Consider the following 144179-nt stretch of genomic DNA (forward strand, 5'->3'; position numbering starts at 1 on the left):
AGCACAAAACATTTGAGCTGCCTTTCTACCCTTCCCAATACACCTCATTCCTTATGCAAGTCTGATATTTGTATTATGAACTCTTCTTTAGCACAATCCAGAAGAGTACCCAGTTTTAGTTACCTCACAGAAGTCACAAAACACTTGTAACCTTTCCTGCCTTCAAAATCTTCGACGATTTCAATATCACCTTTTCCACAAAGCGCACACACATCAGCATTCTTTAGAAGTGAACATAAGTCACTCAATTCAGCATTTGTGGAAACACATTCCATTACAGTGTTTTGATCATATTTTATTGAAATGTCACTCTGGGTACTCAAATATTTTAGCTTCTGTCTTGAGGCACTTGGCGGAGTCGACATAATATCCATTTGGTTTGTGGATGTAATTACACAGTATCTAGTTTCCAACGAAGTAAACTGATTACTATAAAACGTAGTTTTTTCGTTCCAAAATACTTTTTTGGAGCCATAAATACTTCCGAGAATGACACAGCACCAACAACTCAACAGAGGTTCGAACACAAACAACTCTCGAAAACCATAGATATACCAAGGAAAACAAAGGAGCATTGGAAAGCGTGTGTGTTAACAGGGCTGCCAACTCAAAAAACGATTACGCAGTGTATCTTTTCGAAGTGGCAAAATAATAATGACGCTATTTGACATCCGACCGCAGTGGAAACACGCTCGTTGCCGCATACCGACACACATTTAAATCTGTTTTTGAAGATGTTACCGATTTCCGAATCGATTCATTTGACTAGTATTTTGTCCACAAAACTCTAAATATTGATTTAAGACGGAAAAAATTCGAATTTTTGAAGTAGATTCACTAACAAGTGACATCAAACTCCGGATAACTTAACCAGTGATTCTTGGTTCGTTATCGAGCTTAACCGGGAAATTAGTTATTAAGATAGTAGGAATAGGGACAGATGCAGTTGCAGCCAACAATGACGAAATTTTGTCTGAAGTGTTCATGAGCATGAGAAAGCAAAAAAAAGTGAGATGACGCCAATCCAGAATTTATATCCAGATTTCGCTTATCTTCGTCTTTTCAATCTTGTACATAGGAAACTGGATCATATGACGAACAGGTGAGACTATTGCCCTGTTTTCTAAAACAATATTGTTTATTTGTAGGAGTAAGCATTTGATTTCAGTACTTCGAGAATTCCATCTTGTTTTTTATGTAAATCAGGCACATTGGAATGACGATTCGTGCCAAAATAGCCTTATTTATCTCGTGTGTGTTGTAGCAGTTCCTATAGTGGTGCAAAGGATCGTTTTGTTTTATTTAGCAGTGCCTTAACAGACTTTACCAAATCGAAGAACCACAGCAGTTACGGGTACTATTCGTATTTAACAGCTATTTCAGTTTTAAACAAAAACATTGATTTTTCATGCAGCAGAACGTTTTGATAAGACGGTTGTGTTAAAATTTCTTTCAGCCACATTACGTCAATAGCAGAAAATGTTGTTCCGCTCTGTTTTCTATTAGGAATGACGTGTTTTGTAAACACCACAACAGTGTCAGAACAACTTCCGCCTTTTAGTGAAAATATTAGGATTCGGGTCCGTCAGTGCTTCTGAGCAACAACATTGTCTCCCACCTACCATTATCCACTGAAGCCTGTGAACTATCTGTGTTTACTCAAGTTAAGTTTAACAAAGTAAATTTAAGAGGAAAGTCAGTCTTTTTATGAAAGCTGTAGGATATGGCTGTTGTGTTTCTCAGTTATTGGGATTATCCACATAACCACATCCATATTTATCATAAAGTAATTGTTATCTGTGTGCCATAGGAATATAGGTACTTGTCATTCAGCTAACACAAATTCACTGAATCTACACAATCGTAACAGTGGAAGGAGTGGCTAGCAAGTTATGTTTTTAAATTTCTCTTGAATTGTCGAAGAAATTGTCTCATGGCATTCTTTTTCTTTCTTTCAGAAATGACCCTGTTCCACAAATCAAGAAGGTAATACCTACACTCAAATATTTTGGCTCTGGCGATTTTTTCTGTCTGTTGACGTCTTCATTGGTACTGGCAAGGGGACAGCATGCAGGATCATTAAAAGGATGTGTATGGCACTGGACAACTTGCACAAGAGATAGTTCTCTGATATAATTAATGAAAATAAACATATTTATATGGAACAACATACTTTTATTCAGAAATAATTTGTTCAATTTGCATTTTCTGATCCTAATTTTGAACTTTAGGCTCTTTTTTTGGCCAATACAATTCTTCCTCCCTTCTGTGGTTCTTGTCATGCTACTTTTTAGGCAGCACCATCTGCAACTCTGTTAATTCTTTCACATTTGAGAATAGCTATTTTTACTCTGAAAACAAAACTAACAGTTTTAAACTGAGATGTTTATAGAAAAGAAAAAACACATTGAAGGTGTCACGCATGCAGCTGCTTCCTCTTCCCTCCCAGATTGCATATAGCTGCTATAGATGATTGCAAAAGCCAAAATATGAATGAAATAGTTACTGGTCCTCAAACATTTAGGGTGTGATACAAGAACACCCTCCAGTTTGGATATGACCATAGGTACATTTCTACCCCAGGATTATAAAAAAGATTATGCTTGTTCATTGCAAATGTTGGCATATTATTCTTCATATATATGCTGAATATAATTATTAATAAATACAGCATAGAAACAAGATTTACATTTGCCCAATCACTGTAAAAGTGGATGCAGAATGTTCAATAACTCAGCAAAGGTAGGTCCCCTTTCTGTAGAAACCCTTTGTTGCTGTAATGAATTAATCATTCTAAAACATAAATAAAACAGCAAGCTAGCCAGTAACACCTCCCAGCATTGTCAGCCAGATCAGTCTCAATGACATCTGTGTTGTCACAGTTGGAGAGGCTAGGTAAGACCCACCATATTTAATAGCCATGTTGGATAACTGCTACATAAACAGAGAGAGCTTCATCACAGAGTGAAGAGAAGTCAAAATCTAGTAAATATACAAAAGGTAAACGAAGCGAAAATGGAAGTAAGGAGAACAATGAGAGAAGTAAGTGTTCAATCACTGAAAATAAAATTTTATCAAGTGATCTAACTAAAAACTTTAAGTGGTTTTGGCCTTACGTAGAATCAGTAAGCAGTTTGAAGACATCTGTTCAGTCACTCAGTGACCATAAGGCACCGAAACAGAAGAAAACAGAAAAAAGGCCGAAGTATTAAATTCAGTGTTCTGAAAGTTTTCACCACGGACTCTCGTTTCACCGAAATGGTAGGTACTAAGATAACAGATCTTGGAACAGGATAGCAACTACAATCGCTCAATAATGGAAAGGCGCCAAGACCAGATGAGATATCTCTAAGAAATATTTGTCTGTCTCTCTCTCTCTCTCTCTCTCTCTCTCTCTCTCTCTCTCACTCACTCACACATACACACACACACACACACACACATACATGGGACGTCTGATCCCATCCACATATATGAAGCATTTGTCATCATGAGCTGACAGATCGACTTTCACTTGCAGTGCAGTATGTACCTCATGGTCCTGCAACCAAAAGACTACTTGCTGCACCATATGAGAAGACTCATCATCAGAAAACAGACAGTACTTACAGTCTTCATTTGTGAGTAACTGTGAGGCTGCACAATACACACCATTAGCCTTTCTGTGGGTGATACATGCAACTACACAGTGTGTGAATATCTTCAGTCTGAGCCCAACCAGCTCCACACTCTGCAAGCCATCCACTTCATCTTTCATTAGACCAATAACTTTCTTGTCCTGAGATGTTATGTGATAAAGATAACTGGATTGCAAATCCTGACATGTCGAATTCCTGAGTATTGTACCTGATTACCTCACATTGACCACAGCCTTTCACCCAGTACACGAAACTGTTTAACTGATATGAAGTAAGTTAACTTCAGCGAAATTCTGTTTTGCAAACTTGTCATGCAACCGGTACATGTGGAGTTTGGAGCGATCAAGAACACACTTACCGATATAGATGGGGTTCATGAATCTACTGAAACCGTAGCCATCTCCAAAGCATCTATTCCTTCATTGAAGATTGTCACCCTCTTCAAATTTAGCCTGATTATATAATCCCTCGAACCTGTAACGGAACTGAAATGATGGTGGGCTGACAGTAATTTGGAGCCCACGCGTCGGAAACGGGCGCGCTGGTGTGAGACTGGCAGGGAGTGCACCCTGATGCCATCTATTGGCGAAACTGGGAATTAGCGCTACCTGTCTGACAATGCACTAAGCTCTCGGAGTCAAATGTATTCTTTTTCTTGGTAATTATAAGTGATTACTGTATGATTTAATGTTATAAAGCGCTAGTAGTAAATTATTATGACTGGTATGAATTCCAGGGTAATAAATATAAATATTCTTAAATACTAAATGATTTCGGTGAAAAGGTGGTAGGGGAACGCCCCCACTCTTGGTGATACAAGCGTAGCTAGAGGTAGCTGGAGACACAGGGACTGAACAATGGAATGGCCTGGGGAGGGTTGACGTGACCGGACGTGCGTAACTGTGCTCACGCAAAAGTGATTGTGCAGCAGCGAAGAGGCGAATATCGTCGCCGTTTGTGGAGTAGAACGCGACGAATGGTTGTCGAAGCCGTCTCTATGCCACTGGGGCTGATTGTAAGAGTTCCTGCGCCCAGATTTTATGGCGGACGTGCAGTAGCTTATACGAGTGCTACAGCTCGTAGTTCCAGCCGCCATTGAGGGCATGAGGCGTGAAGAGCTGCGTTAGCCACATGCATCTCACCACCAGCACCGACACGTCTACCCAAGGCAAGACTGCTTGCAATTGTTAAGTCGAACTTTGTATACATGTAAAAGGAGAATACCAGTTTTCTTTTATGCAAGTGCAGAGGACAGAATATAGTAATGAGTAAAATTACGACGCATGTTGTTCATTGTAAAGTGTAGTAACCTCAAATATAGTGTAGTGAAATCAGACTGAGGCCACCATCGCCTCTTTCATTTACAATTCTTTTGGTTGTAGAATACTTTAGCGTATAAGAATGTTGAAAAGAGCAATGGTCACACCAGAATGAGTCGCCTATTTATAGTTACTTAAATTTTTCTGAGTAACCTTTCAAGTAAAGTCACTTAACTAATTCTATATCAATTGTCCAAAGAGTAAAATCCAAAATCATTAAATAAGTTGAAGGATAGAATTTTGTTAACCTAAGTTGCATAAGTTGTCTTGGTGGTAATTACCAAACCAACTCACAGAAATTGAGAGAGTATTTGGTTTGTAGAATCACCTAGAATGATCAGAAATAGTAATATTCAGAATTAAGTTTAAATTCAACTCAAGCCGTTTCACTTTGAAACGAGCCAAAAAATTGATTTATTCTTTTGCTCCTTCAGAGCTGGCGACCATAGTTATAAGTATTTTCAGGAGGATTCGACGGTAAGTCTGCTGCTCTCGTCGTGCTAATAGGATTATCCACTGCTGCTAGCAGTGGTGATTGGATACATAAGCTCACTACCAAGTTAAGTGGGTCAGGCAGGCAGTGTTACCGTGTCAACTGTAGGGCACTGTAGGCCGTGGATCGAACCCGTTCAATCATCACAGCTCTTTGGGAAATAGTCCGGTTAGGAGTGTACTAATCATTAGGTAAACACTGGCGAGTAACGGTCAAAAATGTATACGCAAGTGAATTTAGCAAGGTCCATGCAGCACCTAGTTAACGTGGTGCAATGGCGAGGGTAGAAGTGGAGTAAAAGTGAGCTGAGCTTGTGGCAGCTGTGCTGTCTTCAAAGATTAATAACGTGAATTCACTACTACCTCTTACCATTAGGGCTGAGCTATTTACAGTTAAAATACGTAGCAGTAAGCGCAAAGGCGTGACAGCTACAAGTCCGTATTGGCTTTATACATACGGAAGTAAGAAGCGGGTCATTCCGTCAGTGGAGGGGTTAAAACAACCGAGTCAGTTGAGAACATACCCCATTTACTGATGGAAAGATTCGGCGGTTCGGTCGCAAACCCTAACGTCCATCCTAACGACGGTGAACGAAACGAATATACTGATAGTTTCTAACATTCTCCATCGTTTTGCCAGAAACTGACTTATTCAATAATTTACAAAACTTCTTTTCTGAATCTTTTTTGCGAGAGCCCTCTGAGTGGTATCTAAATCAACATACTCTTTCAACCAGGAACGCTGCTTGAAGGAGATGTTATGGGTGGTTCTAACAAATCTCATACCCAACCTGAGACATTGCTGAAGTCGTCTACAGTGTAGAATGTATTCTGCTTATTCTCCAGTGTTTCCATCAGTAAAGTATGTAAATCAGTCATCAGGTGCCCTGTACATCTCTCACTCAGTGGTGGATTATTGGCATTGGTGTACCAGTGGTCACATCGGCAAAGATCCCTGCCTTTGAAAAAAAGCCACATATCAACATCAGTTAACAGCTTGAGGGTGATACATGTCTTTTTTTAACATTGTGGCAAAAACAATGCTACAGTGCAGTGTAGTAAAAAGTGAGATCCAGGGTGTATGTCTGCAGGTATACACTCCAAAATTTCTCAAAAACGTCTGCGAGCAAGTACAAATCTGTCTCCATGTACAGTTTAGCGTAACTATCTAAATCAGAAATGTTGAAATCCTGCCAAACATTCACCATATGCCTATACTCTGCATCCATTTAGGTATTGCCTGCGAGTTTTTTCCTGGTGAATGCAGTTATATTGGGTATGTGGTTTTGTGGAGTCTCTCCACCTAAACAACATATTCATGTGGAAAGACCCCTTTCTTCGTTACAAACTGAAACTTTACATCATCAAGAAATACAGAGCAAGTGATATACTCTTAGATTCATCATCTTAGCAAATTTTCGAAAAGGTGCTTGAACAAATCGTAGTGATCCAGGAATCTGAGCAATATTCGTGGCCTCTTTCGCTTTACGAATGAAATATGTTTTTCTGCATTTCCAGGTGTGATACTGATCTGATCATTCTCCAAACCAAAAGAATTCAGGTGCTCAGCGAATAATTGAGCTTCACACCTTCTCAAAGAAAGGAAGAAGATGGGTATGTATCATGGCAGTTTGTCCTTCAGATTCCATGCATTGTGAGCTGTACTGTCGAACCTCTCCAGTAGATGACAGTGATTACAATGAGAAGTTCCCACTTTTCCAAAGGCAGGTCACAATTATGAAATTTAACCACTTGCTTATACGTGGTGTTTCAAAAAGGACTTTACAAGTTTAAAAATTCATATAAATTTATTGAACGAGGATACAGAGCTGGGTTTGGTGTTACTGTATAGGGAAACACATGGAGGTTTTTTACCTTAAACTAATGATGTTGCATGTGTCTTCCACTGGTGACCCTCCATACATCCCATTGGAAGTAAATTTCTTTCCAAACCTGCTGTAGCATGTGTAACTTAATCAGTGGTGGTGTAAATTCTTGCTCTAAGTTCAGACAGAGGAGCTGGCACAGGAGGTACAAACACGATATCCTTGATGAATCCCCATAAAAAATTGGATGGTGTGAGGTCTAGGGAACGTGGGGGCCGTGGAATTGGCGCATCATGACCAATCCATTGACCTGGAAAGCGGTCACTGAGAAAATCCTGGACGTCAGCCAGGTAGTGCGGTGGTGCACTATCTCGCATGAAGTAAACATTTCGTTCTTGGTCATCCTCATCGGTCTATGTTGTAAAAAATTGTAACATATCCAGGTACAGTATCCTGCTGATGGTTCTCTCACAAAAAAATGAGCTCAGTGCACAAAAAATGTTCAGTTTAGGGCCATCACGAACATGTTGCAAATGTTTGACGTGGATTTTCACTGCCTCAGATCCTACAGTTATGACGTGTGTTAACTTTGCGACTTAAGTGAAAAGTCGACTCGTCAAAAAAGATGATTTTCACCAAGGAATGTTCATTCTCAATTACCCGTTTTAACACACCCGCACAGAAGTTCTTGCGAGCTATTTTACCAGTGTCTTCTATAGCTTGTACCATCGTCAGGCTGTACAGTTTCAAATGCAAACGGTTTCTCAACACACACCAAACAGTCGTATGTGGGATTTGCAATTCATGAGGTTTGTGCTGGGTCGATTTCATAGGGCTGTTGACGAAACATTGTCTCACTCGCTCAGCGATTTCGTCAGATGTGCTTCGACGACCTGATGATTTCCCATATCTTATCGAGCACCCTGTTTCTACAAAACATTTATGCTACTCACGAATAGTAGACCTACTATGAGGATCTGTAGCGTACTAGGTATGGAAATTACGCTGAATTGTTGTCACCGACTTCGATTCTTTAAACCAAAACACATGGCAAGCATACTCAGGTCCAGTGAAGGCAGCCATCTTTAACGAAACTGCCACTGGTGCTCCTTACGGTGCGATTCGGCACTAGTGAACTGCGCGAGATGAAGCTATGATCACCTCTGTAGGTATTATGAATTAATTTCTATGGATTTTCAAAGTTGTAAAGTCATTTTTGAAACACCCTGTATAAGGCAGAATTCTCCTTCAAGATGTTCATAGGAATGTTTTTGCTATAAGGTCATCAACAACCGATGAAAGTTTTTTGAGCTCTGAGAGCAACCACTCTACAGGATTATACCTGATATATGAATCAAATTTGTTGCTACTGGAATCATGCGAGCACATAACCTTATACACTGTTGCTCTATAGACTTTGTAAAAAATGTAAAATTTCTAGGAATGAATATTGATACTTAGTTGAAGTGGTGTGAACACACAAAGGTACTTGCAAACATAATGTCATCAGCATGTCATGCCCTTAGAATCCTATCATCAGTGTGTAACATGCAGTGTCTTTTAGTTACATATTATTAATATGTACACTCAATTCTTAGCTATGGAATTCTTTTTTGGGGAACAAATGCACAAAATATGAACACATTTTTCAGACTCCAGAAAAGAGCCATACGAATAATAACCAACAATACTAGTCGAACTCATTGTAAAGATCTGTTCAGAACACTGGGGATTTTAACTGCTGATGTGAATACATTTACCAGTCAGTTGTACACATCAAAAATAGCATTGGTAATTACTGTACAAACAGCTCTGTCCATGACCACGCAACAAGAGATAGACTCAACTAACATTTACCAAGAAAAAATAAACATAAAACTCAAAACAGCATTTTCTACCAAGGGATCAAACTGTAAAATAAATTACCATAGGAAATTTAAAAAATTGCAAAAATACACTTAGTTAAAAAGGCAGCTAAACAGTACCTGTTATGCAATACATTTTATACATTGAAGGATTAGTTAGCTAAACCAGAGTTGAGGTTTGATAAAAATACAAATAAATAATAATAACAATGATTATAAAATATCCAACATTCCGCATAACACCTTCACTTTCTGTTTTTTTTTTGCCTTATGATTTTTCCTTACTAGAAATACTTACCCCCAAGCTATGCATGGTACCATACTAATAACTCTTCCCCTTTCTAACCTCAACATTTCACTCATTATGGAGGGATGCTGAGTCAGTTTTTCACGATAGCAAATTGGAAGTAGCGGTATAGAAAATGGCCCAGAGACCATCAGTGTGTGTGTGTGTGTGTGTGTGTGTGTGTGTGTGTGTGTGTGTAGTGAGTGAAGTGTTATGAAAGAATGTGTGTATAGTGTGTGCAGTGACTGATAGTGAGATTTGAGTGAACAATATGGCATTACATTATTTAATAAGTTATTTGTAAAAAAGTATTGTATACCAGGAGTAAATCTAATGATTGTCTCTAACTAGAAGTCTGTAAATATATGTGTATACGGATTAGCTTATTTTAAATTGATCTAAATTTGTAAATACTGTGACATGTCCTACATCCTTGTACAAAGAAATCTACAAATGAATAAAGCTACTACTAGTACTACTACTACTACTACTACTACTACTACTGCTGATTATGGTACATGTCGTTCTGTGAAAGTGATGTGAGAGGATTGGATTCACCCTTACACCATGCCACAGGAGCTAGGAAGCACTCAGTATACAATGAAGAGGTATCGTTTCTGGTTGTGGGCATTCTTAAACTTCAAGAACTTTTTATCTTCAGTATGCATTTCCACATGTACCAGTTCGTTGGTCAACAAATACATCATATGTGTTTCTAAATACTTACGCTTAGCAAAAGCGTTAAGCCATTTCCAGCAAAATTTCCTTGTGTCAGAATGTTTGACAGTTGGGTGGAAACTAGACAGGAAATACCTTTGATTCAGATATGGTACTTCTTCTTGCCTTTGGAGAGTAGTAACAAATATACATGTTTTGGGTGCTGACCAGATACTTCAGAACGGTAGAGGAGTCCAGCTGCCTTACGCTTCATATCTCTTGACTTGCTTTTCTTCTCACCTACAGCCTGATGGTAAATGTGAAGCGAGTAATTAGGATTCTGCCTCTCGAAACTTGGCAGGTCAGGAATTGTAGTGGGGAATGAGGCGCCTACAAAGTTGTAACCTTCTCATCCAGATTTTGGTTCCAAGCACCACATCGCTACTTCATCACATCGCCACTTTTCGATGATGAGACTATGTTGTGAAGATGAACGAAAAAACATTTTCATCTATATGTATGTTATTTGTTACTTTTCACATTTGCACGTGATATTATGTGTTCCATTTTTTACTACAGGTGAGCACATCGATATTGATCTTTCCTAAGAAGAACCTATGATGCCCTTCTCCACACAGAGTTCAGAGTTAATGGGTTTTGGCCTGATTGTTGGTGATCGAATGCATGCCATCGATAATGGCCTAACGTCATTTTCTCCACATCGTTCATGGGATTTCGATCAAATTGCGGGTGAGCTACGACAAGTGATTCCACCTATTCTTCCTAGTGAGATTTCTTGGAGGACGCCACCTCTCTTTGAGAGGCAGACACATGGGTCTTAATATCACTTCTTCTTCTATCAATAATAATAATAATAATAATAATAATAATAACTCCTTTTATGGCGCATGCGGTGTTTTCCCCTTTTTTCTAGCTGCACTTGATGCTGATACTGCAAGGGAAATGGAAACTGAACTAACCAATAATATGTTCAAATATGCCACACTTAATATTATAATTTAAATAATGATTACGAGTGGCTGAAAGCGCTTATCGTCAGCAAACCTTGACATAACTATCAGAAATTAATTATTATTGGTGGATGTACATGTCTATAGCCTGCATACTGATTAATTTCGCTCCCTTTTCCATTGCAGAAGGATGGTGTACTGGAAGCCTCCAGAGGTGGCCTCACATCACTGCCACCAGACCCCCCACTGAGGTTTCATCTTGGCCTAGCGATAACAGGTGGTGCTACCAGCGTCATTATTATCACCCCATCTCCAGTCCCATCCCCAGTCTAGCAGTAGCAGGCCAACAGTCCACCTTGCTCAGCAACACCAAGTAAATCGTGCAGCCCCATTAGACTACTTTATGGCTGCTGATGCTTTCAGGGATAGGATCTTACAGTCGCGTATTGATAATGTCAATGCAGGATTTTGAGATCCAGCCACCTTCCTTCATGCCTTTCAAGTAGTGTTTGAAAGGGAGACCCCTGAAATCATCAAAGCCCAGGGGTATTCTGTCATCAGGTGCAAAGCAGTTCTCTACTGACAGCTTTTGTACCCTCCTAAGGAAGTATGATGTATCATGCAGCGTAACTTGCTGTGACAGTGCGAGAGAGAGACAAAGATATTGTTTATTACTCTGTGGCGGACAGCGCTCACATAATTATTCTTAGGATATAGTTTTTGTTTGTTCTGGTTAGGAGTAATTTTTTAGTAGAGGAGAGCCATTCTTGTGATGTAAAAAAAATCGACGCCATTGCGAGTTTTTGATTCACATTGTAAAATATAAGTGCATATGGAAGGAAATCAGTTAATAGAACAATAAAATATTGTTCATTTCAAGAAGGTACGTCTTATTATACACCCAGCGATGTACTGCTATTGTGATTTACTAATAAACACCAGTTGAGAACAGTTCCGACGGGAGCGTTCAGTTCTAGTGAAATAGTTCGATGTTTTCTTCGGAAAAGAAGTCACTTCATGGATCATTCAAATCCACAATAGTAACTGGACATTTCTCAGAACTGAAAGCAATCTGATTGCTATGCAACAGAGCCCCGAAGAATATTTCTCCGTATTTTGGTTACCACTTTCAGCTCAACACGGTATCTGCAGCATCTGGAGCAGATTTCTACAACAGCGGAAGCGTGTAATCGCCATCAGTTTCACACACCGCCCTGTGTACGCTGTATGTATTTACCCACAACAGTGAACATACAGTTACTCACACAAATAGAAAGACAATACTAGGTGGTGTGGGGAAACATTTCAGTATAATGGCCCTGTAGAGCTAAACAGTAATTAGCCTAGTAAGAAATGGAGTCGTTATAAATGGCGACCGTGACAGGACACGATCCTGATACAACACTAATAGTGAACCTGCAATACAAATATGTTAGTAATTTAGTAAGTAATGTTTCATTGTGTGTATATATGTCTAGTCTTATAGAGTAACTACATTATGGTCCTTTTGTATGTTTCATGCTAACTGAACGTGCGGGAGTATCTTGTGAAGAGACCGAGCAGAAACTTCAAAAAGGCCAGAACATTTGAATTACTAGCTTTCTTGAGCATTTATGCATTGTAGTGACCCCTCATGTAGAAATTTTCTAAGTATACATAGAGTTGCTATATTACTTTTACTAGAACTCCAGTATTTCAGTAGATATAGTAAGACAACATTTTATGTGTTATCTATGCACTGTTTTTGTGTCACATTGTAAAGTGTACATTAACAGCATTAGGACATTAACGTTTTTGCGTGCGTAAAAGTTTAATAGTCACTTTTGTAGGACTTACTTAGAGGAGAAACTGTCAATTGCTCATTTACATGGTGATAACTAGATCTATGTTCAAAGCCAATAAGCAAGCACGCATCACAATGCCACAAAATGAATTAAATAGTGTGAATGCATCGTCAACTAGTGCCACAGAATTTAATACCGCCGTAGTTAGCGATATGTCGATTACGGCTGAGCAACCAGCAATAATTAATGCGCTCATGCCGTCGACACAAACGGTTGCTAGTTCCGACATTCATATGTCGAAAGAAGTCCAGAGAAATATGCAGCAACCAACAAACAACATGAATTTCATCTCTGACACAGACGCGTGCGAAAACGAAATGACTGTACCGAAAATTGTGTCGGTACAATCCTCATTAAGCCCAGTGCAATCGCCAATTGCTGAGAATACCGATTTGTTATCCCAGCTGATGTCAAGTTTGACTGTCATAACACAAGGGATTAAAGCATTGGAAACCACGCAATCTAATCTTGCAACGGCACAATCCACGTTTGCAAACGACATGAATCGTAGATTCCAGGCATTGGAGAGTGCGCAATTTAATTTGGCTCAGGAGCAATCTAATAAACTAAAAGAAATAAATGATAAGATTACTGAAAAATTCCAGAGTTTGGAAACAAAGCAGAGTCATTTGATTACCAGTCAGGCACAACTCATAGTTACACAAGAACAACAGTATCAGGCATTAACAAACAAATACAAAGACATCTTATGTCGTCAAGATACACTAAATCATCAAGTGCAGGAAGTTATCCATGAACAGAACACTATTGCGCAAGACCTGAGTACAATTAAGCACGATAACGAGCAAGCTGTCATTGAGCTTACTCGGAGGATAGACACTCTCAGTCTCGAAGGCGAGAAACACATAGAGAAACTTTTCAATGAACATAAGATCGCATTTTCTAAAGACATTGAAGATTGGGCGAAAGAGCAAACCGAGACAGTGCGAAATTATGTTGACAAAACCTTGAAAGAAACGGTTTCTAACGTGCAAGTTAGCAACGAAGCTGCACAAGAACAACTTAAAGCAGAAGTTAAAGAGATTAAGGAGAATATAGGAGATGAATTTCCTGCTTGGAAAGCAAGGATAGAAAATACATTAAAAGCATGCCAGCAGGGTCTAGTTAATACTAGAGGGGCACATACTACTTGCAGTTTATCAAAAGCAGACATTATTCCTGATGAAACCAGTGAAACCGAATCCATGCAACAATATCCATGTAGTGGTGCATATTTACGTAATCAACCAGAAACAAATTATCGAGATTATCATTCACCGCGTAGTAGCCACCAGAATACACCTGTGACTATGAATGAAGAAAAAATGCTTAAATATCGTCAATTCCAGATATTTATTCCCGAAAGGAAGTCGATCAATCCCGTGGTATTTATCAAGCAATTTAAAGGGATATTGCCGCGAATGTGGACTGAGCAACAAAAAATTATGTACGTTGCAGGATTCATACATGGAGATGGATCGATGTGGGCGTCAGAAGCATCCGATTGGTGTCAAGATTATGACCAATTTGAACGCGCTTTCTTGCACAAATACTGGAATAAGGGAGTACAAGAAAGACTACGTAAGGAAGTTTTTGACCCACAACCTTTTTCTTTCAAAAATGGATCTTTAAGAAAGTATTTCGAGAAGTATATAAATAAAGGTAAATACTGGAATGAACCAATCCCGACGCAGGATATCATTCGAATATTAAAGGGCAAACTTCCACTTGAAGTTAAGGAAAAACTTCTACATGTGCCTGAACAACATGTGGAAGATTTTCTAGCCACATTGGATTCAATAGACATTCTGTTCGAAGAATCTCGTATGCGCTATAACCAACCAAGTTACCAACCTAACAAATACAATAGTAACAACAAACAGTATGGAAACAAACCTTTTGCACACAATTCACCAAACCCACAGGTGAATTATTTCCAGAAAAACGTGAAATTTGGTAACGAAAATCCCGACAAGTGTAATCATGACCAACAATGTGAACAAACATATAAACGGAAATGGAGGAAGAATAATAAGAAGAGGAAAGGATACTATCAAGAAGGGAATTATCAGCAAAAACGCCGATATCAGCAACCAACCTATGAATATCACAACCAACCACAAACTTCAGGTTGGGTACCAAATGATAATGCAAAAGAATGGAGAAATCAACCACCAATAATAACCGACGTAACGGAGCAGACATCTACTAATAATGGACAATCGTCAAACTAAACTCGACTGTCAGAAGCCCCGACGTTGCAGTCGAGGAAGTTTTCAGGGGCGAAAATTCGAGCGTCAAATTTTTCCGGTACAATGAAGGCAGATTATTAATAGAAGAACTTCAGCAGGATATGATGCCTTGTCAAGAGGAACATATCACTGTACCTGTTGCGAAAATTCAGGCGGCGATTGAAGGCATTACTGTGCAAGTTACTTTAGATACAGGAGCAGCAGTAAATGTCGTTTCTGAGAAGTTATTTCAAAGAATACTTCAGAAAGCAAATCCACCGATTTTTCCTGTTGAATGTTGTAGAATTGTAGGTCCTACTGGTCATAAGTCTTCTCAGGTTAAAGTGCAGACTCAACTCCAGTTAGATATAGGAAATGTAGCTATAAATTGCACGTTCCTTGTAATAAAAAAATTGGTTGAGGACTGTATCCTGGGTATAGATGAATTTAGAGAGAGAAATTGGCATATCGATTTTTCTCTAGGCCGTGCCAGTTTTACAATAATGGATCAGAAACATCAACTGAATCTTCTCAGGGAATATAGTACCCATGGAAAGTGTTGTCAGGGACGAAAGCTGCAAATAAAGTGGATATATAGCAAACCTGTACGGTATTACCAAATTAATTATTTGCAACCAGTTTTAAACCCTGAAGTTGTGGTATATGAAAAGGTGCAAGAACCTGAATATTTGCAACAACACCAAAGAAAGCAATTATATGATCTTCTACAGGAATATCATGAAGTCTTTCAAGAAAGACCTGGTGTAATCAAGGGATACACATGCCATTTAGATGTGGTACCACACCAAGTTTTCTGCCGTATTTTTTATCCAGTACCGTGGCACCAACGAAAGGCAGTTGATGCGGAAATCCACCAGATGTTTGAATGGGATCTGATCGAACCTTCGACGAGTCCATACTGTAGTCCGCTTCATGTTGTCTCGAAAAAGGGAGGAAAAGTTCGTCTCGTGCTAGACGCACGGCAGACAAATAAGATTATCATGCCCGTGCGAACTCACCCGGAAAACATCGATTAGCTAATTCCAAAGTACGAGGGGATGAAATACTTAACAAATATTGATTTGAGAAGTTCATTTTGGCAGGTGGCTCTAGACGAACCATCAAAAAAGTACACCGCATTTGTACCTGCAGGTAGAAGCTATCAATTTAAGGTTTTACCTTTCGGGCTAAACGTGAGCTCAGGAGTTTTTATAAATGCTCTAGATCATGCATTGGGACCTGCACTTCGAAGCAATTTAACTTTATTTGTGGACGACATGCTCATAGCTACGAGCACATGGGAGGAGCACGTTGATTTATTGAGAAGCGTGTTAGAACGTTTCAAGGAAGCAGGCATAACCGCAAATCTGCAAAAGTCCCATTTTGCTCGAGATAAAATCAAATTTTTGGGTCATCTTATAAATGGAAAAGGCATCTTACCGGACTCCGAGAAACTAAAGGCAATCAAAAACTTTGCAGTTCCAACAACAAAAAGACAGTTAAAGGGCTTCCTCGGAGTTGTCTCTTTTTTCAGGCGTTTCATTCACGACCACTCTATTAATGCAGAACCGTTGTACAGCTTATTGCGCAAAAATACTCCGTGGGTGTGGACACAACAATGTCAGAATGCATTTGAAGCAATAAAACATGCCTTAGTCAATTCACAAATATTATATCATCCGGATATGAGCCAAGAATTCGGTTTAATGGCAGATGCTTCGGAAATTGGAATAGGTTCATGCCTCTTCCAAGTAAAGATAATAGATAGAAAATCAACTTTCTGTCCAATAGCTTTTGCTAGCCGACTCTTAACTGCTTGTGAAAGAACATATACGACTACCGAAAGGGAAGCATTGGCTGTAGTCTGGTCATTTAAGAAATTTTACTATTACTTATATGGAGCGAAGACAACAGTATACTGTGACCACAAAGCGTTAAGTTTTTTGCAAACATGTAAATTACTACATCCAAGATTAGCAAGATGGACGCTCTCACTCCAAGAGTTTCAATTTGAAATTAAATACCTAAGCGGACAGGATAATTTCATTGCTGATGCACTGTCTAGAATGCCAGATGGAGATTTGTCAACTATCAACATCACCGGCAATCCGTCCGAATTTAATGTTCTTATAATGACTGATAGAATATATAGGAAACATTTTCTTGACATGTGTAAGAACATGGAAAAACTACAGAATGAAGATCCTCGTTGGCATTCAATAAAGGAAACTTTAGCAAAGCCTGGAAACGATGATCTGAAGAGACTGTACAAAGTTGAGGACGATGTCTTATTTTTCAAAGGGCATCTTGATTCAGATAATTGGAAGGTGTGTATTCCCGAGAAGAATGAGAATGACTTAATTTTGCACACGCACATCACTTGAGGACATTCTGGAGTATTAAAGTGTGCTCGGAAGATTCAAGCATATTGCTACTTCCCAAACATTCGCAGGAAAGTGCACAGACAGTTAAGGAAATGTAAAATTTGTCAGCTAGCCAAACCAGGAAATTTTTGTGTGAAAGATTTCCTACATCCTATTATACCCACTAAACCGCTGTCAATCATTTCGGTCGACGTCTGTGGTCCTCTACCATCATCAAGGGGAGGATGCAAATATATTGTAGCTTTTCTTGATATATTCACTAAGTATGTCAAACTTTATCCATTAAAATCAGCTACTGCTGCATCCATAGCCAAGAAGCTGGTCAAAGTAGGCAAACCAGAGGCTATTGTTTCTGACAATGGGTCAATGTTCACTGGATTTCGTTGGAGGCAAACATTAGCCAGTTGTGGTATAAAACAAATTCTAACATCAGTGTACCACCCTTCGGCGAATCCCGTGGAACGAATTTTTCGTGAATTAAACCGGTTCATGAGAACATATTGCCTCAACCAACAACCCACATGGATCGATTATCTTCACGATTTTCAGGAAATTGTAAACAATATGCCACATACTACTACAGAATACACCCCATACGAACTGATGTTTGGAAAACAGGAACAGAATGACTGGATTCGACCAATTCCTAAAGTAGCTATTAACAAAATAGACCTACAAAATAAGGTATGACAATCCTTACTCAATATAATGGACAAGGCAAGAAAAAGGAAAATATATTTTGACAATCGACTTGGAAAAATAAAAACATATAAAGTGAAAGACCAAGTTTTAGTAAAAACTCATCCTAAGGCTTCACTTATACAGAGGAAGAACACAAAATGGCAATTATTGTATCAAGGACCATTTGTGATTACCAAAATACCCCATCCAGGAACTTATGTTTTGAAGGATGTGAAGAATGGAAAGGTGAAAGGAATGTATCCTCATCACTTGTTAAAGCAATTTCATGATGACTGAAGATTCTGAATATTGAAAATACTATTCTTATCAAATAATATTGATTAGAGAATTTTCATTAAACCTATGAATCATACTTAGGATAGTTTCTTTTTTTTTTTTGCAATTTAGTAGTTAGTTTTTCTTTTCAGGCATACTGTACGAGAGATATGCAGACATTATGTATAGGTTTTCCACTGTAAGGATAAGTTTTCTTTTCAGTATGCAGAGAATTTAGCTATAGTATGAATGATTTCTTTTAAAAAAATTTTATTTAGTAGATAGTAATTTCAATCAGGTTTCACAATGCATAATGACCATGGGTTAGTGACTCAAATGAATCTGGTCTATGGCAAGATATTTTTTCTTATGTCAATTTAACAATCTCAATGTATGTTTGTATTTGCTTTTTTACTCGCTGAGCTGAAGTCATGCTGTTCGGAAGGGGTAACCCGTTCTCAGTTTTAAAAGGACGCCTATTACTTTGTTTCAATCTTTTGTGATGAACATTGTCTTTAGAATTGTACTATTGTTGTAACATACCTGTGTATGTAAATTATGTTATATCAATTGTTGCTCGCGAAGTTACCAACTGAGCGAATGCCTTTCAGTTATAAGCCCATCAACAAGTGTTAAAGTCCATCTGAAAGATGACGAGCATAAGTTGACACGGCAGCTCCGGTTGGATTTGTGTATAGTGCATTCTAGGGTTGTTGATAGAAATGAAGAACACCTTACGACTTCCGAATATTTCGAATTCAGGACAGAGAATTAGAAAGAACTTTAGAGTAGATTCTATTTCATCTCAGCATAGATCAAACACCTTTTCCACGGAACTTACACTGACTCTTATTTTCATGTTGACCATATGCGGAAAACCATAATACCCACGAGGAGACGGTGAAATGGGAATAGAATTCAATCAGTTACCCGGAGATGACTGATAGAAGGGAATCGTAGATGGACGTAAACCAACGCGTCGACGGTTCACCTCAAGACACAGAAGATTAACAGTGTTGTGTTTCTTTTGTGAATAAGTTGACACGGCAGCTCCGGTTGGATTTGTGTATAGTGCATTCTAGGGTTGTTGATAGAAATGAAGAACACCTTACGACTTCCGAATATTTCGAATTCAGGACAGAGAATTAGAAAGAACTTTAGAGTAGATTCTATTTCATCTCAGCATAGATCAAACACCTTTTCCACGGAACTTACACTGACTCTTATTTTCATGTTGACCATATGCGGAAAACCATAATACCCACGAGGAGACGGTGAAATGGGAATAGAATTCAATCAGTTACCCAGAGATGACTGATAGAAGGGAATCGTAGATGGACGTAAACCAACGTGTCGACGGTTCACCTCAAGACACAGAAGATTAACAGTGTTGTGTTTCTTTTGTGAACAGTGTTTAAATTCATTCAACAAAAAAAAAAATCCATATTGTAGATATTTTTTTATTTTCCATTGTAATTCAATTAATTATCCTTGCAAATGAGAAATACGAGGATGGTAAATCTACCCCGAGGTTTTCCTTGGTTTTCCTTTGTGGGGCTTGGCCGAATGGCTAGATTATCCGTTTGAGACATCCCAAGGCGAGTGACAGAAGCTTTGAATAATGATAAAAAAGGTTTCTGATCACATCTCATGCCATCCTCGACAAATGAATAAAAGCAAGCATGTAAGCTATGCATATATGCTGCATCAGGAATTCAGCACAGGCTTTGTCAGCAGTATATGCACCCAAATCAATAATTTACATTTAGATAGTCATTCACTAATACCAAAATATCATAAGAAATACAGTGGACGTTAATACTCTAGTGGACTTTAATACAGCGTCATAAACAATCACCGATATAGTGTTGTGTGAACGCTCGTGTTTGTTTTTGCCCAAAAACGTTCGTCCACAAGAGGGGCATATATGATGTATCATGCAGCGTAACTTGCTGTGACAGTGCGAGAGAGAGACAAAGATATTGTTTATTACTCTGTGGCGGACAGCGCTCACATTATTATTCTTAGGATATAGTTTTTGTTTGTTCTGGTTAGGAGTAATTTTTTAGTAGAGGAGAGCCATTCTTGTGATGTAAAAAAATCGACGCCATTGCGAGTTTTTGATTCACATTGTAAAATATAAGTGCATATGGAAGGAAATCAGTTAACAGAACAATAAAATATTGTTCATTTCAAGAAGGTACGTCTTATTATACACCCAGCGATGTACTGCTATTGTGATTTACTAATAAACACCAGTTGAGAACAGTTCCGACGGGAGCGTTCAGTTCTAGTGAAATAGTTCGATGTTTTCTTCGGAAAAGAAGTCACTTCATGGATCATTCAAATCCACAATAGTAACTGGACATTTCTCAGAACTGAAAGCAATCTGATTGCTATGCAACAGAGCCCCGAAGAATATTTCTCCGTATTTTGGTTACCACTTTCAGCTCAACACGGTATCTGCAGCATCTGGAGCAGATTTCTACAACAGCGGAAGCGTGTAATCGCCATCAGTTTCACACACCGCCCTGTGTACGCTGTATGTATTTACCCACAACAGTGAACATACAGTTACTCACACAAATAGAAAGACAATACTAGGTGGTGTGGGGAAACATTTCAGTATAATGGCCCTGTAGAGCTAAACAGTAATTAGCCTAGTAAGAAATGGAGTCGTTATAGAAGGCAGGCAGCAATAGTGCTTCAGGGACTAGCATATTCAAAATGTGGGGGAAGGATGGCGTGACATCGCAAAAGATGTCAATAGTGAAGAGGTATTGCATTTTTGTGGAGTGTGTCATACTAAAGTATTTTTCCGATATGGAGGGAAGAGGCTCCAGTAAGGAGCTCAACTGTGTACTCCACCATGATGTGTATACACATGTTATTGATCTGGTTGATGGAGGAACCAGTTTCATACCTCTTCCAGAAGCTACTGCCGCTAAAAAGTCATGTATTAATGCCCAGAATCTAGATGAGAAGGATGACTACTGCTTTGAATGGTCACTTCTGGCTTGCAATATAAACTAACCTAAACATGCTCATCTTAAGATACATACAAGACATCTAATGTCACTGAGTATTATAATTTTGAAGGAACCTCAATCCCCGCTACAATTCCTTTTGCCAAAATTCGAGAGGCAGAGCCCTAATTACTTGGTTCACATTTATGGTCTGGATGTAGATGAGGAGAAAAGCAAGTCACGACATGTGCAGCATAAGGCAGTCGGAGGCCTCTATTTTTTCAAAGTAGCTGGTCATTATTGGAAACATGTAGATTTATTGATATTCTCCAGAGGCGAGAAGCAACACTACATCTGGATCAAAAGAATTTTCGATCTACTCTCCAGCCAAATATCGAAGCATTCTGTCACAGGCAACTTTTGTCACAGATCTCTCAACTCTTCTGCTAGGTGTGAGTATTTAGAAAGACATTTGACTGATTGCTTGAGCCATAAATCTCTACATGTGGAAATGCCTACTGGGGATATAAAGTTCTTAATAAGAACGTCCACCACCAGGAACGATGCCCCTTTATTGTATATGCTGAATTTGAGTGCTTCCTAGTTCCTGTGGCATGATATGAAGGTGAATACAATCCCTCTCATGCCAGTTTCTCAGAATGACGCATACTATATGCAGCAGTGTATCAGGTTGTATGCTTGCATGATTCCAGTAGCAACAAATTTGATTCATATGCAGGGATAATTACATGAGATGGTTTCTCTCTAAGCTCAAAAAACTTGAGTGGATTGTTGGAGGCCTTCTAGCAAAAACATTCCATTAAACATCTTGCAGAATAATGTTGCCTTATACAATCAAGCAGTTAAATATCATATTTGTGACTTGCGGAAACTGCATGAGAAGTTCCACAGTCCAGCTCATAACGCATGCAATCGAAAGCACAAACTGCAATGACATATATCCATCTTCTTCCATAATTTGAGCAGATATGATGCTCAGTACCTTGCTAAGCACTTGGGTACTTCTGGGCTGGAGAATGAGAAGGTCAGTATCATAGCTGACAATGCAGAAAAATACATTTCATTCTCCAACTGAATGACACCAAAAATATCGCTATGATCCGCTGGATTCCTTTCGATTTATGCAGGCACCTCTTAAGAAATTTGCTTACATGATGCTTCGAGAGGATATGTATATCATTTGATCAGTATTTCCTGAGGACGCAAAATTTCAGCTTCTAACGAAGAAAGGGGTCTTTCCATACGAAAACGGTGATTAGATGGAAAGACTCCACAAAGCCACAAGCACAGTATAACAGCATTCACCAGCAAACTCACAGGCAATGCCATAATGTATGCAGAGGATAAGCATGTGGTGAATGCCTGGCAGGAGTCAATGTTGCTGATTTAGAGAGTTATGCTAAACTGTAAGTGGGGACAGACATGTATATACTCACAGACGTTTTTGAGAAATTCTGAGGACATACATTCTGGGTGTAGCTTTCTGTTTCACTTTGCCATGGTTTTCATGGAACACAATGTGAAAAAGACATGTATCAATCTCAAGCTGTCAACAAATGCTAATATGTAGCTTTCTTTTTTAATGTGGGGTCATGGGAGACTTATCTGGTATGTCCAGTGGTAGGCCACGGCGAAAAATCTGTGACTGAGTTTGGGTCATACAGGCCACCTGACAATTTGATGTACATACTTTACTAGCATGTAAACAATCTTGACCATGCACCAAACTCTGTCCTCGGGAGTGTTCCAGTGGCTGTCCAAAGGTCAGATCCTCAGACTAAAGGACGAGATCCTAAATGTGGGTGTTGAAGCTGGTAGGGGGTGGACGCAGATGTAGAATATCCCACTAATTTGCATGACCTGCCATTGTGCCTGGAGCGCCTACTCCCAGTAATACTGTAAGTTACACAAATAAATACAAATATGCATATAATTCTGTTGAAATTTGAGGTAGTGAAGAAGTTCACAAGTCATATGTACTGTATATTGAAGCACAACATGCACTGAAATTAACAGGAAAGACTTCCTCTGATGTGTTATGACAGGTAAGCTTTTTAAGAATGTGTCATGCATTCTAGAAAATCAATGCACACACTGCCCCCCAACCCCCAAGACACTTATAAATCCCACACTACGTGGCTGAGCTCACACACATCGAGTTTTTGAAAGTAAATGCACTGCGTGGTATTGTCGTCCATTTTAAATGCTCTTGGGCAGTTCTTTTCAGTAGAAACTTAGTAACAGAATGTAGTAGGTCTATATCAATAGTAGTATATTGTATATGTATAGAAGAGTAGCAGACCCAATGGGCTCTACTGAATTTGAGTATTATGAAGTTCAGTTTGATAATGCAAGTCTGCTATAGCTGTTTAGGAATGGTTTTTACTTTAGCTTTAGGAGTGCTTAGAGTGCCACTGGTTTCTACAAGCATATACTGCTATTATAATTAGTATATTTTATTATCTTCCTTCAAATTTTATGTTAAAATATCCTATATAGGTTTCATGCTAGTAAATGTTTGTACTTGATGACGGACAACATTTCATATTTGTATAATCATTTCTGTGACTTGTTACTGTAAACTAGACAGCAGGTCATTGTAGTATAGAACATAATTCCATACATATAAAAATGGATGTAAATATGTTACATATCTCCTCCTGAACCACTGGACCAATTTCAACCAAATTTGGTACACATATCACTTACTGTCTGCAAAGAACCGCTGCTGGATAAGAACCACCTACCTATCAACAGGGTGACAGCGAAGAAGGAGTATACTACATGACGCGAGAATACCTGAATTTATTCGTCCAGTATTCGAGAATGAGAGCACTTAGTTACTTGCAACAAGCTTTACACACAACTTCAAACCTTTCAGAAACTATTTTCGCTGACAATCCTAGTAAAATTATGAAAGGCAAAATATTTTCGCTACCTGTTCATGCAGTAAAACTGCGACATCAGGCGTGACGTTTTAATTTACTACTTCTTTATTACGAATTGTATTCATGATACACTTCGCAGACAGTACTTACGTATATCAGCGAATGTACCTGCAAAATTATATCACTGTGTGACACATATTTCAGGAGATATAACGTCATGAACACTGAGTTACATGAAAAACAGCCATATTATGTAGGACCTCTAAATGTATTACTTTTTTGCAGACAGTGCCCACACATATCTCTGAATATACACACATCAAAAAAGGTTTGCATCACCTCGGTTCCGAGAGTTCCGGAACCTGTACAGAAAATTGGAATAGAGATCAACATAAACATCATGTCCACCCCTTTTATTGCTCGTGAGAACCACACATTGCATGTTGTACCACCATACAGCGAGACCTTCAGGGGTGGTGGTTCAGATTGCTGTACACACCGGTAGCTCTGATACCCAATAGCACGTTCTCTTGCATTGATGCATGCCCGTATTCGTCGTGGCACACTATCCACAAGTTCATCAAGGCATTGTTGGTCCAGATCGTCCAACTTCTCAACAGCGATTCGTAGTAGATCCCTCAGGGTGATGGTGGCATGTCGTCCATAAACAGCCCTTTTCAAGCTATCCCAGGCATGTTCGATAGGGCTCATGTCTGGCCACTCTAGTCGAGCTATGTCAGCATCCTGAAGGAAGTCATTCACAAGATGTGCACGATGGGGGCGCAAACTGTCATCCATGAAGACGAATGCCTCGCCAATATCCTGTCAATATGATTGCACTATCGATCGGAGCATGGCATTCACGTATCGTACAGCCGTTACAGCGCCTTCCATGACCACCAGTGGCGTACATCGGCCCCACATAATGCCAAAACAGCAGGGAACCTCCATCTTGCTGCACTCGCTGGACAGTGTGTCTAAGCCGTTCAGCCTGAGAGGGTTGCCTCCAAACACGTCTCTGACGATTGTCTGGTTGAAGCCTTATGAGATACTCATCGGTGAAGAGAACGTGATGACAATCCTGAGTGGTCTATTCAGCATGTTGTTGGGCCCATCTGAACTGTGCTGCATGGTGCTGTGGCTGCAAAGATGGACCTCGCCACGGACGTCCAGAGTGAAGTTGCGCATTATGCAGCCTATTGTGTACAATTTGAGTCGTAACACGATGTCCTGTGGCTGCACGTGGAGCATTATTCAACCTGATGGCGTTGCTGTCAGTGTTCCTCGAAGCCATAATCCGTAGCTAGCGATCATCCACTGCAGTAGTAGACCTTGGGCTTCCTGAGCTAGGAATGTCGTCGACACTTACTGTCTCTGTATCTCCTTCATGGCCGACCAATATCGCATTAGTTCACTCCGAGACGCCTGGATACTTCCCTTGTTGAGAGCCCTTCCTGGCACAAAGTAACAATGCGGACGCGATCAAACTACGGTATTGACCATAGAGGCATGGTTGAACTATAGACAACACGAGCCGTGTACCTCCTTCCTGGTGGAATGACTGGAACGTATCAGCTGTCGGACCCCCTCCGTCTAATAGGCGCTCCTCATGCGTGGTTGTTTACATATTTGGGCGGGTTTAGTGGCGTCTCTGAACAGTCAAAGGTACTATGTCTGTGATACAATATCCACAGTCAACATCTATCTTCAGGAGTTCTGGAAACCAGGGTGACGCAAAACTTTTTTTTATGTGTGTACATATAGAATTATATCATTGATCAACACATAGTTCAGGAGAAGCGATGGCAAACACTAAGCTGTGTGTAAACAAAACTGCAGAGCGAAATTCGCTAGAGATACAAGTGAATTAAGTGTACCAATGTCTATGAAATGAGTTAACGTACGTGACAGATCCATATTCGGGCCAAGTTGCGGTTACAAGATCCCTTCTAAACTCCTAGATCGTCTTCAACCATACTTGGTACACATAGCATTTAATAACTAGGAAGGAATATTGTAGGGGTAACAGCTAGCAGCATCGTTTTGAGGTGGGGTTCTATCGTTGAGAGAGAATGGGTGGGAGGAGGAGGTGGAGAGATAGAGAGAGGTAAGGAGGAGATGAACACAGATATGTGGGAGGAGGAGAGGGACAGAGAGAGGGGTAGGGAAGTGATGGGCTAATAAAATTGGAATAAATATATAACTGGGCAACATGGGGTACTCAACTGGTAATAAACAAACGTTTTTCAATAGTCACCAAGACATATTGTAACAAAATCCATTAGCACTACAGGCATTTGAATACTGTATATTGCAGTTATTTGTGCTGAATTCTGACCTAATTTATAATTCAGAGTCTGAAAGTGCAACTTTCATGCCTCTAAATTCGGGGCTTTGAAAAATTACTGTCATATTAAGCTCATGACCCAAGGACATACCTGCAACCGCACTTTAACTACCATTCACATTCAGCTTATGCCTTAGAGAGAATAACATTACTTTATCAGGGGACCTACATCATGGTAATGGCACAACAAGCAGTATCAATGTGGGTTATAGCGGAAGTTCGAAGTGTGAAAATATTTGTTGTATGTCCTGCTGCTCCAATATATGAGATGGCCTATTAGCGTGCTGCTGCAGCTTGATTAGTGGTATAGATACTGGAAACTTGAATAGCTTTGTGTAGTGCTCTGACAAATCAGGTAACCTGTATGTGTGCTGCTGTGATGATGATGGTGGTATGGGCAATGGAAAATCAAACAGTTGTTGCATATTCTGCTCCACTGCATCAGGAAGCAGTTGTGCTGAAGGAGAAATAACAATAAACGAAAGTACACATATATGCAATGAATAATAATAATAATGAGCAACGAGAGAAAAAGTTTAATAATACTTACATTGAAATGTATGAGTCGGTTTTTTCTTTTTATTCTGGCTGATAGCAGTGAATGATCTCTGCTGATGCTTCACGATCATAATTTACCAACATACAGAGCACAAATGCCAAGTCCATCTGATAACTATGGCTAGCTTGCCTGGTAAAGCAGTGGGGGTAGTCCCCTACAGTATCACAGAAATTGGAACAACTAGTTTTGTTTTATGGTGAGAAAAATCTTAGATTGCGATACTGGCTCATAAATTATAATAATTAATGTCAGGTGGATCATAAATTAGAGTAATTAAGATAAGCATATATTGTAAAAGCATCCATTGGCCATTTTGGTGCATAAATTATTGTAATAAAGATAAAGTGGCATAAAGACAAAGGCAGAGACGTTTCGATAGTGCGTCATACATTACAGTCATTAAGATGACTGCATCATAAATTAAGACCTAATTAAATTCTAGGTAAGATAACTGGTGGGATAGTGGGAGACTGGATAGAAGAGGGGGCAGACTTTGAAAGTGACAGGGGGGTGTTTGTTTTATATAAGGCTCATAAATCAATCTGTCAGAATGGAGTCTGTTTCACTCCTAAGATCTTGAATAAAATGTCAACTCCTGTTACAGGATCTTTTTTTTATTTTGAAAATCATGATTTGTTTCAGCCCTAAAGGCCATTAACCAGTGGTATATGTCAGGTGCCCTGAGTAAACACGGCACAATTCTCATGAAACCTAACATATGCCACTGGAAATTGGCCACATGGTAAAAACCAGCTGTTTTATAATAAAAAGGGAAGTCCAACTTGTGTTAGCATTTTATTCAAAAGTAATGTTACATTTGTGAACCTGCGTCATGATGCTCCATATTATGCTACACAATCGAAGATAAGTTGAAAGGAGCTCTGTTTTCTAAGCGAAAATAATTTTGGTTTGATTAATCTGCAAGTACTGGTTGGAAAGTGCATGATAGCAACTTCAACTCTTCTTACCTGCTAAATTCTTGTGATTAAAATTTCTTTCTCTACCAGGATTCGAAATGGCTACCTCCACATCTAAAGCCGTCAAATTTAAATGCCTAAATGATTACTGTCACACATGCAACTGACAGGGGGGAAAATAAGATTGCCCAGCGAACGAAGTAAAAATCGAAAGTCCCCAGAATGCACACTGTAGGCATTAATATGTCGACCCCGGGAATGATAGCAAATACCGAAATTTTCTGTTTTGTGCATAAACACTATAGTAAGAAGAAAACTTGACTAAATTTTTAGGTGATCTGGGGTTACACAGGGAGCGAAATTTAGTACACGTAGTTGTCTCCTTTGGCAGCAACAATTGTTTTTATCGGTTGGATGTCCAATTAAAGTGAACGTGGATGACAGATATGGTTACATACTCCATTTATTCAATAGAAGTGGTGGTAGGTGGTGGTGTGCCAGTTTCTCAGAAACCCGTGAGCAGATGTTTGTAACGAGTGAGAGATCTGGAAAACGTGCTGACCAGACCTACTGTCAATTATAGGACAGCATGGGCAACATGCCGTCTTACGTTATCTTTTTGAAACGTGATGTCACGTACGCCTAGAAGACAGAGCACGGTCACCAGTCTTAACACAACAAACCTGTAACGCCTGCTGTACACGTTTACAGCTATGCAAACGAGAGTCGATTGTGTTGTGTATGGCCACACCAGGAGCTTGGTGCTTATGACAATGACGACCTCATTGTTCACTCTTCTTGGAGCCTCCACAGATTGATACGCTCGCTGTGATGCTAGACGTAAAACGGAAAATCTTTTATAGAGACCACACAGTGCCATTGCTGTGTCCAGTGCGGTGATTGGGCACACCACTGTCGCCGCGTTTCTCACAGCTGCCACATCAACGAAAGCTGCAGCGAGGGACGCCGTGCTGACAGTCGGCACTGCTCCAGACGTCGTCGCACTGCCCTTGAGTACTTACTTGTCTTGTTCCTAAGAAGTCCATTACCTGACTCAAGGAACGTGTTGTAGCTGTACAAATTTGCGAGGCCAAGTGAACAATGCGTCTGATTTCTCTGATCGTGGGGACCTTTGAGATCCTGCATGGCATTGAGTATGGCCCTCTTCATATCATAGATTCCATAGTTGCATGACAGCTGTGGAGTCCCGATCAACCCGAGCACCAATATCCGGGAATGATAAACATATTCTCGTTAGGCCACGACCTTGCTGCTGTCGAATGCCAACACGTGCCAATGATCGTTTCTCCTTTTCACAAGAGGCATTACCCGATCTCCCCACAAACAAACTACATTCAAGTGCTATTTCCAACTGACTATCCCGCTGTGCAGTCATTCTTTATGTACAGAATGTTGATGGTGTTACTCCTGCCTGCGCCGGCCTAATTGGCCGTGCGCTTCTAGGCGCTGCAGTCTGGAACCGCGAGACCGCTACGGTGGCAGGTTCGAATCCTGCCTCGGGCATGGATGAGTGTGATGTCCTTAGGTTAGTTAGGTTTAACTAGTTCCAAGTTCTAGGGGACTAATGACCTCAGAGGTTGAGTCCCATAGTGCTCAGAGCCATTTGAACCATTTGAACTCCTGCCTGCTTTTCACAGCTGTGCTAATCATCATCAGACGTGTAGCACACTTCACGCTAATTTGAGATTTGTTGCATGTCGCGTTTATAACGTTGCAATTCTAATGGCCATCTGTGTACCAGTCTAGTAATAAGCAGAATGTGAAACAGAATGAATAAAAGGAAATTGTATTTTGCTCTTAAGATCAATTTATTATGTCACTGAAACTGATAACAGCTGCAGCGCCGCTGAATTAAAGGTACTGACTGATGAAGTCTTCGTAGGCAGAGACCCTGGTGAAGACGGTTGGCGCGCCCTCTGAGCCGCACGGCATCAGACCCCAGGACACGATCCCTATCACTGTGCCGTCCTGGGCCAGCGGCCCGCCGGAGTCTCCCTGCAACACAGGCGTTTTCACCGTAAGTCGTTAACTGTGATCGGCAGCTTGATGTTCAAAGACCCCTTTTCAGGGTGCTCGGCCTAGCTGAAATTATAAATGAAAAATACAGGGTGTTTCAAAAATGACCGGTATATTTGAAACGGTAATAAAAACTAAACGAGCAGCGATAGAAATACACCGTTTGTTGCAGTATGCTTGGGACAACAGTACATTTTCAGGCGGACAAACTTTCGAAATTACAGTAGTTACAATTTTCAACAACAGATGGCGCTGCAAGTGATGTGAAAGATATAGAAGACAACGCAGTCTGTGGGTGCGCCATTCTGTACGTCGTCTTTCTGCTGTAAGCGTGTGCTGTTCACAACGTGCAAGTGTGCTGTAGACAACATGGTTTATTCCTTAGAACAGAGGATTTTTCTGTTGTTGGAATTCCACCGCCTAGAACAAAGTGTTGTTGCAACAAGACGAAGTTTTCAACGGAGGTTTAATGTAACCAAAGGACCGAAAAGCGATACAATAAAGGATCTGTTTGAAAAATTTCAACGGACTGGGAACGTGACGGATGAACGTGCTGGAAAGGTAGGGCGACCGTGTATGGCAACCACAGAGGGCAACGCGCAGCTAGTGCAGCAGGTGATCGAACAGCGGCCTCGGGTTTCCGTTCGCCGTGTTGCAGCTGCGGTCCAAATGACGCCAACGTCCACGTATCGTCTCATGCGCCAGAGTTTACACCTCTATCCATACAAAATTCAAACGCGGCAACCCCTCAGCGCCGCTACCATTGCTGCACGAGAGACATTCGCTAACGATATAGTGCACAGGATTGATGACGGCGATATGCATGTAGGCAGCATTTGGTTTACTGACGAAGCTTATTTTTACCTGGACGGCTTCGTCAATAAACAGAACTGGCGCATATGGGGAACCGAAAAGCCCCATGTTGCAGTCTCATCGTCCCTGCATCCTCAAAAAGTACTGGTCTGGGCCGCCATTTCTTCCAAAGGAATCATTGGCCCATTTTTCAGATCCGAAACGATTACTGCATCACGCTATCTGGACATTCTTCGTGAATTTGTGGCGGTACAAACTGCCTTAGACGACACTGCGAACACCTCGTGGTTTATGCAAGATGGTGCCCGGCCACATCGCACGGCCGATGTCTTTAATTTCCTGAATGAATATTTCGATGATCGTGTGATAGCTTTGGGCTATCCGAAACATACAGGAGGCGGCGTGGATTGGCCTCCCTATTCGCCAGACATGAACCCCTGTGACTTCTTTCTGTGGGGACACTTGAAAGACCAGGTGTACCGCCAGAATCCAGAAACAATTGAACAGCTGAAGCAGTACATCTCATCTGCATGTGAAGCCATTCCGCCAGACACGTTGTCAAAGGTTTCGGGTAATTTCATTCAGAGACTACGCCATATTATTGCTACGCATGGTGGATATGTGGAAAATATCGTACTATAGAGTTTCCCAGACCGCAGCGCCATCTGTTGTTGAAAATTGTAACTACTGTAATTTCGAAAGTTTGTCTGCCTGAAAATGTACTGTTGTCCCAAGCATATTGCAACAAACGGTGTATTTCTATCGCTGCTCGTTTAGTTTTTATTGCCGTTTCAAATATACCTGGTCATTTTTGAAACACCCTGTACATTCTGTCATTTCGGCGATCTGCATGGAGGATATTTTGTATGTAACTGATCCGTCGTAGTCATTGTGATGTGCAGATTTAAAAAGTAGCGTGGTATATGTTGTTGATGAAGCTCAGAGTGAAAGTAGAGATGTTAAGCAGTGCCGCTTGAATCCTTTGTCTTCGGAAGCAATGGGGCTGCAGTGTCTTAACATCTTCGTCCGACGGATTGACCATCACCATAAAATTTCGCACCATGAAACATTGCGCAGAGGTTTTGACTTATATGAGTACTGCCAACCGTCTGCCAATAAGGAACTTATCTCTCTCACAAACCAAACAGCGACGGTGAAACTTCGTTCCACACTAGAATTCGGACTGGCTTGTCTATCTACATTAGCGTTCATTAGCGAAATTCACACAGAGTGTTCGTAAATACTACATACAAAGGAGATTGGGGCTTAATGTCTCCTCTGTGAAGAGGTCGATACAGGCGGGTCACATTCTCGACAAGGATGGGGACCATTCCCGTATTCGCTTTAAGCTGTTTAGGTAGGTCACAGAAAAAAAATCTGGTTTGTTCGATACGAGTTTCAATCTCTTTTTACGAATAGTAGTCCAGTGTCTTACCTCAGTGTCCTCTCGTTCGATGAGATGAATAAACAAGAAATTAACACTGACTATAACGCATACGTCTGTAACTGCAGCAGATTGAAGGCCAACAGCAGCGGCCAAGCGGTTCTAGGCGCTGCAGTCTGGAACCGCGCGACAGCTACGGCCGCAGGTTCAAATCCTGCCTCGGGCATGGATGTGTGTGATGTCCTTAGGTTAGTTAGGTTTAAGTAGTTCTAAGTTATAGGGCACGGATGACCTCAGATGTTAAGTCCCATAGTGCTCAGAGCCATTGGAACCATTTTGCAGCAGATTGTAAGAGCACAAATTGACGCTAAGCTTTAGCAGCCATTGTCAACGAAAGTAAACTTTACTAGAATACTGAACTGTTTCATTTTCCTCTTCTACTTCCTTTACCACCCTACATCTGGCCTCACTCCAGGGATCTTCTCCAAGAATTCTTCAGATGGCTGAAGACAACCAAACAGCTGTATCTCATCCAAATACAGATGAAAGTTCTTCCGCATTTTTGTGAAATTAGAAAATTTATGAGTGATATTCGTGAGACACTTATTGGTGGATGATCATTTCTGGGTAAGTTCTGGCAGCTGGAAGTGCTAGGAGGGGAATGTTGCCAAACAAGTCATGGTACTGCTAAGGTGGTTTCTTGAGAGAAATGTTTCTTGTCCATTACTGATGGTTAATTACGTTCGTGATGAATAGAAGCTGCCAAGCTGAAAGCTTGTAACAGATTTCTCTGTTCATTGATAACAGAAGGAAATAAGAAGTGACACCAAATGAATTTCGTAGAATACCGCCCGAGACAAATGTTGCAGCAGAATTACTCACGGAGTGCAAAAATGTACACCCGCGCAATGCGCTGTACGTGTGCGCTCCGAGGCTCGGTCTTTCACAGTAGCACTCTGTGCATCTCAGCTTTGCTTGGTCCTTCTCGGAACTGCTCTGTACTGCAGGACATTTCGTTTAGCAGTGTGATCCGACGTTGCTTCTTCCGGCATCTGGTATGGCATTCTTCAGTCAGCACGACTTTCTTCAGTTCAGCAGAATCGTGATGATAACATTGTTTATCCTTCGATATTCGTTCGTGTAATTAAGGAAGTTCAGAGGTCCAGTGGCTATTTGCGCAAAAGGAGGCAGTCTACCGATCTATCGGCACAAAATTAATAGGTATCACAGAACAGAAGGATGAGAATTCTCCATACTTATTGTGTAGTCACGTAATCTTCAGTACAGGTAATCTGCTGTAGAACGGCATTGCAGCACTATGCAGAAAGAAATTAAAGATTTAGTTAACAATGAAAGAGAAAAAGTTATGACGCTCGACAGACGATTTGTAAGGAATTCTTTGTTTTGTACATCTACAAGCATTTTGTGCCAAATTTGCAGGCACGAAGCACGTCATGAAATTAGTCGTAAGAATAGCAAATTTTAAGAAATGAGACACATTATCATACCATCAGTTGCAACAGTTGTAATGGAACTGAATGAAGAGTAAAGAGACATTATAATATATTACTGCTAAGAACCTTGGTTAAGTCAAGGAGGATGCCACAAGCGATTTTTCGAATCGAGACCGTCGCCGAATTCTTGAAAGCAAAAATAAAGGAACGAAAACTACATTGAAGAGCCAAAGAAAATGATACACCTGCTTAATATCGTGTAGGGCCCCCGCGAGCACGCAGAAGTGCCGAAACACGACGTGGCATGGACTGGACTAATATCTGAAGTAGTCCAGGAGGGAACTGACACAATAAATCCTGCAGAGTTGTCCATAAAACCGTAAGAGTACGAGGGGGGTAGAGATGTCATCTCAACAGCACATAGCTAGACACCGCAGATATGCTCAATAATGTTCATGTCTGAGAATTTGGTGGCTAGCGGAAGTGTTATAACTCATAAGTGTGTTCCCGGAGCCAATTTGTAGCAATTCTGGATGTGTGTGGTGTTGATCATGCTGGAATTGCCCAAGTCCATTGGAATGCAAAATGGACATTTGTCTCGGGCGGTATTCTACGAATTTCATTTGGTGACACTTGTTATTTCCTTCTGTTCTCAATGAATAGAGAAATCTGTTACAAACTTTCTGCTTGGCAGCTTCTATTCATCACGAATGTAATTAACCAATGGAGGTGTTCCGACAGGATGCTTACGCACGTGTCACCTGTCAGAATCATATCTGGACTTATCAGGGGTCCCATATCATTTCAACTGCACACAGCCCACACCATTACAGAGCCTCCGACAGCTTGAACAGTTTCCTGCTGACATGCAGGGTCCATCGATTCATGAGGTTGTCACCATACCTCTACATCAACGAGGGTACACGAGTTGGTCTTCGGCTCCGAAAGCCCATATCGATGATGTTTCGTTGCATGGTTCGCACTCTTACACTTACTGATGGCCCAGCACTGAAATCTGCAGCAATTTGCGGAAGGGTTGCACTTCTGTCACGCTGAAAGATTCTTCTCAGTCGTCGTTGGTCCCGTTTGTCTCAGGATCTTCTTGTGGCTGCAGTGATGTCGGGGATTTGATGTTTTACCGGATTTCTGGTACTCACGGTACAATCGTGAAATGGTCGAACGGGTAAATCCCCACTTCACCGCTACCTCGGAGATGCTGTGTTCCATCGCTCTTACGACGACTATAACACCACGTTCAAACTCACTTAAATCTTGATAACCTGCCAATGTAGCAGCAGTAACCGATCTAACAACTGCTCCAGACACTTGTTTTCGCCGGCCGAAGTGGCCGTGCGGTTAAAGGCGCTGCAGTCTGGAACCGCAAGACCGCTACGGTCGCAGGTTCGAATCCTGCCTCGGGCATGGATGTTTGTGATGTCCTTAGGTTAGTTAGGTTTAACTAGTTCTAAGTTCTAGGGGACTAATGACCTCAGCAGTTGAGTCCCATAGTGCTCAGAGCCATTTGAACCATTTGAACACTTGTTTTCTTGTATAGATGTTGGCGACGGCAGCGCCGTATTCTGCCTGTTTACATACTTCTGTGTTTGAATACGCATTCCTATACCAGTTTCTCTGGCGCTTCAGTGCAGTACGTCTGGAACTGATTATAGACCTCGCACATCAAATGGTTGTTTCCTAAACACTGCCCACAGTAGGACGTTGAAATGAAATGCCGTGTGGCTAGGGCCTCCCGTCGGGTAGACCGTTCGCCTGGTGCAAGTGTTTCGAGTTGACGCCACGTCGGCGACTTGTGTGTCGACGGGGATGAAATGATGATGATAAGGACAACACAACACCCAGTGCCTGAGCGGACAAAACCTCCGACCCAGCCGGGAATCGAACCCGGGACGTTAGTTATGACATTCCGTCGCGCTGACCACTCAGCTACCAGGGGCGGACAAGTAGGACGTTGCAAGATGAGAAGAACTTCTTTCTGATTTTATGGGGATGCGTATAAAAAGAAAATCGAATTGTGGAAGGAACAACTTCTGACAAAAAACACTGTCCACTTCACTTAGCTAACTGTAGCTGAAGAAACGAGAATGTTTAAGAATTCATTGTGGCATTGAAAGACTTACAAAACAGTCTTCTAAACGTTTCGAGGACACCGCCAAATTTACATCTGTTTTTGAGCTGTTTTTAAGGCCGTTTGCTGTTTCAGTTGAGAATACCCCGGTGCTTGTGCAGATGGAACTGATATATTGGCAGTCTGATTCCTGTTTAAAAGACAAACTGTTTTACGTTAAAACTGTCCAGGAGCTCTACTTTGGTTTCCCTGGGAGGATTTCCATTGTCTCCATTCTCTCCATACTGAAGTTGCAAACGCGATACCAAGTTTCGATCAACATTTGTGCGTGAAAAGCTTTTTCCGATAATGAAACTAAATAAGTCGCGATTACTGAGTGACGAAAACCTGCGATATTGTCTGCATCCGTCCATATTCCGACATTTTATAGCATATGTATCCAATATATAGCTGTGTGTATATGTATTCTGTCTTAAGTGCACCAAAAGTGATTGAGTAGTAATGAAAATATGTTTTGTTCCCGATATGTGTTATTGAGAAATATGAAACAAAGCCACATGCAGTGCATTCAATGTTCCTTCCGCGATTACATAGCCATGAGCCATGCAGAGAGTTCCAATTTCCCCCTTATTTCTTCTTTCTCTTCTCCTGCTCAGACAGCATGGTGTGATGGAGGACGGGTGGCGATGGGGGGAGGGGGGGGGGGGGTCGAATGTGCACTCAGTCGACAGATTTCCGCACGTGTGCAAGAGCTCCGCATATGTGTCGAATTCTTGGCCGTCCGTGTCCTATAGCTAACAGTATACATATCATGACAGTGCCAAGCAGGCAAGTCATGTAGGCCATCCTACTAGGATTACCATGTTTTTTTAGGTCCACCCCAGAAATTATTACTATTTTTTTGTAGTCCAACCCAGCACATATCTTTGAATGCACTGGTCTTCAATTACCTGGTTCAACAATGTACTCCCATTAAGTAGGGTATCAACATTAACGGAAACTTTTCTGGTTGAATTAATAACTAGTGCTCTCTCTTCTAAATCTGACCAAAATATTTCAGTTGCAGATTATTTATTTATTCAGTTGTACTTTTTTACTAGACATGACTTTTTTCAGAATTTGTTTGTTTCAATTACATCAAATAATGTACAACAAGAACGTTCTCAATTAATTTTAACATTTAACAGATTTTTAACATTAGATACAGAAAGTGCATCTCTTTCTGCAGTCCACATGTTCACCATGATTGCAAAATCTCTCTCAACTGGAACAGGCAAAGAGATCGCAAACCATTTTATAAATATTGCAATAAGAAATATCAGTCTTTTGAAAAACTTTAAAAAGTTGCTTTCCACCTCTTCTTTTTATATCTGATACTTTTCGAAACTTCAAACACATCCTACCCATTAGTTTCCAATCATCCCTCATACACAAGAACAACATCAGCACACTGCTAATGCGGTGTTGCTAAATGACTAAACGAAACGTTGCGCCGGGATTCGTAGCCACACCTCTCCATCGATGTCAGCACTTGCTCCAAGGTCGGCTGTGAGAGACACGCCGCAAGAGAATGTTTAAAAACGCGATGTTAAACAAATAGACCTAATCTTTTTTAAAAATCCACGCCGGTCTCAAACACCAGACATCACTAAAAATCCAGGACTGTCTGAGCTAATCCCGCATGTATGGTGAGCCTAGTTCTGTCTTTATAGTTAGTTAGTTAGATGTTCCATATAAGATCTGAATGATTCTTTTATCGAAATTATGAGTAACGAGTCAGTTTGCAGGATATGTATACATGATTAATGTGATCAGTATTAACAGTAATGAACGTATTTTTCAGTCTCCTCAAGCAATTGCTCTTAAAAACAAGCTTTTTTTCAAGTTAACAGCTTTTAAACAAATTCATCCATGGAATAGGAGTTGTTCAGGAGAAATTACTTTGGGTTAGATTTGAAACTTGCTTTGCTACCGGTCAGACATTTTATATTATTGATCACATGATCAAAAATTTTTGTTGTAGCATATTGGGCTCCTTTCTGAGCCACTGACAGTTTTAATAAAGCGTACGATATTTTGCAATTGTTGTAGTATATTTTCTCCATCTTTCATACAATGACATACCATCAAAATACAATTTCCGAAATCCTTTTTTAAATTCAGTGTCAGTGTTAGATTCCCACAGTTAACTTTCGTTAAAGATATCTTCACCTATCTGCCCCTGATATGTTTCTTGCTTGACTATACTGTGTAATCTCCCTTCTCTCTCTATTTTCTCTTCTTCGATTTTCGCATTTATTAGGCCACTATTCTCCATTTTCTCTTCAGCACTTTCGTCTTCGCTTTCTGCAGATTTACCACAGATCTGTACAGAGATGCTGCCCATTCCACTCAGACGTTTGATAAGGTCTCGTTACTTTCTGGTATGAGAGTTACGTGCTTTCTACATCTACAGCTACATGTACATAGATACTCCGCAAGCCACCTTAGGATGCATGGCGGAGGGTGCGTTGTACCGCTGCTAGTGATGTCCCTACCTGTTCAACTCACAAATAGAGCGAGAGGAAAAATGACTGTCTGTATGCCTACGCACGAACCCCAATTTATCTTATGTTCGTGATCCTTACGCGAAATATGCTTTGATGGTAGTATGATAGTTCTACAGTCAGCTTCAGACGCCGGTGCTCTAAATTTTCTCAATAACGTCCCTGGAAAAGAATGTCGCCTTTCTTACAGAGATTCCAATTTCAGTTCCAGAAGCTCTCCGTAATATTTGCTTGTTGATCGATCCTACCGTCAACAATTCTAGCAGCCCGCCACTGAACTGCTTCGATATCGTCCTTTCATCCGACCGCATTTCGGAAATCTAGAATATGGAATCTGTCCGCTGCCCTTCATCCACAGATTGCAGGATATCGTGTGAGAAAAGGGTAAACTGAGTTTCAGACGAGCCATGCTTTCTATAGCCGTGCTAATTTGTGGACAAGAGTTTTTCTATCTCAAGGAACTTTAATATGTTCGAAACGAGAACATACTTAATAATTCTGCAGCACAGCAATGTTAAGGATTTTTCGGTCAGTTCTTTTACCCTTCATGTGTACAGGAGTCACCTGCGCTTTTTCCAGTCGCTTGGGCTCTGCACTGGGCGAGAGATTTGCGATAATTGCAAGCTAAGGGGCCAATGCTGTAAAGTACTCTTTGCAAAACCGAACAAATTAAAAAAAATACATTTAAACCAGTTAATTGAATAAAAATTACGATTGAAGTCCCTTCGACAATTATCTAAAAGTAAAAATTTTAAAGCTCTGGAAAAGGTAGGACTCACAGCCTACTACACGTCAGGCTTATACACTCATTACTACGCTACAACGCCACTGTATGTAGAGCTATCAACTTTAAAGAATATCTTTCAGAATAACGAAAAAGACGATTTCACCCCTTGGGACCTCTCCTTGTAAGTGGAATGCTAGTAACTGATATTTTTGTTTTTTCTTTTGCACCTTTCCCGATCTTCTTCGATACCTAAGCAGCACTGATCGCAAGCTAAAAGCTAATATTCCACACACATATCTTCCTCTTTTAATTTCTAGAGGTAAGGTAAATTACTCAACTGTCTCTCTACGTTTTCGCAGTTGTTCTCGGCACTTCAAGTTATTATAACACTCAGATTGTCGAATACTTGCTGAAGACCACAGTATCGCGAAGGCGCCTTTCAGGCAGAACTACAATTCGTTTGTTTCTGAAGCCGACCTGTTCTTGGCCTAGCGCCAGATTCGTGAACGAAGATGAGGCTAGTATGTAGTTGGAGCTGTGGTTCCCTCGGATCCTGAGACATCTATAATCAGAAGAGTGATCTTGACTATATTCTGTAAATGATTGCCCTAATTTGTTTGTGTAATACTTATTGGTTAACAATTCACAACTTGTGAAATAATTTCAGAGGGAGCAATTAACTACATTACTCGCTGTGTTGTTGTTGTGGCCTTCAGTCTTAAGACGGGTCTGACGCAGGTCTCCACGCTAGTCTATGTTGTGCAAGTATCTTCAAATCTGAATAACTACTGCAGCTTACATCCATTTGAAATTACGCATTGTATTCATCCCTTGGTCTCTACAATTTCTGCCTCTAATATCAAATTGATAGTTTCTTTATGCCTCACAATGTATTCTATCAACTGATTCCTTCTTTATTTTTATTGCGCAGGAAATTTCTTTTCTCCTCACCTCGATTCAGTACCTCCTCATTAGAAGAGCGACCTATCCGTCCAGTCTTCAGCGTTATTCTGTAGCACCGCATTCCAAATGCATCTATTCTTTCCGTGACTGAAATGCCTATCGTCCATATTCCACTTCCGTACAACACTGCATTCCAGACAAATAAATTCAGAAAAAGAATTACTAACACTTAAATTTATATTCGATGTCAACAAATTCCTCTTTTTGAGAGATGCTTTCCTTGCTATTGTCAATCTGTAGTTTATATCCTCTCTATTTTGGCCGTCATTAGTTATTTTTCTGTCCTAATAGTGAAATACATCTACTACATTCAGTGTCTCATTTTCTAATCTAATCCCCTCAGCATTGCCTTAGCTAATTCGACAACACTCCTTGTTTAGTTTTTCTTGATGCTCAGCTTATAACCTCTTCCCAGCACACTACCCATTCCATTCAGCTGCACTTCCAAGCTCTTTACTATTCCTGACAGAATTACAATGTGATAAGCAAATCCCAAAGTATTTATTTCTTCTCCTTGAAGTTTAATTCCAGCAATTTCACATTTTTCTTTGTGTTTCTATACTGATTGTTTTGCGTGGATTGAATAACATCTGGGATAGGCTATACCTCTGTCTCACTCCCTTCTCAACTAGTGCTGCCCTTTTATGTTCTTCGATTTTTGTAACTGCAGTCGGATTTCTGTACAAGCCGTATATAACCTTTCGCTCCCTGTATTTTATCCCTGCTACTTTTACAATTGCAAATAGAGTATGCTAGTTAATACTGTCAAAAGTTTTCCCTATGTCTATTAATGCTACGGCCGTATGTTTGCTTTTCTTTAACCTACCTTCCAAGGTAAGTTGTAAGGCCAGTATTGCCTCACATGTTCCTATGTTTCTGTCGAACCCAAACTGAACTTCTACCAGTTCTTCAAATCGTGTCAGTATTTTATAGCCATGACTTATAAATCTGGTAGTTCGGTAATATTCACATCTGCCAGAATATGACTTCTTTAAAATTATTACATTATTTCATTATTACATTATTTCTGAAGTTTAAAGGTATTTAGTCTGCTTCATGTATCTTGTATAACATGTTGATTAGTTTAGTCATGGCTGTCTCTTTCAACGATGTCAATAATTCTGAGGGAAGGTCGAACCCAGGGGTCTTGTTTCGACTTAGAGTTTCCAGTGCTCTGTCAAATTCTTCTCGAGTATCGTATCTCTCATCTAACCTTCGTCAACTTGCTCTCCCCTTTCTAGAATATTCTCTTGAAATTCATTTCCCCTGTAGAACCCTTCTGTATGTCCACCATTCAGCTTTGTCTTCACGTTTAGTACTCGTTTATGCACATGAACTCTTGATATTGATGCGGTTGTTTCTTTTTCCAAAGGTCTCTATACTCTTCCTATAGGCGGTATCTATCTTTCCCCTAGTTATACTCGCTTCTACAGTCTTGTGTTTGTCCTCTAGCCATTACTGCTACAGTTACTACAAGGTTCGCACTAACAACGATCCTCAAAGCTGGCCGCCCAGCCTCCAATAGAACATTTACTGGTTGCTGCATGTGTTATATCATACGTGCAAAAGAGTATAAATTCATTCATCACCGTTTGTGAATCTGACTGAGTTCCTCTTGAGTTTCTCCCTCCGTGTTTGTCTCTCTGATACCACGACGTTGAAAAATACGGATTAAGGTAGTGCAATGGTGAAATCTTTCATACTCAGACTGGAGAAACAGGATTTAAATCGTGATATATTCGTCTTGTTCTACCTATTTGTTAGCTTTTCTGTGGATGTCCTAAATCGCTTGAGGCGAATGCTTGATCTTTCCCCTAAACAAAACCACAGATGATTTCTTTCCCAGAATGTATCCATCTTTGGGAGTAGGGGAGGGGGGATGTTAAAGATATATTTGATTTTCGTCATCATCTGGAGCCTTTACAGTAGTGAAGTCTGCCAGATGATGACGAAAGTTGGAAATGCGTAGTTGCAGTAAAACAAAATTTTATTTAATAGGAGCTTTTGATGGTATGTGTAATAAATGTCTTTTATCGAAGCTGTGGAGTGCAACTTACAGAAGAAAATTTCATGGAGAGATTTATTGCCTGTTATCCAGTCGCTTCTAGTGTTTCTGGAAAATTTCTCTCTTTCTTGGTCCTGACCCACGGTAAAGTGAAGTAGAGACTGTGTTATTAGAGCTATGGTTCATATTCGTGAAGACATGGAACTCAGACCTCAGCATAGCACGAGGACCGCTCGAAATTATTGGTACCTACGACACTGCAGTGCCGAAGAGGAGCTAACACGTCCCGCTAATGGGGAACTGGTCATACAGAAAAGTACTTGAGTAGTGCTTACGGTGCAGGCGGCGATGCCCCCGGTGACCGGCCCGGTGCACACGTTGTTGTCGTTGAGGGCGCTGTAATTTTCCAGCAGCTCGTAGCACTCGGTCATCCCGATGACGGTGACGTCGACGTACTGTAGGATGTCCGGGTCGTGCGGCAGAATACCGCTCTTGGTGCTGCCCCAGCCGGAGAGTGCAGCAATGGATCCAGCTGAAAAATGCATTGTAGCTTGCATGCAGAACATGTATTTTATATAGTTACCGAATTTTCATCTACATCTACATCAACATGGATACTCTGCAAATCACATTTAAGTGCCTGGCAGAGGGTTCACCGAACCACCTTCACAGTTCTCTATTATTCCAATCTTGTATAGCGCGCTAAGAGAATGAACACCTATATCTTTCCGTACGAGCTCTGATTTCCCTTATTTTATCGTGGTGATCGTTCCGCCCTATGTAGGTCAGTGTCAACAAAATATTTTCGCATTCGGAGGAGAAAGTTGGTGATTGGAATTTTGTGAGAAGATTCCGTCGCAACGAAAAACGCCTTTCTTCTAATGATTTCCAGCCCAAATCTCGTATCATATTTCGCTATAATATAAAACGTGATGCCTTCTTTGAATTTTTTCAATGTACTCCGTCAGTCCTACCTGGTAAGGATTCCACACCGCGCAGCAGTATTCTAAAAGAGGACGGACAAGCGTAGTGTAGGCAGTCTCCTTAGTAGGTTTGTTACATTTTCTAAGTGTCCTGCCAATAAAACGCAGCCTTTGGTTAGCCTTCCCCACAACATTTTCTGTATGTTCGTTCCAATTTAAGTTGTTCGTAATTGTAATACCTAGGTATTTAGTTGAATTTATGGCTTTTAGATTAGACTAATTTATCGTGTAACCGTAGTTTAACGAGTTCCTTTTAGTACTCATGTGGATGACCTCACACTTGTCGTTATTCAGGGTCAACTGCCACTTTTCGCACCATTCAGATATCTTTTCTAAATCGTTTTGCAATTTGTTTCGGTCTTCTGATGACTTTATTAGTCGATCAACGACAGCGTCATCTGCAAACAACCGAAGACGGGTGCTCAGATTGTCTCCCAAATCGTTTATATAGATAAGGAACAGCAAAGGGCCTATAACATTACCTTGGGGAACGGCAGAAATCACTTCTGTTTTACTCGATGACTTTCCGTCAATTACTACGAACTGTGACCTCTCTGACAGGAAATCGCAAATCCAGTCACATAACTGAGACGATATTCCATAAGCAAGCAATTTTACTACGAGCCGCTTATGTGGTACGGTGTCAAAAGACTTCCGGAAATCCAGGAATACGGAATCGATCTGAAATCCCTTGTCAATAGCACTCAGCACTTCATGTGAATAAAGAGCTAGTTGTGTTTCACAGGAGCGATGTTTTCTAAACCCATGTTGACTGTGTGTCAATAGACCGTTTCCTTCGGTTTTATCTTATGTTTCATAAAATTCTTCAATAATTAGCGAGAGAGATCAATATTTAAAATCAGTTGAACTCAGTGATTATTTCTTCACCACAAAGAAGAAGCCAATCGCTAAAACATGGCAAACGACATCAGCCAAACAGTCGACGGCTTGATTCCAACATGCATCATACTTATCACTTAGCAACGACATGCGCTGCTGAGATGATGTACTCGCATTCGGGAGGACGGCAGCTGTAATTCCCTCCTGGAATCCAGATTTAGGTTTTCAATGATATCACTAAATGTCTTACAGGGAATGCCAAGATGGTTTCCTTTGAAAGGATACTACCAAATTTTACCCCGTTATTCCTCGATCCAAGTACACTCTCCGTCCCTAATGACCCTGTCATCGACGGGAGGTTAAACTCTAATCTTCCTTCTGATCGTGAAAATACCTGCATCCATCTTATGCAAGAGGTCATGAGCATGTGTCATGGTTCAGAGGTTCTTATATATCCCAGTACCAAAGTGAACCATAAGGTTTAAAGAAAATAAACAATTTTTTTTCAGCCTTCAGTTGCAAGGTAATTTTTACTCGTTTACCAGCTGATAGGACCTTAGACTATCTCGATCTGACTCTATCAATTATTGGCAACAAAATAGATTTCAAAATTTTTCGGAAAGCAACCTATTCCGACATCATCAACCCAGCTGATTCCACCCATCCTCAGGCCCATAAAATGGCCTTTTTTCACTCGAGTATCCATCGAGCCCTTTCCATTCCGCTTTCGCCAGTCAACTTACAGAACGAATTAAAAGTCCTCGAAAACATCGCTCAGAATAATGGATATAATCCCAGTATAGTGAGACAGTTGTTCAACAAAAAAACACGAAAGAAGACTACCACCATTTCCAGTACAGGTACTCACAATCAACACCAGGCAACGAAATACATATCAGTTCCCTTTATAGGTAACATATCCTATAAGGTTATTAAAAAACCTAGGGTGTAAAGTTTCATACTCTACCACCAACAACCTCAAAAAGAATTTAGTTCATTCTCTGGATAAAGGTACTGATAAATCATCGCTGTCAGGTGTGTATAAGATCACGTGTGCTGGATGTCCTTCTTATTACATTGGCCAGACAGGAAGGGCCCTGTCTGTTAGGTTTAAAGAGCATCTGCCGACAAAAAGCGGTGATGGAACACGAGGATCTACATTTGCTGAACATCTGGTCCAAAAGGCGCATGCTCCCAAGCCTCTAAAAGACGCAGAGCTTTTGCATAACGAAGTCAAGGGATGTAGGCTAGACACCCTCGAAGAATTGCAAAATTTTAAACATCTTATTATTGATAGAGACAACTTACTTAATGATCAGCTGCAACTAAAAAATAGAAGTTATTTCGAATGATTTCAACCTTTACTCCAGTGGAGTTGACCCACAGTCCACTTCGAATGGCCGATGCTGTTTCCCTATCTGCTTTGTTCCTTTATTATAGTGCGATTGTACATGTGTGTCTCTTTATTGCGTAATATGCTTGGTAATGACACTTAGTTGCTAAGGCGTTTTTATGTTAAAGACATTTTATGCTTAGCACGCATGGTTTCGACACTAATTTTTAGTTACTGTAGCGGGGCTTCGCCCTCTTACTATAATATTTAAATGTAAAAAAGAAAATTATACCTTGGCTTTGTAGTTTGTTCCCAGGTAAATTGTTTAATGTTGCTATACCAATAGATAGGTTTGTCCATTCGTAGGACGGCTTTCAGTCACATTTTGTTTATATGTATATTTGCTCTAAGTAATTTTGAGACAGTTTGTCTCCTGCGCCTGCGCCTGCGCATGCGCATGCGCTTGGCCGCGGCCGAGCCTCGCCGCGGAACTGCTCGCGACGCCTAGTTTCCGAGCCGCTCACGTGTGGTCCTTATTTCTGGCCGTCGTAGCTCCGTCTACGTTCGCCTTAACGGTTTTAATTTTGACAGACATAATCTTAGGATTATGCGTCTTTGTTGTTTTAATTTTTAATCTGTGACATGGCCAGTGTTTGGCACTCAAAATAATTTAATTTTTGGTAAGTATCACGATTTCTTTATTATTCAATCATTAGACTGGTAATGCATTTCAGTGAGTAATATATGTCCGTATGTGGTTTAATTTATAGGTTCTGAAGAAGGTTCCATTACTGGAATCGAAACCTAGGTAAACGAGTAAAAATTACCTTGCAACTGAAGGCTGAAAAAAATTTGTTTATTTTCTGTACATTTCACAGTTGCTGACGCGCTGCATTATGTTAAAGATTTGCATAAGGTTTAACGTCCCGTCGATGACGACGTCATTAGAGGCGGAGCTCGGATTGGGGGAAGAACGGAGGAATAAATCGGCCATGTCATTAAGACAGGAACCTCTCCGGCACTTGCCTTGGGGGAAACTACGGACGATCTAAACCTAATGGGAGTACAGGAATTAGTTTCGCCCTCCTCCCTGAACGAATGCAGTGTTTTTCCGCTGCTGTAACTCATTCAGTTGTGCTTCTGCTCGAGAATCCTAGTGTCTTCTACTTTACTCATTGTACTACAGGTCGTCTCCGTGGTCTTACAATGAATTCATGATGGGCGCGCCGGTACGCCTTCAGAGCACCAAATACCGAATGAAAATTAGCAGAAAATATGACAGAAAATTCTAAATCCATCACTCCCCACGAACGCACGAAGAAGATTGTATGAGTTCATTACAGAAACGATAAACAGAAAGGAATATTACTTTAAGACAAAAACGACTGATTCATCGATAGATTTTAGACGTGGCATTGAGGGACCCTTTATTAGTTTGTGGCGAGCTGTACAAAATTTGTAATTGTACGAGGAAGAAACTGACCTTTACTCGTAGGTCTACAAGAGGATATGAACACTCAAAACAGTTCTGATCCCGGACTGGAATTTCTTCCCTCTGACGAAAAATTGCATATTCTTGGGTCTGCATCCTTAGTGAATAGAAATAATACCTCGCTTATCAACAATAGAAGGTGTAGGGGCTACAATAGGACACGTGCCAATTACAGGGAACATTTCAAGAATTTCTTCGCGCGGCGCTATAGTTCGTCTAAAGAGGAATTATTACTTCTGTCATCTTTCAAGGAAACATTCTAGATTTTTCAGCAATTACATAGATCGCAATTTCGATTCCCATAAACCACTTGAGACTTTTTCTGTTGTTGAAATGTCTGGACAGTTATATCTCTGGAGGCCATATGAGGAGCCACTTAGGTAAAAAAATAAAAATAAAAAATAAAATAAAAAATAAAAATAAAAATAAAAAAATTAAAAAAAAAGAAGTGAAGCTGACACACTAGCCACCAACGTGGCACGCAACATGTATTTATTTTATTACTACCAATGTACTGTGTCGAGGCAGTTATATGTGTCTAAGGCTGTATGTGATGTATTTTATTGCGATCAAGAATCAGCTTGAAACTTCGTGGCTTTGCCACAGCCTGAGGGATGTTTCCAGAATGAGATATTCACTCTGCAGCGGAGTGTGCGCTGATGTGAAACTTCCTGGAAGATTAAAACTGTGTGCCGGACGGAAGCTCAGGTTTTGCCTTTCACGGGCAAGTGCTCTACCATCTGAGCTACCAAAGCACGACTCACGTCCCGTCCTCACAGCTTCTGCCAGTACCTCGTCTCCTACCTTCCAAACATCCAGAAGCTCTTCTGCGAACCTGGCAGAACTAGCACTCCTGAAAGAAAGGATATTGCGGAGACATGGCTTAGCCACAGTCTGAGGGATGTTTCATTCTGGAAACATCCCCCAGGCTCTGGCTAAGCCATGTCTCCGCAATATCCTCTCTTGCAGGAGTGCTAGTTCTGCTAGGTTCGCAGAAGAGCTTCTGTGAAGTTTGGAAACCGGCGCGGTAGCGCAGCGTGTTCGGTCAGAGGGTTGCTCATCCTCTGTAATAAAAAAAACTGAGTAAAGGGATCACCGATCAACTTGAACAGATGTCTTGTGGCGTCCGCCAATACCAAACGCAACGAACATACCGAACAAAATGAAGAAGAAGAAAATAAAAAAAAGATGGTATAGCACTTGCTGCGAAAGGTAAAGTTCCCGAGTTCGAGTCTCGGTCCGGCACACAGTTTTAATCTGACAGGAAGTTTTACATCAGCGCACACTCCGCTGCGGAGTGAAAATCTCATTCAAGAATCAGCCTGTTGGTAGCTTTTCCCCAGAGAGTTGCATGCTATGTTACTCAGTTTCCGACTTAACTGTAAACAGTTATTCTCATATCATCCACAAACGAAAACAGGTTTGGGGTTAACCGCAACAGCTAAAGATAAGGAAAAAATGCTCCCCTACCGTGGAATACCATGGAACACGCAGCATTACTTTACTCCAACGGATACAATCTCTCTTACTGTTATCTGATAATTAAAAGAATTTCTGCTTCCTACTGCCTAGATAATAGAGGCGCGGAGACGACCTCCCGTTAAATAGTTAACTATTCGTGAGACTTCAATACAGGATTTCGAGTACGCCAATGTGAAATCGACAATTTTTTTTTAATGTCGCTGCGTAACAACCATAGACCTACATGATGCTATGTTGTTACGTACCTACTTAAAATAAGCCTCTACCCTACAAGAAACATATTTAAGTAGATTCTCTCCACATTGTTACATCCTCAGGTACTTGTAGTTGCTCCTAATGCTTTAGACATAGAAAATAATTAGAGAGAATAGTTCCATCCTTCCTTTATGAAGCAGTCTGTAGCATAGAAGGCGTCATCACTGTTTTCCCCTACCTGCACCGCCTGCCTTCCTATCTGATATTTCTGCTCTTCGATAACAGATTTTGCTTTCTTTTTCAGTGTTAGTGGAAGAAGTCACGGCGAACGACACGCGCATGATTACTGTCAGCGTAAGACACAGAACAGGTCAGATTAAATGATCTGATGTTCTTTTCCTACAGGTATAAATCACTCAGAATATTGAAGTATTTGGATCAGGATGTCAGTTGAATGATATACTTTCTATGAGATAACGTTACAGAAAGGTAAAACTATGTTTGCAGCATTTGTAGGTGTAGAAGAAACTTTGACTATGTTGACATACATTATTCTAAATTCTAAAATTGTCAGGGATAAAATACAAAGAGAAAAATGTTATCTACAATTTATACAGAAACCATAGTCGATGGATATGAAAATCAGGCAATAATTGAAAATAGAATGAGATAAGACTGTAGCCTATCCCCATGTTAATAAAACTGTACGTTAAGCAAGCAATAAGTGAAGCCGAAGAGAAATGTTGAAAATGAATTAACGTTCGGTGACAAGAAATAAAAAGGTGAGAAAACTGGAAAAGAAAAAAATCGAAGCACTTGAGATGTGGCACTACAGAAAGACGTTGAAAATTTGGTGGACTAAAATTTAAGAAATGGGGAGGTCCCTCGCAGAATCGGCGAGGAGACCAACTGTCATTAAACATTGAGAAGAAGAAGGAACAATATGATATACCATGTGTTAAGACTTGGTACGTAAGGGAGTTTAGACGGTAAAAACTGTACAGGAAGACAGATTGGAATGTGGTCAAGAAATAATTTAGGGTACTGGGTGCAAGTGCTACTGTGATATGTAGAGAGTAGGTGGGACAGGGGAGGAGTGTGTGGCGGGTGGCATTAAGCCTGTCAGAAGACTGATGAAACAACCAAGTTTGCCGATCACCTTGTAATTCCGTCAGAGATAGCACAAGACTTGGAAAATCCATTGAACGGAATGGATAGGTCTTGAAAAGAGATTATAAGATGAACATCAACAAAATTAAGTCAAGATTAACGGAGTGTAGTCGAATTACATCAGGCTGCTCCGAGGAAATTAGATTAGGAAATGAGACACTGAAAGCAGAAGATGTATTTTGCTATTTGAGCAGAAAAATAATTGACAGTATATGAAGACGTGAAGAGAGAAAAACGCAGATTTTCAACGATGCAACACAATTAATATGTCACTTTTTCTAGGCTCTGTAATTAGCACCCATTGCGACGCAGAAATTTGACATTTTGTCTAAAGGTGCCTACCACCTACGTCTGTAATAGGCAAAAGTGGGGCGTTCTCCGACGCCACCTCGGGCTCGATGACGCTTCAAACAGCAGGGTGTCGATACATGTCAAAGAAAGGACTGATTTCCGAAGTTCACATGAGGTCTAAGATTGGTTAATGAGGTCATATTTGCATCAAAATTCACTATAATTCTGCCCAACGCCACTGTGGACGTGTCAGATGATGGGAAGGTCGTCACACCTGCCTTTACCCTCATATCGCCCCTTCTCTTGACGCCTCTGCGACTCAGGGCAGAACCGAGACGCGCAGCGTTGAAATCACCCACTTTTCTTATGAGTGGCCAAGAGAAACGTATCAGACATAGCGCCACTGAGAACTGACACGAAAAGGCCTCATGAGGTGGCATAAAGGGCGTCAATGAAACCACCCCTTCCCTTGAGGCGTTGATTCCCATACATTTCGTGGTCCAAAACGACAGCACGCAGTGCGATGAGCAATGCAATGATGTGCTTGCGAACCTTTTACACTGCTGACACACCTAGGCCGTTTCAATCCTTCTCAAAGGACATTCTGGGACTGCAACGTCACTGAACGTGATTGCACACTTTTAGAGTGTAGCGTGACCTCAATCTTTGCTGTAGTGTACAGGGCATAACCATTAGGGACCGTTCAAAACCTTTCGATGAAATTTGAACGTGATCCGAATCTTTTTGAGCGCTGCTGTTTCGTGCCCCCTCCTTTGTCTTGATCACGGGGGGGGGGGGGGGGGGGGGGGGTTGCGACATTGCCATGTGGATGAATAAAATGACAAAGGATCCCTCTAAGACTCCCCAGTTCTCAACACTCCCGGTGACATCCGCGTACCTTTGCTGGACGCTTCATAGTTGTGCCTGTACAGAGAAAGCCATTCACTGAATCCTAGGCGCCGGCGTGACGGGAATCCCTTTCGACAGCTCTTAGATTTTGCAGGGCCCAGTTCAGCGAGGTAGCACCACTCAGCTGAGGTGTGTCGGAAGGAATCAATGAATGGCTGTCTTTGTACAGAAACATTTATACAGAGCCCAGCAAAGGTGCAATTAACACAGAGCGTGTTGCCGAACTTGGCGGGGGAGTGGGGGGGGGGGGGGGCGCTTAGAGGGACCTTTTGCCGTTTTATTCACGCATGTATCAACGCCGCGAACCTCCTCCCCCTCACCACACGCCACAGAAGGGCACCAAATACGAGGACTGAAAGACGAACACCCTTTCTGCTTCGAATCATGTTCAGATTTCGTCGAGTGGTTTCAAAAGATGCCTAGTAGTTTCACAATGTACAACAGAGAAAGAGCTACGATTGATCTACACTCGAAAGGTTATAATCATGTTTATGGTGTTGCAGACTCACAATGTCCTTAGACAAAGACTGTATCGGCCGGGAGTTGTCAGCAGTGCCAAAGGTTGTCAAGAACGTCTTCCTGCTGCTCATCGCACTGTAGTCCGCCCCGGTAGCTGAGTGGTCAGCGTGACAGACTGTCAATCCTAAGGGCCCGGGTTCGATTCCCGGCTGGGTCGGAAATTTTCTCCGCTCAGGGACTGGGTGTTGTGTTGTCCTAATCATCATCATTTCATCCCCATCGACGCGCAGGTCGCCGAAGTGGCGTCAAATCGAAAGACCTGCACCAGGCGAACGGTCTACCCGACGGGAGGCCCTAGCCACACGACATTTCCATTTTTATCGCACTGTAGATTGTCGTTTTCGTCCGAGAAATGTGTGGGAATCAGTTTCCCAGGCTAGGGAGTGATTTCATGGTGGTCTTTTATGCCACCCCCCTGAGGCCTTTTGGTATCGGTTCTGAGCTGCGGTGTGTCTGAAATTTTCCCCTCGGCCACTCACAAGAAAACCGCGTTATTTCAACGCTGTGCGTCGCGTTCTAACCTTTATCGCAGATGAGTCAAAAGATGGGGTAAATTTTGGGTACGAGGGGCTGTGACGACCTTGTCATCGTGTGAAACGTCCACGGTGGCACTGGGCAGAATCGTGGTGAAGTTTGGTTTCAATGTGACATCATTGCCCCAACTTACACGTCACATGAACGTCTGAGCCCTGGCCTTTTTTTCGCATTTGTTGACAGCTAACTCTTTGAAGCGTCGTTGAGGCTGAGGGAAGTCGCAGGGTGCCACGCTTTTGCACCTTCACAGAGGAAGGTTGTAGGCACCTTTGAGCCAAACTTCAAACTTGTGTGTCGCAGTGGGAGACAGTTACGAGGTCTTCAAGTCTGACCCTTTATTTGCTTTGCGCAATGTGTTACAAAATTAAGTGTTAGAAAGTCTTTTCTGAAAGGCTTGTGGTATAGCCTTGTACGGAAGTGAAACGTGGACCACAAATGTTTCAAATAAGAAGCGATAGAAGCCTTTCAAATGTGGTGCCTCAGAGGAGTGCTAGAGATTAAGTGGATAAACAGGATAACTAATGAGAACGTACTCATTCGAACCAAGGAAACGAGACATTTATTACCCAAGTTGACGAAAAGAAGGCAGTGAGTGACAGGATCCTGAGGCGTTGAGGGTTAAAAGTTGTAGAGAGAGAGCATGTTTTGACTGAAGTAAGCAGGTGTTATAGGTTGCAGCAAGTATGTAGATGAAAGGTCTTGCTCAGGATGACTTTCAATAGTCAGACTTTAACGATGTAGACTGACACTTTGCTTTGATTCTATCAAAGAGCAGTTCGTAGAGACGCCACGAAGAGCATAACCATCGTATTTTCTTGCATTTGTCAATGACTAAAGGTGCTAAGACAAATAGAAGCCTAATAGAAGCCTCAAAGTGAAGTTTACTTACCAGTGGGAACACTGTCAGCCACGGGAAGAGCTATTTTCTGGACGTAGGTGTTCAGGGTGAGCTCCGACTGAAGGGTGAAGACGGCCACGTCGTTGATTGCAACGTTCCTGTGAACACAGATCTTATTTATTGTTCCTGCAACTCTATCATCGAAAAGCTCTATGTCTTTTGTCACAACACATGTCGCTAAACCACTGATCTGTAAGCAATAAACTAATGCCTGTGAAATAACATGAGGTACGAAAACAAATATACGTAACTTCATAACGGCGAGAAGAGGATAATAGAGTCTCAAAATAATCCATTGCAGTTCATCTGTAAGCTAAGATTTATTGCACGAAAAGGCATTGCACCAAGATGACACTGTGAAGTACAATATGCTACAGTGGTGGGACACAAAGGAAAGTGTGCCATACACGGCACATCGGAAGGAGACCCCTAGTATGGGCAGAATTCTTCGTTACTGTGGGTCAGACACTGTGTTGTGCACGTCTGAGACACTGTATTCGAGATGGAGAAAGAAGATGGCACAGCGACCGTATGTGAATGCTACTGCATTAGTGGCTGGTTAGAGAGAGGCCAAAATCAACGTGGTACGCTCTCGGCCGAATGACTAATTCTAACAGTGAACCCACTTCCACTATTGACCTCAAGAGTGCCTGTCCAGCGGTGGGAAGCGTTTTCCAAAGCCATGTTATTATGCCTAGTCCACTGTACGTCTGGTGGGGAGACGTGCGTTGTGTTTTGTGCATCACACTCTGTACTGTCGTTCTGCATGGCTAGAAAAGAGGGCCATCGCACACGGTAAATGTTACATACAGCCGAGGGCCGGTTCCCCCGAAACACACTGTGTCAAAATCAATGTGTTATATTGTTGCCAGGGCCCCATTAGATGCGCACATTATCGTCATGCCCCGTGTTGTTTCGCGGTTATCGATCCTGTTACTTAGGCACGTGTGTGTTCTGATGCCAGAGCAGCTGCTTGAGATACCGGCGACAATACGCAAATTCGTAATAACGAGCAAACTGTCGTTAAGTCAGCGTTATTCTCAGGCGCATCCAAGTGCCTCTTAACTGTTGAGTGACAGGGCGAACCAGTTTTCTGGACAACAGCAGTCTTTCAAGATACGCTGGTCAATCTCTTAGTCTTTTGTTGGTCCCCTCTTGCAAGCTCCTTTGCTGTTTTAACAGATCCTGTCATTTCTAGAGAACATACAATTTTTTCTAGCTGAACTATATGCTGTTATTTATCAGTGAAAATTAAAACGCCCAACACGAACCACCAGAAATGAGTGGATTTTACATCGCAAATAACCATCAATATAACACAAAAATGATAAAACGTAAAATGTAATACAAATATTAGAAGTGAACCACACATTATGGGAGGATCCCTTATGTATACATTACAGATGCTTCAATTTTTATCTGAGCAGAGGCATTGTTTTGGCTCATGTAATTATTCAAATTTCAGCTGTGTTCAGCTCTGTACGAGCACCGCAAAGTAGCAGCCAACTGACGGTATCCCAACCACTTTAATCCTCTTCAAAAGGCAAAGTATCACGTTAATGTGCAGATCAGAGAACAGGTCATGTACTCTATAGAGGAGTAGTCTTGAACATCATATGTGACTTGTGGATGTGCATTTGTTATTCACCGCAACTGCGAGGACCCATAGAAAGAAGCTCAGCAATTTAAACTTTTCAAATTACCTCATATTGCGGGTGCAACACGAAGGAATTGGAATTACCCGTGATAATCAAGGACCCTGTTGGCAATCATGACAACGTAACTGTTCGTCCAGTACGAAGTTGAATAATGTACTCTGGAGAATGACGATCATGTACTTCTGTGTCCCAAGCGTGTTTAGTCATCACTCCCGTACAAACTGAAGAGAAGAGAGATTCATAGGAAACGAATTTTTGCTATCAATCCGCACGTTATTATCTGTATTCGCGACACCACTGCAGTAGTAAGCTGTGCTAAATTGACAGCTCGCTATCCACTGCCGGGGTTAGCTATTTGTTCGTTTCTCTTCAGATCATATTTTCCTCAGATACACATCCGTGTTTATAATACCCCCCAGTAAAAACATCTGTTTCACTATGATACAGAACGAATAACGAGAGTCTGCTACTGCCTCCATTCCGATCCTATAACGTGTTCCCATGGATACCTTTGGCGTAAATGAAGAATAATGCTATCTAATGTGACATTTACTGCGGCAGGTACGTACACACAGCGTTCTGTCCTCCGCTGTAACCTTTATGCAAAAAGATACCGAAAAATTTGTGGAGTCGATCTTCTATGACTCTTATTCTTTGACATGCTATAAGGTTTCGTGGCAGAGAAGTAGATGTCCTTACTGCCACTATCTCTGAATTGCCAGTGAAAAATACACATGACTTCGGCGTCCTTTTCATGCTGTAGCAGTAATGGATGACAATACGGAGCAGCGCACGATTTTGGGAGCTCAGTTAATTGGTTACGACACGCTCGCCTGTATTCGTGTGCGTGTGTGTGCGTGTGTGTGTGTGTGTGTGTAAACGCTCCAGACTGAACGGGTTATCTACAAGGAACGTACACGTAGTACAGAGATCTTATAAACAAAGCGTCGTTATATCATTCACTGCAATGCAGAAAAGCTTGTGGAAAGGTTTGCTTGATTTGTTTGTTAAAATATGAGGACTATGTAAACTGCTACGACCGTCAGTTGATACCTATTTAGAAATCTAATTGCAAGTTTGCATCGCTACAAAATGATGATTATCGCGTATATTATGAGGAGTATGTGTTAATGAACATCTGGAAGGAATTATCGTTTTTATGAACGAAAGTGTAGGTGAGTTTTTTAATGCATTTATTTCTAGTGTTCACTACATTTTTGAGTGACAGTCCCATCATAATAATTGCTCCATGATGATCATGTGGTGGCAAGACTGATCAACAATATAAATAACTGTAAGTAAGCTGTTTAGGTTTTTATGTTGGAAACGTCACGTAGCGCTCTGTATGAAAATCACTGACTGCTGTGTGCAGTCTATGGCTGATTTGCGTAGTTGGAATATTTGCTATTGTACTGTTGGGCAGTTGGATGTGAACAGCACGTAGCGTTGCGCAGTTGGAGGTGAGCCGACAGCAGTGGTGGATGTGGGAAGAGAGATGGCAAAACTTTGAGAGCGGACGATCTGGACGTGTGTCCGTCAGAAAAAGGAAATTTGTAAGACTGGATGATTTTATATATATATATATATATATATATATATATATATATATATATATAAAATGACTTTTGAACACTATTAAGCTGGCAGTATTGGCGCTCGCTTTATTGCAGTAGTTCGAGTAACGAAGATTTTTATGAGGTAAGTGTTTCGTGAAAGGTATAGGTTATTGTTAGTCAGGGCCATTCTTTTGTAGGGATTATTGAAAGTCAGGTTGCGTTGCGCTAAAAATATTGTGTGTCAGTTTACTGATGATCAGAATAATGAAAGAGAAAAATGTCTGAGTACGTTCAGTTTTGCTCAGCTGTTTGAAAATCAAATAACGTAAGAGCTTTACCAGCACAGTCATTTATAATTTTCAAAATGGGACGTTTCATAATTACTATAGAACGTTCCATCAATGTTTTCATTCACGTAGGAAATTATTCTATCAAGAAGTGATGGAAGAATCCACTAATGTAAGGTTGCCTTAGTGACAAACTAGCCATACTGTAGTGCAAAACAGAATAATAACATTCCTTTTAACTCAAAATGGTATGAAACCTTTATCCCTAAACCATTAATACTGACACATGAATTGCAAAAGTTATTTAGAAACGAAGCTATAAACTTGTATAGTTACCACGAGCTACCGCAGATTCTAGTTTACTTTAACTATAAAAGAATTATATTTTAATAAGAAGAAGCCATGGGCCTCAGCTTATGCCAAATAAAAGGCACCACCTTGTGATGCATCCTTACCCCCAAGGCTTGTAATCAGGGTGCAGGATCTGGTCTGCGACTTCGATCGTCTGCTCGGTCCCTTCGTCAGCACTTAAATCGTGTTCTCCGGCTACTGCCTGTAATGTGTAAATACAGGATGTACAATAAAATTGCAAGGTTGTCATATCAGCTAATGTAAGTAGCTCCTTATAAAGATCTGACTGTTCATCACGCTGCTTCATATAGCTTCAGACACAAATTTCGTCACGTGAATTGAAGATGTGATATTATTATTGCATTCAGTAACAATCGAGTGCACAGAATCGTATATAATTAATAATGGTAGAATCATCAGACTCTTCGTATATCATCCAACAAAAATTTGAAGCACTCTTACTTATTAAGTGAGCCCAGCCATCTTAATTCACAAAAATCTGAACCGAAAACGTGGTTTGTTGTGGTAGTAACAACCATTGTAGGAAATTAAACCAAAAAAGCTAAATTTAAGTATGATGTAATCAATACCAAAACTGTGTTGTTCTTAAAAAATGACTGCCAGACGTTGTCATCAATTTATGACAACAAACTTAATACATTATTATATCACGCAAACATACATTCGACAGGCGTTGTATCAGTAGTAGTAGTAGCTTTATTCATCCATAGATCTCTTTTTACAAGGATATAGCACATGTCAAAGTACTTAGAAGTTTAGATCAATTTAAAAAAAGCTAATTCGTATACACATATATTTACAGACTTCTAGTAAGAGACAGTCATTAGATTTACTCCTGGTGTACAATACTTTTTTTACAAATAACTTATTAAATAATTTAACGGCACACTGTCCACTCATATCTCACTATCAGTCACTGCACACACTATACACACATTGTTTCATAACACTTCACTCACTACACACACACTCACACACACACAAACACACACACACACACACACACACACAAACACCCCCCCCCCCCCCCCACACACACACACACACACACAAACACTGGTGATCTCCCATTTGCTATTCTGAAAAACTGAGTCAGCATCCCTCCATAATGAGTGAGATGCTGTGCTCAGAAACAGGAAGAGGTGTTAGTATTGTGCTACACTTAGCTTGGGGGTAAGTAGCTCTAGAAAGGAAAAAGAAGGGAAATTATTTGTATAACATTTTTTTATCAAACCCCTACTCTGTTTTATACGGAAGAGTCTTACAGAATGAAGCAGGCAACTTTTAACAATTTATGGTGTTTCTTCTGGATCTCAGTAAATATAATTTACTTGCGAAGTAAGAACGCCAAGGCAAAAGTTGTAATGCAATATAGTTGTTGTAAATTATCACATTCTATGGTACACACGATGTCGTCTCAAATACATTTTTGTGATAACTCCTTCTTTCCATTGAAACAAAACAGTACAATACTGCGGAATTTTGCGAAAATATGCCGGCTATTGATTGATACAATTTTACGGTATGTTGATAATTTTTATTTTGGGACGGTTTACTTACAAATGAATGAAACACAGGTTTTGTGCCATACGCGTTTCGCCTTTATTCTTTGCAACGCATATTTAGTGGCCTGGAATATGTACATTCTTTTTTGTTTATACTATTCAGTTTACGTTTTGGACATTGTATATGCATATGAAGATTGTAAGCAGTTCTAGCACTTTTTGTATTCCTATGATGAGGTAATAATTTAAATTTCTGCTTACAGATTTCGTGGATGTTGGCCTACATGTTGTGTTTTTTTCGTACTTGTAGCTGTTCTGCATCTTGTAACTCCCATTTGAAATTTTGTTTTCAGACATTAGTTTTGATGTTTTGTTTTGGTTGGTGTTACCAATTACTGAATGTTATTGCCAACTATTGAATGTGTTTTGTGATATCTGCGATCTCTCTCTCTCTCTCTCTCTCTCTCTCTCTCTCTCTCTCTGTCTCTCTCTCTCTCTCTCTCTGTGTGTATGTGTGTGTGTGTGTGTGTGTGTACGTAGGTGAGGACGACAGTACTGCAAAAGTTGAAAATGATTGTTTTATTTGGTCATAACAACACTGACGCTGCTGTAATATATTACGGAATCGATAGGTTAAAAATATCTATTACGCGTTTTTTTTTCTCTTGAATCAAGGATTCATTGAAGTTCGAAGTCTCAACGAAGTAATACCTACTTGAAGGTGAAGCAAAGAAGACCACAGGTAAATAAAAACTTTGATAATCAAGACCAGATTCAAGCTTACTTTCAAATTTACTCTGCATTGAAGTGATTGTTAATAAATCTTATCAGACTATCTCCGTTTAATATTAAATGAAGTGGAAGAAATAATAACAAAAACAAGTCCATAGTCTAACAATAAGATCATAAAATTCAGCTCATATCCTGTTTGTGAAACGTTAAAGATTATGGTCTTTGCCTTGTGTGATGTAAACTTTGCAGAAATTTTGCTCGTGTTGATACATTTTGAAAAAAGAAAGATAGTTTTATGGTATGCGAACTGGTGTTCACTGGTATACGCTTCTGTCATGTCACTGATGATCTTGTTGCCGATTGAAAGAAATCCCTTTGCGCTATTAGCCCTGCTCGCTAGTATAGCCTCTACATGATGTGGCCGTATAACAGCTCGAGGTCGCCCTTCCAATTTAGTAGTTGCTGTTTCATCTACTTCTATCTATGTCTACATGACTGCTCTTGCAATTCACAGTTAAGTGCCTGGCAGGGGGTTCATCGACCCACCTTCAAGCTAATTTTCTCCCGATCCATTCTCGAACAGCGCGCGGGATCTGATTTCTCTTATTTTATTATAATGAAAGCTTCCCTTTATGTACGTGTGCCCCAACGAAATATATTCGGTTTAGAAGGATTAAGTTGATGATCGAAATTTCTTGATAATATCCCCCCGCAAAGAAAAATACATTTGTTTCAATGACTGGTATCCCAATTCGCGTATCATTTCTGTGGCACTCTCTCCCCTGTTTCGCGATAACACAATTTGAGCTGTCCTTCTTTGAACTTAGTCGATGTCCCCCGTCAATCCTATCTGATGTGGACTCCACACCGTGAAGCAATACTCCAGAAGAGGGTGGACAAGTGTAATGTATACAGTCTCCTTCGTATACCTGTTGTATTTTCTAAGTGTCCTCGCCACAAATCGTAGTCTTTGGTCAACTTTCCCCACAATGTTATCTATGTAATCGTTGTAATTTAAGTTACTCGTAATTGCAGTCCTGAAGTATTCGGTTGAATTCACGTCCTTTATATACTCCTGGAAATGGAAAAAAGAACACATTGACACCGGTGTGTCAGACCCACCATACTTGCTCCGGACACTGCGAGAGGGCTGTACAAGCAATGATCACACGCACGGCACAGCGGACACACCAGGAACCGCGGTGTTGGCCGTCGAATGGCGCTAGCTGCGCAGCATTTGTGCACCGCCGCCGTCAGTGTCAGCCAGTTTGCCGTGGCATACGGAGCTCCATCGCAGTCTTTAACACTGGTAGCATGCCGCGACAGCGTGGACGTGAACCGTATGTGCAGTTGACGGACTTTGAGCGAGGGCGTATAGTGGGCATGCGGGAGGCCGGGTGGACGTACCGCCGAATTGCTCAACACGTGGGGCGTGAGGTCTCCACAGTACATCGATGTTGTCGCCAGTGGTCGGCGGAAGGTGCACGTGCCCGTCGACCTGGGACCGTACCGCAGCGACGCACGGATGCACGCCAAGACCGTAGGATCCTACGCAGTGCCGTAGGGGACCGCACCGCCACTTCCCAGCAAATTAGGGACACTGTTGCTCCTGGGGTATCGGCGAGGACCATTCGCAACCGTCTCCATGAAGCTGGGCTACGGTCCCGCACACCGTTAGGCCGTCTTCCGCTCACGCCCCAACATCGTGCAGCCCGCCTCCAGTGGTGTCGCGACAGGCGTGAATGGAGGGACGAATGGAGACGTGTCGTCTTCAGCGATGAGAGTCACTTCTGCCTTGGTGCCAATGATGGTCGTATGCGTGTTTGGCGCCGTGCAGGTGAGCGCCACAATCAGGACTACATACGACCGAGGCACACAGGGCTAACACCCGGCATCATGGTGTGGGGAGCGATCTCCTACACTGGCCGTACACCACTGGTGATCGTCGAGGGGACACTGAATAGTGCACGGTACATCCAAACCGTCATCGAACCCATCGTTCTACCATTCCTAGACCGGCAAGGGAACTTGCTGTTCCAACAGGACAATGCACGTCCGCATGTATCCCGTGCCACCCAACGTGCTCTAGAAGGTGTAAGTCAACTACCCTGGCCAGCAAGATCTCCGGATCTGTCCCCCATTGAGCATGTTTGGGACTGGATGAAGCGTCGTCTCACGCGGTCTGCACGTCCAGCACGAACGCTGGTCCAACTGAGGCGCCAGGTGGAAATGGCATGGCAAGCCGTTCCACAGGACTACATCCAGCATCTCTACGATCGTCTCCATGGGAGAATAGCAGCCTGCATTGCTGCGAAAGGTGGATATACACTGTACTAGTGCCGACATTGTGCATGCTCTGTTGCCTGTGTCTATGTGCCTGTGGTTCTGTCAGTGTGATCATGTGATGTATCTGACCCCATGAATGTGTCAATAAAGTTTCCCCTTTCTGGGACAATGAATTCACGGTGTTCTTATTTCAATTTCCAGGAGTGTATTTGTGTGGTTTACTGAGTAACCGAAATTTAGCGCATTCCTTTTACTTCTCATTTGGAATACTTTACAGTTTTCATTATTTAGAGATAATTGTCACATTTCACAACATGTAGATATCTTGTCTAAATCATTTTGCGATTGGATTTGACCATCGGATGACTTAAACAAGGCGGTAAATAACAGCATCGTCTGCAAACAATCTAATATGGCTGCTCAGATTGTATCGTAAATCTGTTATATAGATCATGAACAGCAGAAGGCCTATAACACTACCTTGGGGAAAGTAAGATATCACTATCGTTTTATTCTATGAATTTCCAGCAATTACAACGAACTGTGCCGTTTCTGAAAGGAAATTATTAATCTAGTCGCACAACTTGACGACAGTTCGTAGGCACGCAATCTGATTAGAAGTCGCTTGTGACAAATGGTGTCAAAAGCCGTCTGTAAATGTAAAAATTCCGAATAAATTTGAGATCCCCTGTCGATAGCACTCATTACATAGTGTAAATAAATGTTGTAAATAAATGTCTAGTAGCTTTTCACTAGAAAGATATTTTCTTAATCCGTGTTGTCTATATGTCAATAAATAATTTTCTTCGAGGGAATTCACAATGTTCGAACACAGTATATGTTCCAAAATCCTGTTGCATATCGACGTTAGTTAAATTGGTCTGTAATTCAGTGGATTACTCTTATTTCCTTTATTGAGTCGGAACTATTGTATTAGCTACTCTGGAAGGGACCGAACTGGTATAAAATTTGGGACAGAGGCCTTCCCTTTATTAAGTGATTTAAGCTGCTTCGTTACACCGAGACTATCTCCCTCAATAAGTTATTCATGTGTACTTCACATACGACTAGAATCTCCCTGGATTTTCTGCCAGATTTAGAAACAGAGTTTCGTTGTGAAAACCATTAAAAGTATTTCGCATTGAAATTTGCGCTAAGTGTCGAGCTGCAGTGAAACATCGCAGATCCTGGAGATTTGGCGTTCTTTTAAAGGTGACATCCTTTTTTCGTTGCTTCTGCAGCTACGTTCTGGCTTGTTTCGTGTATCATGGGGATGAGTACCATCTCTTATTGATTTATTTGGTGTGTATTTATCGACTGCCGTCAACACTGTGTATTTCAATGTAAACCTCTTCTGGTCTACGCTTACATTGTTTGGAAGGAATGGAGAGTGTCTCTTAGGAAGATTTCAGGGGAAGTTTTATCTAATTTTTGAAATAGGTGTATTTTACATTTCTTTTTGGTGGATTTGAATGTTGCAGTATTCAGTCTTGAGTGACAAATCCAGTGTCTTTGGCTTACTTTCTTTCAATGTCGCTTCATGATAATCAGACACGGATTCTTCATAATAAAGATTTGTGACATGCAACGTCATGGGATGAGTGCCATGAACCTATGGACAGTATTGGTTCGTGTGTAACTGGTCGTCAAGATAAATTCCTGTATCTTACACAGATAAAAGAGTACTAGGTGTCCATCACATTTATTAAAGAATATAGAAAAATCCTTCTCCCGAGTAGACGTTCTTTGTACGAGAGGAGGCGTGTAGGTTCACATACGTTGAGACGTTATCAGATAAGTAACAAGGTCACAGATAAAGCGGACGAAACAACGCAGGGAAAGACGGAGAAAAGTGCACAGGTGTCTCCTACGAGATTAAGGAACTGTGAAGTAAAACCACTCACTGTTAGAAATGTTGTAGCATATATACCAACATTAGTGTGCCAGTAACTTATCATCTTTTGCATCGTTTTCAGTACCTATCCGCATTGGTGGATGTCAGAGACATCACGCTTACGGCGAGAAATTACTTTTCTTTTAGAATCCCGATTGTCCCTCGCCGCGAAATCCAATAGAGTTGGTTAACACTAATTCAATTACTTACGTCTGCGATGGGTAATTTAGAACATTTGATAAATGAGAAAACAGGGATTGGGGATGTGCGTGTTCAGTCAAAGTTTGTTTAGCGGTCATGCACCGACTACTGTAGAGTGTACACAGCAAGATTGTTCTTATAGCGATATCGAATCAAGCAGTATATCACGTGGCAGTGATTACCTTGGAACAGGGGCAATACACTGATCCTGAAGCGTGTTTCTTACAGGAGTCTCAACTGAAGACAGAAAAAAATTCCTTTCCGCACATTCTTGGAAACCGTTTTATTTTTCAGCCGCGTCGAGTCTGGGCTGAAGTCCCAAGTACTGATAGGTGCTTAAGGAAAGACATAAGCGCAAAAATAAAACTAGAGGTAGTGTTAGGCATTGTTATTACCGGATGCAGTTTCAGTACCACGCCGTACTTTGCTCGACTAGGAGAATCTTCACATCTCAGAAAGCACTCCCGCTCAACATAAAACTTTTGACAGTCGTATCATCACCGTTCCACAATAATTGCACTAAACCAACTCTATTCAGACCTATCTGTCGGTGTGCTATTGGTGAGTGAACTGGGGTAGCGGAAGCTATGGACAGTCTACTATTAAATATCAACATTACTACTAAACCATTTTACTTTTCTGGTGAACTAAACAATATTTTATATCAAAATTGTTTACTAAAACGTCAGCGATAGGGCTATACTGCCCTCTTAACTTTACCGAGAGATAACTGCAGTCAGTTGTACATCTTTATTTGATCTACGTGCCATATGGCAGAAATACACGTGAGTTGGAATTATAAAAGTATTAACCCAAAACTTTTAAAAATGGTTCAAATGGCTCTGAGCACTATGGGACTTAACATCTGTGGTCATCAGTCACCTAGAACGTAGAACTACTTAAACCTAACTAACCTAAGGACATCACACACATCCATGCCCGAAGCAGGATTCGAACCTGCGACCGTAGCAGTCACGCGGTTCCGGACTGAGCGCCTAGAACCGCGAGCCACCGCGGCCGGCTCAAAACTTTTACTGTCACTCGAAAATTAAAAATAAATGCTTCAATAGAAGTTAGATCACCATCACATTACGCGCCAGGATTAACTGCAGAATATAAGATCAAATAACTATGGCACATTAAAGTTAAATATGTTTGGAATTACTCTCATTCAGCTGCGTTCCGACTTCACTCTTCAACGGGACACGTATACATCAACTATATGCAAGCTGGTTGTATATAAACATGATCCATGAATCCTCAGTAGTTAACCATACATATTATAAAAATGGATGTAAGTAGGTATTTATGTGTACATGTACGTATGTGTGTGCCACATCTCTTCCTAAATCACCGGACGATTTCAACTAACTTCGTACATAATCGCGTACTGGATGCAACGAAAAAACCACACAAAATGACAAAAAGAGAAAAGTTAATCGCTTACTACATTTTCGCTGTTTCTTCTTTACTACTAACCGTATTCATGATACATTTTACAGACAGTATTCACATATGCCACATAGTGTACCAGCAATATTATAACATTGTACGACATACACTACTGGCCATTAAAATTGCTACACCAAGAAGAAATGCAGATGATGAACGGGTATTCATTGGACAAATATATTATACTAGAACTGACATGTGATTACATTTTCACGCAATTTGGGTGCATAGATCCTGAGAAATCAGTACCCAGAACAACCACCTCTGGCCGTAATAACGGCCTTGATACGCCTGGGCATTGAGTCAAACAGAACTTGGATGGCATGTACAGGTACAGCTGCCCGTGCAGCTTCAACACTATACCACAGTTCATCAAGAGTAGTGACTGGCGTATTGTGACGAACCAGTTGCTCGGCCACCATTGACCAGACGTTTTCAGTTGCTGAGAGATCTGGAGAATGTGCTGGCCAGGACATCAGTCGAACATTTTCTATACCCAGAAAGGCCCATACAGGACCTGAAACGTGCGGTCGTGCATTATCCCGCTGAAATGTAGGGTTTCGCAGGGATCGAATGAAGGGTAGAGCCACGGGTCGTATCACATCTGAAATGTAACGTCCAGTATTCAGAAGTGCTGTCAATGCGAACAAGAGGTGACCGAGACGTGTAACCAATGGCACCCCATACCATCACGCCAGATGATACGCCAGTATGACAATGACGAATACACGCTGGAAGCGTGTCGCCAAACACGGATGCGACCATCATGATGCTGTAAACAGGACCTGGATTCATCCGAAAAAATGACGTTTTGCCATTCGTGCACCCACGTTCGTCGTTGACTACACCATCGCAGGCACTCCTGTCTGTGATGCAGCGTCAAGGGTAACCGCAGCCATCATTTCCGAGCTGATAGTGCATGCTGCTGAATGGTTGTTGTCTTGCAAACGTCCCCATCTGTTGAGTCAGGGATCGAGAGGTGGCTGTACGATCCATTGCAGCCATGCGGATAAGATGCCTGTCATCTCGACTGCTAGTGGCACGAGGCCGTTGGGATCCAGCACGGCGTTCCGTATTACTCTCCTGAACCCACCGATTCCGTATTTTGCTAACAGTCATTGGATCTCGACCTACGCGAAATGTCGCGATACGATAAAGTGCAATCGCGATAGGCTACAATCCGACCTTTATCAAAGTCGGAAACGTGATGGTACGCATTTCTCCTCCTTACACGAGGCATCACAACAACGTTTCACCAGGCAACGCCGGTCAACTGCTGTTTGTGTATGAGAAATCGGTTGGAAACTTTCCTCATGTCAGCACGTTGTAGATGTCGCCATTGGCGCCGACCTTGTGTGAATGCACTGGAAAGCTAATCATTTGCATATCACAGCATCTTCTTCCAGTCGGTTAAATTTCGCGTCTGTAGCACGTCACCTTCGTGGTGTAGCAATTTTAATGGCCAGTAGTGTACATAGGAATTTATTTGTACATGTACGTATGTGTGTGCCACATCTCCTCCTAAATCATCGGACGATTTCAACTAAACTTCGTACATAATTACGTACTGGATGCAACGAAACAACCCCACAAAATGACCAAAAGATAAAAGTTAATCGCTCACTACTAACCGTATTCATGATACATTTTACAGACGGTATTCACATATGCCACTGAGTGCACGAGCAATATTATATCACTGTACGACATAGTTCAGGAGATATGACATCATAGACGCTGAGGCCAGTGAAAATCTTCCTCGTCAAGCAAGACGTTTAAATTTAATGCTTCGCTGCTACTAAGTCTATTAACAACACTTGGCAGACATTTTCCGCTAAACGTACCTACAAAAATATGTCATTGTACGACACAAATTTCAGAAGACATGACATGACTCTCTGGAATGCGTGAAAAACAACCGCAATCATGACGTTTCAATCTGTTGCTTCTTTACTACTAACTCTGTTCGATCACATTTCATAGGCAGTACTCGCATATGCCGCTGAATACACCCAGAAAAATATATTATGGTAGGACACAGTTCAGGATATATGACATCAAATTCTGAGATGCCGTATCATGCATGACGTTTTAATTTATTAGTTCTTTATTGCTAACTATTCACAACACTCATTGCAAATAGTAGATACATGTACGACTGAACTGGATGAACCTCCAAAATTTTATCATCGTACAGCACAGAGTTGAGGAAATACGGCGCCATAAATATTAACCTGTGTCATAATGAAAATGCAGGGAGAAATTGCCTAGAGATACAGGTGAAATGCGTGTACAGATACTTAAGAAATACGTTACATGTATGTGAAGTATATCCGCCATGTGTGTATGGTTGCAAAGCCTAGGTTACAAACCTGATTCTAAACTATGGAACAATTTCAAACTAAATTGGTATCAAAATTAGCTACGATCTGGAAAGAAATACTGTGGGTTTAAGAACCACCACCCTCCTACTGGGAATTGGATGAGAGTAGAGGGGGGCGGATGAGATGGATACAGATAGAGGGAAAGAGGGTAGAGAAAGAAAAGAGGAAGAGACTGACAGAGGAGAGAGGAGTAGATGAGTAGACGAGCAGCAAGAAGGGAGAGAAGAAGATGGACCAGGAGAGGAGGGAGGAGGAGCAAACAGAGTGAGGAGAAGGAGATGAAGAGAGAAAGGGAGACGAGAAAATGGACAAAGAGAAAAAGAGGAGGAGGAGCAAACAGAGTGAGGAGAAGGAGATGAAGAGAGAAAGGGAGACGAGAAAATGGACAAAGAGAAGAAGAGGAGGAGGAGCAAACAGAGTGAGGAGAAGGAGATGAAGAGAGAAAGGGAGACGAGAAAATGGACAAAGAGAAGAAGAGGAGGAGGAGGAGGAGATGGGGTTAGAAGGTCGAGGAGTAGGTGGACAAAGTGGGAAGGAGCAGATGGGCAGAGGGGGAGCAGCAGATAGAGGGGGCAGGAGGAGATGGATAGACAATGAGACAGTGAGGGGGGGTGGGGGGTGGAAGAAGTGAACAGAGAGAAGGAGTGAAGGAAATGGATAGAGAGGGGGTAAAAGAGGCGATGGACAGAGAGAGAGAAAAGAAGGAGAGGGACTAATAGATGAGTAGGTACATAAATACATACAGGAGCAACCCTGGGAACTCAGGTAGTAATATTATATAAATGATATCTTACTTATTTCTTTCAAATACGTAAATTAAATGTACATTTTTGCCAGGGGTGCATTCCTACCATTTATTGAGACATCTTAAAGGTCTGCAATACATATACGTATTCACCTACATGCAGCACTTTTAACTGAGAATACATGTTGTACCAACTGTTCCGACCTCGACACTCACCTGCTCAGTACATACGTTTTCTTACATCGTATGTGGAGGCGCTGTTCGCAGTGTGAATACTAATCTGCTGATAAAGTAGTTTTCTGCCTTCCAGTGTGCAACGAATGGCATGTTAGGACCAGTCTGCGGAGCTTTAGCTTTTTGCTGAGGATATTTGTCAGCACAGCACACAAACTGCACCATGTTATGATGTTTGGTTTTCTGTGGTGTTGCTTAAGTGTAGAATGGATTTATCCAATGTCTGTGGCCACACACATATATGCACACATACACACACACACACACACAAAATTATAGACTGTCTGGTCCATGACATCCATTCCTTTACTCACCACATAGTATCCCAACAAACCAGACTGGGTACAGTGTCCAGCTGTGAGGACGGCTTTGGTGCTGATTATCGAGCCACCACATGTGTGAGAAGATATGCCCAGCACCACCCACTGCAGCGATACTTGGTATGGAAACTGCCCTGCAAAGGTACGTTAGTATTCACTGAAGATTAATCTGTGGCGACAGCCTCAGTTGCTGTTGTAGATGTAAGTAATCATTTTAGAGCCACAGTTTGTTAGACAATAGTTAAAATACATGAATATGTTCGAAAAATAGGCTAACTGTAATTACCATCTAACGAAGTATTGGGCCCAGCACTGCGATGCCGTAGGATATAGATAGATAATGACTTCTCTTGGATCATCAGCCTTCTGACATTATCCACCACGAGTTCATCTCCTGTGCCAACCTCTTCATCTCGGAGCAACACTTGCATCCAGAGCCCTCAATTATTTGTCGGATATATTCTAACCTCTGTATCCCTCTACAGTTTTTACGCCCTACAGCTCCCTCTAGCATCATGGAAGTTATTCCCTAATGCCTTAAAGTACCGGGTGATAAAAAAGTCATTATAAATGTGAAAACTCAATAAATCACGGAATAATGTAGATAGAGAGGTACAAACTGACACACATGCTTCAAATGACATGGGGTTTTATTAGAACCAAAAAACACAAAAGTTCAAAAAATGTCCGACAGATGGCGCTCCATCTGATCAGAATAGCAATAATTAGCGTAACAAAGTAAGACAAAGCAAAGATGACGTTCTTTACAGAAAACGCTCAATATGTCCACCATCATTCCTCAATAATAGCTGTAGTCGAGGAGTAATGTTGTGAACAGCACCGTAAAGCATGTCCGGAGTTATGGTGACGTATTGGCGTCGGATGTTGTCTTTCAGCATCCCTAGAGATGTCGGTCGATCACGATACACTTGCGACTTCAGGTAATCCCAAAGCCAATAATCGCACGGCCTGAGGTCTGAGGACCTGGGAGGCCAAGCATGACGAAAGTGGCCCCTGAGCACCCGATCATCACCAAACGCCGGGAGGGATTAGCCGAGCGGTCTCAGGCGCTGCAGTCATGGACTGAGCGGCTGGTCCCGGCGGAGGTTCGAGTCGTCCCTCGGGCATGGGTGTGTATGTTCGTCCATAGGATAATTTAGGTTAAGTAGTGTGTAAGCTTAGGGACTGATGACCTAAGCAGTTAAGTCCCATAAGATTTCACACACACACATCACGAAACGACGCGCGCAAGAGATCTTTCACGCGTCTAGCAATATGGGGTGGAGCGCCATCCTGCATAAACATCGTACGTTCCAGCAGGTGTTTATCAGCCAGGCTGGGGGTGATGCGATTCTGTAATATATTGGCGTACCTCTCACCCGTCACGGTAGCAGTTACAAAACCAGAATCACGCATTTCCTCCAAGAAAAAAGGTCTGATAACTGTAGAGTTTTCAAATTTATACTGACTTTTTGATCACCCGGTACTTCCTGTCACAGAATTCATTCTTCTTGTCAGTGGTTTCTACGTGCTTCTCTCCTTGTCGATTCTGTGGAGAATCTCATTTCGTATGTTACCAGGACGCCTAATTTTCAACAACCTTGTACAGCACCGCATCTCAAAGGCCAATTCATCTGATTTCAGCTTTTTCCACAGTCCGTCATTCACTTCCCTACAAAGCCGTGCTCCAGACGCGTAGACTCAGAAATTCTTCCTCACATTACGGCCGATATTTGATGCTAGCGAGCTTCTTTTAGCCTCTTTGCAGGTGTTACTCTGCTTTTTATGCCCCCTTGCTTCGCCCGCCATAAGTTTAGTTGCAGAATTCCTTCAGTTTGATTACTTCGTGTTTATCATTTTTGATATTAAGTTTGTCACCACTCTCGTTTCTGCTGCTTGTTGTTGCTACCCGCTCTCTTCTAGGCGTTTAACAATGGAGCTCCTCTTGAACTCATAAGCTTGATGTCATTGCTTTTAATTGCACGAAAGATTGCATTGTTGATTATTCCTCCTGACGACCATTTCTTTTTGGATGTCTTCTCGGTTTTCCTGCTGCCATTTCGCCTTGGTGCCTCTCCAACTCATTATTCTTCACTACTTCAGATTGATTCCTCCGGACAATTCTCCCGAACTTCAAACTACTCTTCGTCACAAATCTGAGTCTATATGGACTACTGGGCTCGTCTTATAATCAAATATGTGATTTAGGATTCTCTGGCTGACTATGATGAAATCCATCCGCAACTGTACAGCGTCTCCAATCATTCTTCAAATATGCCTCCCTCCCTTAAGATTTCTAAACAGTGTATTCGACGTTACTAGCTGAATTTTACTTCAGAACTTAATTACTATTTCTCCTCGTTCATTCCTGCTACCCATCCCATATTCATTCGTAACTTTATTTTATTTTTCTTCCCGTAAAAATGTCCAAGATTGTTACATTTAAATCTCCATTTATACACTTAATTACACGTTCAATATCCTCGTACACTTTCTGTATCTCTTCATCTACTGCTTGTTACGTCATCAAGTATACCTGAGCTGTTGTCGCTGGCGTTGATTTGTTGTCGAGTTTGCAGAGAATAAGCCTATCTGTAAACTATTCACAGTGGTCACTCTCTGTTCTACCTTCCTGTTCGTAAAGAATCCGATCCCGTTAAAACATTTTCTACTGCCATGATCATATGACCATATATGTGTCTCATCATATATCTTTATCTTCTTTCCATATCACTTAACTGACCCCCCACTATACTCACATTGAGCCTTTGCATTTCCTTTTTGAGATTTACTAGTTTCCCTACCAAGTTCAAACCTCTGACATTCCAGTCTCCGATTTGTAGAATGTTACCTTTCCATTCCTTTTCCAATCTCTCTTCTCATGTTAACTTCTCCTCTATCCACCTCGTAAAATATTACCCTTCTGTTCGCCATTCAGTCTTTATTCTCGTGGTTATCTCCTCCTTAGTAGTCCACTCCCAGAAATCAGAATCGGCGACTAATCCGGAAATTTTTGCCAATGGAGACATCATTATGACACTTTTTCAATTACAGGCCATGTGTCCTGTGGATAAACATTGTGCGTTTTTAATGCAGTGGTTTCAGTTGCCTTCATGCCACTTGTGGCCCACTTCAATAGTGACAGAGCAGTAGATTAAACAAGGCAGTATTTAACTGCACTGTATTATATACAGTACGCAATCAAAAAAGAAAGTCAGCTTCAGATCAGTTTATCCAACGTACAGGTAACTATGCCGGAAAACACGTTATACGATACAAAGCAGAGCTTACTTTGGCTGGTCAAAGATCAGATCAGCAACAGTAACGTCAACGAGACAGTATGATGGAAAACAAAGTCTGATTTATTATAAGATAAAGTACCTATTGTGGATGCTCAAAACAATGAAAATGCCTTCTGCCATCATCAGTTGAAGCAAGTAAATAGAATGTATATTACTTGCGCAAAATATTCTATATATTCAAATTGGAGAATCTCACATATTTCGTAATGAGACTAACCAGTCAACTCGACTTCATTATGTGACAATAATGTCTTCCACTTCAAATTCTTCCTTAACTATATGCCAAGTGTAAAACTTTTACTGCATAAACTATTATGGCACTATTTCTACTTCTGTTTGTGTGTAACAGTAAGTTTTCGAACCAAAATAAATCTCTAGAAACCTTAAAAAATTCCCTAAAATCTTTCTTCTCTTTCTGAGAATGAACATGAACTGAAAAAGTGGGAGGGTGACATGGAGACAAATGATGAGCTATAAGACTTAAAAGTGCCTCTCGATGAGAAATTCAAATTTCAAAATAACTCTTCGCGTAACAGCGCTACATTTGAGGTCCAATGAGAGATATCTGTCTCTCTCACTATTTTTAGAAACGAAAATTCTGGGTGAACTTCTGAATACACGTCTTCCACGAAAAACTCTTCGGGCCCAGAACCTACACACTCAGCAGCGGGTCTCAAAAAATAGAGTCGGCGAAATCTGTCACCAAACATCTAAAAATACAGAAGAAGAAAAAGTATCACAGAAGGCGAGGTGCTAACGGTGAAGAAAATTACTGACACTGAGAAGAGGTGCACAAAATCACAGTTAGGAACGTTTATTTCATATTTGTTTTCTTAATGAAGCATTCACATACAAAAAAGAAAGTCTAGCAGCAGCACTTAAAAAAGCTTGGTCATCTGACAATCTTCCAGGCAGACATTCTGTTGATAGCCAGGCCCCAGGCAGTGGGTGACCCAGGGTTCCAGTGCTCCTACCCCCCCCCCCCCCCGTCCTCCTCCCGCCCCCTCCCTCGAAATGTGTGGGCGTATAGTAGATACAACGGAAACTTTCTAGTACCAAAATTCTTTCTTCATATTATTCATTCTTGATTATGAAATGAGTTCCATTAACCAACATATTAACGTGAATCCTGAAGTTATAATTAACATTTTCCCGCGACGACTTGGCTTTATTTTGTAATCTCTTGTTAGTTTCTTTGAATTTTTCGAGGCATTTGTTTCTACTGCTTACTATGTGAGATTACATTTCAGTAGCATTGCTGTAAATTAAATATATATTTATCTAGTAGTTTTGCGGAAATTTGAGCTTTTAACTAGTTTATGGATCACTTAAGGCGAATGAAAACAGCAAATCAATTCTTATCCGCCTGGCTGGTCTATTAAAATGTTTGATGGAATTTGTATTTATACTATAATACAAATAGTCATACTAGGTAAAATTAGCTTTTCAATTTGCACACTCCCCCCTCCCGAAGAATAGCTCTGTGTGGGGGCCTGTGTGACGGACTGTGTGCTCGAAATATATTATTCGATTAACCTGAGCGCTCTCAACATTTTACCACTTTTGCGGGGCGCGTTGTGAAAGTGGATGTAATTTCTCAAACACGCTCTGAATGCAATTGGAGGGTGTCTCGAAAGAAAAGTTTTTAGACTTCATTAACGAACTGACTAAGCCCGTAGAAGAGTAAATGTCTCACTGTTAGGAAACGCGGCAGTAAGATTTCTCCAAGAAGTTCGGTGAACAGTCTACTATGAAAATACACACATAACGCATCGTTGGTAAAAACAGAGAAATGCTGGGAGGCTTAGGGGTAGAGAATAATGGAGCTCTATGAATTGCGTAAGAAGGAAGGTAGGTTAGAGGTTAATGCCAGATCGACAGTGAATTTATGAGAGACGGAGCATTAATTATGATCAGTTCGAAAAGAATGTTTAAACTACAATTTCAGCAGTCGTTTGTAATTAGTTAGGGACACTATGAAAATTTATGATGGAAACGTGAACCGCTGCTCTTCCGAATGCAAGTCTAGCCCTCTGACCATCTTGCCATCTCGTTCGCTCTATACCTTACAGCTGTTGAGACAAAACACTGTTCTGACAGAGAAACCGCACATTGTAATACCAGAAAAAGTCTCCCGCTCTAGGGTGCCGTCTTAATTTGTAAAGCTCTCGACTGCAGAACATTAATCCGGCATCAAGAACTGTGGGTGTAGATTACAATTAAAAGTGTAGGTATTTGGCTGTAGCTACCAAAAACTTCAACTGTTCTCGCAATTGGAGTCGGTAGTGAGCACTGTCTTTTATAACCAACTGGTACATACTTGAGGCACCACGAAGAACTGCAATGTTTTAACATTTTTGCATAATGATGGCAGCTTCGAGACTGTAGTAGTGCATTCAGCAGGCATACGTAGAAACAGAAGCTGTGTGCTGCACATAGTTACGACTTGTGCAATACCGAGAGGGTTCTACGTTCAGCCAGCTTGGAGCAGAAAGAGCAGCTGCTGGTTTTAATACAGAAGCAAAGCAGACAGCTGAGTCGGTCAGTGGTCTTGGTTCGAAAGTGGAGACTGCATCAGACTAGCTTTGATTGGCAGTAGCTTCAGAATATCATAAATATCTCAGTAAAACAACGTCACGGAAAGAGTGCCAAATTCTCGAACGGTGTAAATGAGTCTGTTTCTCGAAGTTCGTTCCACTTGCAATGATCATATTCTCTTCTTTAAACGCGGTATACACACACCCATCACATAAAAATACATGTTCATATATTTAAAACCATAATACAATAATAAGGCAAATGTAAAGAGACGTGTGAGTCGACATGGGTCTTGTATTATGTAATACAGAGAACATGAAGACTGGAATTCAGTTATGTGATCTTTGCTTTTGATAATATCTTATGTTTTACTCGTATGTTGACTCCTAGTTAGCAGCGCAGAGTAGCACGGTTTGAGGCGCCATGTAACGGATTGCGGGTCCCCTCCTGCTGGAGGTTCGAGTTCTCAAATGGTTCAAATGGCTCTGAGCACTATGGAACTTAACTTCTAAGGTCATCAGTCCCCTAGAACTTAGAACTACTTAAACCTAACTAACCTAAGGACATCACACACATGCCTGAGGCAGGATTCGAACCTGCGACCGTAGCGGCCGCGCGGTTCCAGACTGTAGCGCCTTTAACCGCTTGGCCACCACGGCCGGCTCGAGTTCTCCTTCGGGCGTAGTTGTGTGTGTTGTTCTTAGCATAAATTAGTTTAAGTAGTGTGTAAGCCTAGGGACCGATGACCTCAGCAGTTTGGTCCCTTAGGAATCTACACACATTTGAACTTTTTTTCACTCCCAGTTAACGTAAAGTGCCAACCACCTTGCCGCAGTGGTGACACCGGTTCCCGTCAGATCACCGAATCTAAGCGCTATCGGGCTGGGCTAGCACTTGGATGGGTGACCATCCGGTCTGTCGGGCGCTGTTGGCAAGCGGGGTGCACTCAGCCCTTGTGAGGCAAACTGAGGAGCTACTTGACTGAGAAGTAGCGTCTCTGGTCTCGTAAACTGACATACGGCCCGGAGAGCGGTGTGCTGACCACATGCTCCTCCGTATCCGCACCCAGAGACGCCTGTGGGCTGAGAATGACACGACGGCCGGTCAGTACCGATGTGCTTTGAGTTTAAGTTAATGTAAAGTAAGCTATCTGATGTCACTGGCGACCACTACGCAGGCGCCTCCCACCAATTGCAATTTTATTTTTCATCCCCTTCTGAAGTGAACTTTCCCAAATAGAGATTGGACTCTCCAGTTATCGACTGTACTATTTCTGATCCAGTGACATCGCTGTTTTATTTATTTATTTACCGTAAACTTGCAGTAGCCACCTTTCCGACTACGCACACTTCTCGCGCAGATACATATTTCTGCTTTATTTTGACTGGCATTGTGCGACGGAAGCTTTCACCGCGTCTTTCAGTCTCGGGAACAGCCAGGTCGGGTGACCTCTTCCATGTTGCTCTTGGTATAACATTCAGATTCACTTTACAGTTGAAATATTGCTACCTACAAATCTTTCGATAATCACTAGAACAATGTGCGATCATTCTACCACATATTCATTTATCTGTAGGTTTTGTTAAAAAACAGTTTCTGCAGCGTAGAAATTCTTCATCCGAGGCCAGATTCCTTGCTCCAACGAGGAACTCTCTGCGCGATATTAAGCTACTTACTGACACTTTCTGAGGCACAGTTGAGGCAAAACGGTCCGTGCATTTTCCAGCGTGGAGATTTGCTGAGCTCTTAGGTAGAGTCTAACTGCAGAGCTGAAGTGCTCACACTCACCCTTGGTGGCGTCCTGGCCGCCGACGATGCGGCCCCGGAAGCGGCCGAACCCCCGGTGGATTCCGCTGTGCGGGATGCGACGAATAGGCAGCTCGGCCGCTGAAAGGAAACAAGTGGAGGCGTGAGTGAGGGGGTCGTGTACAGCTACTTGTATGTTGGTATTGGAAATAGCACAAGAAGTTATAATAACAGACTTGATGATGCGTTTTTATACTCATTGACTGTATGCGCTCTAGGCGCAGGTGATGGACGGTAATGCCATAAACTGATCCGGCAGAAAACTTTGAATAAATAAAAGATAAGTAATACAAGTAACTCGTGTCGATAATAAAGTGTTAAAAAAAGCCATAATACACGTTCGGTTGACTATATCGTCAATTTATTCATAATTTAATAAATTTCCGGCAGTTTCAAAGTAACGTAAGAATCCTCGTTTACGTTCAAATTGTTCCCTCGGCCTATCACACCGACAGTTACTCACTTACATTGTAATAAAACGTAGTCTCAATCGTGCATGAATTACGGGTCATTACCTGGTCGCCACATGTAGTGCCTTCTGTTTTTCCCAAGCTGAACGATACCACACTACCTTAGACTTTTTTAAACAGCGGCTATATCATGCGTGCCACTTTCAGGCTCCCTAGTATACAAAATCATGTATAATTCTTTTGATACCTACACTATGTGATCAAAAGTATCAGGACACCTGGTTAAAAGGGACTTACAAGTTAGTGGCGCCATCCATCGGTGATGCTGAATTCAGTGTGGTGTTGGCCAACCCTTAGCCTTTATTTCAGCTTCCGCTCTCGCAGGCATACCTTCAATCAGGTGCTTGAAGGTTTCTCGGGGAATGGCATTCTTCACGGAGTGCTGCACTGAGGAGAATGTCGGTTGGTGAGGCCTGGCAAAGTCGCCGTTCCCAAAAATTCCAAACGTGTTCTATAGGATTCAGGTCAGGACTCTGTGCAGGCCAGTCCATTACAGGGATGTTATTGCGGTATAACCACTCAGCCACAGGCCGTGCGTTATCAACAGGTGCTCGATCGTGTTGAAAGATGCAATCGACATCCCCGAATTGCTCTTCAACAGTGGGAAGCAAGAAGGTGCTTAAAATATCAATGCAGGCCTGTTCTGTGATAGTGCTACGCAAAACAACGAGGGATGCAAGCGCCCTCCATTGAAAACACGACCACACCATAAAACCACCGCCTCAGAATTTTACTGTTGGCACTACACACCCTGGCAGATGTTCACCGGGCATTCGCCATACCCACACTCCGCCATCTGATCGACACATTCTGTACCGTGATTCGCCAATCCACACAACGCTCTTCCACTATTCAAACGTCCAATGTTTGCACTCCTTACACCAAGCGAGGCGTCGTTTGGCATTTACTTCGTGATGTGCGGTTTATGATCAGCCGCTCGAGCATGAAATCCAAGTTTTCTCACCTCCCGCCTAACCGTCATAGTACATGCAGTGGATCGTGATGCAGTGTGGAATTCCTGTGTGATTGTCTGGATAGATGTCTGCCTATTACACTTAACGACCCTCGTCAACTGTCGGCAATCTCTGTCGGTCAACAGACGGGATCGGCCTCTATGCTTTTGTGCTGTACGTGTCCCTTCACGTTTCCACTTCACTATCACATCGTAAACAGTTGACCTAGGGATGTTTAGGAGTGTGGAAATCTTGCGTACAGACGTATGACACAAGTGACACCCAATCACCTGACCACGTTCGACGTCCGTGAGTTCCGTGGCGTGCCCCATTCTGCTCTCTCACGATGTCTAGTGACCACTGAGGTCACTGCGCCTAATACGAAAAACGTATGTTTTTTGGGGGTTGTCGGAATACTTTTGATCACATAGTGTATCTAGCTCTGCACATTTATAGTGAGTGAATATCATTCCATGACATGCTTTTGAAAGAAAGCATAATCCATTTAATAAAAGATACACGCTAACCAGGACGCGTGACAGCGTAGTAATGAAATCCGAATGAAGAGTGGGGTAAAAGTTCTTATAGACAAGGTGAACCGCTCCAGTACAAGCTGGGAGCGTCACTGAAAGTGAATATTATTCTAAGTAAGTGCAGTAGAGAAGGTACACAGCTGTAGAGTCCCCAGCAGCAACTGTAGGAGGTAGCATAGGAGGCACCACACAATCAAACGTAGCTAAAGTTACGAGTGAGCCATGCACACCCGCCATGCTCCCTGTTGTGACTTGGCAAGACAGCCAAGCCACTAGGAGAGGAAGCCGAAAGGCACGCGTTTAAGCTCACGCAGGCTAGCGTGAAGTCTGGAATAGTTAAGGGAATTTATAGTAGCAAAGAACGTAAGTAACTACCGGAATACTTAACTTTAATTCATAATTGGTGAACATGGGTCTGACGGTACATGCATCACAAGATAAATAGCAAATGATAATGGCGCCTTGCTAGGTCGTAGCAAATGACGTAGCTGAAGGCTATGCTAACTATCGTCTCGGCAGATGAGAGCGTAATTTGTCAGTGAACCATCGCTAGCAAAGTCGGTTGTACAACTGGGCGAGTGCTAGGAAGTCTCTCTAGACATGCCGTGTGGCGGCGCTCGGTCTGCAATCACTGATAGTGGCGACACGCGGGTCCGACGTATACTAGCGGACCGCAGCCGATTTAAAGGCTACCACCTAGCAAGTGTGGTGTCTGGCGGTGACACCACACTCCCCACTCCAACGTTTCCACTACCCCTTTCGTTGCGACTTGATTATTGCTATTCAACGGTGTCATCTCGTACATAATTCGGAAAACTAACTGGGAACATGCAAGTCGTTGTTTGAAACATCCTGAGACTGTAGCTGTACCCTGTCTCCTAAGAGTGAAACGTTTCTTGAGAGACTGCACAGCTACGTATGGTTACTTGTAATTATGCTGCGGCGCACAGTTGGGTACGATCAGCAATATCGTGACTTGTTTTGCCTTGATCATTTTATAATTTCTCTAGCGAACAGGGCAGTGCTTCGCAATTACTAAATATGTATGGGACTCGGATATACGTCCTGATGTTCTCCTCTCTCTCTCTCTCTCTCTCTCTTCTCCCTCCTCTCTCTGTCCATCTCCACTATCTCTCTCCACCATAATTGGCTTACGGGTATGAGAAACGTCTCCTGCTGCTAGATCTGTGAGAATAGTAGCTCCAATGACGCTATTTCGTACAGTTTTAATCTGAAAACTGTAGTTTTATGCCATACATATTAAAAAAATACGTAGCCTGTCTCTGTCCGCAAGTTTGTTAGATTATCGTATATAAATTTGAAGTAAACTGGTCAAGTACTTTTCAAGAATTTTGATAGCAAAGTTAAACAACGACTTTTCTTTATACTGTACTATAGACTGGTGAACAAATCACTTTCAATGCAAAAAGTCTATTAACTAATTCTGCCGCCTGACACTTACTATTTAAGGCCGTCGCCTTTTAGTACCTGTCTTGGTAACCTTCAAATACCGAATGCTTTAGTAATTACTACAAACTGTAAGCTCATGACCAATTTGAAATTTCATGTGCATGCTACTGAAATGCTCTTCAAATCTTAATGTTTATACAAGACTTCACTATGGGCTTCTGCTGACGACCTCATGGGCTGAAAAGTCATCAGATGTGATCCTGACATTCGTTCCATTGCCGTCCTGGAGCGTTGAGTGCCATGTTATTTTTGATGAAAGCTAAAGGACAGTCACTGCCGGACATCGAAAGAGAGAGAGAGAGAGAGAGAGAGAGAGAGAGAGAGAGAGAGAGAGAGAGAGAGAGTTTTGTCTTTTGACGAAATGAACGTCGATGAAACTGAGACATTTGATGAGCGGAGGATCGTATTGTGCGCCCACATAGTAAAGCGCTTGTGGTTATGGTTCGTAGACTTCGTTCAGGATGGGAATAGCCGATATTTTGTGACTTTGACATTCAGATGACACTATCGTTGCTAAGCTCGATGTTTCCTCGCTTCATATTATAGGTTATAGTGTTGTCACAATCGTTTCTGATCATACGCTGGCTGGAGGATACTTGGGTGGGTTACAGACGCCGTAGTGCGATCTCTTTTTTTCCAAATTATATGAGATATTTGGATCACAAGAAATTGTATCCTGCCAAGGTGCGCTGGGTTACAGACACTGTCGGCTAATTAAGTCTAGTGAATGGGCTAACTGCGAACCCTTATTATTATTATTAATTGATGTAAAGAGACAACTGTGGTTTTTTTCACGAATGCCACTTACCTTTTCGGGACTCTTTCCATTATTGTGTATTTACTACGACCCCTCATTCAAACTAGTGTTGGGCCGGTTTGAAGTATATTTGCTGTAACTGCTAGCTCGAAATTCAAAATATATGGGAGTATGTGTTAAGGTTGGTGTTTTTAGAGGAACGTAAATACTAGGTGATGTCTTTTATCTCTGTTTTTGCGTTTTAACGTTCTTAAAGAAGACTTCTAAAGGTATTGGCCAACCATATAAGTTATCTTACATTTTATTAAATACACTCCTGGAAATTGAAATAAGAACACCGTGAATTCATTGTCCCAGGAAGGGGAAACTTTATTGACACATTCCTGGGGTCAGATACATCACATGATCACACTGACAGAACCACAGGCACATAGACACAGGCAACAGAGCATGCACAATGTCGGCACTAGTACAGTGTATATCCACCTTTCGCAGCAATGCAGGCTGCTATTCTCCCATGGAGACGATCGTAGAGATGCTGGATGTAGTCCTGTGGAACGGCTTGCCATGCCATTTCCACCTGGCGCCTCAGTTGGACCAGCGTTCGTGCTGGACGTGCAGACCGCGTGAGACGACGCTTCATCCAGTCCCAAACATGCTCAATGGGGGACAGATCCGGAGATCTTGCTGGCCAGGGTAGTTGACTTACACCTTCTAGAGCACGTTGGGTGGCACGGGATACATGCGGACGTGCATTGTCCTGTTGGAACTGCAAGTTCCCTTGCCGGTCTAGGAATGGTAGAACGATGGGTTCGATGACGGTTTGGATGTACCGTGCACTATTCAGTGTCCCCTCGACGATCACCAGTGGTGTACGGCCAGTGTAGGAGATCGCTCCCCACACCATGATGCCGGGTGTTGGCCCTGTGTGCCTCGGTCGTATGCAGTCCTGATTGTGGCGCTCACCTGCACGGCGCCAAACACGCATACGACCATCATTGGCACCAAGGCAGAAGCGACTCTCATCGCTGAAGACGACACGTCTCCATTCGTCCCTCCATTCACGCCTGTCGCGACACCACTGGAGGCGGGCTGCACGATGTTGGGGCGTGAGCGGAAGACGGCCTAACGGTGTGCGGGACCGTAGCCCAGCTTCATGGAGACGGTTGCGAATGGTCCTCGCCGATACCCCAGAAGCAACAGTGTCCCTAATTTGCTGGGAAGTGGCGGTGCGATCCCCTACGGCACTGCGTAGGATCCTACGGCCTTGGCGTGCATCCGTGCGTCGCTGCGGTCCGGTCCCAGGTCGACGGGCACGTGCACCTTCCGCCGACCACTGGCGACAACATCGATGTACTGTGGAGACCTCACGCCCCACGTGTTGAGCAATTCGGCGGTACGTCCACCCGGCCTCCCGCATGCCCACTATACGCCCTCGCTCAAAGTCCGTCAACTGCACATACGGTTCACGTCCACGCTGTCGCGGCATGCTACCAGTGTTAAAGACTGCGATGGAGCTCCGTATGCCACGGCAAACTGGCTGACACTGACGGCGGCGGTGCACAAATGCTGCGCAGCTAGCGCCATTCGACGGCCAACACCGCGGTTCCTGGTGTGTCCGCTGTGCCGTGCGTGTGATCATTGCTTGTACAGCCCTCTCGCAGCGTCCGGAGCAAGTATGGTGGGTCTGACACACCGGTGTCAATGTGTTCTTTTTTCCATTTCCAGGAGTGTAATTGTAAATGTTGGTGTTACAATACATTAAGATAACGATGTTGTAACTGTAAGTTTGAGTGGGAAGCGTCTCATGAAGCAGCGTTGGGGGCCTGGTAGGCGGCTTTGGCAACTGCCCCGGTGTTGGTCATGCTCGACTTCCATGAGGAGTTTATGTTCCACACCGTTGCATCGATGGCGAGTGTTGCAGCTGTACTTTTACAGGACGACAATGGGAAGCAGCTGCCTATTACTTACACTTCACGTGCCCTTTTCTCGCTTAAAGCCAAATATTCTGTATACGAGGAAGTGATACTGGCGGTATTGTTCAGAGTTGAGGAGCTTAAAATCTGTCTTGAACTTCGTCCATTCTTGTTAGAAAGCCATAACCAGACCCTTAACTGGATAGTAGTATGGCCGAGACGGAACAGATGTATGACGAGGCGGGGCATGAGTATTTCTGCACTTCAGTGCAAGTTTAAGTAGAGTATGCTGTCGCATATGGCCTAAGTAGGGTGATCATGGAGGTACAAGATCACCTCTTGGACAAAGGGGTCTGTGAACCCAATGAACGTGATGCCTCAGGCCATATAGTTCGTCCAGTCTTAAGGGGATGTCCCCTGCTTTATAAAGAAGTTGCAGAACGAGATTCTGACCTGGAGCTAAGTGAGCTGAATGAGACAATCAGAAAAGGGGAAACGGTTAGACCGTAATTTTTGAAGGGGAACTCACTGTGTTGCACCTCACGGGGAAGTCATGCGGTTAAAATAGGTTTACTGAAGTATATGATACCTTGTAGATGGTCATCAGCGGGACCAAGATGAAGATTAGAAAGCAGTTCATCTAGAAGGCCATGGACGAGCAGATTGGGGGCTTTGTATCGACCTGTACGACGTGTGCATTTAGTAGGCTATCACTGAATAATGGCCAAGGGTTCCTGGCATCGGAGTGGATGTATGTTGATCATGTGGGGCTATTCCCAAGTTCGTGAGACAGAGTACTGGTACATACTCATGTGTGGACGCATTTATACATTTCTGTTGGTTGACTCTGAAGTGTGATACTACTTCCCAGGTTACGAAATGCCTTTACTCTATATTTGGAACCTTTGCCCCCATATACACTGTTAGTTACTGATCACTCTCCGAATTTCGCCTCTGCAGCTTTCCACAAATTCTCTTTTGAAACTGATGGCAGCCTTTATCGGTTTCCACCATAAACATCGTATCCGTCGGGATAGCTCATTACCTCTGTTGACGTATGTGTTCAATACATCCATAAACAAATACCGGCCGCCCTTATGTTCGCTTTTAGGCCAAACTTTCACTTGTCCAATCTACAGGCGTTCGACAACCTTCTCTTGAGAAAGCTGATGCTGTCCAAATTGGAGCTAAATGAAAACGTGCGAGGAGTAATGTAAAGCTCATCCATGAGAAGCTAGAGAGCCACTTATGCTGAGAGGCGGCCATCTCGTTAAAGCCTGACGACAGTGTCTGGATTAAGAATTTTGCAGCAGTGAGCCGTGAGGAACATAACGCGATGGCGGAACTCTTGCCTATATTTGTGGGCTCAGTTCAGATCCTTCGCTCAATGACGCTGGCCACCTTCATCGTCAAAAATCTTCAGACCAGGCGAATTTTTATGGTTCACATTTCTCAGACAAAGCTATTTAAAGAGCCTAGTGCTTCCCAGTAGCATAAAGGTGATATACTCTGAAAACTGAAATATTTAATATTTCACTAGTGAGGCGAACCACTTTCATATTTTAGATGTGACTCATATGCTTCATTACAAATAAATTGTAAAAGGCTCCTTGAGAAACCGGGAAGGTGGTTGCTATATCGGACAGCAACGAGATTCAATCGGGAAGTATTGTTCTATGGTAGTCTGATGTATTTGACATGTGGTACCACCATGCTATAACCCTGTGACTAATGAGTACAAATGCAAGTTCCAGTTTTCTCCCCTTCTCAGGGACCTTAGTGGTAGAGGCGGGGGAGGGTGTGATGTTCAGTTCTGTCACGTTCACGAGCCAATTTGAATATCCACCCATCGGCTCCAGCACGGCCAGCGCGCATTGACTGAGTAGTGTCGACTTGGGCGGCAATGCTGAGAGAGGGCTCCGTGGCTGCAGCTGCTGTGCTGCCTACCGGGTCGGCCTCAGATCATGCCTAGCGATCAACTAGCTAAGATCGGAGAGACGACCTGCGCTGGATGAGCACGTGCACCGACCCAGCGACAAGTGGGACCTACCCACTAATCCTCTAGTCAGCATACGATTTCGACCCATGGTCCAATCTATTTTGTTCATTGTATGTGGGATATCCGGATATCCTGAAAGTGTAATATGTCAAGTTGCGCTGGGTTACAGACACTGTTGGCTAATCAAGCAAGGTGATGTTTTCTGTAAACCCTTGCTCTTCATTATTGACATAAAGATACGTTGTGTTATCTTGTGTGCTCTGATTAGTGGCCATGGCTGGTTTTTTGAATGATTATCAGTCGCTGTTACTGGTTTCTTTTGTTTACTATGTAGTTTACTATGTAGTTTACTGGGCTCTCTCAATCAAACTATTGTGCAGGTTTGAAGCTAATCTGCTGTAGCTGCTAGCTCTAAATGCAAACTATATCGTAGTGTTTCTTAACGCTGAGGTTTTAAAGGAATGTAGTTGTTAGAATATGTTTTGACTTTTTATTTATTTTATTTATTTCTTTATTTTTTGCAATTTAAATTTCTTAAAGGAAAACAGTAGTGTTGTTGGCCACCCATAAGTGGTGTTACCTTCTATTATTTTTTTTTTTAAGAAAATAATTATGAACATCATGGTTATTATACAACTCGAAAGTAAAACTGTGGTGTCGCCGCCAGACACCACACTTGCTAGGTGGTAGCCTTTAAATCGGCCGCGGTCCGTTAGTATACGTCGGACCCGCGTGTCGCCACTATTAGTGATTGCAGACCGAGCGCCGCCACACGGCAGGTCTACAGAGACTTCCTAGCACTCGCCCCAGTTGTACAGCCGACTTTGCTAGCGATGGTTCACTGACAAATTACGCTCTCATTTGCCGAGACGATAGTTAGCATAACCTTCAGCTACGTCGTTTGCTACGACCTAGCACGGCGCCATTACCAGTTACTATTGATGCTGTAAAACATGTACCGTCAATAGCGATGTTCACCATTTATGGATTAAAGTTAAGTATTCCACAGCTACGTCCTTTTTGCTAGTCTCATTTCCTTGACCTGTTCCAGACCTCACGCCAGCCTGCGTGAGCTAAAACGCGTGCCTTTCGGCTTCCTCTCATAGTGGGTTGGCTCTCTTGCCAATCCACAACAAAAGCTGTAATTGGAGGTGGTCATATTGATTGAGTTTTCGTTTCAGATGCATGTTTTGTGCTATATACAAAAAAAATTTGTTGTTTTTTGGATGTTGCTGCGCACTAATTTCTAACCTGACACCACCACTCCCACTACTGCCACAATTACTGAAATCTTTGGCAGTACAGGAATCAAAGTTTTTGCTAGTTTCAAAGTTTTTGCTAGTTTCAAAATCTATGAAACATGTGACTAACCATGAGTTTTAGAGAGATAATATTACCGAAGCATCTTTACTGTACAGGGAAAAAGATAACATGACCGCTCTGAACGAGTAGTGGATAAGATCTCTGCTCTGTGTTGAATGTTATCGGTGGTGCGCTTGGTCGCTAGACAATTGTGCAGCGCTAGGGCATTCTTATTAGGGGCATAGTAGTGAGCAGTTGAGTATTGGAGAAGGAGATCTGATATTTGTGAATCTGGGAGAAATTATCTGGAAGACTTTATTATTTAGATGAAAATATTTTTATGAAGATATTTCCTTCACTGTATGGATGGAGAGGTTCAAGGTAACCAATGTACGCACAAGAATGAAATATTTGTTTATCAGAACTGTTGCTTGAAGGAAACCCCTTAGACAACTAATAATATTCATAAATAGTGTCAAGTTTATCTCTTTGTTTTCATTATGTCACAAACAACTCGATTGGTTTAAATGCCTATAATTTTTGTAATGAGAAAATCTCGTAATTGTTAGTCATCTCATGCAGTACAGCCTTTTCTGACGATAATCGGAGTTTAATTTTTCAAGAACGCTTTGAAGTAAAACCCTTCTCCATCATACTTACAAGGGAACCTCCCCATCGCACCCCCCTTAGATTTAGTTGTAAGTTGGCACAGTAGATAGGCCTTGAAAAGCTGAACACAGCTCAGTCGAGAAACCAGGAAGAAGTTGTATGGAACTATGAAAAAAATAAGCAAAATATACCAACTGAGTAGTCCATGCGCAATTTAGGTAATATCAAGGAGAGTGTATGAGGTCAGGAGCGCCGTGGTCCCGTGGTTAGCGTGCGCAGCTGCCGAACAGGAGGTCGTGGGTTCAAGTCTTCTCTCGAGTGAAAAGTTTATTTTTTTTATTTTCAGACAATTGTCAAAGTTCAGGCACTCACACATAATAAACTTCGCTCTCCAGAATTCCAGGACATGTTCAGATATGCTTGGACATATGCAGGATTTGACGCTGTACACACGGAAAAATTTGGAAACGTTAAAAACATATGTTTTGACAGAGCACCGGCAAAAAATGTACGACTGTGAAACTGTTGCATTCATTTGTTGCAGTTTATGTGACAAACTTATGTTTTCATCACTTTTTGGAAGTGATTATCACATCCACAAGAAAACCTAAATCGGGCAAGGTAGAAGAATCTTTTTACCCATTCGCCAAGTGTACAAGTTAGGCGGGTCGACAACATATTCCTGTCATGTGACGCACATGCCGTCACCAGTGTCGTATAGAATGTATCAGACGTGTTTTCCTGTGGAGGAATCGGTTGACCTATGACCTTGCGATCAAATATTTTCGGTTCCCATTGGAGAGGCACGTCCTTTCGTCTACTAATCGTACGGTTTTGCGGTGCGGTCGCGAAACACAGACACTAAACTTATTACAATGAACAGAGACGTCAATGAACGGACAGATCATATCTTTGTGAGTTCCACAGCTTTTTAGGAGAGCTTCCAACTCTGATACTTCATTGCGAATTTTTCGGCAGCTAATCACTAGAATTTTAGTGTCCTCATCTGAGGTGCCCTACTACAGCTGTCGTTATCTACACAGCAAGAACAGTAGCCCATTCTAAAGAACACTTGTTCATCAGGCACAGGCAGCTACCTGGATAGTTGCGTATGATGTGCAGTGCACACCAGACCAATTTAGGGGACCCTGAAGTTCTCAACTTCATGACACAAGTCCAGGAAGTCGCAGCTTAGGTTGTCACAGGACCTTCGAAGTCTCTGGTTCAAGCCTCCCCCTCCACTTAGAACCAAGGGGCCACGATACGTTCTGGGGGGCAATGCTGCAAATTGCGAGCTTCGATGAAACTCCGTGAGTAAGGCTAGTCTTCTCAAACTTCGCTGCAAGTCTGTGGAATGATCCGAGGAGTTCAGACGACAGGCACCACGTTTTTCCAACATGCGCCACATTCTGCAGATAGCTGCTCTCTCTTCTTTCAGCGGCTGTGGGAATAATCTCTTCACCGTGTTGGACGAGGCTCCCAGGCTCCACACTACTGCGGCCGCAACAAAATACCGTAAGAATGGGACCAACGGCCGGCCGGAGTGGCCGAGCTGTTCTACGCGCTTCAGTCTGGAACCGAGCGACCGCTACGGTCGCAGGTTCGAATCCTGCCTCGGGCATGGATGTGTGTGATGTCCTTAGGTTGGTTTGGTTTAAGTAATTCTAAGTTCTAGGGCACTGATGACCTCAGCAGTTAAGTCCCATAGTGCTCAGAACCATTTGAACCATTTGGGACCAACAACGACTGAAGAGAATCGTTCAACGTGGCAGAAGTGCAACCCTTCCGCAAATTGCTGCAGATTTCAGTACTGGGCCATCAGCAAGTGTCGGTGTGCGAACCATTCAACGAAAAGTCATCGATATGGACTTTCGGAGGCGAAGGCTCACTCATGTACACTTTATGACTGCACGACATAGAGCTTTACGCCTCGCCTCGGCCCATCAACACCAACATTGGACTGTTGATGACTGGAATCATGTCGTGTGGTCGGACGAGTCTCGTTTCAAATTGTATTGAGCAGAGCGGATGGACGTGTAAGGGTATGGAGACCACTTCATGAATCCATGGACCCTGCATGTCAGCAGGGGACTGTTCAAACTGGCGGAAGCTCTGTAATGGTGTGGGCATGTACAGCTGGAGTGATATGGGACACCTGATACGTCTAGATACGACTGTGACAGGTGACAAGTACGTAAGCATTCTATCTGATCACATGCATCCAATCATGTCCATTGTGCATTCCGACGTACTTGGGCAGTTCTCGCAGGACAATGCGGCACCCCAGACTTCCAGAACTGCTGCAGAGTGGCTCCACACTTCTGACTTTAAACACTTCCAGTGGCCAACAAACTCCCCAGAAATGGACATTACTGAGCATATCTGAGATGCCTGCAATGTGCTGTTCAGAAGGGATCTCCACACCCTCGTACTCTTCTCGATTTATGGAGAGCTCTGCAGGATTCAGACATTAATCGAGTCCATATCATGTCGTGTTGCGGCTCTTCTGAGTGCTCGCGGGGGGCCCTACACAATATTGGGCAGGTTTACCAGTTTGTCTCTTCAGTGTATATTATATGTACTTACGTGATTTTTTTATATATATTAAAATATATAGGCTACATCTCTCCAAATGTTTATTACAGCATCGTGCAAGAATTTGAAGTTAACAAGTCAGAAACTGTTCGACAGTTTTGGTAACAAAGTTAAACAAAGACTTGTCTTTACATAGGATTATAGATGTATGTACGAATCCCACGGATTTTGCACTTATCTGATTTCGTGTTGCCTTTTACAATAGTGCACCAAAGGTAAACACTCCGACGTCAATGTATCCCACAAACGCGACATAAAATGCAGGAGCATAACGAATTACGTCTTATGCTTAGGCGGCTATTCCAGAGATGATATATACTTAATAGTAAATTTCAATACAATCAGTACACTATCTGAACATAAATGTTTCGGTGTATTTGTATAAATATTTGCTATAAGAAAACCTGTTTTCGGCTATCGTAACAAAACAATTGAGTGGTAGAGCGATGACGAAGGGAATGCTGATTGTCGATGTGACGACTTGACTGGTATGTCGGCTTTTGAGCATAAAAACTAGGAAAAATATTTAAATCAACATGTACATTGTACGGATGTCATCTACAGAAAAACAATGAGCTGTGCGCTCAGTTCTTTTCGTGGATGAACTTAGTTTTCGCAGGTTCAATGGCCGCAGAGGGATGGATCATTGGTGAAACAATGCGCGCCACGATATCTGGTTTGAACGTTTCGGGGTCGGTGCTTTTATGTGAATAATCCTTGAACTGGCCGTATGAGTCATATGAAATGGAACAGTTTTTCGGGAGTACGACATTGTGTAGACAAATATACTCCGTACATACACAGATGCTCTGTATTTCAAATTGTGCTCTCTTTGGAACTTCAAGCTCACGACGACAGCTGCGACATTCTGATGTCCTCTTATTACCAGCAACACGTGTATAATTGACTTACAGATATTGTTTCCAACGCAGAATGGCTAAATACCAGCATGACGCATCATCGTGATCACATTGTCTCGGAATCCTGTAACGATGTGCGGCGAAGCCAAAGCGGAGATCTTTTTTGAAAATGACTAAATGAGATCAAGCTTTCAGTAACAAAAGTAATGCAGTACCTACTTTCTCATTAAAGTAACATGTTCCAGTCGTAATACTGCAGGACATTGCTGCAGCAGTACCAACATATAAACGCAATGTTTGCATCACGTACCTTCCAACAATTTTTCTGGTTATTTAGGAAAATAAAGAAGCAGTGTACTCGCACATGCTTACATTTATTCATCCATCAATCGTGTCCCAAAGGTTTTGATTTTTTAAGTAATAAACAAATGTTTTAAGAGGTGAACTAATTTGGAAACCGCCATTATTCGGTGTGCGCTCGAATCTATCATGCTGTACTTCGGTCTGTCTGTGTCTGTCTGTCCGAGAACTTAGGCCCACGGTATTCGAGCCCGACAGCTGGTGCACAATAAACGCGTTTTGGGCTGATTTCTTTGAAATATTTCGTGAGTTGTACGGGCCGGGTGCGTCGGTTTCTTTCGAATAATTAAGTGCATTTGTAGGTACATGCGTACTTAATATTCAATAATAATGGTACTGTACACTTGTGGCAATTTTATTTAATTCCAGAAAATGATTTTTGTATTTTGTAAAAAGGTACAGGATGAGTATATGAATACAGCTTTATTTTTTTTTAGAGGTGCACATTAAATTTAATTCTTTTGAATCGAAATACCTCGCATGGAATTAGTCTCTGTTTGCTAAAATATTCCAGTTCATTCAGTGTAACATAAAATTGGGTCACCACTTGATTGCAAGATAATTTAACTACTTAAATTTAGGTCGACCATTCCCGTTTTATACAATACCACCAGGAATCATCACCAGATGGACAATGGTGGTATGTGGCCAGTTATCATATCCTGATCTCCATTTATAGTTCGTATTTCTTTTTCCCGTTGATGTAATACAAACCTCTGTACTCGTGTTAGTCTCGAGAGATAAATACGATGAATCCAGAGTTGCTGCTCTTCGTGATGAATTTCCGGTATTGAGGTATGTTACGCCACATACAAAATAAGTAGGTGAGTAAAGTTTTTCATATAATTCGCCTTTTATGTAACTTTTCCAACTGCCTCACAGAATGTGACTGTCATGTTGTGATAACTTTTGCTGCCCATAACAGAATAGGCCTAGTGTGTCTAAAATACTGATACATATGAACACACAGATGAATATTAAGCCTTATCGTTCTCAAGGTAACGAAGAGAAATAATCAGAAATTCTCGTCTTATCAGCGAAAGATATGAATTTATTAAACAATCGTTGATCACAGAATATCCTGAGGTAGGTCTGAATACAATGTGAATAAGAATTTTCAGGTGCCGCCACTACGAAAATTATTCGGACAATTTTAGACTTATTGACTTAAATAATAGTGAAAAATATGTCACAGTTGGTTGAAACTGTTACCTACCTTTATAGTTTCAATATAGTATCTTTAACATATCGCTGGCACGCAGGGCATTTGAAATTCCACTTACACATTTCTACAGCTTTCAGTGATTTCCGAATAGGAACCTATGTAGAAGGGTTCACCATTTTCCAGTTACGGCTAGAAGAAAACTAAAAGATAATGTTCAAATTTTCCACTTTTGTTCGTTCGAAGGGCACTTAGTACTTAAATTCCATTTCCAGTCTAAAATTTGAATTCTGAAAATAGTCTTATTTACGCCCCAACCTATATGTGGCTGCTTTGAAACAGTGTTTCACTTTCTTTTGGAAGAAAAGAAAGACCGGGATTTACGAGCTCGTCTTGGTTAGGAATGGGAAAGAGAATCTGTTCTATACTTAGCAAAGCTATCATTCCAGTATATGCCTTAATCGATTTACGGAAACCCTGAAAAAAACAAATCTGGATGTCTGGACATAGCTACGAAGCCTCCTGCTTCCGAACGGGAGTCCTCACTGGGATCATTATTTTGCTGAGACAATCGTCGCGTCGCCAAAGTCTGCTGAATGGCAGCAGCTCCGTGTGGTGGCTGCTAACGGGGATGCATTGCTTGCATTCGCCAGCTGCATTCTGCCACGACATACAAAATTTGATAGCTATCAAACCCTTTCTGTGGGAGCCATCATTCACTAAGTTTGTCTTTTTCGGATTACATTGTCTCATGAAACTACGGCAAAGTGTAACGGTGTTTAACTTGCTAGTCGTGTAAGTCAAACGTCAGGATGAGTTTGTAATACTTATCAGTGGAGATGATACTCTAATTCGAGTGTAAAACATGGTGGCAGAGCATCGAGTTGAAATTATATTTGTTGACAATGTTGGGTGGTACACCTTCCGAGAAACAGTCAATACATGAAGGTTATAGATTTAGGCCAAAATTTAATTTTCACATATTGCCAAAAAAATGATAAAATGATTTTTTTAAATAAACCCATTTGAACAAATGAGCGTTTGATTCACTCTACACATGACTGGGGAATTGAGAACGACTTTCTTGTTGAATTTAGCAGGTTCAGTGAAGATCAGATTTAGAACCTTGTCCAAACAGCAAAATAGTTTTAACAAGTCTTTCAAGAGGGAAGATAGTGGAGATGGCATTAAAGCAGAACATTAGAGAAAAATTCTAAGCAAAGATAAACGCACTGTTGTATGTAGATATATACAAGCTACTGCCCCTTGATAGTTTCAGTAGCTAACACTGTGGTACCTTACAGTCCATGATGAGTTACGTCTCTTTGAAGCATCACGGTCGGGTTTATCGATAGTGAGTTCGTAAGTTCTCCGCAGCTGTAGATCGATTTTGATTAAGTGTTGTTTGAATCGAGAGCGAATTGTGAAATGTAAAGCTAACAGTGACAAGAAACAGCTGTCCCCTCATTTTAGCTTTGCTCGCAGTTTCTTCATTTTACTACACATTCCGAAGTGCATTAAGATTTGTTGATCGCAAAGCAAATGTCTGCCATCGGCTCTCAGCAGGACAATATGCATAGACAGTACGTGATGTGAGAGAGGCTTGCCACACTATAGGACTGCTCTACTTATTGTCCATGGGATTGTCTACCATAGCAAGGTACATGCTTGTAATAATATCAGGGACAGCCTAAATAGAAGGTTTTCATACATGAGTTACATTTCTGTTCTCTTTTAGGTGCAAATTCTTGTTTCTGAACAAAGATTCGTACATACTCGTAGAAAGTTATCTATGCAGTAATCAAAATAAATCCTACATGATCTTAGTAAAATTTTCATAATTAGCTAGTGCAGCGATTGTCATGACAATATTAAACTTACATTACTACAGCCTGCAAAGTAAATGCGGAAATCAGTGAAACCGAGATGAACGTGTGACTTGGTCTCATAGCAGTCTGGTAGTAGGCGCTGAACGAAGTTTCCAACGAGCGTGGGCAGAATCGTAAGGTAGATTCTTAAAAAACTGGACAACAAAAATAGTGGGTAGAGAAAACATCTCCTTTTTCTCTTTTCTTTTCTTCATCTCGTCAGAGAACGCACCGTTAGTTTTATAGAAACCTTAGACTCTACAGAAATTGCAGAACGTGATCTTTTGCGGAAAACAAACTGTAGTACACCTAAGGGAGAGCAACAGTTTTTCGTTAATACCTTAAGACCTACTGATTGTTTGCCACGTACGTGGTCTAACAGTGATGAACGGTTGGCGTAAAGTCTTTGACTGGCCGCAAAAAAAATTACTTCTAACAAGGGAACCTCCCCATCACACCCCCCTCAGATTTAGTTATAAGTTGGCCCAGTGGATAGGCCTTGAAAAACTGAACACAGATCAATCGAGAAAACCGGGAGAAGTTGTGTGGAACTATGAAAAAAATAAACAAAATATACAAACTGAGTAGTCCATGCGCAAGATATGCAATATCAAGGAAAAGCTGAGCTCAGCAGCGCCGTGGTCCCGTGGTTAGCGTGAGCAGCTGCGGAGCTAGAGTTCCTGGGTTCAAGTCTTCCCTCGAGTGACAAGTTTAATTTTTTATTTTCAGACAGTTATTATCTGTCCGTCCGTCCGATGCGACCACTTTTTTGGGAGTGATTATCACATCCACAAGGAAAACTAAATCGGGCAAGGTAGAAGAATCTTTTTATCCATTCGCCAAGTGTAGAAGTTAGGTGGGTCGACAACATATCCCTGTCATGTGACGCACATGCCGTCACCAGTGTCGTACAGAATATATCAGACGTGTTTTCCTGTGGAGAAATCGGTTGACCTATGACCTTGCGATCAAATGTTTTCGGTTCCCATTGGAGACGCACATCCTTTCGTCTACTAATAGCACGGTTTTGCGCTGCGGTCGCAAAACACAGACACTAAACTTATTACAGTGAACAGAAACGTCAATGAACGAACGGACAGATCATAACTTTGCGAAAATAAAGAAAAGTTTTCACTCGAGGGAAGACTTGAACCAAGGACCTCTCATTCCGCAGCTGCTCACGCTAACCACGGGACCGCGGCGCTCCTGAGTTCACTCGATCCTATATGTTGCCTATATTGCGCATGGACTACTCCGTTTGTATATTTTGCTTATTTTTTTCATAGTTCCACACAACTTCTTCCTGTTTTCTCGATTGATCTGTGTTCAGTTTTTCAAGGTCTATCCACTGTGCCAACTTATAACTAAATCTGAGGGGAGTGCGATGGGGAGGTTCCCTTGTAAGGATGCTAGATACAGCTGTACGATTTGTAGCAAATGGTAGCTTAAGTCGAAGTTTTTTTATGGATACTCGTCAACACGTGCTCTCTGTTACAGTAGGACGTCTAGACAATACTCAGTTTCTTCCCATGTTTGTGCCAACATCTTCTCTATCACCGCCTCTACAGCGTCTCGTGTTCGTACTGTAAAACTTTGCACGTCAGTAACTAGTACGCTAAAAACTTCATCCTTAACGTAACCTACAAAACGTCAAGTGGGATTATGTCTGATTAATGAGGTGGCCATGATGTTGGACCATCTTTACCAATCAATGTGTCCGGAAAGGGTTCATCTACGACCTGGCGAACAAAAAACGGCTCTAGGCACTATGGGACTTTAACATCTGAAGTCATCAGTCCCCTAGACTTGGAACTAAGTAAACCCTCACTAACCTAAGGACGTCACACACATCCATGCCGGAGGCAAGATTCGAACCTGCGACCGTAGCAGCCGCATGGTTCCGGACTGAAGCGCCTAGAACCGCTCGGTCACAACGGCCGGCAACTGGCGAACAAATTACCTCAGTGTGGCGGTGCAAAATTTTGTTCAAGCACTACACATTATTGAAATTCCTGTAACTGAGGTGTAACGTGAATAGCCATAAAAACTTAATGAATTGAGGTACCATTTGCAACAAACTGCATATCTGTGTCTAGTATAGCTCCTTAGAAAGAAATTGTTGTTATGAGGAAAGGACATTACGCTCACCGTTTATTACAGGGTTAAATATTAACAATTTTTGGCTTCGACGATGCAGCCACGCAGAGACGGGGGAAGATAGGCGGCCAACACTCACCAAAGACGCAGGCAGTGAGCGCCAAGGCGAGGAGCACGGTCCGCATCATGGTGCTGGGGCTGGTGCTGGTGCTGGTGCTGCAGTGAGCTGCCGTCCAACGTTTAGCCCGCTTTTATCGTCCCTCTCTGGCAGGAGGAGATGCCACGCCGTCGAAAGATCGTTTATCAGGCTGATAAAGTAGTAATTAGCAGCACCCTCAAGAGGTGTTATCAAATGATTAAGTCCACATTTCAACTACATTCTACACATTAACTGGCGAACTTCGGCGACTTCGAAAATTTTCAGACATTAATTTCAATAGTTTTTTTTATGTATCGCAACCAGCAACGTATCACAATGCTCAGTGACTTTTTTTTAAAGAAGTATCTGCCATCTAATGATCACAAAAGTTCACAAACATAGCAAGTCTCCCAATTCTTTGTTTCCAGTTAGAGTGCGCGCGCGAGAGAGAGAGAGAGAGAGAGAGAGAGAGAGAGAGAGAGAGAACGCGCGCGCGCGAGAGAGCGAGAGAGAGCGAGAGAGAGCGCGAGAGAGAGAGCGAGAGAGAACGCGAGAGAGAGCGCGAGAGAGAGAGCGAGAGAGAGCGCGAGAGAGAGCGCGAGAGAGAGCGCGAGAGAGAGCGCGAGAGAGAGCGCGAGAGAGAGCGCGAGAGAGAGCGCGAGAGAGAGCGCGAGAGAGAGAGCGAGAGAGAGAGCGAGAGAGAGCGCGAGAGAGAGCGCGAGAGAGAGCGCGAGAGAGAGAGCGAGAGAGAGAGCGAGAGAGAGCGCGAGAGAGAGCGCGAGAGAGAGCGCGAGAGAGAGCGCGAGAGAGAGCGCGAGAGAGAGCGCGAGAGAGAGCGCGAGAGAGAGCGCGAGAGAGAGCGCGAGAGAGAGCGCGAGAGAGAGCGCGAGAGAGAGCGCGAGAGAGAGCGCGAGAGAGAGCGCGAGAGAGAGCGCGAGAGAGAGCGCGAGAGAGAGCGCGAGAGAGAGCGCGAGAGAGAGCGCGAGAGAGAGCGCGAGAGAGAGCGCGAGAGAGAGCGCGAGAGAGAGCGCGAGAGAGAGCGCGAGAGAGAGCGCGAGAGAGAGCGCGAGAGAGAGCGCGAGAGAGAGCGCGAGAGAGAGCGCGAGAGAGAGCGCGAGAGAGAGCGCGAGAGAGAGCGCGAGAGAGAGCGCGAGAGAGAGCGCGAGAGAGAGCGCGAGAGAGAGCGCGAGAGAGAGCGCGAGAGAGAGCGCGAGAGAGAGCGCGAGAGAGAGCGCGAGAGAGAGCGCGAGAGAGAGCGCGAGAGAGAGCGCGAGAGAGCGCGAGAGAGCGCGAGAGAGAGCGCGAGAGAGAGCGCGAGAGAGCGCGAGAGAGCGCGAGAGAGCGCGAGAGAGCGCGAGAGAGCGCGAGAGAGCGCGAGAGAGCGCGAGAGAGCGCGAGAGAGCGCGAGAGAGCGCGAGAGAGCGCGAGAGAGCGCGAGAGAGCGCGAGAGAGCGCGAGAGAGCGCGAGAGAGCGCGAGAGAGCGCGAGAGAGCGCGAGAGAGCGCGAGAGAGCGCGAGAGAGCGAGAGAGAGCGAGAGAGAGCGAGAGAGAGCGAGAGAGAGCGAGAGAGAGCGAGAGAGAGCGAGAGAGAGCGAGAGAGTGTGAGAGAGTGAGAGAGAGTGAGAGAAAGAAACCATCGGAGACACCAATTTTGTAACATTTTGGAAAGTCTGAAATGTCCCGTTACGTTTTCGAATGTCTTTTCTCCTATACCACGTCTTTTTTGGCGTTCACGTAACCAGGTCAGCCGTAGCTCCTTGCATGGCCCCTATATACGGCTGCGGTCACAGTGGCTCCAATATCTGTGGATTCCGCCGCCGACGGCCGACATCGGCCGGAGACAGCCGTTCTTTCCAAATCAGTATACCCTTATGTGTGTGGCTACACTCTAGCCGATCCTAACTCCCGACCGTACAGACTTCGGACGACAGTCGGTGAAACTGAAATCAGTTTGTTTTGTTCAGTCTAATCGACCGACGTTCTCGCACACGAAACATGCAACGCGAGAAACGATAAGTTTAGTCCAACAGAGTGTTTTTTGTGGCATCATGAGGATGAAAATATCGTAACCGAGTAATAGTTCGGAATCTAAGGACTGAAATCGCAGGTTTATTCGAAACATCGAAGAGGTAAAATCTTAAGTAGAAATTTTAGGCATAGATTATAAACCTCAAAAAATAATTTGTTGTAGTGCAAAAGGTGGCGTATCTTATATGCTTACAGGTACTGCACTGGATCTTTTTTGTGGTAGGTCGTCATTAGTAGTCTACAAATTATTATTACTGCTTAATAGCGTTTTATGTCAGTATGATTCTGTTTATATCAAGTGGTTTGCAAATGTGGTGTACAGTACGTTTTTCCACTTAAGTGCTTAACTCGAAGGTTTTCCGAGTATCTTACGCTACATTTTATGCTTGTATTTCCGTCGTGTACTAAATGACAGTCGTTGAAGGTCAATCGACGCACGCCTGCACAGCTTTAAATAAATACAGCAAAACAGTGTGTTTGTAGCTTGCTTTTCAAGGTCACCATGAATAAGCTCGACTATGTAACGGAACGTTTCCCCCGTTATCTCATATATTCTTAAAAGTTTTCTGGTTATTTCGATAACTGAGGGCAGAGTGTATAGACAGGAAAGCTCATTCACAAGCATTCGGTGTATATTTAATAGCAGAAGCCGTTATGCAGCATTCGTATCCAAACACAGAGGCGTCGTGGTATCCACCCCACTAAGAGGTTAAAATCTAACCTATTTCATACATAAAATAGATTCCAACCTAACCTCCTAGACCATACAAACACGGTCAGGCTGAACGCCTTATACACACTGTCCGGTGAGTGCAGCACGGTAGAGGTTCGCTGCTTTTTTGGGGTGGAATTATATGGGGCCGACGTACTCCGCTGGTTTTAATGGAAGGCGCCGTAAGGGCTGTACGATACGTGAATGCCATCCTTCGACCAACAGTGCAACCATATCAGCAGCATACTGGCGAGGTATTCGTCTTCATGGACGACAATTAGCGCCCCCATCATGCACATCTTGGGAATCACTTCCTTCAGAAACTTTCTGGCAGATTAAAACTGTGTGCTGGACGGCGACTCGAACTCGGGACCTTTGCCTTTTGCGGGTTAGTGCTCTACCATCTGAGCTACCCAAGCACGACTCACTCCCCGCCCTCACAGCTTCACTTACGCCAGTACCTCGCACACTCAACTGCAGAGTGCAAATCTCATTCTGGAAACATCCCCCAGGCTGTGGCTAAGCCATGTCTCCGCAATATCCTTTCTTCCAGGAGTGCTAGTTCTGCAAGGTTCGAGGAGAGCTTCTGTGAAGTTTGGAAGGTACGAGACGACGTACTGTCAGAAGTGAAGCTGTGAGGCGTCAGTCGTGCTTGGGTAGCTCAGATGGTACAGCCGCGAAAGGCAAAGGTCTCGAGTTCGAGTCTCGGTCCGGCACACAATCTACAAGGAAGTTTCATATCAGTGCACACTCCGCTGCAGAGTGAAAACCGCATTCTGGAGACTTCCTTCAGGGTAACAACATCGCTCGACTAGAGGGGCCAGCACGTTCTCCAGACATTAGCTCTATCGAACATGCCTGGGATAGATTGAAAAGGGCTGTTTATGAACGACGTGACCCACCAACCACTCTGAGGTTCAAATGTCTCTGAGCACTATGGGACTTAACTGCCGAGGTCATCAGTCCCCTAGACTTAGAACTACTTAAACCTAACTAACCTAAGGACAGCACACACATCCATGCCCGAGGCAGGATTCGAACCTGCGACCGTAGCAGTCGCGCAGTTCCGGACTGAAGCGCCTATAACCGCTCGGCCACCGCGGCGAGCCCACTCTGAAGGATCTGTGCTGAATCGCCATTGAGGAGTGGTGCAATCTGAAACAACAGTGCGTTGATGAACTTGTGTGTAGTATGCCACGACGAATACAGGCATGCATCAATCAAAGAGGACGTGCTACTAGGTATTAGAGGTATCGATGTGTACAGCAATCTGGACCACCACCTCTGAAGGTCTCGCTGTATGGTGGTACAACATGCAATGTGTGGCTTTCATGAGCAATGAAGAGGGCAGAAATGATGTTTATGTTTATTTTCCAGTTTTCTGTACAGGTTCCGGAACATTAAGACCATCTCCCTAAAATCTTGTTAAAAACGTTGGACAATTCACAAAACTTTAAAACCCTAACCACATTCATTTGATCATTACATAAAATAAACGGCTGTTCTGCTAGCAAATCCACCGCGGTCCGCTGGTCGGCAATTAAAACGCTGTCCAATAAAATGTGGCGCACCGTGATGTGCACGCCACAATCATCACACATTGGAGGGTCCATTCGCCGGAGTAAGAATCCACGTGTCACAGAGCTGTGGCCTATGCGAAGACGAGTAAGAAAGACCTCGTCCCGCTGACGTAGCTGGAAAGAAGTACTCCACGGCCTAGTTGTGGGCAGCATGACACGGAGCTTGTTATCGGTCACTTCCAGCCAATCGTCTTCCCACCGAACCATGACTTTGTACCTCAACAGCGACGTGATAGCCACCAAGGGGATAGAGCACCTAATTAGCAGAAGATCACGATACGCTTCCTTGGTTGTTCTATCCACCCTTTCAATCCCCGCAATTCCAATGTGTCCAGGAACCCAACAGAAGACACCACCTTCCCCAGTCGTTGTAGGTATAGGAGGACATCCTGGATAATTTGATTGATTGATTGGTTGGTTTAAAAGAGGGGGGGACAAGAAAACCACAGAGACACACAAGAAACATGAAGAGATCAAAACAAGTGAGCAGATTACCATGGCTGGCTGACCATTAGAATAAACAGGAGAAACCAACCAGTCTGCAACACATTAGAACCTCCACTCTAAAAGCACTAGGGTGGAGGACACAGAGGGACAAAAGGCATGAGCTAAAACTTATATCAAATGATAAAACAAACCCTCACGAATAAAACATAAAACTAAAGCTGCTATTGAGGCATTGTCGCCCAACACCGAAGGTGGGGTGCAGGGAAAGTTAAAAGTCCGCTGCAGAGAGGCTGAAAGTGGGCAGTCCAGAAAGAGGTAGACGACTGTCATTTGTGAGCAACCAGTGACACCGAGGTCGGTCGTCACGACGGAGGAGGTAACCATGCGTTAGCCGCGTATGGCCAATGTGGAGCCGGCAGAGGACAACTGATTCCCTGCGAGAGGACCGCATGGAAGACTTCCACACATTTGTAATCTCCTTAATGACACGCAGTTTGTTATTTGTACTGTTATGCCATTCCGTCTCCCAAAGCCGAAAAACCCTGCCACGTAAGATAGAACGCAGGTCAGTTTCGGAGATGCCCATCTCCAGAAGCGGTTTCCGCATAGCCTGTTTGGCCAGCCTGTCGGCAGGTTCGTTGCCTAGGATTCCAACATGTCCTGGGGTCCACACAAACACCACCCAATGACGGGACCGTTCCAGGGCAAAGATGGACTCCTGAATGGACACTACCAAAGGATGGCGAGGGCAGCACTGGTCGATAGCTTGTAGGCTGCTCAAGGAGTCAGTACACAGGAGCGGATGTGCCATATGGCAAGGAGTGCCGTTCAATATGTCCTCAATGAACATACGCAAAGCTTACGTGACAATCAGCCGTCAAGCCGTCGATGTAAACCACTTCATGAGCCCAGTACATGTCGAGAATCGAGAGGAAGTGATAGCCGAACAGCCGCAGGGTTAACGGAGACCTTAGGGCCATGGGAAAGGTCCAGAAGAATCTGCGGTCTAGGTGTACACCATGGAGGTGTACGTGAATGGACGTCTAGGAGAGGTAGTAACGGGAAGGACTCCAGTTCAGACAGAAGGGACCGAACGCGAACTGCAATCGCAAGCCCTGACCTGGGCCGCCGATGCGGGAGATGAACCGCCGCGGTTGGGAAAAGGAGATGGTAATTCGCGTGCGCAGAACTACGAACGTGTGCAGCGTAACTGGCTAGCAGTTGTGCACGCCTAACCTTCAATGGAGGGACTCCGGCCGACACCAGAATACTGGTCACTGGACTCGTTCTAAAAGCTCCTGTCGCTAGGCGAATGCAACAGTGTTCACTGGGTACACTAAGTCAATTGAGCGTCGAAAACCAGTCCTAACAATCGATATGTCTCTATTATGGGGAGTAGATCGTCATTAAGGTAAAGTTCTGGTTCTGTATCAACGGTACAACGCCGACAGACGTGCATAACACACGACTTTGCGTGTGAAAACTGGAAGCTGTGGGCTAGAGCCCATTACTGCGCCTTGTGGATGGCTCCCTGTAGGCACCACTCAGCAACACCAGAACTGGAGGAGCAGTACGAAATGAAGTATTCTGCCGACAGAGAATGGAGACGGACGGCCCGACAGCTGCTGCTAGACCATTAATGGCCACTAAAAATAGGGAGACACTCAATACAGAGTCCTGTGGGACCCCATTCTACTGGATATTGGGGGAGGGGGGACTATGGGAAGCACCAACTTGGACACAAAAAGTACAGAGCAATAAGATATTTTGGATAAAAATCGGGAATGGGCCACAGAGACCCCACTCATACAATGTGTCAACGATTTATGTCACCATGTCGTGCTGTAAGCTTTTTGTAAATAAAAAGACAGCACTCAGGTATTGGCGTCCGGAAAAGGCTGTTTGGATGGCAGACTCGAGGGAAACTAGATTATCAGTGGTAGAGTGACCCTGGCGAAAACCGCCTTGGAATGGATCCAGTAGGCAACGTGACTCCAGGACCCAACACACCCGCCGAATTATGTTCTAACAGCTTACAAAGAACACTGGTGAGGCTGGTTGGCCTTTAGCTATCCACACAAAGCGGGTATTTTCCGGGTTTGAGCACTGAAATGATGGTGCTGTTTAGCCATTGCGATGAAAAGTCGCCATCCCACCAGATCTGGTTGTAGATGACGAAGTGATGTCGCTTGTAGTCGGACGATAGATGTTTGATCATCTGACTGTGGATCTGATCTGGCCCAGGAACTGTTTCAGGGCAATGTGTAAGGACGCTGAGGAGCTCCCACTCAATAAATGGAGAATTATAGGGTTCACTGTGACGTTCAGTGAACAAGACGGCTTTCATTTCCATCTGTCGTTTGAGGGTGCGCAATGCTGGGGGACAATTCTCTGACACAGAAGCTCGAGCATAGTGCTCCGCGAAGTCCTTGGCAACTGAGTTTGCGTCGGTAGCTAACACGCCATTCATGTTAGTGCCAGTGACAACTATTTGGGGTCTGGTACCCAAAAAGATTTCCGATCTTCGTCCAGACTTGCGAAGGTGACGTATAGCACCCAATGGTCGAGACGTACCTCTGCCAACATTACTGTTTCCGTCTTTTTGTAAGCTGGCTAACGCTGGCACGGAGCCTTTTAACATCAATTAGGTGCTCCAGGGAAGGGTGCCGCTTATATCGCTGTAGAGCTCGCCTACGATTTTTAATGCCCTCAGCGATTTCCAGCGACCACCAAGGTATTCACTATCGCCAGGGCACCCTAAAGAAGGAGGGATTGTTTTTTCCGCCGCAGAAACGATCGTTCTAGTGACCTGCTCAACTACCACATCACGGTACCATGTGGGGAAGATTCAACGGAGACAGCAGATGTGAAAGCTTTCCAGTCTGCCTTGTTTAAAGCCCATCTTATTAGACGTCTGGGGGAATGGCGCTTGGAGAGTGAGAAGAAGATGGAAATGTGATCTCTCCCACCCAAGTCGTCGTGGACTCTCCAGTAGACAGACAGAGGAAGTCATGAGCTGCAGAGGGATAAACCAATGGCCGAGTAAGTGCCATGAGCCACACTGAAATGTGTGGGGGCCCCAGTATTTAAGAGGCAGAGGTGGAGGTGAGACAGGAAAGTTTTGACAACTCTACCTCAGTCACTAAGCATGGTGCCACCCCACCAGAGGTGGGTGTTAAAACCTCCCAAAAGGAGGAAAGGTTAGGGAGTTGTTGAATCACGGAAGCCAATACGTTCAGGGGTACTGCACCATCTGGAGGAAGATATGTTGCAGACCATCCTTATCCTGACAGCCACAGCTTCAAGAGGGGTGTGAAGAGGCACAGATTCACTACATACTGAGTTCAGGACATATATGCATATTCCACCTGACACTATTACAGTCGCTACAGTTCTTGCAATATTCCTTACAGACATGGAGGGCAGGGGTCCGCATTGCTGGGAATCCGGTACCCTGGAGGGCAATGCAGAAAGCAGGTGTAAAGCTTAACAGTTGCCATAACTCAGCCAGGAAGTGAAAAAAAACCGCAGCAATTACACTGGAAAATGACGTTATCGTGAGGGTGGGAAGGCATGAAGCACGTGAGGAGGCAGGTTATGCCTAAGGTCAGCTGCTGCCACTGGTTGAGTATTTGTATCCATTCTTATAGTGGATGAGGCATCAGTGAGATCCAGGTCCTCAGAGGACACTAAGATCTCTGATTCATCCTCTGGTGCAGAATTGGTAGGGAGTGGTGTTGTTGGGGGCATCAGGGAGTCCATTTTCTTAGCAGACATCTTTGTTTGCTTGCCCTCTCGCTTCTCTTTAGGGGTTTGCTGGGAGGACTTCTCTGAAGTAGCTTCAGGCACGGAGGAAGACCGTGAAGATCTTCATCCAGCATATTTTGGCTTCTTTAGCCTCTGGCGAGTGTCTGCTGTGGCGTTAGTGGAGATCTTGGGAGAGTATGTCCAAAGGGACCCTTTCCGCGTGAGAGGAGCCGGAGGAGGCCATTGCTTCTCCAGCTGGGGGGAGGAGATCAATGTCCACTGCATTTGGGGAGGCCTTGCTCTCGAAGTAGGTACTCTGGGAGCGATGGAAAGTGGTTTTCCCCTACCATCAAGGGAGCAGTTGTATTCTGGGGGCTCAGAGGGCCCACTGTTCGTAGTGCAGAGTGTGGTATGACTGGTACTTGTGATGGTAATGTAGCGATGGTAATGTAGCGGCAGCATATGTGGAAGTCAACCAACTGGGGTGTAATCGTTCAGATTTACGTTTAGCTTCTTGGTAAGTCAACTGGTCTAGTGTCTTGTACTCCATGATTTTCCGCTCCTTTTGGAGTGCTGTGCAGACTGGAAATCAGAGAGAGTGCTGCTCTCCACCGATGATACAATTGAGAGGAGGCGCACATGGAGTATCTGGATGCCGTCGACGTCTGGAGTCTCTGCCTCTGCTGGAAGTATAGCAGGAAGAAATGATCCCAAATTTCCAGCACTTAAATCAGCGCGTAGGGGGAGGGACGCATGGTTTAACGCTACAGCAGTAAACCATCGCCTTAACCTTTTAAGGCAATGGATCACCCTCAAAGGCTAAGAAGAAGGCACTGACTGGTAGCAACCCTGTTGTCTTTGGGTCCCCTGTAAAAGCACCAAATGAAATGAACAGCTCGCCATTCTAGATTGGCGCGGAGCTCGTCGTCACACTGCAAGAGGAGGTCGTGATGGAAAATAATCCCCTGGACCAAACTGCTGAGGTCATCGGTCCCTAAACTTACACACTACTTAATCTAACTTATACGAAGGACAACATACACACCTATGCCCTAGGGAGGACTAACCTCTGACGGGGTAAGCGCTGGACAGCGCTGTGAGTTCCCCAAACTTATCCTCATGATGTTAAAAAATATTGAGGCTTCATAGGTTGGTAAAAAGAAGTCCCCATCCATTGTGCTACAGAATAAATACCAAGGTGAATATGGCTCTTCTTTCTACATCCCTCCCATGGTGTAGCGAGGTAGGGAAAGGATTTAGGGTCATATCTGTCAGCATTGTACTCGATCTTGCCGTTCTTAGAGATGCTGGCGCCGTACAGTCACCAGCAAGAGATGGCTTAGTCCGCTTCATTGCGGGTCATCCACCCTGATGCCACCCACTCCGATGAGGGGCTCTCCCTATGGGCGCCACCTGGCACGATGGCTTTGCTGGGAGTCCTGATGCCTCAGGAAGACAGGCATCCACTTCTTGACGTATGTGGGGAGTTTACAGCTCAGGCACCAGCAGTGTGATCCCTGTATTGTCAGGTGACTACCACCAAATAGGTACATGACAGCCCCACCACAACGAACTGGCTACCATGCTGGATACTGGACGCAGAGAAATAGGGGGGGGGGGGGGGGCGAAAGAGGACAGGAGACAACGGAAGATGATGACATACCCCGGAAAGTGCCCTCAGCCAAATAGTTGAATTGCAGGTGGAGATGCAAAGCCATGACAAGAGGTTCAGGAGATCTAATCTAAGGGCACTACGGATAACTCATGCACCACGTAAGACGTCCTTCCCCATATGGTCCGCACTTGTGTAGAATTTGGAAAGTGGCAGGTCAAACCATTAAATGGGACTTGAATTTATAGGGCCGAAAAGTGAGAGGCTTTTTAGTTGACTCTTACGACAGGCAGGGGGGGGGGGGGGGTAAGAAACTGGGTTTTTTGTCATCAGTCTACTGACTGGTTTGATGCGGCCCGCCACGAATTCCTTTCCTGTGCTAACCTCTTCATCTCAGAGTAGCACTTGCAACCTACGTCCTCAATTATTTGCTTGACGTATTCCAATCTCCGTCTTCCTCTACAGTTTTTGTCCTCTACAGCTCCCTCTAGTACCATGGAAGTCATTCCCTCATGTCTTAGCCGATGTCCTATCATCCTGTCCCTTCTCCTTATCAGTGTTTTCCACATATTCCTTTCCTCTCCGATTCTGCGTAGAACCTCCTCATTCCTTACCTTATCAGTCCACCTAATTTTCAACATTCGTCTATAGCACCACATCTCAAATGCTTCGATTCTCTTCTGTTCCGGTTTTCCCACAGTCCATGTTTCACTACCATACAATGCTGTACTCCAGACGTACATCCTCAGAAATTTCTTCCTCAAATTAAGGCTAGTATTTGATATTAGTAGACTTCTCTTGGCCAGAAATGCCTTTTTTGCCATAGCGAGTCTGCTGTTGATGTCCTCCTTGCTCCGTCCGTCATTGGTAATTTTACTGCCTAGGTGGCAGAATTCCTTAACTTCACTGACTTCGTGACCATCAATCCTGATGTTAAGTTTCTCGCTGTTCTCATTTCTACTACTTCTCATTACCTTCGTCTTTCTCCGACTTACTCTCAAACCATACTGTGTACTCATTAGACTATTCATTCCGTTCAGCAGATCATTTAATTCTTCTTCACTTTCACTCAGGATAGCAATGTCATCAGCGAATCGTATCATTGATATCCTTTCACCTTGTATTTTAATTCTACTCCTGAACCTTTCTTTTATTTCCATCATTGCTTCCTCGATGTACAGATTGAAGAGTAGGGGCGAAAGGCTACAGCCTTGTCTTACACCCTTCTTAATACGAGCACTTCGTTCTTGATCGTCCACTCTTATTATTCCCTCTTGCTTGTTGTACATATTGTATATGACCCGTCTCTCCCTATAGCTTACCCCTACTTTTTTCAGAATCTCGAACAGCTTGCACCATTTTATATTGTCGAACGCTTTTTCCAGGTCGACAAATCCTATGAAAGTGTCTTGATTTTTCTTTAGCCTTGCGTCCATTATTAGCCGTAACGTCAGAATTGCCTCTCTCGTCCCTTTACTTTTCCTAAAGCCAAACTGATCGTCACCTAGCGCATTCTCAATTTTCTTTTCCATTCTTCTGTATATTATTCTTGTAAGCAGCTTCGATGCATGAGCTGTTAAGCTGATTTTGCGATAATTCTAGCACTTATCAGCTCTTGCCGTCTTCGGAATTGTGTGGATGATGCTTTTCCGAAACTCAGATGGTATATCGCCAGACTCATATTCTACACACCAACGTGAATAGTCGTTTTGTTGCCAGTCCCCCCAATGATTTTAGAAATTCTGATGGAATGTTATCTATCCCTTCTGCCTTATTTGACCGTAAGTCTTCCAAAGCTCTTAAATTCCGATTCTAATACTGGATCCCCTATCTCCTCTAAATCGACTCCTGTTTCTTCTTCTATCACATCAGACAAATCTTCACCCTCATAGAGGCTTTCAATGTATTCTTTCCACCTATCTGCTCTCTCCTCTGCATTTAACAGTGGAATTCCCGTTGCACTCTTAATGTTACCACCGTTGCTTTTAATGTCACCAAAGGTTGTTTTGACTTTCCTGTATGCTGAGTCTGTCCTTCCGACAATCATATCTTTTTCGATGTCTTCACATTTTTCCTGCAGCCATGTCGTCTTAGCTTCCCTGCACTTCCTATTTATTTCATTACTCAGCGACTTTTATTTCTGTATCCCTGATTTTCCCGGAACATGTTTGTACTTCCTCCTTTCATCCATCACTGAAGTATTTCTTCTGTTACCCATGGTTTCTTCGCAGCTACCTTCTTTGTACCTATGTTTTCCTTCCCATCTCTGTGATGGCCCTGTTTAGAGATGTCCATTCCTCTTCAACTGTACTGCCTACTGCGCTATTCCTTATTGCTGTATCTATAGCGTTAGAGAACATCAAACGTATCTCGTCATTCCTTAATACTTCCGTATCCCACTTCTTTGCGTATTGATTCTTCCTGACTAATGTCTTTAACTTCAGCCTACTCTTCATCACTACTATATTGTGATCTGAGTCTATATCTGCTCCTGGGTACGCCTTACAATCTAGTATCTGATTTCGGAATCTCTGTCTGCCCATGATGTAATATAATTGAAATCTTCCCGTATCTCTCGGCCTTTTCCAAGTATACCTCCTCCTCTTGTGATTCTTGAACAGGGTATTCGCTATTACTAGCTGAAACTAGTTACAGAACTCAATTAGTCTTTCTCCTCTTTCATTCCTTGTCCCAAGCCCATATTCTCCTGTAACCTTTTCTTCTACTCCTTCCCCTACAACTGCATTCCAGTCGCCCATGACTATTAGATTTTCGTCACCCTTTACATACTGCATCACCCTTTCAATATCCTCATACACTTTCTCTATCTGTTCATCTTCAGCTTGCGACGTCGGCATGTATACCTGAACTATCGTTGTCGGTGTTGGCCTGCTGTCGATTCTGATTAGAACAACCCGGTCACTGAACTGTTCACAGTAACACACCCTCTGCCCTACCTTCCTATTCATAACGAATCTTACACCTGTTATACCATTTTCTGCTGCTGTTGATATTACCCGATACTCATCTGACCAGAAATCCTTGTCTTCCTTCCACTTCACTTCACTGACCCCTACTATATCTAGATTGAGCCTTTGCATTTCCCTTTTCAGATTTTCTAGTTTCCCTACCACGTTCAAGCTTCTGACATTCCACGCCCCGACTCGTAGAACGTTGTCCTTTCGTTGATTATTCAATCTTTTTCTCATGGTAACCTCCCCCTTGGCAGTCCCCTCCCGGAGATCCGAATGGGGGACTATTCCGGAATCTTTTGCCAATGGAGAGATCATCATGACTCTTCTTCAATTACAGGCCACATGTCCTGTGGATACACGTTACGTGTTTTTAATGCCGTGGTTTCCATTGCCTTGTGCATCCTCATGTCGTTGATCATTGCTGATTCTTCCGCGTTTAGGGGCAATTTCCCACCCCTAGGACAAGAGAGTGCCCTGAACCTCTATCCGCTCCTCCGCCCTCTTTGACAAGGCCGTTGGCAGAATGAGGCTGACTTCTTATGCCGGAAGTCTTCGGCCGCCAATGCTGATTATTTATCAAAATTTAGGCACTGGCGGGGATCGAACCCGGTACCGAAGACGTTTTGATTATGAATCAAAGACGCTATCCCTAGACCACGGGTACAAGTTAAGAAAGTGGTATAAGCACACGTATTCAAACACAGAGGTATGTAAACAGGCAGAAAACGGCGCAGCCGTCGGCAATGCCTATATAAGACAAACGGTGTTTGCGCAGTTATCAGATCGGTTGCAGCTGCTACAATGACAGGTCATCAAGAATTAAGCGAGTTTCAACGAGGTGTTATAGTCGGCTCACGAGCGATGGGAAACAGCATTTCCGAGATAGTGTGGAGATTTCCCGTACGATCATCTCAGGAGTGTACCGTGAATATTAGGAATCCGGTAAAATAACTCTTTAACATTGCTGTGGCCGGAAAGACATTCTGCAAGAACGGGACCAACGACCACGGAAGATAATTGTTCAAGGTGAAAAAAGTGCATCCATTTCGCAAATTGCTGTAGATTTCAATGCTGGACCATCAACAAGTGTCGACGTGTGAACCACTAAACGAAACAACATGGATATGGGCCTTCGGAGCCGATGGCCCTCTCGTGTGCCCTTGATTGCACGACAAGGTTTTATGCCTCGCCTGGGCCTGTCAACACCGACATAGTACTCTTGTTGACTGGAAACATGTTGCCTGGTCGGACGTGTCTGTCTTCAAATTGTATCATGCGGGTGGACATGTACGGGTATGGGGACAACCTCGTGACTCCATGAACCCTGCATGCCAGCAGAGGACTGTTCAGGCTAGTGGACGCTCTGTAATGGTGTAGGGTATGTGCAGTTCAAGTAATATGTCTAGATATGACTGACGGGCGACACATACGCAAGCATCCATTCTTGTCCATTTTGCATTCCGATGGTCTTTGACGATTCCATCAGGACAATGCAACACCCGAGAATTGCTACAGAGTGGCTCCAGGAACACACTTCTGAGTTTAAACACTTCCGCTGTGGTATACAAAATTGTTAAGGCTTTCGTGGCCACTTGTTGACAAACTGCCTATTGGCTTCTGTCTCGGGTTCTTCGGCCGGTCTTGCAACGTGCTGTTCAGAAGGTATCTCCACCACCTCGTGCTCTTACGGATTAAGGGACAGCCCTGCAGGGTTCATGGTGTCAGTTCCCTCCAGCACTACTTCAGACATTAGTCGAGTCCATGCCAAGTCGTGTTACGACACTTCTGCGTGCTCTCGGGGGCCCTACACGATATTATGCAGGTGTATCAGCTGCTTTAGCACTTCAGTGTATTTAGTTCGGTGCGCGCGTTCGTATGTGTGTACGAGATTGTAGCAATCAGTTTTGCCAAGAATATCTTGCTGTATTAAACTGGTTTAACAATAACGTCGTAATACTAAATGTTGCTACTTCTCTGTAGCCTAATACTTGTGTGTGTCCGAAGTTACATGTTTACGGCGCGACCGTCAGTTGTTACGTGATAGCTGCCTCAGGAGCTGAAAACCATTAGCAAAAAAATTATGGCAGATATTGAAGGAAGTTTTTTTGTTCTTATTCTTATTATTATCATCATTACTATTAGCTTTCTAAGCGTTAGGTTGTCTGCAGAAAGAAACAGAACACTGTTTTCTGGTGATTAAACTTTTATGTTGCTATTCCATTTCTGTATCGAATTATTTATCTTTTCTTTATTCTATGATCAGTATTTATTATTAAAATAATCTCATCATAAAAGGAAGTCGAACAGCAGGTATTTTACACAATAAGCAAAGCTGTAATTGTGAACAATTGAAGTCAACTGTTTGATAAAATTTCGAGAAAACTGGCAAAAATCCATACTTTACTGCTACTTTTATTTCGATGCAGAGTCTCTTGAGCATTTTAAAACGTGAACTGGCTAATATACACAGAGCTGCTGTAAGCCGGCGTCATCGTGTGTGCAACGTGTTCGCACAGGCGTTACTTGGGCACAGGTGAGGTCTGTGGACTGTTCCAGACGCCCTTAACGTTGAAGGCTCGCCATTTCATTATCTTATCGTGGAAAATGTTATGTATCATCCGCTCTCTGAGTCTCAAAAGGCTGTTATTGAAAGAGCGTCGTTAGTTTAATCCTAAAAAATAGAGAGTACGTAAACTGTACATTTGCTACCAAAGTTGGATGGCCGTCAAAAAAGTGTAAATTTTTGTTAGGGTCAGTCCCATCCACAGTAGCTACTGGTATGTCAACAATGCCTGAACGGTAGGATCTGAACACCGTTGTCGGCGTATGTCCAGCAGTAGCTGGTTAGGAATAAGGAGTCCGTCTCGCCTCCCTTATGCCAAACAGGCATGATACTCTCATGATCCGTAACGTAGAGGAACGTCGTCACAGATGGGCCGCACTAACATTCTAATTTCGATGTACTTCACAACGACTTTGCCTCGTCTAGGAATTGGATTAACAGCTTCAAATAGTGAGCAGTTGTGAGGCATTACTTAAGATGTGCAATTTCCAGTTCTCAGTACTAACTTTCCAGCAGTAACCACACGACGCGGTGCAACTGTAAGTTGTCCGTAAGCACTGAGTGCCTCTATGTTACGAATCAAGAGCGACTTCATACGAAGGCGCAGTGGAAATGTGACACACGCCAGGCAGGTTATTGTCATCCGGACTCGCCTTCAGATGATGCGGCCGCGTCACACATTCGTAGTTAATGACGTAATTGGCTTCAGGTACTCGTCGTTTCTCGTGTCGCTGATGCCTGTAAAATACATCGCATTCATGTAGTCTTAGACACTAAACACAGGATGTCATAGACAAGGAGTCAAATTCTGAAACACTACACTGTAATTGGATATTTTTGGTGCCGAGTGTTTGGCTTTCTAGTGGCAGGAACAGACGTGCAGCAATTTCTGATGCAGTAACCGCACCTTAAATTTTACCTGCGAGATACAAGTAGTGCTACAGAGGAAAGGAAGCTTTTATAATATCTATATCAATAAGCATGATTAAGGCGATACAAATGAACGAAGGAAGCTTGAGAGAAACGTAATTACATTGTTTCCAACGTGCGGGTGTTTTTTGGCACGACTCAGATCTGTAATAAAATCACTTTTGACTTAAGGTATCAAGCAACAGCTGTGTTTGGTAGTTCTGCTCTATTAATTGTAGGCTCTTCCGATCTGTAATCACAAGCCATTAATACTGACTTCTGCAGCATATTCGGATCGACTGTCAAGTGATCTTGTCAATCAAATTTACAGTTCAGGAAGCCTTAGTATGACAAGTTGCCTAATAACCTATCTGTTTTACAGGGAAGATGGCTTAAGGCTGAGTAACACGTGATTAAGCATTATGTCTTTGAAAGGTAAAGATATAAATATAGATTTTAAGAGATATAGAAACAGAGTTCAGTGTTGGACGTTCTACCGATGTTGAGGTCATTAGAGAGAGCTTCTGTTGCAAAGAATGGGGAAGGAATCCTGCCATGTACTTTGCGTGGTGGCACTACTGATTTCTCCATCACGTGGCTTCCCATCACACTTCTACGAAAAGCGACTCCTATCCCTTCGCTAATAAACCACCTGGCACGATTACAGTTACGAGAGTGAATGAAAAATAGGCATGGCATTTCGCAGTGGAAATAATTTGCCACTGGGAATATTTTTCCAGTAATGACACACGATGATATTTAAGGAGCGTACGGAACATCAGACCAGCTTTATGACTCACTTGAAGAGTATATGTAAAACAGTATACAGAGTGTCATTCTTAAGACAAAGATATCTTCAGATGTAAAAGTAACTTCTGGCGTACTCCAAAGGAGTGCTATAGGGCCATTACTTTTCGCAACATATACGAGCGATATGGTGAATAACGTGAAGTTTTATTTGACTTTTCGATGAAGATGCTCTTGTATAAAGAGAAGTAGCAACGCTAGAAAATTTTAGGAAAATGCAGGAAGACCTACAGCGGGACGACGCTTAGAGCACGGGTCCACCAGTTGAAACAAATGCTACCTGTTGCACATACGCGGACAGGCGCGTTATTTTAGTATTACACGATTTCAGAACAATCACTGGAGCCACTTACATCCCTAAATTATGTATTAGGATATGGATACGAAGCGATTTCAAGTGGAAGGATCACAAAATTAATCGCAGGTAAGGCATACGCCAGACAGATCCATTGAAAGAATCCTCAATACGTCTCCATGCACGAAGGACGTAATATACAAAATTCTTGTTGGATAAAAACTAGAATATTGCTCGTCATTGTGGGATTCATACCAGTTAGGATTGACAGAAGAAACAGGCAAGACCCAAAGAAACCTGGCGCTTTTCTTCCTAGGGTCATTTAGTAAGCGTGAAAGCATCATTGAAATGCTCATCCAACTCTAGCGGCAGGCACTACAAGAGAGGCGTTGTGGTGCGAGGTGTGGTTGCTGATAAAACCCAGAGTGGATGTTCCCGCAAGAGTTAAATGAATTATTGCTTCCTCCTAAGTGTACCTCGCGGAAAGACCAGAAAGGTAAAATTGGAGAGGTTACAGTTTACACGGAGGATTAATAACAAGCTTTATTCCTGCTGAACATCCGACATTAGAATAGGAAATGGGGGTGGTGGGAATGACAATGGTACACTGCGTACCCTCCGACACACAACGTGGATTGAGGAGTATGTATGTAAATACACGAAATTTCGTAAAGGATAACACACGAAACGTATGTCACGAGTTAGTGACGCAAGGTAAGTTGAACTCAGGTGAAACTGAAACCTGCTGCTGCTCTGTACTGGACAATGCGCCTCCGTACAGGTAACACCATGATCTGTCGGCAGCAACAGTTTATATATATAGTTCTCTGCAAACTCTCGAGGTTTTTTTTTTTTTTTTTTTTTTTTTTTTTTTTTTTTTTTGTAAAGTAGCGATCTAATGTTACCAATTTCCCCATTTTCACATTACGACACAGATATAACTCATCTTTGCCCAACAAAATTTTAGTTATGCCACGGGTTGATTGTGTCTGGCGTACGGTAATTCTGCGACTGTCTTCATCAGACACCTGCGGATTCAAGAAGCAATGAACTGTGGACTTCGAGTCAAGAAGCCTGGTGAGCAGTGACTCGTAGACACTGAAATTCGATGTCTTGAAGCAAAGTTCTTATTACAGTTCTATCACGAAATGGGCGACGTGTACCGGAAGGATGTGTGGTCTTAGGAGCTGGAATGCTTGCAGCAGCTAAGAGTAAGATCCGTTTTAGTAACGTACCATTCCTGAGGAGAATTTCCGACCACGATGCTACTGTAACGAATATGGTTAACATGTGGGGAACAATTCGTGGAGAGAATTACGACAGTACCATTAGAATGACGATGGATAGTAAACGCAAAAACATATGAAGAAAGCGGAAGGTTTATTTTTGTCAGATCAGATAGTAGATACCACCCTCCGGAAGAAATCTATATTTAGCACTATTTATCGATAATGTGCAATGCGATGCATCCATCGTGCAGCCGCCAACTTACGAAATAAAAAATACTAACTTTCTGAAGAAGTCCCACGGGTGAGCTTCCGGAAATCTGGACCATATGTCAGAGCGGTACTGACAAGAAGTGAGGCTCAAATTCAGATCCATTAAATTGACATATAAAAAGTAGGCGAACTTTCAGAAAACTTAGGATACTGTGCAGCGCGACGTGGTACTACCTGGAGGCGGCGAGCGTCGCCTCCGTGTGGTGCAGCAGGAGCCGCTCGTGCCGCCGCCGGCGCCTCAGCCGCAGCTGAAGCACGCGGTGGCCCTGGATGACGGTCGCCCACGCGGGACACGCTCTGTTCGCTGCCAACAGGGAAGTGCTGTCCAGTTTCCTACGGAGTGAACATATCTTCCTGGAATAAATTACAGTCGCACGGAAAGCTAAGCTGTCACGAAAAGGAAGAAACAGATTACCCTGTACAACAGGATACTTTACTTCACACACGTATTTGGATGGAATTTGGAATGGAGATAGCTTATATACTGAGTTAACACACTACCTTATACGCACCTACCTACCAGACGAAATGGGTGAAAGGGTAACACGACGCGCGAATACCCATACTTTTTGCATTCAGTATTTTAGACTGAAAGCTCTCAGAGACTTGCAACATACTTTACACATAATATCAAACCTTTATGTAACATTCTCTCGCTGACGACCTCCACAAAATGATGAAAGGAAAAAAGTTTAATGATTCTTACATTATCTGTGTTCATTCAGTAAAACCGCTTCATGAAGCATGACATTTTAATTTATTACTTCTTTACTATGAACTGTATTAGAGACGCATTTTACAGATAGTGTTCACATATACTGGACGCACGGGCAAAATTATATCACTGTACGACTGATGGTTCAGGAAGTATGGCGTCAAATATTGGGGTGCGTGAGAACTTCCGCGTCATGCATGACGCTGTAATATATTACTTCTTTACTACGTCTATTCACAGCGCAATTCACACATAGCAGCCGCATTGCCCACTGGACGTACCTGCAAAATAGTATCATTGTGCGATACACAGTTCAGGAGATACGATGCCATAAACATGAAGCGGCGTGGAAATGAAACTGCAAGTTTACTTTCTCTTAAGTTACTGGAGAAATGTGTGTACAAAAATGTATGGATATGTGAAATTAATGTGATACACGTGTACACAGGAAACCATGGGTAAAAAGCTCGTCCTAAGCCCAAGAATAGGTTTCACAATATTTGATACGTTAGTTATGATCTGGAAAGAAATACTGTAGGGGCTAAGAACAAGCAAACTTCTGTTGGGCTGGGAAACATAACGTGGAGAGAGAAGAGGAGTGTAGAAACGAACAAGGAGAGTAGAGATGGACAGAGTGTGACAGGAGATGAGGAGCAGCCAGACAGTACGGCTGGAGGGGACAATGGAGGCAGATGGAGAATGCAGATAGAGAGAGGGATGAGAGGGATGGAGAGTGTGGGGGAAGGGGAATGAAAGCAGGACAGAGACTGCTGAGGTTGGAGCTTAGCAGCGGGATGGAGACTGTGGGAGGAGAAGGTTAGGAGTGGAACAAATTGTATGGAGAAGAGTTTAGAAGTTGGACAGATACCACGGGAATGGAGGATGAGCAGGGTGAAGGAGAGGAGGAACTGAACAAAGGGCAATGACCGGGGCACAGGCCAGAGGGAGGAGAGCGGGACCGGGCACAGGCCAGAGGGAGGAGAGCGGGACCAGGATTAGTTGGTTGGGGCGAGAACGGACCTAACCACGTGGTCGTTGGTCCCTCTGACCTTGGAATAACTGAAACCAATAAAATCCCATATTAGGAAAGTGAACTATGATGCCCATAAAATGATAAACTATTGACTGGGAAGGAAGGGAAAGGATGGAAGAAGAGATGAGGGGAAGAAAGTTACTAATGACAGGGATGTGAAGGAAGAAGCACAGGAGACAAGAGAGATACTCATGACATAGCAAACCCCATAAGGAAAGGAGTGTGAACACAGAGGGCCGGAGTGAACCACCAAGCCCAGTTGAAGCCAATCCAGTCAAGGCGAAGGTGGGAGTAAAAGGGTCTGCCATGCCCTCCACTCATCTATAAGGTGGAAGCTCTCTCCAGTAAATAAAGCCATAAGAACACCAATCGCGAATAAAACATAAAACGAGATTCGCCACGTAGTCACTGTCAGCCAACACCATGGGTAGCCGAAAGTCCGTTGCAGGGCGGCTAAGTTGGGGCAGTCCAATAAGATGTAAGCCACAGTCAACATCGCATCGATCCACAATCCACAATGACAGTGACGGGGTGACGGGGGGGGGGGGGGGGGGGGGGTCCCCCACGACGCAGGAGATAACCATGTGCAAGCCAAGTATGGGCGATGCAGAGCCAGTATAGGACAACAGAACAGAGGCCTTATGAGAAGCCCTTAAGGAAGACTTCCATGCAGTTGTAGAATCCCTAATCGCCCTGAGTTTGTTCGGCGAAGAAAGTGTGCCATTTTGCATCCCGAAGACCCAAAACCTTGTAATGTCCCCACAGAAAATACCCTCTACCACGCACCAATTAATCATTTTCAATCAAACCATCCACATTCATTCACTTTGGAAAAGTTATCCGATCTGTTTTCTCGTAATATATGCGGCGACAGCTCGACGACGCCAAAGTATTTTCTAGTGCGTTTATTCTTTGAAATATATGCATATATGCATTCTCCAAGGTTGTTAGAGTGGTAACTAGGACAGCTTCTGGAGTATCTATTGAGGGACTGACGTGTTTCTGAGAGATACATATTCTGCTTTTCTTCTCGCTAAAGCGAGCAAATTAACATTTGTGCCGCTAGCGGTTTGTTTGAAGAGAAAGAGACTGTAGAAGGAAAATAATTAAGGCGTGGAATCACCGGAGATCTGGAAATTTAATGGAGATGGATTTAATACACAATTTCCTCCATAAATAAGGTTTGTGACCTTTTTGTTCTGGAGTGAATGAACGAATGAGTTTTTTCTGAGTCATTTGATGATCACGTTGGCCCTGTAATTAGTGGGGAAGTTTCAGTTGTGTCGAAGAGAGCCTGCAATCACTGAGTGTGTTAAATCGTCCAAAAAGGCTTCGTACACATCTGGAATTCGCAATCTTTCATAAAAGGAACAAATTGTCCAAACGATTGATTTTCCCGACTGACTGCAGTGTTTAACAGTAATAATAAATGTAAAGATCTCTTACAGCAAGCCAGTCGCTGATTACCAAGACGATGGACTCCACCGAAGATCCTATTTGGCTGATTTCACGTAATGAAATATTATATTAAAAACTGTACATAGACAAAGGAGAGAAAGAGAGAGAGCGAATGAAAATAGAGATAATGCTAGTAATCCCCCATTAGTCTAATTTTTCGCCTGTCTTATCACGGATCAGCCAAGAACTGGGTGGGCCTTACTTTACTGTATAGATTTATGTGTGAAGGTGAAGGGATCTTAAAGGCAACAGATAGACGTCTATACAGACAAGACATTACACAGAGATAGCGGCTAGCTGCATTCATCATCTATTCTTAGATAAAGAGACGGCAACTTATTATTCGAACATTAAAATGTTAAAATGGCCAATCCGTGACAGGACATGTTTTTGGACGTTGCTAAAATAATTTTGTTCCCGTTTCATGTCAACTACGACGAGCTAACCTAACTGTCGCTTGGAAAAGAGAGGAAAGACTACAAATAAAGCCGGAAGACATCACGCTACGCGCAGAGAAAAGGCCAGATCTATATTTTTATTATTAAAACTTGCTAGTACAGTTGAAGTATACGCTTTTCTGTTTAGTGTTATTTGATATTTGAACATTGATAAATTGTACTCATGTTAGATATAGAAAGTATTTCGATTGAACTGTCCCAGTTGCATTTATCTGTATACGTACATTAAGAAAGTAGACACAGGAGTACTCTTGTGTGAACGGAGTTACATATAGTGATAGTAGTAAAGAGTTTATATATATATATATATATATATATATATATATATATATATATATACACTCCTGGAAAATGAAATAAGAACACCGTGAATTCATTGTCCCAGGAAGGGGAAACTTTATTGACACATTCCTGGGGTCAGATACATCACATGATCACACTGACAGAACCACAGGCACATAGACACAGGCAACAGAGCATGCACAATGTCGGCACTAGTACAGTGTATATCCACCTTTCGCAGCAATGCAGGCTGCTATTCTCCCATGGAGACGATCGTAGAGATGCTGGATGTAGTCCTGTGGAACGGCTTGCCATGCCATTTCCACCTGGCGCCTCAGTTGGACCAGCGTTCGTGCTGGACGTGCAGACCGCGTGAGACGACGCTTCATCCAGTCCCAAACATGCTCAATGGGGGACAGATCCGGAGATCTTGCTGGCCAGGGTAGTTGACTTACACCTTCTAGAGCACGTTGGGTGGCACGGGATACATGCGGACGTGCATTGTCCTGTTGGAACTGCAAGTTCCCTTGCCGGTCTAGGAATGGTAGAACGATGGGTTCGATGACGGTTTGGATGTACCGTGCACTATTCAGTGTCCCCTCGACGATCACCAGTGGTGTACGGCCAGTGTAGGAGATCGCTCCCCACACCATGATGCCGGGTGTTGGCCCTGTGTGCCTCGGGCGTATGCAGTCCTGATTGTGGCGCTCACCTGCACGGCGCCAAACACGCATACGACCATCATTGGCACCAAGGCAGAAGCGACTCTCATCGCTGAAGACGACACGTCTCCATTCGTCCCTCCATTCACGCCTGTCGCGACACCACTGGAGGCGGGCTGCACGATGTTGGGGCGTGAGCGGAAGACGGCCTAACGGTGTGCGGGACCGTAGCCCAGCTTCATGGAGACGGTTGCGAATGGTCCTCGCCGATACCCCAGGAGCAACAGTGTCCCTAATTTGCTGGGAAGTGGCGGTGCGGTCCCCTACAGCACTGCGTAGGATCCTACGGTCTTGGCGTGCATCCGTGCGTCGCTGCGGTCCGGTCCCAGGTCGACGGGCACGTGCACCTTCCGCCGACCACTGGCGACAACATCGATGTACTGTGGAGACCTCACGCCCCACGTGTTGAGCAATTCGGCGGTACGTCCACCCGGCCTCCCGCATGCCCACTATACGCCCTCGCTCAAAGTCCGTCAACTGCACATACGGTTCACGTCCACGCTGTCGCGGCATGCTACCAGTGTTAAAGACTGCAATGGAGCTCCGTATGCCACGGCAAACTGGCTGACACTGACGGCGGCGGTGCACAAATGCTGCGCAGCTAGCGCCATTCGATGGCCAACACCGCGGTTCCTGGTGTGTCCGCTGTGCCGTGCGTGTGATCATTGCTTGTACAGCCCTCTCGCAGTGTCCGGAGCAAGTATGGTGGGTCTGACACACCGGTGTCAATGTGTTCTTTTTTCCATTTCCAGGAGTGTATATATATACTGACAGTAGAACATTTATATGGTTTTAACTAGGGCAATGTTTGGGATGAGTCAAGCAGAGCAAAGCAGCACGCATCAGCCTTCAGCTGTTGGCACTGATAATAATGAAGCAGTAAGAAGTGTTGTAGGACCGATGGCTACAGATAGCGCAACAGAACGCCCTGTAGACACGGCTGGAGGTGTAACAGCAAGTACGCAGCAGGGATTAGATCCATTGGTAATTATCATGAGACAGATGCAGATGATAAACGAGAGCATGAATACTTTGAAAACCGACATTAATGCGAAATTTGCCTCCGTTAATGAAGGGCAGGAAAATCTGAATACCGACATTAAAGCACAATTAGTGACAGTCACTCGAACTCAAGAAGAGATGAAATTAATTCAGACTGAGATTAAGCACCAGTTACAAGACAGTTTTTCCGTATTAGAGCAGCGGATAGAGGCGAAGATCAAGGAACTCAAAGATCAGGCCGAAGAGATGGAACAAAAATTAACTGCACAAATAGAATTGGTGAAAGTACAATGTGAGGAATCTACCCACCGCGTACAGTATCTATTAACATAGATACTGTACGGGAACAAGTGGAAATGGTTCCGCAATTAGTACAAAAGCAAGACGCCATGTCATGTGTAATTGCGCAACTTCCTGAATTGGCACGTACACAGACTAACCTAAAGGAAAGCGTTGAACATCTGACAGAGCGTCAAGACGTTATAGACCACCAAATTAACGTATTAACGGGTAAATTATCCGCAATCACATTAGAAAACAGAAGGCTAATGCGTGAAAACGTTGAGCAAAATGATAAGGCAGCATTCCAGAGTTTATCTGGCAAACAGGAAGAGAATTTGTTTGCGAAAGGACTTGAGGAGGTGCGACAGCAGTTAGGTGCTGATTTGGAGCACTGGAAACAAACGATAGAAGAGTCGATGCGCGCTTCACAACAAAGCTCAGAACAAATGCATACAGGGCAGCAGCAGAAGTTGGCAGCGACTACAGAGCCAGTTACTGCCCATTCTCACACAATACCGACTTGTGCAAGTAATTCAAACATTAAATTGCCACAAGCTGGTTGTTCACGTGAATTCTTATCTAACGGAGATTACGAAAGCCTTTGCCATGCCGAAGAAAAAATGATAAAGCATCGGCAATTCCAGATTTTTAACCCTGACAAAAGGGGGGTCCATCCAATTGTTTTTATTCGAAGTTTCAGAGGAGTGCTACCCAGAAATTGGTCGGAGTGGCAGAAGATCAGTTTTGTTACAGGATATATACAAGATTCGGGGGCGATCTGGGCCTCGGACATGACTTCTGTATGCCCGATATATGACGATTTTGAGATGGCGTTTTTAGCAAAGTTCTGGCCAGAAGGGGTACAGGAACGCCTAAGGCAGGAGGTGCTCTACCCAGAGCCTTTCTCCTTTTCGAAAGGAAGCCTTAGAAGGTATTTCGAAAAATATATAAATAAAACTAGATACTGGGACAGACTTTTGCCCTTGCCAGACATAATAAACACACTTAAGGCAAGACTACCAACTAGCATCCGGAATCAAGTGATTTACGGCAACGACAAAGACTTGGAATCGTTCCTCACGACGTTAGACAAATAGGTATTATCGAAGAGAACAACCAGAAAGCCCGTGATAACAGATTCCAATATAGGGCGATAGAACCTCCGCCAAACGGTAGGCAAGGTGGAAGTATGGGTTATACCAATGGCGATGAATCGACACTTAGAAGGAATGAACAGAGATCGTTAGATAATGGAGGAACCCCTCAAAATCTCTATAGTAATCCCGGCAATGGTCTTGCGAGGGGCTATTCAAGGAACAACTGGAACGGGAAAAGATACAACCCCGTGTGGGGGAACGAAAGAAATTTCAGACCCCAAGCCTGGAATAATAACAATAATAGAAAGTGGAATCAACCAGGAGGAATGAGTTCAAATAGCCAACATCAGTGGGGACGGACATCTACGAATCAACTGGTAATTACCGAAGTGACGGATGATGTCAACCAGCAGACAAATCAAAATCCAACAAACTTGTAAGGACCCACTCGTGCCCTGGAGGAGCGGTCAACAATTGGTTGAGGGGCAACAGGATATGTGTACCCATACTAAAGTATAATGATGGACGATTACTGGCAGATGAACTGACCGAGGACTTAGAACCACAAGATGAGGATAAGGAACAGGTGGCAGTAGCCGAAGTGCAAGTCATTATGGAGACCGTACCTATCGTGGCGGTTTTAGACAGCTGCAACCACAAATGTTATTTCGGAGGCACTATTTAACAGGATCAGAAATATAAGACGAGTACTAATTTTTCCAGTTCAAAATTGCAGAATAATAGGCGCAGTTGGGGCTCGATCGGCTAATGTAAAGGTGCAGTCACTACTTGGTGTGGAATTCGGAAATGTAGCAATATTAAGCACATTCCTTTTGAAAAATTTGGTGGTAGATTGCATTATCGGAGTCGACAGCCTATGTCAATACGGATGCAGAATAGATTTTAAAACAGGAGAAATTTGGTTGAATGTTAATAAACAAGAAATTGAGTTGGAGTTGTTGAGAAAAAAAAAGCCTTACGAGAAAATATAATTGTGGGATCAGTGTGCAAGTAATTAGGACGGCCCAAAATTCGAAAGAGCACGTAATTAATGAGTTCCGAGTCAAAGAAGATTTCGGTCAATTAGTGTTTGAAAAGTTAAATGAATCCGACTGCATTATCTAAGATCAGAAGAAGCAGCTCAATGAATTATTATTAACGTATGAAAACGTTAATGATGAAAGGCCAGGAGTTATTAAGGGATACACATGCCATCTCTACATTAAGCCGCATGAAACGTATTGTAGAACTTTCTATCCTGTTCCCTGGGGGTTAGAGGCTCAAGTTCAAAAGGAAATCGATCGCATGTTGAAATGGGGTTTGATGGAACCCTCTACAAGCCCATACTGCTCCCCATTGTTAGTCGTGCCGAAAGCAAATGGGACTGTTAGACTGGTACTCGACGCCAGAGGAATAAATAAAATCATAATTCCAGTGAGAACACATCCGGAAAACATAGACGAACTTATACAAAGGTTCCAGGATGTCCACTATTTGACGAGCATTGATTTGTGGAGCTCTTATTGGCAAGTCAAGCTGGATGAGTCATCAAGGAAGTATGCGGCTTTCATTTATTCCAGAAGAAGTTACCAATTTACCGTAGTTCCTTTCAGACTCAGCATTAGTGCTGGAATCTTTATAGCAGCTCTAGATTATGCACTAGGTCCAGAACTCAGAAGCAGGATAACAGTGTTTGTTGATGATTTGCTTATTGCATCGAAAACTTGGGAGGAGCATATTACCTTACTGAACCGAGTGTTGAGTGGTACTTAAGTAAATAAATTAGTGAAATCAAAGTGAAGTAGAAATTAGAATATAAATGAAAAACTTGGTTTAGTTTAGAGTGTTACATACTGGCAAACAGCGGGCAGAACAGCAGAGCAGAAGAGATAATGACTGAAGTCAGCAAGTTCCACATAAGCGGGCGCTGTCGATTCAGCCGTCAGGGCATCGACCGACGGGCTCACGTGTTTCTCAGTCGTCACATGTGATCAAAGGCCCTCGCCTACCTTCCAAGAGCCAATGACCGACGTTAAGGAGATTCTTCGAGAAGCTTCTCAACGTGACAGAAGAGGCAATGACCGTGAAGTCGTTCACCTCCAGTAAACTGAAGTGAATAAATACGCGAGACGCAGTGGGCCCGACAGATGAGAGACGAAGAAGACGACGAAGTGAAGAAGCGTAGCAGTAGTTTTCAGTCAGTTTCGGTGCTGAAGACAGTCATGCAAGAAGAGAGATCATGCACAGACGCACTAAGTCCGCCGCTGTAATAGAATAGCAAGCAGCAGCCTCGGCGCCAGAAGACAGAAGTTAAAAGGTATTTGAAGTGATTTTTACGTACCTGGGTGACTCGTGAGGACGGGAAGGAGACGGCCTCACATCAGCAGTCACCTGTGAGCTGGGATGAAGATCTGACAGTCGAAGACTGGCAAGCAGGAGTCCGTTGTTCGAGTCCGGGACAGTGGGCTTCCCCCGCCGCGCCGCTCTGCTGGCCGACGCACAACACACGCGGCCGCTTAGAGAAGAGAAACACTGGGACGCCACATCCAAGGTATCACCATCCGATGCACGACTTCGCTCTTAATAATTAAACGGGCCACCGCACGAGGCGCGTCTTCAGTCAACTGGGCGAGACGGCGACTTGAGATACACACTGCTACGCGTAATCAGCCGCCGCCGCCGCCGCCGCTGCCGCAGCAGAAGGCTTCGCAAATGACACAGCTGCCGCTCTCCGAGCCAGAACATCCAGTAAGAAACAGTTGTACAAAACTTTTATTGAAAGTTATCTGATGTAAAAACGCTGTTTCATTCTACCTCATACCCGAGCCAAGGAAGAACCCACCCTGCCCACATGTTGTTAAGAGAGAAAAATTAATTTATTTAGTATTTTCATCCTGACATAATGCTTTAGAATTAAATGCCATTGCAGTAATGCTCATCCTGACAATTGGCTAGGCTCAAAAGAGAAAACCCCGTTACAGTTCATGACAGAACAGTTACACGAGCGTTGGACGTGTTCAAAACCATGGGAATAACTGCTAACCTACAGAAATCCCATTTTGCAGTAAACAGAATCAAGTTCCTTGTACCATCCGGACATGCAAGAAGAATTTTACTTGTCAACAGATCCTTCGAATGTGGGTATTGGAGCGTACCTTTTCCAAGTACGCAAGATAAATGGACAACTCACCTTCTGTCCTATTGCATTTGCTGGTCGTGTTTTGTCCAACTGTGAACGAACTTACAACGACGACAGAATTAGAGGCTCTTGCGGTCATCTGGGGATTTAAAAAATTTCATTATTATCTATATGGGTCAAAGACTATCGTATATTGCGATCATAAATCATTAACGTTTTTACAAACGTGTAAACTGTTACACCCCAGACTGGCTAGATGGACTCTCGCTCTGCAACAATACCAATTTAAGATCATTCATGTCTCAGGACAGCAAAACATTATTGCTGACGCTCTATCAAGGTCACCACAGGGTTTGACCAAAGAGAATGAAGTAAATAACTCAGAATTCCCTGTACTGCTGCTGCAGGAAAATCCATATAAGATGTACTACGTCAATTTGTGTGCGCATATGGCACAGTTACAGAAAAGAGATGCTCAATGGGGAAGTGTCATTCAAAGGTTACAACAGCAACCTTCGGATCAGATGGCAAATTATTACAAGCTGGTAAATGGCGTATTATTTTTCCGCTGTGGAATGCCAAACAAAGTCCGTTGGTGTGTTTGTATACCTGAGGCGCAAATAGAGAAACTCGTATGGTTCACACATTTAACCTGGGGACATTTAGGTGCGACAAAATGTGCAGACAAGATAAGTGTGTACTGTTATTTTCCCAACATAAAGTGCAGAGTGCATGAGGTCTTGAAGAAACGCATAATCTGTCAAAAAGCAAAGCCGGATTCAAGAGGGAGTAAGCACCCATTATGCTCTATATTTGTCCGAGAACCAAAAGAATTAATTTCGTGCGATCTGTGTGGACCGTTACCTACTTCAAGAGGAGGTGTTAGATATGTGTTGGCATTTCTCGATGTGTGTACGAAATACGTAAAGCTATACCCGATAAAGGCGGCTACAGCCAAAGTAATTGTATTAAGATTGACAAGGGTTTATCTTCCACATGTTGGTATACCTAAGGCGATAATAACAAACAATGCTAAGATATTCACGGGACTCCGATTGAAACAGGCTGTGTCTCAAGTCGGTGTGAAACACATACTAACATTTTACCTCCCACAAGGCAATTTGGTTGAGAGAAATTTTAGAGAGTTCAATCGATTTATGAGGACCTATTGCCATAATAAGCAGACTGCGTGAGCAAATTCTGTGGAAGAATTTGAGCAGATATACAACAACATGCCCCACTCCTTCACTGGATATACACCTCATGAATTGATGTTCGAGGCAAAAGAAGAAAACTTCTGGACTGAACATATGCCCAAAACTCACGAAACTGAGATGCCTTGGGAAGAAAAAGCCATCATAAATATGACGCAAAAGGCTGATCAGAGAAAACAACAATATGATAAATTAATCAAGAGGGTACAGGAGTACCATGTCGGAGAGAAGGTACTAGTCAAAAGACATACCAAATTCTTAATAAAAAAGAGTATAAAGAACTGGGAGTTGTTATGTACTGGCCCATACATCATTCTACAAATTCCGAACCCTGGGGCTTATTTGTTAGCATACCCGGGACCTAACAAAATTAAAGGGTTATTTTCCTATAACGACTTGAAAAAATTTAACGAAGATAGGGAGGAATGGTGTTGCGAGTGACAGAGATGAACGCCTGTAAAAACATAACAATAAACTGTGTGTTTAGTGTTAGAAAACTTTAAACTGAAATAATTAATCAGTGACACAGATTGTAGAAATAGTGACTATTACTATCGAGTGCTGCAAAGAAGATAGTGGAGATAGGCTTCACCTGTGTTTGAGTAAACATAGAACTTTAGCATTGCTAATGTCATCAAGAATTATAAAGGATCTGAATGACCTTCAAGAAGAAAGAAATATTTCTCGAAAATGACGCTGCATAATCAAAAGAGCTTCCCAGTGAATGTTCATATATAATTTCAAGTTCACGCTTAGATGTGTAAACGTGTGAAGTGAAGTTTTGCAGTTAAGTAGTGAATCATGGGTGACGGTTAAAGCGCAAAGATAATTTCCCGCGCAAAGCAATTTACGTCGGCGCGAGAGTTAGAATCGATATAGACGACACAGATATGCTTTGTAAGAGACTGGCATCAAACGCGAGGGGAAACTGATTGATGTTGAACTTCAAAAAAGTGTCATAATTAGACGTTAAGAGTTCTTGATTTATTGTTGAATGTCAAAAGAAACTAAGATTCATAGAATTAGTAGTTATTTAAGGGGTCTTGTTCACTTTGGAATTTTGTTTGAAAATCTATTTCCATATATGTGCATGTATGAATGCCGGATGAATCAGAGAATAAATTAAAGAAGCGAATCCACATTCCTCACTACTAATAAGTTTTACATTACAGCAATCAAGAGGAGAAATATATATATTTAGGATAAAAATTTTATGAGTATAGATAAATGATATGACTTTTCAAGGAAATGATGGATTATGTCCTTGTATAAAATGAACCCAACTTTCCATTATTCGATTATTTGAATCCAAAATCTACTGCAAGTTGCATCCATCCTTTAAATTACGAAGAATAAATCATTGACGGAAAATGTGTCAGAATTTTTGGACTTACAAGCACAAGTGGTGATGACAAGTCCAAAAGAAAATTCAAACTAGAGTAAATATGATGATTTCGGCAACAGCATTAGTCAATGGATAAATGGAAACCTTAAGTCAATGGCTAAATTCCTTGCAGTACATCGTAAGAAAAAGGGTGCATGAAGCCATAGGGATTTTGTTTTCAAAAAGGAGAATCTTGGACGGTGCAACCTAACCAGTACTTTTACAGGGAGAGTTTCCCTTTCGGTCATTGCTAATTCTTTCGGAATGAATGTTGCATGTAAAATCTGGTATCCCTGTCCCTTCTACTCTTCCCATTGTGGGCCGCGTGGAAGACCAACTACAAATGTGGACGTCGGGGACATGCAAGATCCGAGGGAGTTTCAGCACCGCAAGATATTGTCCTGGGAACAGGATTGTAAAAAAAAACTCGAGTTATTGACTGTAAAATTTTTTTTAGCTAGAGGTACAAATCACTTCTCCAAATCGTTATATAAATCGATCCCTATCTTTCCTTTAGAGATCAATTTCAAAATTATTTTCTCTCTTCTGTAGGCTTTCCTACCTTCTATGTACCGTAGGCTGGGGGTCTAGGCTTAAGAGGTTTCCCAAGGTTTCCCTGCTTAAGAAAGTTCCCGAATGGGTAGACCCTGATAACTGTTTCATGTAAGATCATCTTCCTTGGTTGTGCACAGCAACATAACACCTTGATGCACGAAAAAGCAATACAGCCGCGGTACCTGTCTCCATTTCTTCTGTTTTCAATGTTTCTTTTCTTCGTCTGAAACATTTTTTGTTTTTCAGTCGGAGGACTGACACTCATCACTTCCGAGTTACCCACACTAATAAATAGGTCGCGAAGTGTGTTCGGTAAATCAAAATTAGGCTCACAAACTTCGCTCGCTGCGAGGAGCATTGTAATGTCCCCACAGAAAATACCCTCTAACACGCACCAATTAATCATATTCAATCAAACCATCCACATTCATTCACTTTGGAAAAGTTATCTGATCTGATTTTCTCGTAATATATGCGGCGACAGCTTGACGACGCCAAAGTATGTTCTAGTGCGTTTATTCTTTGAAATAACAGAGATGCATATATGCTTTCTCCATGGTTGTTAGAGTGTTAACTAGGACAGCTTCTGGAGTATCTGTTGAGGGATTGACGTGTTTCTGAGAGATACATATTCTGCTTTTCTTCTCGCTAAAGCGAGCAAATTAACATTTGTGCCGCTAGCGGTTTGTTTGAAGAGAAAGAGACTGTAGAAGGAAAATAATTAAGGCATGGAATCACCGGAGATCTGGAAATGTGATGGAGATGGATTTAATACACAATTTCCTCCATAAATAAGGTTTGTGACTTTTTGTTCTGGAGTGAATGAACGAGTGAGTTTTATTCTGAATCATTTGATGATCACGTTGGCCCTGTAATTAGTGGGGAAGTTTCAGTTGTGTCGAAGAGCGCCTGCAATCACTGAGTGTGTTAAATCGTCCAAAAAGGCTTCGTACACATCTGGAATTCGCAATATTTCGTAGAAGAAAAATTGTCCAAACGATTGATTTTCCCGACTGACTGCAGTGTTTAACAGTAATAATAAATGTAAAGATTGTTGTGGGTTGGCAGGAGAGCCAACACCGTGTTAGAGGAAGCCGAAAGGCACGCGTTTTAGCTCACGCAGGCTGGCGTGAGGTCTGGAACAGAACAAGGAAATTAGAATTTAGAAAAACGGACGCAGCTGGTGGAATACTTTAATCCATAAATGGTGAACGTCGCTCTTGACTGTACATTATTCACAATATCAATAGTAACTGAACATGGCGCCTTGCTAGGTCGTAGCAAATGACGTAGCTGAAGGCTATGCTAACTATCGTCTCGGCAAATGAGAACGTATTTTGTCAGTGAACCATCGCTAGCAAAGTTGGTTGTACAACTGGGGCGAGTGCTAGGAAGTCTCTCTAGACCTGCCGTGTGGCGGCGCTCAGTCTGCAATCACTGATAGTGGCGACACGCGTGTCCGACGTATACTAACGGACCGCGGCCGATTTAAAGGCTACCACCTAGCAAGTTTGGTGTCTGGCGGTGACACCACAAAGATCTCTTACAGCAAGCCAGCCGCTGATTATCAAGACGAAGGACTCCACCAAAGATCCTATTTGGCTGATTTCACGTAATGAAATATTATATTAAAAACTGTACATAGATGAAAGAGAGAGAGAGAGAGAGCGAATGAAAATAGAGATAATACTAGTAATCCCCCATTAGTCTAATTTTTCGGCTGTCTTATCACGGATCAGCCAAGAACTGGGAGGGCCTTACTTTACTGTATAGATTTCTGTGTGAAGGTGAAGGGATCTTAAAGCAACAGATAGACGTCTATACAGACAAGACATTACACAGAGATAGCGACTAGCTGCATTGATCATCTATTTTAGATAAAGAGGCGGCAACTTATTATCCGAACATTAAAATGTTAAAACCTGATGCTGCAATGCTAAGCGAAGGTCTGTTTCCAGAATGCCAATAGCACCAAGAGATGTCATGATAGTAGCTAATTTACTCAGTTGATTGGAAAGTTCATTTACAGGAATCCCAACATGGCATGGGGTCCAAATGAAAACCACCGAGCATCCACAATGAGTAAGGAGAGAAAGGGAGCCCAAGATAGCGATGAATAATGGGTGGCGAGGGTAGCACTGGCCGATAGTGTGCAAACTGCTAAATGAGTCCCTGCAGACAGTGAAGGATAGTCCTTAGCAGGAGTGGATATGGTTCAGTGCGCACAAGATGGCTACCAATTCTGCAGTAAAAACACTACAGCCACCTGGCGAGGAACTATGTTCCATGCATTGCACATAGGTGTAAGCAAAACCAGTGTGGCCAGCAGCCATGTAGCCATCAGTATAGATCACTTCTGAAGCATGAAAGGAACTGAGGAGACAGTAGAACTGTGCGGTGAGGAGCCATCAGAGGGACAGAAGCCTTTGAATCGATTGAGAGATCAAGACAGAGCTGCAGCCGAGAGACGCACCACAGAGGGGTATGTGCATGAGCAGAGAAAAGAGGCTTTAAAGGGTATTGCTGGAGGTCAGAAGAGAGCGACTGAATGCGGACAGACGTGGTAAGCCCACATCATGGCCGCCGCTGTGGCAGGGTGTGTCTGGATAAAGGAGACCATAATTAGGGTGCCTTGGGGTGCAGTGAACGCGGAACGCATAAGATATCAGCTGTTGGTGCAAAACTCGCAGTGGTGGAATCCCCACCTCTGCGAGAAGGCTAAGTATGGGGCTAGTCCGGAAGGCACCAGTCGCAAGTCGAACCCCACAGTGGTGGATGGAGTCTAGGACCTGCAACATTAAAGGCGATGCAGAACCATAGACAGGACTTCCATAGTCTAAACGAGACTGGACCAACATGTGATACAATCCCAGGAGACCAGAGCTGTCTGGCCCCAGGTGGTATTGCACAGACACCTAAGAACATTGAGATGCGACCAGCATGTCCTCTTCAGCTGGCAAACATGTGGGATCCATGTCAACTGGGCATCAAAGACCAGACCCAAGAAGTGATGGGTGTTCACCACCTTGAGAGGTTGGCCATTGAGGAACAGGTCTGGATGGGGATGGACTGTACGGCGAAGGGCACAAATGCATGACACACGACTTGGCCGCCGAAAACTGAAAGCCATGGGAGAGAGCCCATAAGTGCACCTTGCAGATTGCCCCCTGTAGACGGCACTCTGCAGCGCCCATTACGGAGGAAGCAACGTAGATACAAAAATCGTCAGCATACAAAGATGGGGACACTGTCGGCCCAACAGCTGTTGGCCCAACAGCTGTCACCAGACCATTAACAGCTATGAGAAAGAAGGACGCTCAGCACGGAACCCTGTGGAACCCTATTTTCTTGCCAATGAGAAGTGCTGTAGGAGAAGCCAACTTGGAACTGAAAAGAGTGACAAGAAAGGAAGTTACGAGTAAAAACTGGCAGAGAGCCACGAAGGCCCCAGTCGTGAAGGATGGTGAGGATGTGGTGGTGCCAGGTGGTCATAGGCTTTATGCAGATACAAGAAGACTGCAAGGAGACGTTGCCAATGGGCAAAAGCTGACCAGGTAGCAGACTCTTCTTTAGACGATGACTGGTTTCAGTCCGTAATGACCATTCTCAGATCTTAAGACATGCTGTGAAAAAGATCTGAGGATGGTCATTACGGACTGACCCCGGTCATCGTCTAAAGAATTCATATTGTGATCAAAGAATGGAATAAAAAACATTTGACAGCATTGGATCACTGTTCATATACGCGACCATGTCGCAGTTGGTGGCACTTCTCTCAGTTTGGCCGGGGTCCCCAGTCGGATATGCTGTAACGTTTGGCCAACCCAGATAACGATCTCTGTGATAAACGTGTTGTTCACTTTAGGTCTAAACTGAATCCCAAATTTTGCTGCTTGAAGTGACTATGGGAAAAACAGTTTGAAAGTGTAACATTACATGCAGGGATTTACGAGTTAGGCATTTTGGCTGCTGCTCCAGCAGAGAAATGAATGTTATTAACTTTGATTAAGATTAGCTGGAGGGCAGAGCAGACGAGCGAGTTGCGACACATGGCACTCCTGGAGTCTTGCGATTCGTGTGAAACCCTTGTCTGGGCCGTTGTGTGGGTGCACTTTTCGAATTTACCAAGTTTTGAAGGAAAGGGAGGAGCAGAGAAACATAGCTTCTGATTCAGACTCTGGTCTGGGAGGAGATTCTTGTCTTGACTCTTGTTATGAGTGGGCTGCACTTGGAACATTTGTCCTGAGCGTGGACTTCACACTGGCATTATACTGGAGAGCCTGTGATTAAGTCTTAGCTATACCAACAGTTTTTACCTCAGTCATCTCTGACAACTCGCTGTGCTGAGGACAATTTTACTTGTGTCAGGTCTTCCACATTGTCATTTGATCTCCTGAGTCAAACTGGTCCATGGTATGACCAGTGAACGGGAGTGTCACATATTGGAATCTGTCGAGATTTCAGGGCTCCATCGGAGAGTAAATGCGATTCATGTAACCGACCACCAGCCTGCGACTTTGCCACTATAACGAATTACAGGAGCCACACATCACTATTCAGCAGGTCCTTGCATCATGACCGTCACCTGAGACAGCGCTACTCATTGAGAATGGAGTACAGTGCTGCTGCTCCAGTTTGTTAGGACAAACAGAATCACCGTCTCACCGCTTGTTCTTAGATGTACTAACGTCATATAACTTCTGTGTAGAATAAATCCATCAAAGACTATTCAGTGTCAGATAATTTCAGATTGTGTTATACGTGTACTAAGAGTAAATTATTGAGCAGATAAACTTCGTCTTTGCCAACCAAACGCCATTCAGTGGAGTGCTAATTATTTGTTGCTTCTATTTGTGTTGCCAACAGATCATGATTTGTCATCTCTCTTAGCTTGAGTTATTCGTCCTATTTATGATCAATAAACTTTTGCCAGTTTTTCTATAAACGACTAATCCGGTGTTTATATATTACTCACCAATAATTGACTTTAATAACGATATGGTCACCATTTCTTTAAATTATTTCAGAATTTAAGCACTATTTAAGATTCTAATAAGAATGATAGCCTCCAATGCAGGCTAGCAACAACAACCACTGTCGAAGGACAGAATTAATTTAGCAGACACATAGTCAGGTATAGAAGTGTAACGCTCACAAGTTAAAGTGACCGACTGCTGTCCAAATGTAAACTTACAGTCGCCTGTAGCCTTTCAAATCAAACTGCAGGACCAGTGTAGGTTTGCAACGTTACAAAGAGAAAAGGTAAAAAGAAGAAGGAAAATGCAGACTGCAACAACTTGCAGCTGGATGTTCAGTGAGATGGTTTGGCTATGGACATAATCCTGGCTGAGTAGAAGACTCCCCCATGAGATGGAATACCATCCTCAGGGGAGTGGGGGTGGGAGTGGGGTGGGGCAAGGTCAAAGCGACTGTGTGGGCCCCCATTTTGTTTCCTGGAGGCAGAAAACAAGTGGGTGCTGCGATTCCAAGAACAGCTACAATTCCTCGTCGTTGGATGTGATGCAACGAACGTTCCATTGGAGAAGAGTCTTAACAGGGAATGGGAAGGAGGGAACAAATGAGGGGTACTTACCATGGCAGCTGCCGAGTGCCAGCGTTTGCTGACTCACTGCTACAGAGCACGGACGCTGGAGGATCCTGTTCATGAAATCTACAGAGACATCGCCATTCTCCCTGGGACGGCTTGTGGATTTCAGGGAAGAGAAATTGTAGGTGTTGCGCACCAAGGAAATGGAGGTCAATGGGATGAGTGTATCATGCAGCGACACAGTTGAAGAGGGTCTACAAGTCTGGGAAAGGAAAGACCAGTTGCCTTTGGTTGGTTGGTTATTGGGATGTTTAAGGGGGACTAAACAGCTAAGGTCATCAGTCCCCCACCAATTGCCTTTATTTGGTTTCTTAGAGCCTTTACAGACAAAGAGTCAGATGTTTGTTGGCTGGTGGAACGTAAGAAGTCTTTGCGGGATTATTCCCTTTGTTCTTCCTGGCCTGCCAGTTGCGTAGCAGGTGACTGCTACCGGGGGCCGAAGACTTGGTGGCTTGTTGCGCCGTTGCAGGAGGAGGAGACGGGAATCTTACCGTGATACTGGGCAGTTTCGCAACTACAGTACTGAAATGGAGGACGCAAGTCTGTGTGGGCTTCCCCTTCATTCTGCGAGGCATAGCAAGAACTGTACTGTAAGTGCCTGATGGTAGAATGCAGGGCTTTCGTGAGTGTGGTTATAATGTGGACATTGGTAGCAACACATCTTTGATGTAAGCACTACTCGATCAAATGTGAGAAAAAGAGTGCACGTAGACACTAAGTTTGCATCAACCTTTTTCATTACCTGATGGACTGCGATGATGTCCTGACCAGAGAGAAGTTTGGATTTCTCCCTCAGTCAGACCATCAAGCCGCCGAGTGTAAATAACACCATGTGAAGAATTCAGCTTACGACAGGCCTCAGCATTAGCAGGATAGCTATGGAGGAACGAAGCTGTAAGCAGTTGTTGAGCTTGGAATCACAGTTGGTCTCCAGGAGCGAAGTCCCATTACACGAACAAGATCAGGATTTCATAGGGTCTGCAATTACATCAACACATTTCTGAATAATAAACGGATTGACGGTAGCAAGGACTTACCTCCTTGGACATATGAGACCATAAGAGAACCGTGGTGCACCTGGAAGACTGAATCTTTAGTCTCATTTTTTTGCGTTTATTATACAGACTGAGATGCGATTGGCTTATTGTGAAAAAACCCATGATCGACAGCATCTCAGAAGGTGATCTCCATCCAACTGGGGATCCTCCCATAAGGGGCTCACCTGTCTTAGGTGATTGTTCACACCTCAGTTCACACCTCCCAAACTCCTGACAGAGGGACCAGTTGGCAATTGGGATGGTAACAGGTCACGCAATCATCCCTACCTGGGCCAGGCCTGTACCAGGGAGTACATGCAAACCCTACTTGTCGACCCTGGGCTGGGAACTACGCGTTTGCCAGTCACCTGTTACTTGTCAAACATGTGAGCTAGTCTTCAGGAGTGTACAGGGAGGAAAGAGAAACCTCAAACACTGAAGCGCAGGAAGGGGAAAAGATGGAGAATGAAGAAAGAAAGAAAAAACAGATGGACTGTTTTGATGTCAGGCTATCGAAACTTCAGAACGGATTCCCGAAACCTTCCAAGGACAAAAGCAGGAAGATAGACAAGCAGCACAGAAAGTGAAGAGGTGCTGCGAAGGCTGGGGCCCAATGGGTAGCCAAATATGAACTCACCAGAGTTGTCATCCTACTGGGGAGGGGGGAGGGGGGAGAGGGGAGGGGTTTGGGGCAAGACGAAAGCAGTCGAATGCCGGAGGAAGTGTTGTCGCCTCCTCCCCGTATTTTCACAAAGTGAGAATGCATTGAGTTTATTCATTATTTCATTTGGAAATGACAATAGTAAATCGTTACTAGAAGGAAAACCAAAAGATATGATAAGGATTCAATTACAAGAGAGCGGAATGCTAATCAGTTATACGAACTGTCTCATACCAGGCTTGAAATTCTGTCTTGTTACGTTAAAAAGACTTATACAATTTGACACAACCTAAGTCCTATTGGTCACAAAAGCTGCTAGATGTTTGGCCAAACCCAAAACCTAAACTTCCTGAGTAATAATCTGAAAGCAAACTATGTACATTACTTAGACGAATTCATAGCACCACAAAACGGACGGATCACAGCAGAACAAATGCTTCAGCACATACAGCAACATTATGAGAAACAAAGCTATAATATCGTGACTGTCTCAACTTGTAATCGTGTATAAAAAATGCGAGGAGAACCAGTCTACATCTACCGTAAATAAAGACCTGTACACCCTCTCAAACTGCTGGTACATCAGATATCAATTTAGTAGTTTACTAATTGAAGTAAGAACAATGTACAAGGAGCATCAAAACATTTCTGTCTGAGGGCTGTACAGTATGGAATCGGTATGTCAGTCAGGCAAAATCGCTGGGAGCACTGAGGCAATAATCCAGCTGACACCAGGTTGAAGATACTTATTTGGTAAAACACCATGTCCTGCTGCGTGAAGAAGTCCGTAATTGCCTGCTGCACATCCTTATCCGACGGGAATCGTTGACCGTTCAAGACCTGTTTTACGTGACCGAAGGCTTAATAGTTACAAAGGGAGATACCAGGATCATAGTACTCGAGGGTCTTATACGTGGGTTGGCGTAACTTCTGCGTTTCGGCATTTGCGATATTGGAATGTGTGTAATCATGAAGCATCAGCACCAGTTGTCGGAACTTTCAGCACCATTCGCCATGTTGGTAAAGCAGGTTGATTCCGTCAGGGCGTGTAAGTATATGGTAATAACGGCGTCACAGTTAACGTTCCCACATTTACTACACACCCGTCGGAAAGACGGAAATGTCACACGGATATCTTGTCTACATGTCGGTGCTTATATACCGTATTTGAGGCGCGCTACGTTGTATATACACTGCAGCAACTTCTTAATCGCTCCTTACAGCAGAGTTGGAATAATGCATGACTTTTGAACGACACAGTGTTTATTCTACTTCGTGATGATGCGCAGCTTCTTCACCAAGTTCGGAAGCTGCTAACGGCCTTGGCAGCACAAATGACAATGTTTGTTGGGTACACGTCCGGCGGCCTCATAGCGTCCCTAGGAACAGACACTGTAGCCTCAGCTGCTCGCCGTGCCTAGGTCAGCGCACAATCGGCGAGAGGGGAGAGTGGAGACTGTGGCAGATATGATACGCGAGTTGGGGGTGGAAGTCATTAAAGCAAAGACGTTTTTCGTCGCGGCGAGATCTATTTACGAAATTTCAGTCACCAACTTTCTCTTCCCAATGCGAAAATATTTTGTTGAGCCCAACCTACATAGGTAGGAATGATCATCAAAATAAAATAAGATAAATCAGAGCACGAACAGAAAGGTTATGGTGTTCGTTTTTCCCGCACGCTGTTCGGGAGTGGAATGGTAAAGAGATAGTATGATTGTGGTTCGATGAACCCTCTGCCAAGCACTTAAATGTGAATTGCAGAGTAATCATGTAGATGTAGAAAGCTCACCTACTGGTGCACCAGCCCCCTCCAGTTACCCAGAATATCAATACATGGTGTGTGATACTTTAAGAGCAATAAATGTTTGGTGTTTTAGTTTTGTTGCACTAATGCCCGTGGGCGTCAGATGGGGATCTACTCTCCAAGATACTAGTCACCCCTCAACTACCACGCTAAGTAATGTCCGGCCTCAAGGGCGATACAGAACGGACGTGGGTCAGCCGGCTGTGACCAGCGCCCGCTCTGGTGATACCGACGCAATGAACCTTGTAATTTTACCCTACCATACATCACTATTAAAGTTCTTAGTCTTCATTATTTTCAAAAACTTCAAGGGGAGTAATATATATACAAAAGAAAAACTTCTTATCTTCATTTTCTTTTGTTGTTCTTGCTCCAATTATTGTGTCTAGGGGTACATTCACGCGGCTGTAATTTTTGTAACGTTGTGGGTTCCTGAAGACGAAATAACTGATTAATTATCTGTTGCTTTTTCTTTTCTTTTGTCCCATTTTCCTAAATCACACCGACTTTACAATTTTCACTTCTGCCACACAACAAATTACATTGCTGGTAACACAGTCAGAAGCACGTCTGATTCCAGCAGAGACATGTCCACTACACCCAAGAGTCTGAGGTATTCATGATATTCAAAAGCGTTTGCAAAGCAAAAGAGCTCACAAACTTTTTTGACAAAAAAAAAAAGAATCATCACCAAGATATATCATTATTTTATAATTGAATCCAGAAATAAATTTAATAATTCGCGTTAGATTGTGCAATTAATATGAGTTACGTATGCCACAAATTTCGTAATTTCAAATATTTCTAAAAGAAGAGTAATTTTAACCATTATTAAATATCCAATTGTAACGAATTAATTTCTTTTTATGCATTTTAGTTTGAAATATAATATGTTGTATACAAAATTATATATTAATATTTTAGTTAAACAACTGAGAATGTTCACCTATACAAGAACCCCGATTAATCCTGATATCGGCTACTTCTATAAAAAAAAGGAGTAATTTTAGGGGATCGCGTCCCATTACAAGTATGAATCCTATTTACGTGTTTCTGCACTCCCTTTGACAAGTATAAAATTACTTATTATTGTAATACCAATCTCTGTGCAAAATATCGACGAGATATTGAGTGAACACCATTCATTAAAGACAACAGTGTTAATATCGCTCATGCAACATAAAACGTGAGGAGAACAGTCAGACACCAACGTAGTTAAAATTTACCTGATAAAAAATTAGATTGCTGCATAAGTTCGTGAAGCTTTTGTTTCAGTGCTGATAGTTAATAGCATTAATCATTTGTCATTTTTTTATTTCAGGTTGTAGCATTGTTCAAGTTTCGTATTGAATTTGGTGTATTTAAAGTTTGTGACTGGTGTTCAAGAGTCGGTAAACGTGTATCAAGTGGAAAGTAACAGTTGCTACAGACTGTTCTATTTAATAGAGGGCTGAATATAAAGGCAAGTCTGAAGATTTATGGTGCTTAAGGGATGAGTTTAGGTAGAGGATACGAACTCTTTCACAATCCCAGAGAAGGATACTCCTGTTTCAGGGATATAGCGACGCTGCCTACGCGAGCTCTGTTTGCCCTACCTCCTTATCCAGCACGAACCTAACCACTGATCCTAACCACTTCTACTCAGTCCTCTATATTTTGATTGATATTTCCAACCGACAGGGGAAGTTAGCGGGAAACCACTAGAGTATTTTGTCCCAAGAAAACCCAACATGGATTTATGGATTTGCCTGCTGTTAAACTGTCCGGAGATTTAAACAGTAGCCTGGTTGGATTTCTGGAGATTGGTTGGTCGCTTGGTTTAAAAAAAGGGACGGGGACGGAGGGACCAAACTGCTAGGTCATCGGTCCCTGCTTCCGACGAGAACCAAACAAGCGAGACGTACAACACAAAATGGGGAGCAAAGAAGAATCCAAGAATGACAAAAGGGGAACTAACAATAAGACAAGAAAACCAGGGCTCAGGAAACAGGTAGAAGGAATTAAAACAAGAGAGCAGACGTCCATGGCTGATTGATCATGGGAATAAGTAGGATAAGCCAGCCACTTGCGACACATTAAAACCTCCAGTCTAAATGCACTGACATGAAGGACACACAGGGGCAAAGGACATGCGCTAAAACTTACATGGAATTACAAAACCCACTAACACAGAGAACAAATCAGCCGATGAGGCCTTGTCTGCTAAAATGAATTGCACCAAGTCCCGTAACGGAAAATTGTCTCGTAGGGCAGACAAAGCAGGACAGCACAATAGAATATGGGCCACTGTTAACAGGGCGCCACACTAACACTGAGGGGGTCTTCACGGCGCAGGAGATAGCCGTGTATGGCCAATGTGGTGCCGGCAGAGAACCAGACTCCCGGCCAGAGGCCCACATAGAGGTCTTCCACATATTCGTAGTCTCCTTAATGGCACGCAGTTTGTTGTGCTTACTGAGACTATATCATTCCGTCTCCCAAAGGCGAAAAACCTTGCAGCGGAAGACAGAACTCAGGTCACTTTCAAAGACGCCCATCTCCAAAAATGGCTTCCGCGTAGCCAGTTTGGCCAGCCTGTCAGCAAGTTCGTTGCCTGGGATTCCGACGTGTCCTGGGGTCCACAAAACACCACAGAACGACTGGACCGTTCCAGGGCATAGATTGACTCCTGGGCGGTAACTACCAAAGTATGGTGAGGGTAGCACTGGTCGATAGCTCACAAGCTGCTCAGGGAATCAGTACAGATAAGAAACGACTCGCCACAGCATGAACGGATGTACTGAACTGCACGAGATATGGCCACCAGCTCTGCAGTGAATACACTGCAGCCATAAGGCAAGGAATGCTGTTCAATATGGACTCTGTGGACGTAGGCGAAACCAACATGACCATCATCCATCGAGCCGTCCATGTAAGCCATTTCAGAGCCACAGAACGTGTCAAGAATTGAGAGAGAGAGTGACAGCAGAGAACGGCGGGGTTAACAGAGTCCTTACGGCCATGCGGAAGGTCCAAACGAAGCTTCATCCTAGATTTACACCATAGAGGTGTACGTGAGTGGGCCTCAAGTAGAGGTGGTAAAGGGAAGGACTCAAGTTCAGACACAAGGGATCGGATGCAAATTGCAATCGTAAACCCTTACCTGTGCTGCTCTTGCGGGAGATGAACCGCTGTGGTTGGAAAAACGAGACTTAATTCGGATGCTCAGGAGAACTACGAATATGTGCAGCGTAACTGGCGAGCAGTTGTGCATGCCTAACCTTCAATGGAGGTACACTGGCCTCCGCCAGGACGCTGGTCACCAGACTCGTCCTAAAGACATATTGCCAGCCTACCACTACAGTGTTGCACTGTGTCGAGTAAACGCATTACTGATGGTGTCGCTGAACCATAAACCGGACTCCCACAGCCAAGGCAGGATTGAACAAGGGCACTGTAAAGCTGTAGCAGCGTAGAGCGATCTGCACCCCAGGTGGTGTTGCTCAGGCAGTGAAGGGCATCGACGAGCTCCCAGCACTTCCACTTAAGCTGACGAAGGTGAGAAAGTCAAGTCAATCAGGTGTCGAAAACTAGTCCTAAGAATCGGTATGTGTCCATTACATTGAGTGGATCGTCATTAAGGTGAAGTTCTGGTTCCAGATGAATGGTACGACGCCGACAGATTAGCGTGACAGACAATTTTGCAGGTGGAAGTCGAGTGTTACAGCCCATAACTGGGCCTTCTGGATGGCTCCCTATAGGTGTCGCTCAGCAACACCAGTACTGGAGGAGCAGTATGAAATGCAGAAGTCGTCTGCACACAGGAAAGGTGATACGGACAGCCCGACAGCTGCTACTAGATCAGTAATGGCCATTACAAATAGAGACACTTAATACAGAGCCTTGCAGGCCCCATTCTCCTGGATGTGGGGGGAACTATGAGAGGCACCAACTTGGACATAGAAAGAACGGAGCGACAGTAAGTTTTGGATAAAAAACGGGAGTGGTCCTCGAGGACCCCAGCCATATAATGTAGCAAGGGTATGATGTCGCCAGGTGGTGTCGTACGCCTTGCGTGGATCAAGAAAGATGGTAACCAGGTGTTTGCGTGTGTAAAAGCCTGTTCGGATGACAGACGCGAGGGACACAAGGTTATCAGTGGTAGATCGCCCCGGCGGAAGCCGCCCTGACATGGAGCCAGAAGGCCACATGACTCCAGGACCCAACCTAACCGCCGATACCATACATTCCAGCAGCTTACAAACAATGTTGATGAGGCTGATAGGCCGATAGCTACCCACATCAAGAGGGTTTTTACCGGGTTTGAGCATCAGTACGATGGTGCTCTCGCGCCATTGTGATGGAAACACGACATCGCACAAGATCCGGTTGAAGATGAGGAGATGGCCCTTGTAGTCAGATGAGAGATGTTTAATCATCTGACTGTGGATCCGATCCAGCCAAGGAGCTGTGTTGAGGCAATGGGCAAGTGCGCTGAGGAGCTTCCACTCCGTAAATGGGGCGTTATAGGGTTCACTGTGGCACATAGTGAATGACAGTGCTTTCCTTTCCATCCGCTGTTTGAGGGTGCGAGAAGCTGGGGGGTATTTCTTCGACGTAGAGGTTCGAGCATAGTGCTCAGCGAAGTTCTCGGCAATCGCATTCGCGTCGGTACATAGCACGCCATTTATGGTAACGCCAGGGACACCTGTTGAGATCTGGTAACCAAAAACACGTCTGATCTTCGTCCAGACTTGGGAAGACGACGTATAGCACCCAATAGTCAAAACATCTCTCCCAACACTCCTGTTTCTGTCGTTTCATAAGCTGGTGTACACAAGCACGGAGTTACTTAAAGGTTATAAGATGCTCTAGAGAAGGGTGAAGAGCTCGCCGACGCTCTGTAGTTGCCTCAGCGACTTTCGGTGACCACCAAGGACTGTCTTTCGCCGGGGTCGCCCTTAAGAACGAGGGATCGTATATTCTGCCACAGAAACGATTGTTGTAGTCACCTGCTCAACCATTACATCGATGTTACAATGTGGGGGAGAGTCAATGGTGACATCAGAGATGAAAATTTTACAGTCCACCTTGTTAAAGGCCCATCTGGGCAGGCGTCCATGGGCATGACAGAAGATGGGGAAGTGGTCACTACCACACAGGTTGTTATGTGCTCTCCAGTAGATAGATGGGAGAAGTCCAGGGCTTCAAATTGATGAATCACTGAATTGCGTGGTAGTCCCCGTATTTTAGAGGCAGAGGTCGAACTGAGACAGTAAAGTGACGACATATCTGCCTCGGCCAGTAAGCATGGTGCCACCCCGCAAGGGGTTATGGGAGTTAAAATCTCCAAGAAATAGGAAAGGTTTAGGAAGTTGATTAATCTGAGAAGCTAATACATACAGGGGGACTGCACCATCTGGAGGAAGATATACATTGCAGACAGTTATTTCCTGCACCGTCCCTATCCTGACATCCACAGCTTCAAGAGAGGTGTGAAAGGTCACAGATTCACTACATGCTGAGTCCAGTACATAGGCATAAACTCCACCTGGCACTCAATTATAGTCGCTACAGTTCTTTTAATATCCCCTGTAGCCGTGGAGGCCAGGGGTCTGCATTACTGGGAACCAGGTTTCCTGGTGGGCAATGCAGTAAGCAGGTGTGAAGCTTAACAGTTGCCGTAGCTCAGCCAGACGATGGAAAAAACTGCTGCAATTTCACTGGAGGATGACATGATCGTGAGGCTGAGAAAGCATGAACGCTCAAGGAAGCAGTTTACGCCTCAGGGTCACCTGCTGCTACCGACTTAGATCCTGAGCAGTCTATAGGCATTGTCTGTGGGTCCAGCGAGATCTAGGTCCTCAGCGGACACCAGAGTCTGCCCCTCATCTTCTAACACAGAGCTTGTAGGTAGTGGTGGTGTGGGTGCCAAAAAAAAAATGGTTCAAATGGCTCTGAGCACTATGGGACTTAACATCTGTGGTCGTCAGTCCCCTAGAACTTAGAACTGATTAAACCTAACTAACCTAAGGACATCACACACATCCATGCCCAAGGCAGGATTCGAACCTGCGACTGTAGCAGTCGCGCGGTTCCGGACTGCGCGCCTAGAACCGCTAGACCACCGCGGCCGGCGTGTGGGTGCCACCACAAGTTCCTTTTTCTTGGAGGTCTTTTTAGATTTCTCACACTGTTCCTTGGGTTTCCCTGGCTGGGAGGATTTCACTGAATCAGTCTCTAGGACTGAGAATGAGCATGAAGCTCTATGACCAGATGCTATTGGGCACTTTAGCCAATGGTGGGTGTCATCTTCCCCATTAGTAGAAACCTGAGAGGGGAAGGACCCAACGGACCCCTTCCTAGCAAGAGGGGCTGAAGAAGACTTATGCTTCTCCAGGTGAGAAGTGGGGACTGATGGCCGTGATGGTTGGGGTGACAGTGCTCCCAAGGTAGATGGTGCGAGACCAACTGGGAAGGAGTGCCCTCCACCATCAGGGGAGCCAGGGTAGTCTTATGGCTCTGAATACTGACTGGAATTGGCAGAATGGATGGGGCTAAAACTGCTCTCACAGCCGTGGTGTAAGAAATTGTCATAGGTGCAGGATGTAGGTGCTCAAATTTCCTCTTAGTCTCCGTGTAAGTCAGTCGGTCCAGGGTATTTTATTTCACCATTTTCTGTTCCTTCTGGAGAATACTGCAGTCCACAGTTGACACAGATGGAAGGCGGCGCATATGAAGTATGGGATGTGATGGACGTCCACAGTCATGATATATGACACTGGAAGTACAGAAGTACGACATATATCTGAACTTCCAGCACTTGAATCACCACACCAGGGGAGGGATATATGGCTTGACATCACACTGGTATACCATCACCTTTATCTTCTCAGGTAATGTATCACCCCTGATGGCCAAGATGAAGGCACTGGTGGCTACCTGATTATCCTTTGGACCCCTGAAGATGCACTGGACAATAATAACACCTTGTCGCTCTAAGTTGGCGATCATTTCGTCAGCAGACAGAAAAAGAAGATCCCTGTGAAATATAATACCCTGGACTATATTTAAGCTCTTATGGGGGTGTGATGTAAACACAAACGTCTCCCAGCTGGTCACAGGTGACTAGTGCCCATGACTGGACAGAGGATGCTGTTTTTACCAAGACTGACCCAGGGCGCATTTTGGACAATCGCTTCACCTCCCCAAACTTGTCCTGCAAATGCTCCACAAAAAAAACTAAGGCTTTGCCGACATGAAGACTGCCCCATCAGCTCTTGTACATATGAGGTACCAGGGTGAATAAGATTTGCTGTTGTCCTTAGCCTGGCGTTTCTCCCATGGTGCAGCCAGGGAAGGGAACGATTTAGAGTCTTACTTC

The 144179-nt window shown here is 43.1% G+C and overlaps 2 protein-coding genes across 2 annotated transcripts; one reads left to right on the forward strand and one right to left on the reverse strand.

Moving 5' to 3' along the window:
- Positions 1-30040: 30040 nt before the first annotated feature.
- Positions 30041-95240, reverse strand: LOC124793457 (trypsin-1-like). Its single transcript, XM_047258025.1, has 7 exons — positions 95192-95240; positions 76084-76182; positions 68450-68589; positions 56786-56883; positions 52821-52927; positions 42519-42715; positions 30041-30184 (listed from the first exon to the last, which is right to left on the reverse strand). The coding sequence occupies exons 1-7, from the start codon at positions 95238-95240 to the stop codon at positions 30041-30043; spliced, it is 834 nt and encodes a 277-aa protein (XP_047113981.1).
- Positions 95241-95329: 89 nt separating this feature from the next.
- On the forward strand, positions 95330-114709 carry LOC124793614 (octapeptide-repeat protein T2-like). Its single transcript, XM_047258038.1, has 3 exons — positions 95330-95371; positions 95692-96480; positions 114524-114709. Exons 1-3 carry the CDS (start codon positions 95330-95332, stop codon positions 114707-114709), a joined length of 1017 nt encoding a protein of 338 aa, XP_047113994.1.
- Positions 114710-144179: the final 29470 nt, after the last annotated feature.

Source organism: Schistocerca piceifrons, chromosome 1 (genome assembly GCF_021461385.2).
Source record: "Schistocerca piceifrons isolate TAMUIC-IGC-003096 chromosome 1, iqSchPice1.1, whole genome shotgun sequence".
Classification (NCBI taxonomy): domain Eukaryota; kingdom Metazoa; phylum Arthropoda; class Insecta; order Orthoptera; family Acrididae; genus Schistocerca; species Schistocerca piceifrons.

What these genes read in the sequence shown, in the direction of transcription:
- LOC124793457 (XM_047258025.1), bottom strand. Translation starts at nt 95,240, where the DNA reads ATGATGCGGACCGTGCTCCTCGCCTTGGCGCTCACTGCCTGCGTCTTT. An exon ending in GGCTGACAGTGTTCCCACTG is followed by an intron (nt 42,716 to 52,820) that starts GTAAGTAAACTT and finishes TGCATTTTTCAG; the next exon opens with CTGGATCCATTGCTGCACTC. An exon ending in GGGGCATCGCCGCCTGCACC is followed by an intron (nt 30,185 to 42,518) that starts GTAAGCACTACT and finishes CCTGTGTTGCAG; the next exon opens with GGAGACTCCGGCGGGCCGCT.
- LOC124793614 (XM_047258038.1), top strand. Translation starts at nt 95,330, where the DNA reads ATGCCACGCCGTCGAAAGATCGTTTATCAGGCTGATAAAGTA. An exon ending in TTTATCAGGCTGATAAAGTA is followed by an intron (nt 95,372 to 95,691) that starts GTAATTAGCAGC and finishes CGCGCGCGCGAG; the next exon opens with AGAGCGAGAGAGAGCGAGAG. An exon ending in GCGAGAGAGCGCGAGAGAGC is followed by an intron (nt 96,481 to 114,523) that starts GCGAGAGAGAGC and finishes GATACTGTGCAG; the next exon opens with CGCGACGTGGTACTACCTGG.